The following is a 144,179-nucleotide window of genomic DNA, read 5'->3' as shown; positions in this document are numbered from 1 at the left end:
TATATGTTAAAGATCTAATATTCAAGACATATAATAATTCAAATTTATAAGACTAGGAACCATTCTTCAATAGATAATTGGTCAAAAAATATGGAACAGTTTTCAAATAAAAAAAAATAAGCTATCAATAACGATATAAAAAAGGGCTTGAAATCACTAATAATTAGAGAAATCCAAATTAAATCAGCTTTGCAGTTCCATTTCATACTAATCAGACTGGCAAAGATGACAAAAAAAAAAAAATAACATACGTTGGAGAAACTGTGAGAAAATCAGAATACCAGTATTTGTGAAGGTTTTAATTGCTCCAGCCATTTTGAATTTGGTACTATACCTGAAAAATTAATGCACTGTGGATACTCTGACCCAGATATATATTACTATGGCTATGCAGCAAAGAAATAAAAGAAAAAGGATCTACATGTTCAAAAATATTTATAGCAATTTGTTTTAATGAAAGCTAAAAATTGGAAAGTAAGAGGGTATTTCTATTGAGAATTACCTAAATAATATACTGCAACATATCTAACATATATAGGACTGCTTGCCATCTAGGGGAGGGGGAGGAGCGAGGGAGGGGAAAAATCGGAACAGAAGCGAGTGCAAGGGTTAATGTTGTAAAAAAAAAATTACCCTGGCATGGATTCTGTCAATATAAAGTTATTATAAAATAAAATAAAATATATAATAAAAAATAATCTTTTTAAAAAGAGAATTACCTAAGTAAAATATGGTATATGAATAGAATAGAATAGAATATTACCATTCCACAAGAAATGATGAAAAGTTTCAAAGGAAACTAGGAAGACTTATGAACTGACACAAAGAGAAATGAACAAAACTAGAACAATTTATGGTGTGATAACATCATAGAAAAAACACTTTGAAATACCTTTACTACTTAATTTTTCCTGGTTTTTCTTCTTTTCACATCCCACCTTTTGCAAGATGCTCTTCCAGTCTTCCTAGCTGCTACTGCTTACTCTTTTAGATTCCTTTCATACACTCTATATGATAATCCATATATTATATATACCTTAATATTTATACATAGTCTATGACACATTAGAATGTATTCTTTCTTTAGAGCAAGGATTATAGTTTATTTTTTGTGTTTTGGGGTTTTTTTGGTTTTGTTTTGAACAGGGGTAGGGGTAGAGGGGGGGGTTTTGGTTAGGGGGATTAGGGTTGCTTTTTTTTTGTACCTTAGCCTGGCACATTGCAAGTGTTTAATAAATGCTTGTTGAAAATTGACTTGTCACAGGGTTTCCCCCATAATTGTTGATGTTAAGAAGAAAACCTTGTTTGCCAATTGATTAGTGTTTTGTAATTGAAAATAATAGAGATACAGCAATACAATTGCTATATTCAAGATAATTCCAAATAATCCATGACAGAAAATACTATCCACATGTAGAAAAGAATTATGAATATATAGTATATATATTTTCATTTTTTTATGTTTCTTCTTTCACAACATGACTAATGTGGAAATATGTTTCCATGATTGCACCTGAATAACATATCAGATTGCTTGTTGTCTGGTAAAAGGGGAAGGGAAAAGAAGGAAGAAAAATTTGGAACTCAAAATCTTATAAAAATGTATGTTGAAAATTATCTTTATATGTAATTGGAAAAATAAAATATTATTTACAAAAAGAAAAAGAAAATAATGGAGATAACAGAGATACTTATAGTCAGTATATGTCTTAATTAAAGACATACTCAGAGATTTATTGTCTAGTCACAACCTCAGTTCAGGAGGAAAAAAACATATGCACAATATAAATACGTGACTTATAATGCACTAGTAATACATCAAGGTCTTCATAATATTGAGAGAATCCAGATAAATTAACTTGATGTGCATAGAATATATGATAGCAAGACAATTGAAAGCTATGCACTTTCTTGTTGTAGAGAGACAAGCCAATTTACTAATCTACAAAATAACTCCAGAGAATGGTCAGGACCCTATAAAATGAATGCACCATAACTATCTCACCTCTTGGGGAATTAATCAGCTTTTTTAATGAGCCACCAGACCACAATAATGGACAGTCAGCTAAATGGATTTGGAGGTGGAGGGGAAAGCTCTTCTCATTGGAGAAAAAAAACCTGACAGAACTAAATGATAATTCAGAAAACCATGATACAGATGCAGATGAAATGTGATGTATTTAACAACAACCAAAAAAAAATCTAAGAACACAAACAAGTGCATCGCATAAGACAGTGCTAGTTCAATGAAGGGAGAAATCAAATTCAGAGGCAACTTTATTTTTTCCTAATATTTCAGTTGTAGGGAGGTAACATGGTGCATTTAAAAGATACCATGATCTCCTACTTGTCATTTACAAGCTCGGAGTTACTATTAAATAATACTAATAATTAATCTAGAATTTAGAAACTCATAATAAGATTATTAGGACTAATAAAGCCAATAATTAGATTTATATATGATTTATGTGTCCATAAATCCACCAGGAAAAAGAGAATTGAGTACACAATTGAATAATAGTCTATGTATAATATGTAGAACTATATATTCTCTATATATTTCATACCATTCATTGTTTCTGAAAGATTTATTCCCTTTGCTTTTTATAAAATGTTGATATATAAATTTTATGTAATTTCATCATATACTACTTATATGTATTTTGGATAATAGGTGTTCTTGCTGTATTTGCATGTACCTGAGTAAATAACATGAGTTATAATTTGGTTGCTTATGGCCTACATAATGGTGTATACAGAGACATATTGTTATGGATTAGAATAGTTACTTTTGACTATGTAATTGTGTGTATATAAACACATATGATGTTATGAATGAGAAAGTGTTTATCTTTATTGAACAGTGTAAAATATGCTTGTTGTATAAAAGGTTCAAAATATAAATGTTTGAAAATGATTGGTTATATGTTATATGCACATTCCCTGCTATCCTGATTTTTGATTTACAGGAACAGCAAATGTTCACTGGAGTGGAAATGTTATGGTACTGCCTTTTTAGGACTAGAATGAAAACATGTCCCTCCAAAGCAGACAGACTGATTGTAAGGATGACTACAGCAACTAATTTACATAGGACTGCTTTTAGGATTTGGGAAACTCTGAATTAAAATTTTGATTTGAAGACTATGGAGCTGTTATACATTGACTATTATTGAATGGTCCCTATTCTCAAAGAGTTTATAAATTGGGGAATGAGAGGATGGAGGATAAGGCAAGGGCACAAACAGTATGGTACAAAGTAGAAAATGTTTGGTGCATATAAGAGGTGTGAACAAAGTGATAAAAGTCATGAGATGATGGCAATCCTATCAAGTGGGAGAATAAGAGCATGTTTTTTTTTAAAAACCTGGCCCTTAAAAGATAAATGAGATTTCAATGGCTGAAAGAGGAGCATATCTCAGGGAGCATATCTCTGGGAACACTGAGTAATCCCCAATTTGTAAGGGTTGTGGACTACATAAAATGAGGTAGTGGGAAACAAGTGTGGAACAATACATTAAACCTAATTTTAGGTATCCTTGGAAGATAAGAGGACAATGGATTTTATTCAAGAAATAGAATAAGGTCACTAGAGCTGAAGATAAATGAAAAAGGGGAAAAACTGCAAGGAGTAGGTCATCATCAAGCCCAGATAAACTACAACCCAAGGTTCTCAGCCACAGAGAGCAGATGAAGAAATGCAAATTTAGGTTTGCTATAAAGGGGAAAAAACTAACAATGAGAGCTATCTAAAAGCAAAACTAGTTGTTTTGAGAGGAAATGAGATCCCCTTCATTAGAAGCCTTCAAGTGGAGATTAGATGATCACTCTTCAGAAATATTATTGGGGGGAGACAATAGCTGATTGAGTATGGGTTAGACTGTCAATCAACTTTCATCTCAGGTTCTGTGGCTCATTAACTTACATAATGGGAAATCATTAGAGGTTTTTGAGCACTGGACTGATATGATACAAATTGTGCATTAGGAAGATTACTCCGGCAGGGATATGAAGGATGGATTAGAATGAGGAGTGACTAGAGGCAAAGAGATGGTTTAGGAGACTCATGATAGTCTATTGAAAATGAGGTGATTAACTAAGAAGGTGGCAATAGTGGGAAGGAAGAGAGAAAGAAAGAAATATATTATGCACAAGGTATAATTAACAGGATTTGGGAATCAAATGCCTATGAGGTGGGAGGTATAATATAGATGGAGGACTTAAAAACAACTACAAAATTTTGAACATGGATGAATGGGAAAATAATGGCATCATTCATAAAAACCAAGACATTAATGGAGGTGGGGCACGTCTGATAGTTAACATAGAAAGTTTGATTTAAAATATTTTGAGTTTTAGGTACTGCACACCCAGGCAAAAATGACCTGCAGACAATGACATGCAGGAATGGAATTTGGAGAAGAAGCTGAGGCTAGAGACAGATTTCTGAGTGCCATCTGCAGAGATCAGCCCTTCTCAAATTGACTTACAACTATCCTGACCTTCCAGATGTGTCTAGCACCAAGGACAGGGTTTGATTTTACTACTTACTAATCCTGTTCCCTTTTGTCTCCAGCTCATACCATTCCAAGAACAGAATTGAGAAAGAAATCAGATAACTTACCAGCTACATTGTGATATTCCTGGAAAAGAAGAAAATAAATTTATTTAGTTAAAAAATTTGCAAAAACATTTTACTTTTTTATGTAAAGAAGAAAATATAGTCATATTATGCTATAATAATTATTCAGTTAACTGAATAACACAAAAAGCTATATATTAACACATATACCCCTTTATATACTATATAGATATGAACATGGACACATGAAAATTAAATATTTCTTCATCTATTATAGGATTTCTGGAAATTAAATATTATAATTAGTTGTGAGGGTGAAGTAAAATTTATTCCAATATGCCTAAAAGTAATATAAGGTTGAGCTGCACTCTGTGTATATTTTTTATAAGTCAATCAATATTCATTAAACACCTACTATATGGCAAGCACTGTGTAAGCAATAGGGATACAAAGAAAAGCAAAAAAATAGTGCTCCTGTGAAAACAACTATGTACAAGCAAGATAATCTGGAGATAACCAATAGAGAGAAAGTAAGGATGCAGAATTAAGGATGCAGAAAGGCAAACTTGGGACTTGAAGTAAATCGGGAAGGGAAGAATATGGCAATGAGATAGCAAGAAGAAAAGAAGAGCACAAGCATTAATTAAGTCATACTAGGCATTGGACCCTATGTTAAGGACTTCTAAATATCATTTTTTTATTTGAGATGAAGAGAGTTGAAAACACCAGTGAAACCAGTGAAAACACCCAGAGTTGGCACATGGAGTATCCCATATGAGCAACTGCAAAGAGGTCAGTGTCTTAAGAGTATCTGCATGAAAACTGGGGGAAATTTTTTATAAGAAATGTTTCTGAAAAAGACCTCATTTGAAAAACATATTGAGATTTAACTCAAACTTATAAGAATATAAGGCATTTCCCAATTGATAAGTGGTCAAAGGGTATGAACAGAATTTTCAGACAAAGAAATTAAAACCATTTATAGTCATATGAAAAAAATTCTCTACATCACTATTGATCAGAGAAATGCAAATTAAGACAACTGAATGCTACTGAGGTACTGAGATTGGCTAAGATAACAAGAAAAAGTAATAATGAATGTGGGAAAATCAAGACACTAAAACATTGTTGGTAGAGTCATGAACTGATGACTCTCCATTCTGGAGAGCAATTTGGAACTGTGTTCAAAGGGCAATCAAATTATGCATACCCTCTGATCCAGCAGTGACAATACTGGGTCTCTATCCTAAAGAGATCATTAAAAAGGAAAAAGGACTCACAGGTACAAAAGTATTTGTGGCAGCCCTTTTTGTAGTGGCAAAGAATTAGAAACTGAGTGAATGCCTATCAGATAGAGAATGGTTGAATAAGTTATGGCATATGAATGTTATGGAATATTATTGTTCTATAAGAAATAATCAGCAGGATGATTTCAGAGAAGCCCGGAGAGACTTACATGAATTGATGCAAAGTGAAATGAGTAGAACCAAGAGAACATTGTACACAACAATACCAAAAATACATGATGATCAATTCTGATGGACATGGCTCCTTACAACAATGAGGTGATTCAAGGCAATTCCAATAGATTATGATAGAGACATCTGCATCTAGAAAGAGGACTATGGGGATTGAATATGAATAAAAGCACAATATTTTTTAAAAGAGTATCTGTATTGTTCAGCTAATAGTTTTTAATTATTCATATTCAGCTCACATTTTAAAAATATGTATGTGGTTTTCCTACCTGAAATTGTCATCCTCTTCACTTCCCTGGCTTCCTTAAAATCTTGGTTAAAATGCTACCCTTAACATGAAATCCTCCCTCTATTAATTATCTTCAATTTATCCTGTATAGACTTTGTACATGGTTATTTGCATGTTTTCTCCCTCAACAAATTGTGAGCTCCTTGGGACAGGGACAGTTTTTGTCTTTCTATGTATCCCCAGAGCTTAGTATAGTATCTAGCGCATAATAGTCAATAAATGTTTATTGACTGACTGACTAACATATCTTTTGAGGGGCATAAAGGGTCAAGTAGTAGAAATGCAAAGTGCTCCCAATTCTGACCACACCACAGAGGACAGAGAGATAACAGAGAGAAGATATATTACACACATTTATTATGTCAGCCTAATTTATAGACTGTCAAAAAAACAGAAATAGAAAAATAATTGACCTTTATCATCACCATTTACTACATAAGTTTAACTGATATAAAGTGATTAATGCAATAAGGAAATGAAGACTCCAGAGACATCATCCAAGTGAAGATGTAACCAAGCAGAAGAGGATAACACTTGCTTAGGCCAGAAACATATTTGTACAATACTGTAGAGGATGACAAAAGATGATAGTTGGTAGTGTATCATAAAATAGGAAAGAGCAGTAGAGACAAAAAAAGTCTACAGAAAGCCTGGCATGAGAATAAGCCACAGGAACCCAATAACATTCAAGATGAACCTAGAAGAAAGCACCAAGTAGACAGAAAATGGAACTGATCAGCCATTGATCACCAGTAAGGATCATCAGTCGTAGTAGAATGACATTTGGACTATGACTTACAAATATCTGACATGTCAAATGACTCCCTTCTAAACAGTCTTCAGCCTAGCTTCTGACCTCATCATTCAGCCTAAAATGCTCTCTTCAGTCCCCAGTGATCTCTTAATGGCTGAATCTCATGGTCTTTTCTCAGCTTTCATCTTTCTTGACTTTCTGCAGCTTTTTGATACTGTTGACAAGTCTCTTCTCCTTGACATTCTCTCCTCTCCAGCTTTTCATGACACTGCTCTCCCCTGGTATTCCTTTTACTTATCTGAATGCCCCTTCTCAAACTTTACATCCAAGTTACTATTAACTATAAGTATTTCCCTCAAAGATTTATACTGGAACATCTTCTCTTTTTCCTCTCTACTATCTGACTTGGTGATCTCATCAGTTTCTTTGGATTCAATCATCCAATCTCTTTGCAAGTGATTCTTAGATTTATCTAAATCTAATCTCTTTTCTGACCTACAAACTCATATATCCAACTGCCTATTAGACATCTCTAACTTGGTATCGCACAAACAACTGTCCAAAACTCTCCCCTCTTCCTAACTTTTCTATTACTGTCAACAATACCATCATCTTTCCACCATCAGATTTGTATATACGTAGCCAGTTATATGCAATTTGTTGCCAAATCCAGATGTTTCTTTCCTTGTAATACCTCACAAATGCCTTTTTCTCTCTTTTAACACAGCTACTATCCTGGTGCAGAATTTCATTACCTCATATCTATATTACTATAATAGCTGTTGGTTGTTCCTTCTTCCTCAAATCTCTCCTCAAATCAGTCCAGTCTTTCTTCAGCTACCAAAATGTCATTCTTAAAGCATAGGCCTAAAAATGCCTCTCCTATTCAATAAATTCCAATAGTTTTCTATTACCACCAAGATCAGATATAAAACCTTCTTTTGGGCATTTGAAATCCTTTACAATCTGGTCTTTCCTACCTTTTCAGTTTTCTTCTGCTTTATTCCTTTCCATGTACTCTACAAAATAATGGCCTTCTTACTGTAAGTCACATAAGACACTCCATCTTCTGACTCCAGCTTTTTTGCTCTCTGTCTCCCATTCTTGGAATGTTCTTCCTCTTCATCTTTATCTTTTGACTTCCCCAGAAGCTCAAATCTTATATTCTGCAAGAGGTTTTTTCCAGTCCCCTCCAGTGCAGGATTTTTCCTCTGAGATTGCCTCCAATTTACCCTGTGTATATCTAGTATGCATATAGTTGCTCGTATATTGTCTTCCTCATTAGAAACAAATTCCCTTATAAGAAGACCATTTGTCTTTCTTTCTATCTACAAAAGTTAGCACAGTACCTCGTACATGATAAGTACTTAATCTTTATTAAGATTGTTGACTTGACTTGTTAAAGTAGAAGTAGAGCTTAAAACAAAGTTAGAGAAGAATAATTAAACCAAATCAAAGACACATCATGGAAATGCATGCTGGAGATGACATAATCTTGACATTAAGGGATCATTTTATAAAATATCTTAGGGACAATAAGATACCAAAAGAAGACAAAGTGATAAAACCTATGATTTCACTTATTTAGATATCCCAGATAAAGAGACATCCTTTGCCAGTGAAAATTAGCATTTTCTCTGAAACTTATAGTCTCAGACAGCTTTTTTTTAAATAATTACTTTTTATTTTCAAAATATATGCAAAGATAGCTTTCAACATTCACCCTGACAAAACCTTGTGTTCCAAATTTTTCTCCCTTTCTTCTCCCCTAGACAGCAATTAATCCAGTATATGTTAAACATGTGCAATTCTTTTATACATATTTCCACATTTATCATGTTGCACAAGAAAAATCAGGTCAAAAAGGAAAAACTAAGAAACAAAACAAAATGCAAGCAAACAACAACAAAAAAGGTGAAAATACTATCTTGTGAGCCACCCTCAGTTCCCACAGTCCTCTTGGTAGATGGGTTTCTCCATCACAAGATCATTGGAACTGGTATGAATCACCTCACTGTTGAGAAGAGTCACATCCATCAGTGATCATCATATAATTTTGTTGTTGCTATGTACAATGATCTGGGCCAAAAGCAAAACTTTGTATTTGTTATTATCAAGTTTTATCTTTTTAATTTCAACAATATCATTTTACCCTATAGAGATTTTTTGATGTTTTACCTCTGTGTGTTTATCCAAGATGTTTATCCAAGATGTCTCTCCCTCTCTCTTTCTACTTACTTCCTCCCTTTCCCCCAGGTATTCTAATTTAACTTTCTCCTAACACCATTCTAAAAGCAAGAATAATCTATAATTATTCTTATTGTCATAAAACTTGGAATCCACCTCACATTAAACTTTGAACCCTATGAGTAATAATTTTGTCTTTCCTCATACTTTTATTTCCACATTTTATTTCTTTTACTTCCCTATCTGATTCCTAGTTTACCAATCCTACCCCAATCCATTATAATTTTGGGGAAATATTTTTATTTGGGGAAACTATGTAAAACTATGGAAATATTCCTTCAAAACTGCAAAGAGATAAACTAGATGACTTGTCTAAGGCCAGCTCAAATTCCATGAACTGACAGACTGAAAGATAACTTGTCACAGTGGGGAAAGCATTAGCTTTTAGGGTTCACTATGTTCCACTCCTAGGCTCCATCACATTCTAGTTTTGTGATGAAATACATGAACAAGTTATCTAATAGCTACAAGGAAAATAATACTGATTATTTCTACCTTAAGAGTCCTAATGTTAGGAAATTTTAAAATTGCATTCTATACATTGCAGCTATTATTGTTACCATAATAGCATTAACTTAATTTCTACAATCCTGCACTAGAAAAAATGAAAGTATCAGTCAAAAAACAACATATATATATATATATAATAATTATTACCTTCAACTTATTATCTATACAAGGATTATCCTTGGGGAAAAGGAATTTCATAACTCATTTTCATAAACTGCTTCCCAAGTTGCCTGCTTTTAAAACTTATGGAATATAAATTTGTTTTAGTTTTACTAACACAGAATTTAAAAAAAAAAAAACACCTAAATCTGTGACATACTGATCTCCCTCTGTCAAAATAAAATAAAAATCATTTTAAAATTATAAATTATTTGGATACATTAATGAGGTTGAGAATTGACATTTCGTAGTTCTAAGCATTTTTCTTCAAATTTCCCAAATACTCTGGGTATGAAATTGAGTACTGTTTGTTGGAATCCTTACTAACTGCTAAGTAGTTAGAGTTGATCTAATCTTACAAAAAGATGTTTTGGGCAGAACCTGAAACAAGGTACTAAGTAGAACTACCCATAATCCCTCTCTCTGGAAGGAGCATAAATAGGCCAATGGGCCAGTCGGAGAGTTCCGGAGAGAGGAAGACGCTACAAGTCGAGATTTCACTGGAATGACATGAAGACTGGAGCTGGCTGGAGGCTGAAGAAAGCAGAGGCAGAGGCTGAAGGACCAGACCTTTGGATTTAAAGACATTTGGAGAGAGCTCTTGGAACCAAGCAGAGAGATAGGCCTCTAAGCTAACCGGGCTATATTGGGATAATAAAAGATCTGAACTTTTATCACCTGGCTGCTTTTTGAGAAGAAAAAACTCACCACATTTTGGCGCCCTGAACGTGGGACTAACAGACCCCTCAGTGGATTTCAGTGGAAAAGCTACGATCCTAATTCAAGTGGAAAAGCCTCTGATCCTGATCCAGTGGAAAAGACTCTTCAACCCAGAAATTAGGGTGAGTGCAACAAAGAAATTTTGTTAGAAGAGTTAAAGTAGAATTTCACCTAAGATGGGACAGATATTTAGAAAACAGCCTGTTTCTGTTCAAGGAAAATGTTTAGAGAGCATTGTCAAAATTATGGAAAGCCAAGGTTTAATTATAAGTTTACAGCAAATCACTGAACTTTTACAAACTGTAAAGGACATATGTCCTTGTTTCTCTCTTGATAAGGAATTAGATCTAAATGAATGGAAATTGGTTGGAGAGGATCTTTGTCAATTCTATGATAAAAATGGGCCTAACTCAATAATTAATACATATAATGTAATACAATTGGCTATAAGAAGTTATTTAAGTGATAGAATGATGAAAAGGAAAGTACAGGAGGAAGAAATGCCAACTTTACTAGGTGAAAAGGAGGACGAATCAGATGAGAATGGAGTTAATTACAATTCTGAGTATGATACTTCACAGCAGGAGGAATTAGGTGATTCCACATCTCATGACCCTCCCCCCGCAATTAACCCTTCCTGGGTGGAACAAGGGGGAGGGAGAGAGGCAGAAACACAGTCAGCTTCTCCTGTAAAGCAGAATTTGACAAGATTAGAAAAAGCATTAATTAAAGCAAAAAATGAAGGAGAAGATATATCTGATTTTATAAGTGCATATCCTGTGATTGAAAAGATTGACTCTTCAGGTCAAAAAGAGAGAAAATACACTCCTTTTAATTTGGAAAAAATTAAAGATTTGAAAAAGGGTTGCACTCTTTATGGGGCTACATCATCTTATGTGAAGATGTTACTGGATAATTTGTCTTATGAAATCTTAACCCCGAATGACTGGAAATCCATCACTAAAACATGTCTTGAACCAGGACAAAATTTATTGTGGCTTTCAGAGTTTCATGAATTATGTAGGATTCAAGCCCAACACAATAGGCAAACAGGAGCTATTGTACAAGTTACTTTTGACCAACTAACTGGAGAAGGTCAGTATGCAGAGAGTTCAGAACAGATTTATTATCCCATAACAGTATATGAGCAAATTTCTAAGGCTGCAATAAAAGCTTGGAATTCTCTCCCTGTACAGAAAGATGGAAATAATGTTTTCACAAAAATAGAGCAAGGTCCCAATGAACCTTTTGCAGATTTTGTGGGACGTTTACAAACAGCTGTAATAAGAACCATTGGAGACAATGCAGCAACAGAAATAATGACTAGACATTTGGCTAAGGAAAATGCCAATGAGATTTGCAAGAGAATTATATGGGGGCTAGACAAAAATGCTCCTTTAGAAGAAATCATTAGACGCTGTGCCACAGTGGACACAAATGCTTATTATGCCCAGACTATGATGAACATGGAAAGACAAGGTCCTTCTTGGCAGAGGAATTCTAGAGAAACTCGTCGATGTTTTCAGTGCGGAAAAATTGGACATTTGAGAGCTCATTGTAGATATGGAGATAGAGTGAGAAGACAGGGTGAGAGAAAACCCAAAACCCCATGTCCAAAATGTAACCGAGGCTTTCATTGGGCCTCTAAATGTATATTGACCCAGAGGAATGAGAGGCAGGGCCCAGCTCTAAAGTATCAATCAAAGGACAGGTGGGGCATGATAGCAGCTGAGGTCACACCCAGAGAGACTTTAGAAATTCAGGATTCTGATGTCATCAACCAACAGAAAAGCAATCAGGATTACAGTTGGGAAGAATACAGGCCTTTTAAGACAACAAGACAATATCCAATGCAAACAGCTCCAATGTAATTACCAGATGATGAGGAGAAATCCCAAAAGTGGTAAACAGAAGATAATTAGATAGGTTAACTGCTTGGGGAAGAGGATCTGCTTATATTTCCACAGGTGGAAAAGGAATCAGATGGCTAACAATGAGACTGTCAAAAGAACTTTAAAATCTTCAGCTTTCAGTTCCTGAAAAACCAGCAAGAATCACTGGATTCCCTGAGATGAAAAATTGTTGATGAGACTTTTTGCAGTACTTCAGAGCTTACAGGAATTATTAGATTCCTGGTGCATGAACTAATGGACAATGGATTCCTTATCGACTATTTCTAGGACTTATGGACATTTGTAAATTTTCAGGTCGATTTATGTTGTTACATTACTACTAGCCTGTGTTATATTACTATGGGCTTATGTATTTTAAGCAGTTGCAAGAATCACTGGATTTCTTGAGATGAAAGATTGTTGATGAAACTTTTGCAGTAGTTAAATTTTCATGTTGATTCATGTTATTTGTTACATTACCACTAGCCTGTGTTATATTGCTGTGTGCTTTTGTAAATTATGTATAATGCCTCCCATATTGATGGATTTATGTATACCATGTATATCTGTTACAAAGTTCTGGCCCATATTGATGGATTTATGTGTACCCCTTCAGAAACCCACTAACCTGATTAGATTTGCTATTCCCTTTGGTGTTTTCATCTAACAAAAGAAAGGGGGAGATGTTGGAATCCTTACTAACTGCTAAGTAGTTAGAGTTGATCTAATCTTATAAAAAGATGTTTTGGGCAGAACCTGAAACAAGGTACTAAGTAGAACTACCCATAATCCCTCTCTCTGGAAGGAGCATAAATAGGCCAATGGGCCAGTCGGAGAGTTCTGGAGAGGAAGACGCTACAAGTCGAGATTTCACTGGAATGACATGAAGACTGGAGCTGGCTGGAGGCTGAAGAAAGCAGAGGCAGAGGCTGAAGGACCAGACCTTTGGATTTAAAGACATTTGGAGAGAGCTCTTGGAACCAAGCAGAGAGATAGGCCTCTAAGCTAACCGGGCTATATTGGGATAATAAAAGATCTGAACTTTTATCACCTGGCTGCTTTTTGAGAAGAAAAAACTCACCACAACTGTTAGTTCTCTGAAAAGAGATAATTAAGAATCACAAGTTGTTTCTGCACTCTACATGTGATACAGTATACACAACTCTCTTTTATTCTTTGAAGGTATGAAATTAAATTCTTCTACAATGTCTATTGTAAGATTTAATAAAAAACTGTGGGATCTATGTCACTGAACTATTACACAGTAACAAATGAACCAGGAGAGGAAGATTTCAAATTAATAGAGCATCTCTTACCAGCATTCAAGAATTTTACAGTAGGTCAAACTTAATACTTTTTGACGGTTACATTTTGAAAGACAGAAATTCGATTACAGACATTTCTGGCTAATTTATCATTGCCATCCTCTTCTTTCTAGAAGATGATAAGAGATGACATCAAAGCAAAATCACACTTTGATCATAAGCACTGTATTAAATCCTGTGCATTCCAAACTACCAGCAGGAACAGCAGTGGCAAAGACCAGGGCCTAAGAAATCCTAGTAATTTGTAGCAAATAAACTGGACAAATTATTGAAGAAAATTTGTCTATCATAACTGAGCAGCGGCCAAAGTGTACAATAAAACCTAATTCAGCTTACTGACTTCAAGTATACATAGTTTTTCTCCTAAGAGGAAGTAAGATCTTTTGTTTATAAACTTTTCTCTCTCATTACTCTTGTGAAATTCTCTCTTTTTTTTTAAAGTTGTGTTCATGTATTTTATCTCATACTGGCCTGTGACATTCATTTTTAAAAATTTTAATAAATATGTATTAATTAAGTCTACTAATAAAAAAAATTGTGCTGAGACCAGAGGCTATCTCTTTCTTTTTTATCATTTACTACTAGCTATGTATACACATAATAAACACTCAATAATTTTTTGTTAAATAAACTTAATGATACTAGACAATAGTTTGCATTGTAAGGTAAGGTAAAGTTAGAAATAGGTGAATCTTCTTTAATGAATCCATAAGAATGAGTTATTATGAAGCAGTAGTAAGAGAAATTACACTTAAAATTACAAAACAAAATTCATCTGGAAAATGGAATCAGTGAAAAAAATATGAAAGAAGGAGGCCTACCAGTACCAGATTTAAAACTATATTACAAAGCAGGAATCATCAAAACAATCTGGAACTAGTTAAGAAATGATAAATTAGTAGAATAGATTAAATACACAATGCATGGAAGTGAATGACCATAGGTAATCTAGTGTTTGATAAAACAAGGTCCAAGCAAGCTTTTTGGACAAGAAATATTGTTCCAAAGAAATATATCCTACTATTCAACAAAAATTGCTGGGTAAACTGAAGAATAGTCGACAGAAATTAAGCATAGATCAACATTTCACAACCTATTCCAGATAAAGTCAAAATCAGCACATAGTTTAGACATAAAGGGTGATATCATAAGCAACTTAAGAGAAGCATGGAACAAATTATCTCTCAGATCTATAAATAAAGGAAGAATTTATGACTAAATGAGATGGAGAGGATCATTGAAGGTAAAATAATTTTGATTACATGAAGTTAAAAAGACTTGGGTACAAACCAAATTTGTACCAAAACCAATGCAGTTAAAATTAGAAGAGAAGTAGATAAATGGGGGGAGGGATGGAGAGGAATGTCTTTTTCTCATAAAGGTCTCATAACTATAATAAATAGGGAGTTAATACAAACTTATAAGAATAAGAACAATTCCTCAACCAGTAAGTGGTCAAAAGATATGGAAAGGCAGTTCTCAGATAAAAAAGTCCAAACTATAAATAACTATATGGAAAAATTCTATGTATCACTAATTAATAAGCAGAGCAATTCAAATCAAAGCACTTCTGAGATTTCATCTTTTACCCATTAGACTGGCAAAGTTGACCAAAAAAAAAAAAAAATAGCAAATTCTGGAAGAACTATGAGAAAACAGGTAGATTAATACACTATTGGTGGAACTTTGAAATAGTGCTGCTATTCTGGAAAACAATCTAAAACTATACCCAAAAAGCTATAATGTGTGCTTGATCTTTGAGTACAGGGATATTAATACTAAGTATATATCCCAAAGAGATCAAAGAAAGCGATAAAAGCCCATGTGTACACAATATTTATAGCAGCTCTTTTTGTGGTAGAAAATAATTGGAAATCGAGAAGTTATCCATCAACTGAGGAATGGCTGGACAAGTTATGGCATATGAATGTAAAGAATACAATTGTGCTATAAGAAATGATAAACAAATTAAAACATTTTTAATAATTAATGCTGGAATTTGTTTAGTTTGACAATACATGTTTGCAACAGTTTTGTTTTTTGTTTTCTTGCTTTTTCATTCTGGAGGACAGAGGATGTTAGAGGGACTTCCAAAATTCAGGGTCATTCACCAAATCCCAGGTTATTACCAGTCATCATGACCTTTGTCTTGCCACTGGACTTTGATGACCCTGGAAAAGACAGCGGGGCTGACAACTCTGAACAACTCTGCCTCAAATGCAATTCACACTTGCCAAAACATCATCCCATAACATCATTAGTCCCCTCCAAGAGTTGTTTCAAAGACAGACACAATCTTTTTTGGATCTAGGGAAATTGGTTTTGATTTCTAGCTATACTAGATCCTTAATAACCTCTCTTACCAAGCCAGCATCAACTACTGCCCATTATACATTTCAAACCAAATGTCCTATGACCATGTCAAACTCAACGTGCCTTAAACTGAATTCATTGCCAAACTCTTCTAAATTTCTGTATTTCTATTAAGGCCCCATTATGCTCTCAATTACCAGCTATGCAACAGCCTCCTCAGTTCCTTTCTTTCATTACACATATCTATTCATTTGCTAAATCTTGTGGTTTCTATGGCCACAATATTTCTTGCAATTATAAGAGGTCTTTCCACTTCTGGCCCTGCTGAGTCAGAAGAGCTCAATTAAAATTCTGCCTCTGCCACTTACTACCTATGTGTCCTTGGGCAAGTGAGTTAACCTTCCAGGATCTATGTTTTCTCATTTCTAAGATGAAGGAGATGTATTAGATTGTCTCTGAGATTCCTATGGTCCTATGAACTGCATCTACTTTGCTTAGAAAGGAAAGAAACAAGCATTTGTTAAGTATTTACTACATACTGAATGGTTGATGCAGTGTTTGGGGTCTGACAATTCCAGGAGAAATATGAGGAGCAGAAAAAGGCCTGTATAAATGGTCTTCAATCTGACCAAGTTCTTTGATTATTATCAATCTTGGGTTTGTAGAAGATCATGGACAAATTTAATGGCCAAAGAATTTCATCAGTTTTGTATGTCAGATATACAATAGCATACTCTCAAGGGTCCTGGATAATAGATAATGCTCTCACACTTTCTCAGTCACCAACAAATAAAGAAGGGCTGTGTACTTTTTCCCATGCTTTTTATAGTTTTTGGGTAATTTTTAACATTTGATGGTCTTTATTTACAACTTTCGTGGCAAAAAAAACATAGGAAAAATTTAAAACAGTTTATAGAGGGAATTTCAAATAATGCTATCAGTTTAAAGAAACTGAATCTTGGGGCATCTAGGTGGCACAGTGTTTAGAGCACCAGCCCTGAAGTCAGGAGGACCTGAGTTCAAATCTTGCCTCAGACACTTAACACTTCCTAGCTGTGTGACCCTGGGAAAGTCACTTAACCCCAATTGCCTCAGGGGAGAAAAAAGAAACTGAATCTTTATCCTTTGCTCTAGCACTGTCTCTATTGGATCTGTATCACAGAGAGATCATAAAAGAGGGAAAAGGACACATATGTGCAAAAATGTTTGTGGCAGCCCTTTTTGTAGTAGCCAGGAACTGGAAATTGAATGGATGCTCATCAGTTGGGGAATTATAATGGGCTGAGGCTTGAGTTGATGTACTGAGGTCCCAAGCACATGAGGCTAAATAGTAATTGGACCATACTCTATTAATATATAAGCTTGGAGAAAGAATGGCCCCGCCCACTCTTTGTGCAAGTCCTGATGTGTTGTATAGGAAATGACGATTTTGGTGGGTGGAGGCAGGGGAGTGGAAAAGGAAGGGGAAGGAGAGACTGCTTGCATTGCCATTGTGACTGCAATTCTGTTGTACCAAAGACCATTTTGCCAAGTCCTTCGCCAGTTGTACCTCCTTGCCATTGGGAGGATGAAAGTGGAACAATAAAATCTCATTCAAATTAACTAAAAAACTGATTCAACTTTTTGAATAAGAAACTGAGATTTCTAGGTATCTATGAAATAGTATAAATAAATTCATGAAAATTCACATAAGAAACAGAAATACACAATAACATTATAAATATCTATCCTATAAGAGAACACCTAAGATATCAGCTAATATCCAAACAATTCTTAAAGAATAAATGATCTGGCAAAAGAATTGATAGAAAATAAGACTATTTGAGGGCATGATTGAAAAATTCCAACTGTAAATAATCTTAAGCAGCTCTAAATGCTTCCAGAGTAGTTATCTGACAACTATTGGCAGCTGCTATTATTCATCAGCTTAATTTGTGCTGGTTAGTCTATATGTCACAAATCTCTTCTCATTCCAATCCCTCCTCCATTAAGCTGCCAATGATTTTTCCTAAAGCTCAGGTCTAACCATGACATTTTCATACAAAATAAATTCTAATAGCTCCCTATTACCTCCAATATCAAATACAAATTTCTCTATTTGGCATTCAAAGCCCTTCACAAACTAGACCCCACCCCACCCCCCGCCTTCAAACTTTGAAATCTTCCTTCTTCTTACACCCCTTCCATCCCCACACTTCCTAGCTGTGTGACCCTAAGCAAGTCACTTAGCCCAACTGCCTCAGGGGAAAAAAAAAAAATCTAATATCCAAATATGTAAGGAACTGATTCATATGTGTATATGTGTATAAATTCAAAAGTCATTCTGCAGTAGATCATCAAAGGATATGACCAAATAGTTCTCAAAAGAAGAAACCCAAACTATCAATTGGGGAAAAAAAGAATTAGTTCATTAATAATTAGAAAAATACAATTAAAACTCTGAAATTCTATTTTATATTTGCTAGAAGGGCAAAAATGGCCAAAAGAAGGAAAATTATAATTGTTACAAAGACTTGAGAAAATGGGGCAGCAAAGAGCTGGACACAATTGAAACAACATTAACAACAACAATTTAAGTATTTTTGTATTAAAAAAATGACAAAAGGACAGTTTTTTTAAAATATGGGAAGCTATATAAGCTGATACATAGTAAAAGGAATATTCATTGTTTTGGTATTTGATAAGTTCAGATTTTTAATTTTTTTATGTGTTTAAAAAGTAAGTGGAAATGCTTATTTTATTTGTCATTTTGAAAGTTCAAAATTTTTAACAAAAAAAAAAATGTTAGAATGAGAAAAAGAGGACCTTATAAACTACTGACTCATGTCTACTTATCTCTGTAAAACTTTGTGAATGATCTAAATATACATTGAGGGAATGTTTGATTAAAAAAAAAAAAAGATGAAAGCAACACATAGGCTCTTGCAGATTGTTTTTTACAATAGAGCACATTTTTGGGAACTCACACAATTGAATAAAAAAATTAAAAAGATATGTTCCTAACATTGTTTTGTGAATGATTTTTTAAAATTTGACTTAGGAAAGCAGAATTCATTCTTTAAAAACTCTTATCCAACAATAAATCTCTTTACTTATGTTAGTCATCCAAAATTAAGATAAAACAAAAGAAATAACTTTGTTCAATAACCATCTGTTTCAACACAGTGAAGCATAAAACAGAAAAATATAAGTTCATTACAGGTGTTTGCCTTTGTCATGGGGTATACTCCACACAGAGTAATGACAATAATTTTACATTGTGCATCAAGGTTTATAAAGTACTGCACAATCATTATCTCATCTTATTCTCATAACAACTCTGGAAAATAGGTGTTGTTATTTTCTCCATATTACATATGATGAAAGTGAAGTAGACAGAGGTTGAATGACTTCCTTAGGATCACAGATTTAGTAAATGGAAGAAAAATAATCTGTAATTGGTAAAGTTGTCCAAATATTAATGTTTGCTATTCATATTGTACTGATTGCATCAAGGCCAAAATACTACTCACCACTCACAAGAAAATGATCTAACAAGCTATACAAGCAAAATTAAATATATGAAGAAGAATGACCAAATATGTAGCTGAATAGTAGATACATTTTGAACATATTGTACATAGACAATGATTTGGACTGAATATCAATACTGAATTTGAGGAACAGAGCAGTCTAGATGGTATTTGGGTAATGATGCAGCACTGTTAGCAATTGCAAATGATCCTCTAATACAAAAACCCATCTTCTAAACGATATTCTTTGAGCAAAATTATACACACACACACACACACACACACACACACACACACACACACACACACACGAACTGTAGTACTCTAAAGACTCAAAACTCTAAATGACCCCAAGGATAACGGAAAGATCCATGGAAGGCTCAGGTGAGCTGTTAACATATTATCTCAGAAATGACCAATATACAAGTAGTAACATAAAAGAGTCATCCAGAAGGGAAATATCAAACACACTCCCAACTCCCAGGACTGCCCAAACCAGATTAAATTAAAATTGGGAAATATCTAACAAAATAAAAATATAATAGAACAAAGATAATGTGAGTATGTGGTTTCTAAGTGACAGGCAATTGCAGGGATCCTTATGTGTGGTCAGAAAAGGAAGATGGGCCAATCACATAATGGAAGCAAGGATGGCATATGGGGCAGTTTAAGTGTTTCAGTGGTGTACAAAGAATATGAAAAGCCTAAAGGAAGTCCAACAGTTTACTGGGTGGGTAGATTTTTCTATGGACTATTTGTGAGAGGAAAAGGACAAGAACTACACAGAAGGAAAAAGATTTGCAACATATTATTAACTACCCATATTGCTGAGGTAGGCTGATCCATCATAGTAACAGAGCATTGTTATTTAACATATATGTCTAGTCTCCCCAAACAAATTATCTGCTAGACCTTAGAGGTTAATATCTTAAGCATTACATTCTATGTAAGTCCCTTCCTGATTCCCCCAGATGCCAAGATCATCCCCTAAATATTACCTAGTATTTATTTTTAGTATATATTTCATATAAAAAGCCGCATGGCATGGTGAATAAAAATCTAGTCTCAAAGCCAGGAAGATCCTGGCTCAGCCCTCTCTAGTAAAGATATGCTGGGTTTAAGTGAATAGCTAAATGAGCTTTCTGTGAGCTTTTTTAATCTCTGGGTTTCCATATTTTCCTATATAAAATGGTAAGGTGAAGGGAAGAAACAAGGATTTACATAGAGCCTAGTATGTGCCCAGCTCTATGATAAACAATTTACAGCTATGTAACTATGATCAATCCTGTGAGGTAGAAGGATGCTCTCTACTCTTTCTAGATTCTGAGATCTAATTAAAAAGAGAAACTAGTTTTTGGGCAAGGGAGAACAACTCACATTTATATAGCCCTATATTCACAATAATTTCAATTAATAAAGCAAATCTATTAGACACATAAGTGAACAAGATGTCCTCAAAATACATAGTTTCTGCAAAAAGTCATATTTGTTGGTCTCTCTTGTAAAATGACAATTTTAGGGCTTATCTTCTTTTTCTTCAATAAAGTTTTTCACTTTGCCATTGGATATAGTTTTGGGGTTGTTATTTCTTAAAGTGAAAAATGTATGAAAAGAGGGTAGGAAGACTATCCAAATTTCTTCATATGCTCACATACAGGAGGGAAGAGAATCAAAGGCATATTCACACTTTTCTTCCACAAAGAATGTAAACAATTTAATTAGAGTTTGTTCTCTGGATACATTGGTGACACTTTTTTTGAGCGGAACTTTTTTGAGTTGAATGTTTGAAACATGTGTGAAGTTACTGTGCCACCTAGTGGATTTCATAGTTAATGAAAATTAATCCTCTAATCTTAAATGAAGTTTTTGCCTTTTTCTCTATAAAATAGGAGGTAACTTCATTTGCTTTTATTAGTCCTGGAAAAAAAAATTAAGTTGAAGGAAAAATAGATAACTGTAGAGTTATAAAAAATTTTATGAAAAAAATTATAAAATTTAAAGCACCAATTCTTCAACAAAATAACTATGATATTCTGAGGTTAAGCAAATAAAAACTCACAATATCAATTCTTCCTTCGTTATGCTGGTTCTCTCCCTTATGACTAATACTCAGCTCTATTTATTTAAAAAATCAAGCAACCAAATCGTCTTTTTCCTTTCCCTGACAAATCTTTAGAAAAAGGAGGTTATTTTAACTCTCTCACTAGCATTCCACAACCCCCTTGTCACTTTAAGCTTCCAGTTCTACTGTCCTACCTTTTAATAAAGGAAGAGAAGAAACTACATGGTCTATATGAAAAAGAAAAGTGGATAAAAACTACTATTCCTTTAAGACACAACTCAAACACCATCTTCTATATGAAACCTTTACTGATCCCCACAAATGCTAGCAACTTCCTTCCTAAACTATCTGTTATTTATTCTTTTTACACTTATACTGCATTTATTTTTATATATACTTTTTGTCTCCCCCATTGGATTGATTGTAAATTTCTTACAAATACAGATTGCTTTATTCTTTGTATTTCTTTCTCCAGTTTTTACCACAACTCTTTGGCACATAGCAAGTGCTTAAAAAATGCTTCTGGGGAAGCAGAAAACTGGGGAAAATCTTACCATCCAAGAGTTCTGATAAAGGCCTCATTTCTAAAATATATAGATAATGGATTCAAACTTATAAGAATACAAGGCATTCTCCAATTGATAAATTGTCAAAGGATATGAACAATTTTCAGATGAAGAAATTAAAACCATTTCCAGTCACATGAAAAAGTGCTCTAAATCATTATTTATCAGAGAAATACAAATTAAAACAGGCCACTACACATTTTTCAGATTGGCTAATATGACAGGAAAAGATAATGATAAATGTTGGAGAGAATGTGAGAAAACTGGGAGACTAATACATTGTTGGTGGAGTTGTGAACTGATCCAAAGATTTTGGAATACAATTTGGAACTATGCCCAAAGGGCTATCAAAATGTGCATACCTTTTTATCCAGCAGTTTTTCTACTGGGCCTGTATCCCAAAGAGATCAAAAAGGAGAGAAAGGGATTCATATGTGCAAAAATGTTTGTAGGAGCCCTTTTTGTAGTGTCAAGAAACTGGAAACTGAGTGAATTGCCATCAGCTGAAGACCGGCTGAATAAGTTGTGATATATGAATGTTATGGAATATTATTGTTCTGTAAGAAACAACCAGCAGGATGATTTCAGAAAGGCCTGGGGAGAGTTATATGAACTGATGATAAGTGAAATGAGCAGAACCAAGAGACCATTATATACAGCTACAAGATTATATGATGATCAATTCTGATGGATGTGTCTCTTTTCAACAATGAGGTGAATACAGGCATTCAGAAAGAGAACTATTGGGATTGAATGTATCACAACATAGTTTTGTTTTGCTTTTTTGTTGTTCTTTGCTTACTTTTTGGGTTTTTTCTTTTTTCCTTTTTGATCTGATTTTTCTTGTGCAGCATAAATGTGGAAGTATGTATAGAAGAATTGTACATGTTTAACAAATATTAAGTTATTTACTTTTAGGGAAGGGGATGAGGGAAGAGAGGGAGAAAAAACTGGAATACAAGGTTATGCAAGGGTGAATGATGAAAACTAACTTTGCAAATATTTTGAAAATAAAAAGCTATTATTCAATTTTTTTTTAATGCTTCCAAATTGACATTGAATAAAACAATCTTGGTATCATATCCAAAACCATCCCCAAACAATGAGCAATACTGATCATTTTAAGTAGGTTTTTTCCTAGTACAGTTCTATAGGGCAGATATCTGATATCTGATTCACTGATGAATTGAGACAGTAAGACTAGGTAATTTGTCTATAGTAGCTTTTCTAGTTAGTGGCAAAGCTGAAACTAAAATGGCCATATACCTCTGAGTCCAGATTCCATATAACCAATCTGTTTCTTAAAAGAAGAAATGCTATGGAGTTTATCATATTAACAATGTATCTGAGGCCAATTATTTGCAAGAGGATTGATGGGAAGTGTAGTTTTTCTAAGCTAAAAGGAAAAAAAAAAAGATCACAGAGATGGAAACCATAGGGGATAGTGGAACTTGGAGAATTTTGCTCTTTGTGGGAAGGAGAGAAACAGGAGTGGGTGCACAACAATAGTGAGCTGGTGGCAAGGAAGCTGTAGCTACCTTGAGCTGAATATAATGAGGGCTTGGAGATTTTCTGGTTCACTGGCCCCCATAGGACTGATCTGCCTGCACAGAATTTGTTGTTTGCTTAGGTACCTGTTGGTCATGCTTTCGAACTTAAGTTATTCCACTCTCTCCTCCCTGCTCATCCCTGTTTGGCCAGTAGGCGCTGCTACATCGTGAGTTTTTCAATCAATATAAAATGTTTTTATTTGCTGTCTGTATTTTTATAAGGGTTTTGCCTCCAAATAAAGATAACTGATATTTGTTATTTTTTTGTTACAGTCTAAGCAATCTTTTGCTATAAAGAAATAGAATATATTAGGAAGGAAGGTCAAAAGGGGACCGAGACCAAGTTCCTTAGACTTGATTGAAAACATCACTAAGTTCCCTCACTGCATAAAAAGGGGGCTTCATAATCAATTCTGTTAGCTATTATTAATGGTGAACATAGCAAGGATAATACAGATTAATAAAAATAATTTCATGTGCAGAGATCAACTGTCTCCCTCTTCTGTCTCTATCTCTATATGTCTGCCTTTATCTCTGATTCTTTCACACACACACACACACACACACACACACACACAGTATCAACCACAAAGACATAACCATCTCAGAGAAAGATCTGTTCAGGTTCGTCCTGAAATCAGAAGCTTGGTAACTAATGGAGGAAAGAAAGCCCAGGGGATAGATAACCTACAAGGTAGGTAATCCACTTGGGAAAAATTTCCTTCCTTTAGTTTCCTACAAAGACTCAATTCAGGTGCTACTTTCAAATGAAAACCCTTTCTGATCCCCTTGTTAGGGGATCTTGTTAGTGCCTTCTTCCTCAAATTATACTATATTTACTCAACTCTATGAAGCCTTCATGAAAGGCAAGTCATCCCCTGATCCGGAAGAATGTAAGTTCTTTAAAAGGCAAAATTGTTTTTCTTATTATCTATCTTTAGTACCTGGATAAAGGCCTTGATATACAGTACTTGGTTGTTGAATTTTATTTCCTTTAACTACTTTCTGTTAGAAGGATTTAAAGAATGCTTTAAAGATTTTTCCCAAGTTCCCAAGCCTTTGGGAAACTTATTGAGCCTTTCCTATTCTTTTCTAGTTCCACAGATAAGACAGTGTATGTATGCACTAACTGCCCACTTGTAAGGTACTGAACAAAGCTGAAACATGTATCTTGGCTCCTATTGGGGGAGGATATGGAATTTCCAGAGATAAAATTTCTCCTCTTGAAAATAATACTAAGGAAAAGAAAAGGAAAGGAAAATGGGGCATCCAGAGAGAAGGACTCAGAAGGAATCAGTAAGCAAAGAAACAAATTCTTCCAATGCAACACAACCAGTGACCTTTGAAACTAAAACAGAAAAATTACAAAATTAAGAGTATTTCTTTTTGTGCTAAGAACAGTATCTAATTAACTCAATCTCCATTAATACACAGTTTTATGTTACATTCCGACGATGCTTATACAATGAGAAGGAAAGTAACGAAAGGAAGCAAAACAGTTAGTTCTCCCCAACTTTTTATTTCACAATTTATAAATAAATCTGTTTGCTTCATGACAGTAATTGAAGGGCCCTTTGAACACTCCTTAGCAGGGAACATTTTGACTCACAGGATATTGGAATTGAAAATTTTTCAGCTTGTTTTCCAGGGGCCAAACTTTTAACTGAATGGACTCTTCTTTCAATCCCTTGAGCTGAGCTAAGAAAGAGATCATATTCTAATGAACCCTGAAATTTATTTCAGAATGTCTAGAGTTCTTTATAATGTTTCACCATTGATTCATACAAAAGTATATTCAAAAAGTATTTTTTAAATATAGATTTGTTTTCTCTGATGACTTAGCATTCTGTGAACAAAGCAATGAAGAATTGACTTTTAGAAAGGTATTTAAAACATGGAAAAATTTTCATTTTGCATATATAAGCAAACTCCTATCAAGACAGCAGGAATCACATAGACCTAGCTGAGAAGGTCCAGAAAAACTGTAATCTATACAAAAAAAAAAAAAAATCTTACACTTAGGAAATTATTTAGCTTATTAGATAATATATCTAGTAATGATCAAAACGAATGATCAAATGCTGTTGACTTGCTTTGCAAATATAGAATTGAAAACTGAATGTCTAGTTGTAAGAAGTACCTCCAGCTTGATTGCATCTTGTGATTAAAACAAGTCAGAATCAAAAAAAAAAAAAAAAAAAAAGTAGCTAAGGTATCTTACAACTTCTAAAATCCTTTGCATTCTTCTTTGGAATCATGACTTATCTAAATATTATGAACTCCTGGGGGGAAAATCCATCATCTTGGATTTGATTCAAACTATAAAAAATGCAAACTAGTGGCAAACTTATAACATTTCAAGAAGAGACAAGCAGGCTTAATCTGAAGAACGTGAAAGCAAGATTTGCAGAGTCACTAGGTCCCTGGTTTTAGTAGGAATTGCAGGAAGACAGAGGGCCAACCAAATGCCAGTCCCAACTTGAGAAGAAATTTTGTCTTACATGGTTTCAGGATAGCTTGTGAAAAAAGAGGAGTATTTCTAACCTCTTGAAATTAAGGTAAAAGTAACAGACAAAGATTTTGGGGAAAAGGTTTTAAGGTCTGTCTTCTTTCTACAATCCCAATAATTCTTAACTCATATATTTTATTGGTTTCTTCCTCCCAGAATCCAATTCTTTTCAGCTTTTAGTCCACTTTCTTAGTCCAGGTCTCAAATTCATCTGGTCTTATTTAAATAGAGGAAGACCTACAGAGATCTCTCCAAATTCACTTAAGGAAACACAATTCCTAATCCTAAAAATCACTTTCCAAAAGGTTCTTGGTTCTTCCCTCTCCATCATTATCTCTTTAATACAACCACATTCTACAGCTTGTGAACTTATTTTTATCTTTTGTTAAAGTGAATGCTTTTTGATAATGATAAAGGCTGGGAATGTGGGAAAACTGGGACACTGATAGTTTGATAGTGGAGTTGTAAACTGATCCAATGTTCTATAAGAAATGATCAGCAAGATGATTTCAGAAAGGCCTGGAGAGACTTGCATGAACTGATGCTGAGTGAAGTGAGCAGAACCAGGAGATCATTGTACAAAGCAACAAGATTATGTGATGATCAACTGTGATGGACATGGCTCTTTTCAACAATGAGGTGATTCAGGCCAATTCCAATAGACTTGTGATGGAGTCATCTTCATTCAAAGAGAGGACTATGGGACTGAATGTGAATCACAGCATCATTTTCACCTTTGTTGTTGTTTGCTTGCTTGTTTTTTTCTCTCAAATTTTTTTCCCTTTTTGATTTGATATTCCTTGTCCAGCATGATAAATATGGAAATATGTTTAGAACTATTGTAATCTATATTGGATTACTTGCTGCTAGGGAGTAGGGGGAAGAAGGGAGAAAAACTTGGAACACAAGGTTTTGCAAGGATGAATGTTGAAAACTAACTTTGCATGAATTTTGAAAAATAAAAAGCCATCATAAAAAATAAAATAAAATGAATGCTTTTCTAAGTTTTTTCTTGAATCATCTCATAAAATTTAAAGCATGTGCTGAAAGAATAAAAAGGAGTAAGGAGTGATTCATATGAGGACTTTTTTTTCTGAATTTTCTGAAGAAGTAGGGTAAATTGTTATCTTCAAATGTCTTGAAATTTCCTATGCAGAAATGGAGAAATTTATTCTAGTATTCTAATATCGTTCTAAAGGGGAAAAAATTTAACAATGGATGGCAACTGCAAAGAGATAGATAATAAATTATAACGTTCTAGTCCAATGGAATATATAGTACAAATTCAAATAAGATCACTTTGGGAATTCAATTTTTGCACTAATCAAGACCTATATATATATACATATATATAGGTCTTGATTAGTATAGTATAGTATATATATATACTATATATAAGAAATAACTTGTTAGCAAATAGAATTAACATGGAGGTCCCAATCACTTTAAAGTTGAACGACAAGTTAAAGACTAGTTGTTAGGGGTCTTAAGATTATTCTGGCATTGGAAGATATGCAAAGAAAAGACAAAGAAGAGCGAACTGGATTAGTATTTGATGTCCTATTAAGTTCCTTACAACTCTAAGATTCTATTAAATCTACTTAACAAAAATGTTTTATTTTATGTATGTGTGTGTGTGTGTATCTCATGCATATGTATACTTTACTATAGAATCAGCATATCTCAAAATTCTTAATTATTACTGTTTTTAAGTAAATTGCATAATATCTCTATTAAGTTCTTTGAATTTACAAAGCACTTTTTACAGCTATCTCATTTGCATCCTCACCTCTAAAACATCTATCATTACAATCAATAACCAAAATAAATGCAATCTCCAAGTTTGTATATTGAAGTTCTCAGAAAATATATTAATGCCCACAATATTTTAATCTTACATTTTAAAATGTGAAAATAATAGACAATAAATTTTGTATTGTAAATTCAATATGAAAGATGGCACACTCAGTGCTTTGGGGAATCTGTTTGTTTTAGCTTATGAAATAACTTCTCTTTAGATGGAAATGATTCAAAAACAAAGGAGCATTAGGGAGAGCAGAATTTGAAGTATCTAAAATTCTTTAAAAGTATTTTAAATAGCCAGGTATTGGTTAAATAAACAAACACTGATTTATTAAAGTAATAACTTAATTCAGATATAAAGGTTTTCACAATCTACTGCTGCTTGCTCCCCCAGGTGGAGGCGAGAATATTTTCACAATCTGGCTTCAGTCCATCTCTCTAGGCTGATTATACAATATCTCCCGTCACATTCCACAGAGCTCCTTGCTGGTTACTATCCAGGAACTATATTTACTATATATGGACCTACATGCCTTTACAGTGGTGAAGGAATTTCTATGCCTGGAATATTCTTCCTTCTTACCTCTGCCTCTTGGAACTACTACCTCCCTTAACATCTCAACTCAAGTGACATGTCTTCCAAGAGCTCCTTACAGATTGTTCCAATCAGTTTACCTCCCCAGATCACTATGTATTTATTTTGTATATATCCTACATAAATATAACAAACTCTAGTGGTTCTCTCTTATCTCTAGCCCTCTGACACCTGGCTCCAACCTACCTTTTTAGTCTTTTCACGCATTGCTCCCTTTTCCACAGCCTAGTACACTCCAAACATCCTTTCTACAGTACCTAACATATACCCCATTGCCGAGGGTCATGTCTGCAATCTATCTCCCATTCTGGAAATGTACTCCTTCCTCTCCTATTCCTCTTACAACCCCTAGCCTCTAACAAAGCTCATTTGTGTCATTTTCTTCACGAAACCTCTCCTGATTTACCCAACTATTAGTTCTCTTCACACCAATATTCTGCTCGCCTCCACCTGGGGGAGCAAGCAGCAGCCGAGGCCAGTTCCCTGGCCTTAACCCCACCCTACTGTTCCCATGAAGAAGGTGTTAATGACAACTTATCTGCACTCTACTACCCCACCACATACTACTCGTACCTATCTTTACTTAATCACTAGATACCCAATAGCAAGTTATTCCTAGGCAATCACTTATCCTCTAATCCTCATCCTTCTCAACTCCAACCTTGCCCATCCTTCCACCAAGCCCTCAAGAATTTGTTTCACTTTGCCCAAAGGGCTATAAAACTGCATAAACATTGATTCAGTAATACCACTACTAGGCCTGTATCCCAAAGAGACCATGAAAAAGGGGAAAGGACCCACCTGTACAAAAATATTGATAGTAGTTTGCTTTGTAATGGCAAAAAATTAAAAAATAAGAAGATGCCCATGATTTAGGGAATTGCTGAACAAGATATAGTATGTAGATACAACAGAATACTATTGTTCTATAAGAAATGAACAAGCAGATTTCCAAAAGTCCTGAAAACAATGAACAGAAGATGAGTGAAATGAGCACAACCAGGAGAACATTATATATAGTAACAGCAACATTGTGTGATGATTACATATGACAGATTTAGCTCTTCTCAGTAATGTAAGTGATCCAAGACAATTCCAAAAGACTTGTGATGGAAAATGCTATCCACATCCAGAAAAAGAAATATGGAAAATGAATGCAAATCAAAGCACAGTATTTCTACTTTTAAAAAAATTAGTTTTTTGATTTTTCTTCCTTCTGGTTTTTCCCTTTTGATTCTTCTTTTACAAAATGACTAATGTGGAAAATATATTTAACATCATTTAAGCAGATTGTTTGCTATCTTGGGGAAAGGGAAGGGGAAAAAATTGAAACTCAAAATCTTATAAAAATGAATGTTGAAAATTATCTTTACGTGTAATTGGAAAAAATAAAATACCACTTAATCGGGGTAGGGGAAGAAGAATTTCTGTTCCATAATGAATAAACTTTTCTTCATTCTGGATTCCTTTTTCTCATATTTCATCTATTTGCTGTCACTGAGACCAAGATCCCACCACACAACTGAGCATCCTTGGCCATCCTCTCCAGCACTGATATAGTATTTTAAGGTTTGCAAAACATTTTTTACAAGTGTCAATATCTTCATTTGAAAAACAACTATTATAGTCTACTTAACCACAGTGAATGTAACAAAACAGAACTAATCTTATACCCAATCATCTTCAATTCTTACTATCCTTTTTTCCATCTGACCAATCAATTATCTGGGAAATCTTGTACTTACTACTTTCACAAAATCTCCCATCTGATCCTTTCTCTCTATACAACCATTACATTAAATCAGGCCTCCATCCCCTCTTGCCTGGACCTTTGCAAAAGCCCAATTCCTCAAATCTCTCTCCACTCCAGTTTTTTCTCCATACATTTGCCAATGTGACTTTCCTTAAATACACATTTGAAATTCCCTTTTTGCCTCTAGGAAAAAAAAATTAAGAAATGCAAATTAAGACAACTCTTGAGATACCACTACATACCTGTCAGATTGGCTAGAATGACAGGGAAAGATAATGTGGAATGTTGGAGGGGATGTGGGAAAACAGGGACACTGATACATTGTTGGTGGAACTGTGAATACATCCAGCCATTCTGGAGAGTGATTTGGAACCATGCTCAAAAAGTTATCAAATTGTGCATACCTTTAGATTCAGCAATGTTTCTACTAGGCTTATATCCCAAGGAAATCTTAAAGAAGGGAAAGGGACCTCTATGTGCACGAATGTTTGTGGCAGGTCTCTTTGTAGTGGTCAGAAACTGGAAACTGAGTGGATGCCCATCAATTGGAGAACAGCTGAATAAATTGTGGTATATGAATATTATAGAATATTACTATTCAGTAAGAAATGACCAGCAGGATTTCAGAAAGACCTGAAGAGACTTACATGAACTGATGCTGAGTGAAATAAGCAGGACCAGGAATTCATTATATACTTAAGATTATCAATTCTGATGGACGTGGCCCTCTTCAACAATGAGATGAACCAAATCAGGTCCAATAGAGCAGTAATGAATTGAACCAGCTCCACCCAGCGAAAGAACTCTGGGAGATGAATATGAACCATTACATAGAATTCCCAATCCCTCTATTTTTGTCCACCTGCATTTTTTTCATTTCCTTCACAGGCTAATAGTACACTATTTCAAAGTATTGTTTTTGTACAGCAACTGTTAGGACATGTATGTTTACATTGTATTTAATTTATACTTTAACATATTTAACATATATTGGTCAACCTGCCATCAGGGGGAGGGGATGGAGGGAAGGAGGGGAAAAATTGGAACAAAAGGTTTGGCAATTGTCAATGCTGTAAAATCACCCATGCATATAACTTGTAAATAAAAAGCTATAATAATAAAAAATAAAAATTTAAAAAAAAAAGGAAGAGAAAAAAATTGTAATCCTTTATTTGGCTTTAAAAGCCTTTATAAGCTGGGCTTAATCTTCAAAAAAAAAAAAAAGTATTATTAATTTTGTTAACTATTTCCCAATTAAATGTAAAAAAATATTCAATGTTTAATTTTGAGCTCCAAATTGTCCTCTCTATCCCTTTCCTTACCCTTTAAGAAGGCAAGCACTACATGCAAAATATATTCTGTATTAGCCATCTTGCATAATCACACACACACACACAAACAAAATAAAGAAAACTATAGTTGTCTTGCATTTGAGTTTCTCCTAACCCACTTTTCCAAACTCACTATAAATTACTACCCTTCCCACGCTCTATGAGCTATAAACTGGATTTTCTGTTCATTCCAGTGTTTTTCATTTCCTTTCTCCTTTGCTTTTGTACTGTTCAACTCCCAAGCTCTTCCCCACCTGGCCTTTACCAGTTCCTTGTAGAATCCTTTTTTTTTTTTTTTTTTTTTTGGGGGGGGAGGCTGAGGCAATGGGGTTAAGTGACTTACCCAGAGTCACACAGGTAGGAAGTGTTAAGTGTCTGAGATCAGATTTGAACTCAAGTCCTCAACTTCAGGGCTGGTGCTCTATGCACTGTGAACTTGGAATCAGAACACTCATCTTCATGAATTCAAACCTGACGTCAGACACTTCTTAGCTGTGTAATTCTGGGCAAGTTACTTAACTGTTTGACTCAGTTTCTTCATCAGCAAAGAGCTACAAAAAGAAACCATTCTTGTATCTTTGAAAAGAAAATTCCAATAAAGTTCATGAAGGCAGACTGATTGAAACAACTCAACAAAGACACACACATAACTGTTTTTTCTGTACATAGAAAGATATAGATATCTATCTATTTGAATAAACATAGACAGATATCTCTAATTAAAAAAAAAAAAAAAACCCAAGTCAGTGGCTAAAAATAGACGTATGACACAAAATTGACATTAGAAAAACATTTTCATTATAAAAGTCAGCTGGGATTTTTTTGTTTCTGTTTTTATTGAATGCTTAAAACTACAAGATACTTTAAAATATCAAAGAATTTGAGAACTAGAAAGGACTTTAAATCACCAAACTCTTCCACTTTTATAGGAGAAACTGAGACTAAAGAAGTGGCTTGTCTAACAGTAAGTCAGTAGCAGAAACATGACTACAACCCAGGCCCTTCTGCCTACTGATAAAGATCTCTTTGCATTATGTCCCACTATGTATTTGAATCCAGTTTTAAAAACATTTAAATCCTCACTCAAGATGGAAATGCATTTTAGTGAGCAATTCCAACTTTTCCTGTCTCTCTTCAATATAGCCAATATGTACTATTTAGGCTCAAAGCTGATGGTAAAATTGATACATACGAATATTAAATTTTCATTCTCAATTTTTAGATAGGTCATTTCTCTATTTTTATAAGCCTACTTAAGTGCAGCTTATTTACTTTTTTTTTTTATTTTTCTTCTTTTCTGTGGGGGAAAAATATAGAATTATCTCTATTTAACTGCTTATCAATATATGGGAAAATACAACAAAACAGTGATGTCCTGTTTCCTGGATACTACTGAGGTTAAAGGGATTAAAGATTTCAATTGGCTTTATAACTATCACACTTTAAATTCTAATTTAGCATATCTACACTAAATTATACACCTGTAAGGAACTCACAATCTTTGGAACAAATATAGAATTGTTCATGATAAAATTTCTCCCAGCATTCTCTCCTTGTTCTATACTTGATTGAAGGGCTCTGTTTATGCAATTGGTCAGAGCCAGATGCTTGGCAATAGGGATAGGGGTAAGCTCATTTCTGTGGAGAGAAAGTAAAACATATTAGTCTAAGAAGCTAGGGCATTTAAAGGCAGTTAATATTTACTGATCCTGGGGCTTTTACAGCCTTCACCAAATAAATAGATTAACTCACAGCAGCCTTATGAACATATCGTATATACTTAACATGGTCTTATCTTATGTATCATTTATGAAGAGGCTGTTTTAATTACTCCACAGGACAGATAATGCAAGCAATTAAGACTTGCAAATAAGAAAAAAACAACCTGCTCCCAATGGTGACTGTCAATCACTGGATTTGCAGGTATATACCATGTAGCAGCCAAAGAAGCTTTAATTCAAACATCATCCAGGGTCGAATACAGGGAGTAAGGATGAGGAGAGGCTTGAATGGGTGGTGTTAGATAAATCTGACGAAAGAATATTTCCTGTGCAAAAGAGCTAACGAACACACATCTGTAGGAGGGGCTAGCTGACAAGGGAGAGTTCCTAACATAAAAGGTTGTGCTAGCAGCACTCAGATGATTGCCTGCAACTTCAGCACCATGAACACTTCCTTAGCAAGACTCCACTTTGCAGGAGGCTATCAGCCTTCTGACTCCAAGGACTGGAGATCTATCCTTCCTGCTTTCTTGGTGGCAATCTGTTTAGTAGGTTTTGCAGGGAACCTGTGTGTGATTGGCATCCTCCTACATGGTGTTTGGAAAGGAAAATCATCCATGATCAACTCCCTGATTTTAAATCTGAGCCTAGCTGATCTCTCTCTTCTACTATTCTCTGCACCCCTGCGGGCAGCAGCATACTCCAAAGGTGTTTGGGTATTGGGATGGTTTGTCTGCAAATCTTCTGACTGGTTCGCCCATACGTGCATGGCAGCCAAGAGTCTTACAATTGTTGTGGTAGCAAAAGCATGCTTTATGTTTGCAAGCAACCCAGCCAAGCAAGTGAGTATCAACAATTGTACAATATGCATGGTGCTGGTAGTCATCTGGGTTGTGGCCTGCCTCTTACCCTTGCCTGAATGGTTCTTTAGTACCCTCAGGTACCACGAAGGTGTGGAGATGTGCATCATGGACATACCAGCCCTGGCCCGGGAATTCACTTCTATATTCGGTAAGCTCTATCCTCTGCTCATATTTTGCCTTCCTTTGCTCATCGCTGGGACGTATTTTTGGAAGGCTTATTGCCAGTACCAACACAGAGGAACTAAGACTCAAAATTTAAGAAGCCAGATCCGCGCTAGGCGACTCACAATGATGTTAGTAAGTGTTGCTATAACCTCTGCTGTCATGTGGCTACCAGAATGGATAGCTTGGCTCTGGGTATGGCATTTAAAGAAAGGAAGCCCTGTTCCACCTCAAGGTTTCATAGCCTTGTCTCAAGTCCTCATGTTTTCCATTTCCTCTGCAAACCCCTTCATTTTTTTAGTGATGTCTGAGGAATTCAAAGATTTCAAGGATTTCTGGAAATGGCTGACATCAAAAAAGCCTCTACCTAACCCAGATTCTCAAGGAACACCAGCTGGTAACTCACAGATCATTTCAGATAATGTTCTATCTCAAGAGCCCTTGCCATCTGAATCAGACAAAGAAAAACCTGGATCTTCCCCTTCTGGTGAGGAGAAAACAAACAAGGAGATTCCTGTCCTACCCGATGTGGAACAGTTCTGGCATGAAAGGGATGTAGTCCCTTCTGAACAAGACAATGACCCTATCCCCTGGGAACGTGATGCTTCTGAAATAGCAGGTTGTTGTAAATGAAATTACAAGTTCCCAAGTCAAATGAAGATGTGTATTTATTGTATGTTATATTGCTCTCAAAATTTTGCTAGGTACAAGTCTGGTAATCTTATCTTTGCACTTGGTTGTACTCAAAAAAATATCTTGCTGATAAAGCTTTCAAAATCGCATTTCCAATAAATAGGGATACCCTTACATTAGGAGAATATTTATGATGTTTAGATTATTTAAAATAAAATTTTCAAATTTAATGTGCAACCTTTTGTATTTCGTTTTTCCCTCAGAGGTTAGAGTGTATTCACACTATGGCATTTACTTATTTTCTCCCTTGTCACAGAGCTGGTTGGAGAATGGAATGAAATCTGTAGCTAAATAAAAATGGCTCTTCACACAAAACTTTGATCCAGATGACATAAATCTGAACCCATTACTTTGTCCTTCTTAGCACTAAGAAAGCCACTCTATTAAAAAATTTTAAAATATTTTTGATTCCAAATTAATTCAAATTCAAATTTATACAATCAGAACACAAAATATAAACTTAGCTTCAGAACTGAATTATTTTCAAAGTATAACCAAACAAGCTTAATTTAGTTCTGGCAAATTCAACTAACCAGCTGCCAACAAGAAAGTTATTTACTAGGAATTACTTCATATTTCCCTACCATTCATGCTGGTTTGAAATTTCTCATATAATCTGGCATTTTGTTGTTGTTCTTTCTTTTTAGAAAAATACAAGACTACTGTGTGGTTCTCTTTGGGGTGGTGTCATCACCATCTCATCAAACTTAATATCTGAAAAAACTTTATACTTAAAGCTTAATTCACTCAGCAAAATCTCAATTTAAAAGACCATTTTACAATAAGTTATTAATGAATATTAAAGATTATTTCTGCCTAACCAGATTATATACATATATATAAAATATAGTGATAAAAATATATACAAAGTGCTTTGTACCTTTAAAGTGCTTTTAAAAGTATTATTATTACTGCTAGAAAAAAAGGATGTAGAACTTATTCTACCAATTAAAGACTGAAAGTATCCCCTAACATTCTATTCCTAATTCTAAGAGTATCTCTTAGAATTGAAGGTTGCTATAGTATTTTAACAGGGATAGAAAAGTTGTTTTTTTCTAGTCTAGAAATTGTCTCTCAAAGTGAATGATCAAATAAAAAACTAGGATTCAAACTTAATCCATACTCTCTTTAACATCCAGAGCAACAGTTTCTCCAAATGACTGCAGTGGTGGATACATAACAAGGAAGAATAGGAATACAGGCAGGCAAAGAACTTGGTTTAATAAAGGGACAAAAACTAAAAAAAATGCAATGACAATGCAGAAAAAAAGGGCAAGAAAACAGAAAATATTGGAAAAGAAAACCCAATACTTATCAGATTTTTCTGTCCCCATAAGGATAGATAGAAAAATATCAATATTTGGCACCTTACCAGTCCAGAACTTTATAACTGATTATCTCCCACATGCATGTAATTATAAATGCATCATTTTTCCTACAACACAGAAAACATCTATTGGGACTAGTTACACTTTTTTCCCAGAATTCTAATGGGATTTATAAGTATATTTCCATGATAGGGCTCCCTCAGAAATGCCTTAAGGCAAAAAAAAAGACAGAGGTAGAATAGAGAAATTGGATTATGTAGGAAAATACTGTGGAGACAAATGAAGTACTTTTTTTAAATAAGTGAAAATTTGTGGGATATTTTACTTAACTATATTGATGCTTATGTGCAGTGGGGGGTTGTTTATATTAACCCCCACCTTATAACTGAATCATTAAGATTCACTGTTGCTCATGAGGCCAGAGAAACATATAGAAGTACTACTTTCCCCAAGAGCCTAAAGAATTATTTAGTGATGTATATACCTTACAGAATAAGTAACTTTCAATGCTTTATTATAAACTGTGTTAATTTGTGTTTTGTGTTCTCTATATACCTTAAATTTGGAATCTGAGATAATGTTGATGCTCATTTTGACTCATGAACAAATAAAAAGCAAACATGCCATACTGTATCTATTCCATTTTATCTCAGAGATATCCATTGGTCCAAATCTCATTTTTTTTATATCGTCAAATCATAATTATTTTTTGGCACACACAGGTTTGTTTTTTTGGTATTCTGGCAGGGTTGACCTTGTCTCTGGCACAAAAAATTCCCAAGAGGAATTTAAATTATATATTCAGTCTTGTCAAAATACAGAGCTTGCTAAGTATCATTTCAAGATGCACACACAGGAAGGATAATTAGGAAGCTGAATACTTGTTATTAAGCATCTGACAAAGTCCTAGCATTGATAGTTCATGTTTCAGTTCTAATACCTTACCAAAAAAAAAAAAAAAAAAGAAGAAGAAGAAGAAGAAGAAACTTGGGCTTTGGAGCTTTTACACTAATATATACTGATTTCCAAACTATACAAAATCATTCTCCCAATATTTCAAGACATAATTACTTAAATGTCAGCAAGCCCATTTGTATCAAAAATTTTACTGTGAGACAGGAGGAAGGCAATGACTGAACAAACAGGAATTTGTAGAATTCAAAGTCATAACAAAAAATTTTGATAGTCTAGTAATTTTTTCAAAAATTCTCCTAGGAAAATTAAGTATAATAGCAAAGAAAAGTCCTCCAGTTTTGAAAATATTCACTTTTACTCTTCATCACAGAACTCAACATTACTTTATGGATTTGCAGAAGTGAACCGCAAAATAAAGGGAAAGAAAACAACCTAGTTATACACTAGATCAAATTTATGGATCCCCAACTTAGTCTGATAAAATTGATTCTATATGTACAATTTCATATACATCTATGTGCAAATATTATAACTAAATATAATTTAACAAACATTTATTAAGCACCTACTTGTGCAGGGTATTGTGGTAGGCATTGGGGAATGTAATGTGTGTACACAAACACACACACAAACACATAAATACATATGGATATACCTGTCATATTTTCCTTTAAAGTGGGGTTTGGGGAAGTAATAGTGATGGTAAAATATAAGAGAAATGAAATAAATACCTCATTCAATATGCCATTTATAGAAATATAACATCCAGTAATACTCTCCCTCATCTACTCAAGAGGAAACAATGGAGAGCAAACTAATATTTGAGATGGGATAGCATAGCTAAAGTGATGGGAAGTCAAAAAAGGGTGATAATATCACAGAAATATGCATGATACACTGAAAGAACTGCCATGAAATGCATAAAGCATCAATTAAAATTAAAAAAGCAAAAATGTAGTTTTTGCTTAATATGTAAGAAAAGAAAGATAGAGCTGAAAGAAGTGAACACAAAAAGAATTTTTTCAAATCCCTTTCCTTTTTGCACTGCAAATAATTCCATAACACAAAGCTCTTAAAAAAAAAATGCATTCAAGGCTTTAAAAAAAATATGCAATATCAAAAGTTTTAAAGCAGATTTCATTTGTGCAGTTTCCATTTTCTGCTTCTTTTAAGAACAAATTTTAAAACAAATTTTCTTTACAGATTATTTAACATTAAGCATATACAATCCACATATAAAAAGGGTTGGTTTATTGTAGTTCAAATACATAAACTGAACAATTCAAACATTTCAAAATTAAACTTTAGAAACACAAGTTTAACATTCAAACAGGAGTATAGTTTACAAGGATTACCCAGAAGGGTAATTTACTCTCTAATCCAGAAATTGATAAAGTTCACTTCTATAGTGAATAAAAATTTGTTTATACAACCGTCCTGTTCTGGTAAGTATTGTTATTGACTGTGTTTCCATATCCAAGAAGAAATTACCAGAAAAATCTTCACTTAGACAAAGCAACCAGATTCTTGCCTATAATTCAGAGGGATAATCAAAGCACATCTGTGAACAAATTCAAACTAAACTGGTCTCTAGTGACTGGAGGCAAAAGCAGGAGCATTACAATATTCTTGGCCTCTGCTTCTGGCAGCTGAAAATTTAATTAACAATGTTTTTCTTTTACCTGCTTTACAAATCAACTTAGGTTTGTTCCAAGTTTGTGGCACTTGTATTTTACAAGTTCAGACCATAAACCATTCCTTGGGTCTTGCATATATATAACACTGCTAGGAAGAATGTCATCAAAAATCACTGACTTCCACACCTCATATAAGGATAATCTTTAGTTTCAAGCTTTTATATTTACTAGAGACAGTCTAGATGTTTGAGTATGTACGTCAGTCATGCCACACAAAGAAAAGCATAAATATTTCCAGAGTTCTTTGTTCAAAAACCATGTTCACAAATGCTGCTCCTTCCTCCGCTCTTCAGATGGTTTTGTAATAGGTTGACTCTTATATATTTTTATGTAAAAATCTGACAGGTGGCTCATGCAAGCATTTTGAATTAATAGATACCCTTGGTGTGAAGAGTTATGTCAGAATTATTTTGTTGATCGTCTTGTAGGTTCTGAGGCTGTTGGAGGTGGAGGTGGACCTCGTCGATCCAGGTCATCAACATATGCCACAATGAGTTTGCGCCTCTCCTCTGGCACACAGTCAAGAACCAAATATCGCTTATCATTCTGCAAAATCTTTTCTACATCTTTCAAGTGCTGATCAGACTCCTGGATTAATTTTTTGGATCTGAAATAAGAGAAAAAAATCCCAAGAATTACTGACTGCTGCCCATAGGCCTTTCAGAAATGAACTGGCGATGTCAGTCTAGTTCCTAATTGTGTTTCCATATTTTAAAAAAAGAAAAATTTCACTGCAGTGGTCACCTTTGTAGGTCGTCTCAGCAAAGACTTCAAGGAGTGAAAGGGCCTCAGAAGCTGAATTACCCTCCCACCCCTAGTGGTGGTCCCTCCAGATCAGGGCTGAGGGTGGGTGGGTAAATCTTGCCCGTGCTGTACCTGTTCTGTGGATGAACAGAGGACTTCAGTCTGCGGGGCTGCCAATCCCAGCATCTTTCACAAGCTTTCACTTTCACATCTTTCACTAAATTAACTATAAAAATGTAGAAAGAAGTCTTACTTCACATCTAATTTAAAAGCCCAAGCTGATGCAAAACATTAAGGACCCTGACCAAAAAGTCCAAAAGCCATATCAAATGACAAAATACCTAAAAACCACACCCTCAGCACTACCTATCCTCCCATGCATGTACCCTTAAATCACGTTCCAAATAATTTTTTTTTAAGGAAGCCAGTTAGAAGCATAGTACAACAATGCTTCTCTGAATACTGATTTCTAAATCAATGTAAAATGTATATTTTACTGATAACAATTACTGGTGATGGTGGGGGAGAACTGAGCACGCTGCAGAGTAATCCAATTTAAGATTTTGATTTTACAGTTTATGTATTCATTTAAAAAACTCAGGAGATTGTTTTCTCTTTAAAAAAATGTTCTATTGAGTCTAAACTAATGACTTTATAGCTTTAAAATGCTTCAGCTATACTGAATAATTAAGGAAGAAAAAAATGACTTCATAAAGAATGTAGAGGGAAAAGTATCTTTGTGGGATGTGGTTTTCATACTATAGTTGAATGTAACAGATTTTTAACTGTTCAATAAAAATAAAGATCACTTTTTAAAGATACTGGGTGGGAGGGAGAGGGCTAGACAAAATGAGAATGAGTATCTGGGCCCTTTCTTCCAAAAAAAGAAAAAAAAAAAAATCATGCCCACAGTTATTGGATCCAGTTTTGAGCATCTGGCCTCTTATCCTAAAATTTAACATGTCAACATGTGTGTGAATGAAAAGTTTGATTTGGCCTGTTCAGTAAGGACTAGTAAAGACAAAATGGTCATTGATATGAAACAATTTGTTGCACACACCTGTATGTTATAAATTTGGTCTCTTTCAAAAGTGTCCTGAAGTCAGCTTTGGCAGTAATATATTTGTCTCTGATGTACTCTTCAAATTCCCTTTGTTTTTTCTGTAAGAAGAGAATTAGTAACATCAAAATACTTGGTAAATGATCCAAAAGTTCAAAAATTTCATCATTTACATCAATTATTTTATATGACAAACTGATCTAATCATAGGAAAGTAAGTTATATTTAAGATAAAGTCAAAATTCTACACATTTAAAACTTTCAAATATTAAAAAATCTGCCCAGTGGAAAGACAAAAAATTGAAATAGCATTTGATAATTAAAACAATACAACAAATATTCATAAAATATTTCCGTTGCACATAATGACACAAAACAAAAAGTAGCTAACATTTATTAAACCCATACTAGGCATAATAAGCACTGTTTAGAGATACTATTATGTTCAAACCATAATCTGAAGTAGTACATATAGCTTTGATTCACACAGCTTCAATCCAAGAATTTAAAATTTTTATTTTAAAAAATTCCTACAGTATATTTTATTATTACATGAAGGTACAGACTATAGGATTAAAATTAATATAAAAGTCACTTCACTAACAAACACCATTGTCACAGTGTTTGGCAGTATAACTGTGTGATAAAGCAGCCTGAACCATGGACTCGAATCAATGGCAAGTAATACTTTTGTTATAATTGCCTGTGCTTACTTATAAAATACTCAACAAATATCAACAAAATTAAATTTTAAAACTCACTCTGTCACTGGAGGAGAATTTAATGCACCGTGGATCTTCCTTGATGATTTTTTTAACTTCTTTCCAAGTGGATGTGAGTGTAATCTTTCAAAAAGACAGATAAAATAAAAATATAAATGTGGCTTACTCTTTTGGGGAGCTCAAACTGCAGCACATATGGTACATAATATTACACACTGACCTGAGATCTCTTGTAATGCCCAAGCGTAACAGGACTAGTTAGGGACAGTGAGGCAGCTTTAATGCAATTTCTTTTTGTTGGCTTGCCACAAGAGTTATTTTCATGGCCATACTTTCAAGGTGGCCTAAGACATTTCACCTGCAAACCCTGCATTTACACGGGCAAACATCATAACTTTTGAAAGATACCATTCACCAAAAAGAGAACAGTTACTTAGGAGCAAGACCTGGATAACAACGTGCACAAACTGCAGGAAAATGGGCCATGATACTGAATCAAAAATAAAGAAGGGAAGGGCATCTAGGTCCAAAAGAGGTGACCACTGATCACACAAATGGATATTTTGGTTAACTATGGGAATAAATGTAACACAGAAACTTCAAAAGAAGCTAAACATAATTTCTGAAAAGGGCAGTTGAGGAAAAATTACCTCAGGACTTCTCTAAAAAAAGGGAAAAGAGAGAGAAGTGAAATAAAAGAATTTTGGATGATGTAGCATTAAAAATATAAAGACAATAACTGTTAAAATTATTTCCTTTTTTTCAAGTAATTTAACTATTCCTATCTAAAATAAAACATAACAAATAGATAAGAATCCATTCTTACCGCTGAAGTTTCATCCAGAAGTTGTCTAAAATGTTCCCTCTTCTTTTTGGTAAGCGCTTCAATGTGTTCGTTGAAAAGCTTCTCTTTCTCTTCTCTTTCTAACAAAGAGCCAGATTCCCATCGATGATCTTTTCGAAGAGTTCTCCGAGTATCAGACCATGACACATCTGAAGAACGAACCTTTATTTAAAAAAAAAAAAAAAAATTCGCATTTCACCAATCTCAGATACCTTTTTCAGCTGATTGATTTAAGGAATATGAGGAACTTTAAATGTGATATTTAAATACCATAGCCATTTAGAAAATAAGATTATTAAGACAAACACATTTTAGGAAAATGAGACATCCTTATTGATGATCAGCAGAATACTTAAATTACTTCAAAATTTTCATGATTTTAACTAGTTTCACCATTCCTACTGCAGATTCCAATTTCCTTAGGACATCAAATCTTGAGGTCAAAATAACAACTCTGGTAGCCAAATTTCTCATCTTAGCTTTCTTCAAACTGGATTTTTATAAACTGTCAAACTCAGCAAATCTAAACCCAAATTCATTTTTTTTCACCCCAAAGCTATCCCATATTTAAATTTCTCTACACCATCATGTTTCTCTTATCATAAGGATTCACAAATTTAAGAGTCATTGCTGACTTTTCCCTCTCTCTAACTCTATTCCTAATCAATTGCCACGTCTGGTCATTTCTCCTTCCACAGAATCCATGCCCCCACCTTTTCATGCCACCTACATCTTAGTTCAGATCCTCATTAACTCTTATTAGACCTCGTAAGGTCTAGGAAGCAATAACCTCCTAATTGTTCTCCTCTGACCCTAGTCTCTTTTCTCTCAAATCCTTTGCAGCTTCCAAAATGATTTTCATAAACCACATCTGACCATTTCACCCTATTACTCAAAAATCTTCAATGGCTCCCTTTTGCCTCTAGAATAAAACATTCTCAATTGTCTTTCCAATTTTATTTCCTATTATTCAACTTCAGCATACTCTGTTATAGTCAAACAGATCTGCTAGACACTCCACATATATATTCCATCTCCTACCTGCATGTCTTTGTATATAAGTGCTCCAATATCAGGAATACAATCCTTCCTTACCTCCACCTTCTTCACTAAAAGTCTAGCTTTTTTCAAAGCACAGTTTATATGCCAACTCCCATAGGAGGTCTTTCTTGATTCTCCACCTGCTCAACACTTTCTCTTAAAATTCTACATACTCACTAGTGTAAAATGATGAATATCCACCAACAGAATGTAAATCTCAGGACAGACACTGTATCATTGTTTGCTTTTGTTTCCCCAGGATTTAGACAGGCTTTATACACAGCAAAATAACTGTCTGACGAACTGAAACAGCTAAGATTTTCTGTACCGGGACTATAAATGAAAACTTTCCAGCTTGGTAGGGCCTTGTTAGAACTAATAGTCCTTAGGAAACAGCTTTCAAAAACAAATCAAAAGTTCTAGATGCTATCAGTATTGCATTTAGGATATTATGTGTGGCACAGGGCAATATAATTAAAAGGTACATAAAATGTCTCCATTAAAACTTTTCCCTAGTGCAACATCACAGGAGATAAGCCTGCACTCTTAAAAGCTTTATCAGTAGAGCTAATTATTAAGGAAAGATCCTACAACCACGTTGAAAAAAGTTTTAAGGACCAGCCTAAGTTTGGAGGATGATGAATTTTTCAGATATAATACGTCTATTTCCCCAAAACTACCTAAGTTATAAAGAGGTTCCTGAAGGATGTACCTATTTTGGTGAAATTATGGAGTCTTTAAGCACTAGAATGCAAAGCAGTGGAATTTGCAATTGTAAATCACCTTTTCAAAAAAAAATTAAACAGAAGGTAAACTGAATAAAAAATGCTTCAAGTCACCAGTATATCATAAAATAAAATTAAGAAATAAAAACACAAGAAGCATTCTCAACAAGATGAATACCCTGAGTCCCACAAATAAATTTTTGTTAACTTTCCTTCAACAAAGAGAAATTCTGGGTTTTTTTGCTCACCAATGTTATTAAACTCTATCTAAGAAAAAGGGAATAAAAGCTATACACAACTTTCATTACTGTTGAATTCATTAATCTTTTTATTGTCTCCAAAAGTTTTCTCAAACTCTTGATTCCCCAAAATAGACTAGTAGAAGAAAGCAGACAAACTGAGGTTCAGGGTTGATGAAGCATAAATAAGAATGTCAAATCTTTAAAAAAAAAAAAAAAAATACAGCATGGTACTATTCCACTTAAGCATCAACCATCTGGAAAAATCACAAAGCTGAAATAACTGAAATTGCCTCCAAATAGCAACAACCAAAATGATCAAGAGTTAAAAATGCAATCAGTAATATATAAAAATATCACAACAACACAGATACAGAGCTGGAACAGAATTCAAGAGCCATCTAGTACAATCTCCTCATTTAACAGACAAGAAAACTGAGACAAAAAAGGTTCAATAAGAACTGACTCGCCCAGGGACAGAGAGTTATTGGCAAAGTAGAGATTTGAATGCAAATCTTCCAACTCTAAACCTAGCATACCTTCCACTGTGCTATACAGAAAAGATCGGGGGGAGAGGGGAAGGTTAAAAAAAGAAAATAAAAGAGAATGGTGAAAAGCCAAAAGCAGAAATGGTAATGGGAATACTGGAAGGACAAATATAAGAAAAGATATGATACACAAAAAGCTGAAAAAAGAAAGTTTTGGTAATAATATTGTTTACAGGTTTTTGGAAAAACGATTTATCTATACCTTTTTTATCCTTGTCTATGCTAGATAATTAAAGCATTATTAGTGGACCCACCTTATATTTATATGTGGTTTTACAAATAGAAACATCTTTAACACTTTAATATAAAATAAAACCAAAAAAAGATTCACAGAATATAAAACAAAGATTTTTATTAAGAAATTGAAATAAAAGTTAATATAATGCTCACCATATCAGAAAGAAGAGCTTTGAAATTTTGAATTGCTTCTTCACGTTTATGTTGCTCTCTTTCTCTATCTATTTCTTTTGTTTGTTCAGAACGAGCTTTTTGAACCTCTCGCTCTCGTTCCCGTAAACTTGCCTCTATTCGGGCTTGCCTCTCCAGTTCCTTTTCTTTTTCTGAGTCTAAATTCTAAAAAAGGAAAGATTACATTTTCCACCAATTCCATCAGAGTTAACTACTTTGTCATATCTTTTTTCAAATCGAGTTCTTATAAAGAATGTAAATTTCCAAAATGCATTTCAAAATAAAATTCTATTGAATACTTAAAGCAATATTGATGAACACGCCAAAACATACTTTTTTTAACCACTTAAGGATATAAATTATCATAAACATATACTATACCTTGGCTATTTTTTCAATATACTGTTTAAAAAGATCTTCTCTCATTGATGAACTATCTACTGCTTTGTAACGTGGGTCACTTTCTACTTTGTCCTTTACTTTGCTCCATCGAGATTGACTATCCAAGTGGTGATTAGATAATAGTTCGAAGAAGTCTGATTTGATCTACATTTTAAATAAAATATGAAATGGGGAAAGAAAAATAACACACTGTGAGAAATTAATTTACTAATAATTGCTACTTGAAAAAAATGCTGACTTACCGTAAAGATAAGAAATATGTAAAATTTTACAAAGTAACTGATTTATAGTTGGCAAATTTTTAGGAAAAGGATAGCAACTTTTTTGTTGAAAATTTTTTCAATCTGATAAATCATAAAAGTTCTTGACTGAGATATACCAAAGCGAAGATGAATTGTTTTTTTGATGAATAACATTTAAGACAAATTAAGATAACATTATATTCTAATTTTATGTCTTAGATGTTTCTATAAAGTATGAAATTTTTTTTTAATATGAAATTATTTTGATCTAGGATTGATTTTTTTGCTAAAACCTTGTAATAAGTTGCAGTGAAATACTTAATAGTTTGATACAATGGTAATAATTATTTTTGCCATTATAACAAATAACAATAAAATATTTCTCTTTTAATATTAACAAGAAGGCTAAATAAATTTCATAAAGTTTTATAGACAGAAATCCAACAGAATCATCAGGTGCTTAAGATTCTTAAAAAGAAAAGTGATGGATAAGTAGGAGAAGGGGAACAGATGAATAATAGTTCTATCTATATTTGGTCAAATTTCAGAATTTAATGAAAAATATATTCAAACCCTGATTCTAAATGACAAGCACAAACCAAAATTTATGTCTGCCACAAGGTATACTAACAGAAAGCTTGAATTACATTTTTTCCCTTCCTATTTCAAATATATTCTTTTATCACTACTGCAACTCAAAACAGATCATGAACTAACTTTATTTTATAAATACCAAATTAGATCACAGATATTATTTAAATGGCATTAATGTTTAATAATGTTACAAACCATCTTTTTCTAAAAAGGAGAAGGAAAAAATGAGGTATGTTTATGCCCTTAGGGGGAATTATATACCTCACTCTGTACTCTCATTCAAAGCTTATTTTGGACAAAAGATCTTAAAACTTCCTTCAGAACCTGTCAACAGCAGGTATACATCTCCCCCAGATATTAAATATGCATAACTCTCAGACCCCGTTATCCCAGGGAATGAGAAATCAGGAGTGGAGTCAGGTCTATTTCATCATCAAATGGAGATGTGTGGATACAAAAATACAGTCCCCACCACCTTATATACTAACCTCCATCCCATTCTCACATCACCATAGAATTTAAAAAGTGATAGAAAGGTGCCTTTCTAGACAACTGAGAGGTTCCAAGACTCATTAAACTATAAAACAGATAAAACTTATGTAATAGAGTAAATAAAAAAATAGAACCAATCAGCTGCAGGCATTTCTACTACACAATGACTCATAATTAAGTTTAGGTCAATCAAAACTATTCAAGATCATTTACTCAATAGAGACCAATAAGGCATTTATTGATAAAAGTTTAGCAAATCAATGATATTAATCTGTTTGCCTTTTATGAATTTGACAAGATAAAAATAAAATCTATGTGAAACATTTCACTACATGAAAGCTCTTTTTCAGTATAAGTTCAGTATAATAAAACATGCAAACAGTATCAAACATGAATCTTTCTAAGCCATAAAAATTTATACAAATTAAAAACACTTTCAAATAGCCTAAATGAAGTCCATAAAGTAAGGGTATTGGGTTTTGTTTTATTTTGGTGATTTTTTAATGTGTAATACACAACTAAGAAATATAAACTATTTGCAGTAAAATGCTACCTCCTCTTCACAGCAGGATTGATTTTTTTTTTTTTTTTTTTTTTTTTGCTGAGGCAATTGTGTTTAAGTGATTTGCCTAGGGTCACACAGCTATAAGTGTTAAGTGTCTGAGGCCAGATTTGAACTCAGGTCTTCTTGACTTCAAGGCTGTGCCATCTAGCTGCCCCCAAAGCAGGATTAATCTTGACTGGTTTGTCTAGGCACTATTCCAAGGGAAAGAATTACTTACACAGCTGATAAAAATTATATTGCTTGCTGTGATTCAAAAATTATGCCTTAATGTCTACACAGTATACTTCTCAGTAACATTGAAGTGAGTTCTCTCACATTTTTCCCTGAGATTTTCTTTGAAAATGGTTACATTCTTAGTATCTATTTATTTGAGTAAAAAAGGAAAGTTTCTCTTTACGTGACGATACCAATTTTCATTTAGTAAAAAAGATATAGAACAAATTTCTGACTGAAAATAGAGCTGTTTTACAATGTGACAAACTAATGGTATATCTGAAGCCAACCCACAATTCTAGAAGTCTTTATTCTTGAATGAGATGTACTATAAAATTTACTAGCCAATTCCTACACCACAATTTCACCAGATTTGGTCAGTGTTCATAAATAATTTTAAGGGCATTGTTCCTTGAATTAAAAAAAAAAAAAAAAAAACACCCAGCTATCTCAATGATAATTATGGTTTAAAAAAAAATCTACTACATTTTAAGGGTTATTTCCACAAGATTTAAAAAAAATAAAATAACATAAAAACCACATAATTAAAATGCCCATTATTTACAGAGATGCTATAGAGGCATTTGTGGTCCACAAAGCAAAAGCAAAATGGAGAACATCCAGAATCACAGGATTTTTTTTTTTTATTACAAGAGGGTCTACATTTCATCAGCAAGATGATTTTTCTCAGTGATTCTAAAGTAAAGTCAAAGTATAAAACATGGAAAAAATTTTTTGGAACATGGCTATTGTACCTATGTAAATTAAATATTTTAATGCCACAAAGCCATGACACCACAGTCTGAAGATGAAGTAAAATTCTAAATGATTACTGCCAAAATACAAATTCATGTAACTGTTAATTATATTATGCTACAAAAAAAACTTAATAAAATTTAGAGTGAAAACAAGTGTCACTACATATTTTTAAAAGAAAAATGTCTAAGTGGTTAACAAAAATACTGTTAAGTATTTACTGACCTTGCTTTTCAAAATATCAAGGTGAAACCTACTGTATTAAAACCCTTACTTTAAAGATTTCTGTATAGAATCCATACTTAATTAAATTTGCAAACTTAATATTGGCTGAGAAAGCTTCACTTCATCATTTGCCATCTTATTTTTAATAATACAAAACCAAAGTCAGAATTTAAAGAATTAAAATTTTAAAAGCAAAAGAAAGTAAGGCTGAAAATATTTTAGGTGTATTTAGATGTAATGTCTTTTTAATTTTTTTTTTTCAGTTAACACATTCTGGGCACAACTCTCATCACTTCACAAGGAAAAAAACTAAAAAAATGTAAAGTACCGGAACTGCGGGAGGCTAAAGTCACCACACAGAGATACCAATTCTTTCCTCACTAGGGAATCCCATAATACTTTGCGTGTCAGTGATTGACAGCTGTCAGACTGAACTGATTGACAGGCCGCACAGCACAAAACTGTAAAGTCTATCCACTTGTTATAAAACAGAATACATAAAATGGTTACAAAACGTTTTTAGAAAAAGAACAGTACTTTTAAATGCAAAAAGAAACAATCAACTTATGTAAGAACAGTCATGCAGTATCAAAACAAACACAGTTTATCTTTAACTATATATCTAAAATTTTAAAGTAATTTAACAATTCGATAGGCATGGTTCCAATATAGCATATAAAATGTTTATATAGTACATAATTGTGTATATTTCCTCTGGGAAGCATAATCATTTACAGAAAGTGTCAATGGTAAAGTACTTCTGAACAATTTTACTTTGATAGAAGCCTAATAAAACAGTTAATTAGGAAGATTCAAATAATTCTGACAAGAATTTTCATTTAAACAAGTATATCATTATCATACTGTTTTATTATATATCAGAGTGTTATTTTCTACAAACAAAACTGCTTTCTTCTCATCCTCTCCTATTAGACCAAATTTGCATTACTTCTGCTTTAGAGAGTGTTAGCAATTTCAAATGTCAAGAATGATTAGGCTCCAGAGGTAATTTTTCTCCATTCACACAACATACAGGGACATGAAGGAAGGTGGCTGCATGTTTTGATGGTACACTACTGATGCCACCTCCCTGCCAGTCTGCCTTCCCAGTGGTGAGTTCTTGCTCCACACTTGACATTGCTGTCAAATGACATTTGGAATTCATTAAAATTTAATAGTCGACCTTTAATTTTGATAAGCAGTAATTTATACCTAAGATATGTTTACTGAAAGATTAAGAAGTCTCTAAAATGCTACCTTTTCACAGGAAAGGGAAAAAAGTTCTTTGAAATTTAAATGTTACCAGTTATAAAGAATTCTGAAATTGAATTACTACCACTGAGTAAGCAGGCATGAAAATAACTAGTGCTTAGTATTCTGGATTAAAAAAAAAGAAAACACAAAACTCATTTTCATCACCTTAAAAATGTCACTAATTGCCTTTAAAAGACTAAATATTAGACCAATTAAAACAATACAACATAGCTCGCTTAAGTTACTAATTTATGTAATTCTACCTGTAAAGTGACTGGAAGACATATAATGAAATTTCAAAAAGCCAAACTGAAATCTATAAAACTGTTGAACTAGCCCAAAAATTGAAGTACTAGAAACCTAGCACCAGCTTAGTTACTAACCATTCATACTCCCATCAATCACACCACTGGAACTAAAATCACCTTACCTTCTCACCTCTCGTCTTCGAGTCTTCTTTTTCTTTCTTTCTTGCAGCTGCTACAAATTCATTAAATAAGGCCTCTCGATCTTTCATCTTTTCAATTGCTTTGAATCTGGAGTCTTTAGCATGCTTGGCTGCAAATTCACTAAAAGTAGCTCTGTAACAAAATGGCAAGTGTGCTAATTTGATAGAGCTGTTTTTGCTGGTGGAAATTTCTCTATATGCCAGAGAAATGTGGTCCCCAACATCTGCCTATAATTAATAAACACTAGGCTACTAAAAGTAGTAAATAGCTAGACAGCAAAAATGCTATTAAATAATTATGAACTGTTCAAACATTAATACAAAGGAAAAAACTGAAGCACACCATAACAAAAGATATGCATTTGATATATGTCAATAGCTCATAAGATATTAAAGTTGGAAGGAATCTTAAGAGATCAACTGGTTCAATGTGCTAATGTTTACAAATGAGGAAACTGAGGCCCAAAGAAAGGAAGTACAGATAACAAGCTAGATTGAAAATAAAAAGTAACTTTTGTATCTTATATACATTTAAAGAGGATTGACATGAATTTTGAAACCTTCACCTTGTAGCAAAGAGTAGAAAATGAAAGAATGTTTTCATGGATAACACTGCAATCACCAACCTGTACAGGTGTAGAAAAAAAAAATGCAGCTTATACATATTTCATTAACAGCCAACTTGTCTTGAAAGTGGCAGTAAGAAACTCAACTGATGATAGAATTCTAATGAGGACAATAAATAAATTTTCCTTTATGTGCAAAATTAAACAATCTATTACATCTTATTTTAAGATAACTAATCCTATAGACTTTAGTTGGCTAATTTAGAAATTTGGATTCTAAAACACTAACCAAACATTAGGAATTCCATAATAATTAGCACAAAGGCTAAAAATTTCAATCTTTTTCAAACTCTCAATAAGATTTTAGTAGTCTTTTATGTATACCAATATTTAAAAAAAAAAAAAGCCACTAAAACACATTATATAATTCAACCTTTGGACCACAGGATAGATCTGATCTGAAAAATGCGTAAGATGTATCTGAAATCCCCATAAACTTTTAATTAATGTAACAAAGCTATGTTGCAGCAAAAGTTCACCAGAAACAAACAAAACCAAACAGATTTCCCACTGAGTTTAGAAAAAGTAGGGACAAACAGTACTATAACAAGAAAATTAATTCTAATTAATTAAGTTTTAAGATTTTAATATTTATACAACTCTCTAGAACACTACATCATGTGAAAAAAAAAATAAGAGTAGTAGAATTCATATTCCTATAAAGATTAAAAAAGACCATTTTAAAACAAATATGGAAATCCCTGTTAAAAAAAAAAAACAAAAACTTGTAACCTGAGCTATCCAATAGGAACTACCAATCATCACCTTTGAAAGCCTTAGTTAAAATAACACTACATTGTGCACTACAAAATTAAGACCATATCTTTCCAAAGGTTTTCTAGAACAGAAGGCAAACTGTGGTTTTCGTGGCCTATTTTGTTAGCAGGTCCAATATATCATTTGAGAAATGGAGTTTAAAGGAACTATAACAATGGAATGAAGAACAGTAAAATTCATTCAACATCTCTACCCAGTACTAACCCACATAGTCAAAGATTAGGTTTTACAGTGGAACTAGGATAACCTGTCATGCAAATCTCTTTTCTTCACCTAATAAAAAAGTCATATCAATGTTATGTGAGATAGGAGAGGCACTGATTTTTCAGTTTGTGGAGAAAATGTATTACAATATCAGAAACACATCAGAGTGCTGGAGCTACTTATGTCATTCCCAAAGTATCACTTCTCTCATAACCAAATACCTCAAAGGCAGCAAAAAGCAACATTTTCTTATCCAATATAATCCTATGCATTCTTAGCTTCCTCTCCTCCTCACTAAGTTTATTCTAAAGCTTATTTAGTCCCCATTTTCACCTCTTCACATGTTGTAACTAAGGAAAAGAAATCTGGCAGCAATTAGTTGAAGCACTTAATTAACTTGTTAAGTTACGAATGCCTTATCTTTCAAGAAATCTGTATACTAGTTAGCGATATTTCTAATTCTAACACTAATGTTCCAATTTCTGACTTTTAAATAACAGAAACATAGATCATTATTTTCTTAACATATGTATAATCAATATTCTGTTCACAAATAACTGAAACATGTATATCAAACCTAAAATATGAATTTGAAATTAAAGCATATTCACTCAATGTTTTCAACAATAAACTTTGTTTTGCAAACCAATAATTGCACATACTTTAATGAGAAAGTTTTCTTAAGATAGTATTTCATATGAATTAAAATTTATTCCTTTAAAGATGTTCTAAAAACTGAATAAAGCACTTTCCTCAGCAATAATTATCTACATATATATCCACACAGTCAGCAATTGAAATTTCACTGTACTCTATAGCAAATGCATTAAGGAAAAAAAGGAACAAGCATACAAAAATTTTTATAGCTCCTAAAAATTCAAGATTTCATAATTCATACTGATATTTTTATATGATCCTGAAAGAAAAAAAGATGATTATAAAACTATTCTCTTCTGAATGGAAATGACCCACATACCTTGGATTAAACTTTGCTTCTTCCATCATTTTCTTGAAATCTTCCTTTGCTTGCATAATTTTGTTTTTCTTTTCCTTTCGTTCTTCTTCTGCTCGAGTCTTCACATACTGGTCAAAAACCTATAAAAATGTTAACCAATTTGATAAATAATACATAAATGTTGATAAGAAAACCATCAAGCTAGTTGACACCTCATTTACTCCCTCCAACAAGAAAACTATTCTGATACCTCCAGCTGCTAGTGCCCTCCTCCCAGAAATTATTTTGCATTTAATTTTCTGTGAACATGCTTTTCCCCTTACCCCCAACAGACTGTAAGATCCTTGAGGACAGGGGCCATTTCATTGTCACCTTTGTATACCCAGCACATAGTAGATCCTTTGGCTCACTGTAAATGCTTGCTGAATGAATAAATGACAAAACTGAACAAATATACTTCAAATGGCAACCTCATAGTAGTATTTAAAATATAAAGAGAATGAAAGGCAATGGGTAAACTAAAAAATGCACTTTCATAAACATGAAACTGAACTACATAAAACTTTTCCGAGAATTTGTCTTCATAAGTTTCTGAGGTGTGTTTTTTTTCTTTCTTTCTTTTTTACACAAATTAATACAAAATAAAGTAAAAACAGCTGAAGATGTATTTTGGGATTCATTACATAAGTTCACTATATTTCATTTATTTACCAATTTCTGTATTACAGAAAATATTAACATATTTACAAGTGAATTTTAGTGTGACATAACTGTGCTAGCATTTAGTTATTGTGTTGTATGGCTACAAGTCAACTCAAACTTTTCTGAGACTCAAGTAATAACTCTAGTCTTTATGTAAATCCTTGATGAAGTTAAAAGAATTTCAGTAATATAGTATTTGGCTACTAGTCTATATAAACATAATTACTGCCCAACAGAACAAAATAGAAGCCAGTATGATCTGGCAGAAATGGCTAATTAAACATCAGCAGGATCTAGGTTTCTGCTGCTAGGAGGCCTTGGGTTTCATCTCTCCTGATTTAGTTTGTTCATTTGTAAACCAAGGGACTTAGATTAAGTAATCTCTAAAACTAGAGGCAGCCATTGGGGTAATGCGCAAAGTATTACACCTAGAGTCAGAAAGACCCGAGTTCAGATTCAGATTCAGACACATGTCAGCTGTGAAACCCTAGGAAACCTCTGCTTGCCTCAGTTTCCTCAATTATAAAATGAACATAATAGAAGCACCTACCTAATAGGGCTGGTAGGGAAGACCAAAATAAAATAATATTTATAAAGTGCCTGGCAAAATCTAAAGCATTATATAAATGTTAGCAAGGAGGAAAAAGAGAACAAGGAATCCTTTGTGTTTGTCTGTGAAAGATATATAACTTGGGGAGATTTGCCAAATTTACAGTTAATTTCAAATTGTCTTGCATGTTTCAGTCATTATTGTGATTGAGATCTCACACCAATATTAGATACTTTTTCTCTTCAAATACAACCAAATTTAAGGCTATATTATCATTAACTTCTAACCTTACTCCAGAAAAGAAGGACGAATGAGACTGGAGAAATATTTCCATTCTTAAAAAGCAGATACATTTAGTTCTTCCAAGCAGAAACAATTTTTTGATTAATACTTTTTTAATACTTACATTGCCATGAACTTATAGCAAAAATCATACAAAGGAAGACTCCAGGAGGATTGAATTTTGTTTTATGTACACCATGGAATAATTATAATACATTTACCAATTATAGATATAAAGCTTTTCTTAAAAGTGGAAAAATCTTAGGAAGCTCTAGCAATAGTCACATAGCCACTACGAAAAAAAAAAAATAAAACTCTGCCTGGAACATAATTTCAATACTACATTTTCATAGTTCTTTCTTATGTCTCCAACATTTTGCTCTCTGTTAAAAAGCATGTCTGAGAAATCAAAAATCTGGCTTCCACGAAAAGAAAAGGCTATGTTTGTATACATAGGGGCACAATTGTTCAAAGCATAATTCTAATCATAATTTTTTGATAAAATAATTAATGATGGTAAGACCTACAATAATGATGCTTCACAAAACCAAACTGGTAAATATTTTTAACATTAAAGAGAACAGTATTGGGAAGATCTATTCAAGTCAGATGTTATTACAATGGGCAGGACAATGAGTTCAAATGTTTTAGAAGACAAATGAAAATGTCATCAAAACATTTGTAATAAATACATCATCGCAACTGGCAAGATGTTTCTACCAGATACTTCTAGTCCATACCATGGAAGCGAAGTAAATTTAGTCAACTATCACAATTCATCTACCATGTAAATAAAGAGAATGTTTGACCTAGGGTGCATTTGGAATAGTATTTTTAAATACAGCCTAGCTGTCATAAGGAATCTTAAAAAGACAATATCCAAATATTTCCCAGAAAAAATCCCCACAGGTTGCTTTGCTATTTTTTTAAAAATAGCAATTACAGATGTAATTTTTCTTATGTGGAGGGGAAGTGCAAAAATTCTCAGGACTTTTCATTGGGAAAATCAGGGGGAGTAGGGAAGAACACATGAATTACTTTACATTCCATTGCTTTAAAATTTATTTCTTCTGAGGGATTCAACATGTAAATAAATCATAATTCCCATTTACCTGTTTCCTCTCTTTAGGATTAAGAAGTAAGTAACGTGGATCAAAAACTATCTTGTGCAGCTCTTTCTCCCATGTTGAAAAAGCAGAAACCTTTAAAATAAAAGAGTTATTGCTAATCATTATATTTCTTCTAAAATATATGGGTAATATAATTTTCTTGAAATCTACAGGACATCTGCTTAAAAAGAAATATGACAAAAACCACACTGAAGTTTCCCCATCACTAATAAATGACAAACAGTGGGAGGTGAGCAATGGCAAATTTCCCTCTAATTGGCTCTGAACATTTCTATATAATTATATAACCGTAATACACACCTAATTAAAATAACCACTACTGGGTGACATTTTAAAAATCAGTACATCAGAAAAGAGCCTTGAAGATTTGCATTTTGATTTCCTAAGCTTGCTCCAATCTTTTACTGAATAGGTAATGATTTAAAATTTAACAATTTTATTTCATCAAATTAGCCTCTGAATAGAATCAATAGATTAAAATTCCTTCTCAATTAAATTAACAAAACTTCATATAATATCAACAATTCTTCTCTAAGCAGAAGTCATTACAATTAAGGTCCATCTCCTTGAATTATTGCAACTATTCTGATGTTAATACCATTTTTAAATGAAACGTGATTATTTTAATAACCTAAAGTGAATAAAGATTTTTTCAAAAAGATATGTTAAAGAGAACAGTAAAGTATAAAGTTAAATAAACTTTGCCATGAAAAGGTGTTTCAAAAGAATATTATGTGCTATGTTTGTCCCTTGTCCCCTCATCCCCACCAGGATCACTAACCTTGAATATGACCTTTTAGCAAGACATATTATATTACTTATACAAAACAGAAATATCTCCCCCAAAGATTGTTTTCTGACCCCTCTCTCTAGAAGCATGTCCTTGAACTGCTTCATTCGGGCCTCCAGAGGGACAATGGCCCTTTCTCGGGCAGCTTTAATTTCAGCTTCCATGGCAGCCTCTTTCTCCGAATCAATGTCTTTGTTATCATCTTTCCTGTAAGAATCCAACATAAAGCCATCAACTGAAAAGTAAATTATTAATTCCAAGTTAAAAGATAATTCTTAAAAAAAAAACCATAATTTTTAAGAATATACTTATTAAGAATCATGAAGTTTTTTAGTTAAACCTTTTACATGTCAGTTCCCATTAAAATATAAAAAAGGAGTAACTCTTGTGGTTAAAATAATGGTTCCTTATTAAAATGAATATACTGTAAGACTGACAGAATGCTATCACTATGCACTCAGCTCAACATCAGATTTTATTAAATTAGAAGGTGAAATGTTCTCTCTTTAAGAAACAAAAGTTCAGTCAATTTTCAGGTAAAAAACATTCCTGTTTAGGATTTAAAAAAATAAATTGTTCCTATAGGGATTTTTTAATTCATTAGGAAAAGATATATTCCTAGCTCCTTCAAGAAAGATTAATTCTCAGAATTTTTCATGTTACATGTGACTAACCTATTAAAAACGGAACATCTAATAAAGCTTATTTGTGACATTAAAATTTTGAAATTTTTATATTTTACACTTCTATTTTTATACAGATACCAACAACTCTGACCACATGAATAAATCAGCAATAACTTACCTGGCACTTCTATTATTTTTTCTGGGCAACGAATTAGAAATATATAACAAGGGCTAGGGCCCACAGATTAATGGTGTCCAATACACAATTGTATAGATTAGAACTATTTAACAATTAACTCAACTATTCTTTGTCCTTACAAAAATGGACACTAAAAGATAATTTGAGGAAGTTGTTCTCTCAACTACATATACCAAATAGAAAGAGATAAAACGCAGATAATCCAAAACAGATAATCTAATACCTACCTCCATTTTTAATATGTATTAAATGATTCTGGGAGAGTAGACTTAATTTATTAAATATTAAGTTTAGATTGCATTTCCTTGGTATATATTGCAAATTTAAATAAGAGAGTACGTATGAGGAGAGGGTAAAATATAAGCTGCCAAAGGAAAGTGAACCTAATGATTAAAAAATTACCTAAGGTTAACAGACAAACATAGAAAAAGAGCCAGTCAACTATCCTTAATGTGTTGCATAGGGATCAGCAAGAAGACACAAAGTACGCAGAAGACATGTCCTTGCATATGAGATTACTTTAGAAACTATGATGAGCTAAAACTAAACACTAGTTAACATAACCATAAAGAGCAGAGCTTAAACAAAAATGATTCCTGTAATAATTTATTTTAAAATTATTTTTCTTTATAATTAGGAATAAAAGGCCTCAACTGAAGACTTTACCATAATGTATCATGAGGATGTGAAAGTGATCTGGGGTTCTGCAACAACTTTTTCTAATTGAAAATTCCAAAATATAAATTTATTTTAAATTAAAGTAAATACAAATAAAATAAGTAACAAATATACAATAAAACTAAATAAAAGTAAACTATCTTCTGAGTCAGGAAACATGCACTTAGCTCCACCTCTAATTAACAAAGCAGATCAGGCAAATCATGTGATGACAACTTTACATGACAGCATTATCCATCTGCTAGATTACTTCAGCCTCAAAGGCAATCCAAAGCTATACATGCCAACATCTTTTTTAAATCTTCTTTCTAATAAAAACAAAAATCTAAACCAATTTCACCCTTAGTTACATGATTACTTCATGGACAATAATATTCTTTTCTCCTTTGTAAAGGATTATGAGGGCCATGTTAACATCTAGCCCATAAAAAATATTTAGATAACTAAAACTTGCTAAAATTTTGCAAACAGGGTAATACACAATTACTTAATACCAAAAAAAAAAAAAAAAAACACCTATCATGAAATAGGTCTGGCTAACATTCATTTTTAGCAATAATTTGTTTATTATCGTGTCTATTAAAAACTGCATTTTCAAATGAGGAAGTGGGGGAAAACCTTATAAACTATCTGATTTAACTTACTTCCGCTTTTTAGCTTTAATTGGTTCATCTTCATTTACTTCTTCTATTGATTCCTGCTCTTCTTTAACTGCAAGATAAAAATTATTATATAGCTTTCCTTAAAACAGTGAACAATCTATATATTTATACATAAAGTCTCTCTTTTGAATTCCTATTTGCATTCCTTTTCTAAAATAAAAGACAAATTTAATATAGTTATAGATGTTCAATATACTTTTCCCTAGGTTAAAAGACCATTCTACAAACTTAGGACTAATTCTAATAAGGTCAAATTACTTTAATTTCACCTTCTTATAAAATTGTAATTCATATTTAGTTCACTCACTTGCACTCATAGAGAACTGCCACTTTTGGATAGACAGCATGGTCGGAGTCTGGTGCCCTGGCAAAAACATAACAAATATGTCATCTATAAACATACACATTTTTAACTACTGTTAAAATTGACTTGTCAATCCTTTCAATAAAGAATGGTATTATTGTACCTTTTCTACTTGCCTAGCCTTCTTCTACGTGATATTTAAAATTAAATTAATTTTTTTTTACCCAAACTTCAACATACAATAAAAACCTTTCCTTGCTCATGGAGATGTTGTAGTAGGTGATTGTTTTTGGTTTACTATGATTTTATTAGAACTATAAATGTTATTTATCACACAAAGCATCAACTACAAATCCAAAAATCCCTTTTTAAAATGCACTTCAGTTACAAAGACACTATGGTTCATTAAAATTCAAATATATAAAAACAATCATATTTGAAGGAAGAAAGGAAGGAAAGGAAAGCAGGAAATTACAATAAAATTTCTGTATAATCCATGAAATTGTGCAACCCTTCTGTATTACATATTTTACAATTGGTTTTGTTTCCAAAACACTGAAAGATAATTCCACCAAGCAATGAGGTCATTCCTTTATATTAAAAATAAAGTCTGAAGAATTCATAAAGCAAAATGAAGTTCTGAAACACAAATTCCTACACCAAAGTAAATAGAGATATACATATTTTTAAGGGAATGTTAAACAATTTAACAAAGATTTGTAAATGCTCAAGATTACATTTTTTAAATTTCACTTTCTAATGTGCATGATATAAATTTTAATGAACTTTTTCAATGAAATATCCTTCGATTATAAAAGACATACATGAAAACATGTTAACATGAAAAATGTTATCTCTATCCAGAGGGAAAAACTGGAATAAAAATATAGATTGAATCATACTATTTTCACTTTTGGCAGAAGGAAGAGGGAGGCGGGATTTGTGACTTTTTTCCCTTTGTTCTGTTTCTTTTTTCACTACATGACTAATGTGAAAGTATTTTTTTTTAAATTGTGTCCTGTGGCCCTCTTCAACAAGGAGATGAACCAATTCAGTTCCAATACAGCAGTAATAAATTGAACCAGCTACACCCGCGAAAGAACTCTGGGAAATGAGTATGAACCACTACATAGAATTCCCAATCCCTCTATTTTTGTCCCCCTGCATTTTTGATTTCCTTCACAGGTTAATTGTACACTATTTCAAAATCCTATTCTTTTTGTACAGCAAAATAATCGTATGGACATGTATACATATATTGCATTTAACATATACTTTAACATATTTAACATGTATTGGTCAACCTGCCATCTGGCAGGAAATGGGAAGGGAGAGGAAAAACTGGAACAAAAGGTTTTGCAATTATCAAAGCTGAAAAATTACCCATGCATATATCTTGTAAATAAAAAGTTATAATAATAAAAAAAATTGAGTTCTTTTCCTTTTAAGGTACTTTATTTTCCAAAATTTCAACTTCTATTTCACTTATTGAATTCTGAACTAAAAAGACTTAGGAACTTCAGTGACTGATTTTATAAATAAAAAATATATATGTTGAAACAGAATTTTTGGGTACTTTACAATTTTTACTCCTATTCAAAATAATTTAAAAACCTCAGTGAGTAATATTCTAACCTTACTAATAACTATTCATCAAACTACAAATATATCTCAACTAAATATTAGCTAAGGTAATTATGTTAAAAATAGTAAATTAATATACCACCAAACCCAGTCTTTATTTCATCTAGAGAGAGGAATGTGTATACACTTTTTTTAGAGATATAAATTCACAAAGGCAAATTTTTAACTATTCTAAATGTTCATGTTCCTTGAAAAAGTGAAATTTATATTTAAAAGAATTTATATTCTCCCAAACTATGAGAAATTACTTTTTAAATATTAGAGAATTTCACACTCACTTAGTTTTTTTCCTTCTTCCATTCCTTTCTTGTGAGGAGGTTCCTGAATAATTTTGTCAACATCAGCCCTTCCAATTAGATCATCGGGTCTGTCCCACATAGAGAGACGAGTTGTAGGGTTATAAAAAAAAACTCGCTCATCGCCAGTCCAAACAACACACCTAAGGATGAATTCAAAAAGTTATATTGAGACCTTCTTTTTAATGATATCTTGGAGAAAAAAATCATTTTTCTAATTTCCTAAATACAAAGAACTAAACATGGTTTTTTGAGTAAAAGACATGTTTAATATCTAACATTTTCTGGGGAGATGGGGGTGAGGAATAGGAGGCATTAAAAACTTCAGGTTAAAACAAAAATTGTTTAAACATAACCGTTACTAAAACAATCTAACTTTTAGAATATTAAATTTAAAGCTCATTCAAAAGTACAGTGTAAATATGGAAGAATACAATTAAAACATGAAATGAGAAACTTAAGAGTGCTCACTAACAAATGAGTTCATTTTTTTCCAAAAAATCAGCTGCCCAAATGTAACCTCTTATTGAAAAGTCTCTCTCCTCTCTGTGTCACTATAAAATGGAAGAATAAATAGCTAGGTGGTGCAGTGAATAGAGCACTAGCCTTGAAGTCAGGAGGACATGAGTTCAAATCTGGTCTCAGACACTTAACATTTCCTGTGTGAGCAGCAAGACACAACCCCAAATGCCTCGGCCAAAAAAAAAAAAGAAGAGTGACACAATGTACATATTATACAAAATGTAATGCATACTACATTTAGTATGTAGTATGCCCAATGTTAACCATTAAGTGTAACAGGAAGAAAACATTCAATATATAAATAATGATTTAGAAACCTGCTGAAAACCACTCTGAGCATACTCTTAAGAAATTGAGACTTATGACTTCAGAAACACAAAAATCTTTTAATTAGAATATTTCAATGCCTCATTTATAAGAAAGATTATATTATATTATTTCATCCAGAGACTAAAATGTATCTCATAAGAGATAATTTACCATAAAATCTTTGGCAGTCAGTTACAGGTAGGTTTAAACATTATCTTTATAAATAACTACTTGATATTTTCATCCTTCTAAAATAAACCTTACCTAAGCTGTTCGGTTGATACAAGAGTGATGTTAATATTTCTTAGTAAAATGTAATTATCATATTATTAAACTACACTTTCATTTTGTTCAAATGTGCTATTACACTTATATAAGTCTTCATAATGACCAGTATTTCTGTCCAAGGAAGCCCTCTGGTGGCAAATGTAAGGTCAGACATTATTATGGAATTTACAGAGGGATACATAAGGATCGCAGGGCAGAACTGACTAACAAAAGTATAAAAATGAGTACAAGGAGAAAGACATTCCATTTGAAGCTTTCTGTATTAATATGCATAAGTGATTTCATTTTTACTATCTGAATTCTTTCTACTATTAATATCAACAAGTCAATCACCAAGTATATATTAGGCATTTATCATGTGCCAGGCACCATGGATACAAGTATCAACAAGGATTCTTAATCACAATGAGTTTGTGTTACAATGGAGAAGAAAACAAGTATGTATAAAAATATGAAAATATTTTTAAAAAATAAATATAACGTTAAAAAATGTAATTCATTCAAATATATTCAAAGTAGACAAATAATTGAGATAGTTTGGAAAGGCAAGATACTAATTGTTGGAAAGAACAGGAAAGACTTCATGCAGAAAATGGCACTTGCGCCATGTCTTAAAAGTACCAAATGTCTCTATGACTGAAATAAGAGAGCATATTTCAGGCAGGGGGATATGTAAGGGCAAAAATGTAGAGAAAAGAGATGAAATGTCTAAGTCAAGAACAGAAAGAAAACCAGACTGGCTGAATCACAGAGTATAGGAAAAGGAATAATGCTCAAGAAAGCTGAAAAAAAAAATTTAAAGCTATACTATGAAGGACTTTTTTTTTCTCCTCAGCTTTTAAGAATCTTATATTCAAGCATTTAGTAACGGTACATACTATGTCCGAGGCACTGTGTTAACCACTGGGCCGATAAAAATTTAAAAAAAGAATGAGTTCGTGAAGGACTTTTTTAAAAAGCAACAGAGAAATTTTAGAATCCAAGAAGTCACTGGAGTTAGCCAAGTAGGGTGAGAAACTAGAGGCAAGGAGACCAATTAAAACTGATGTAATAATCTAGGCTAGAGCTGATAAGAGTATGAATTAAGTAGATATCTGTGAGTGAATGAGTAAAGAGATGGGATGGGAGAAATATAATAGAAAGAAAAATGGGAAACTGACTAAGTATATGTGGAAAGAGGAAGAATGAAAAAATACAAAATAATTCAGATTACAAAACATTGGAAGGATAATGGTGCCTTCAATAACAAAAATAGGGAACATAAATATTAAAAATCTATTTTTTAAAAATCAATTCAACTCTGATTAGTAAAGTACTGCATAAATGACAAGCTAGAAAGGAGTACAGTACATAAAGTCAGAAAGTTCAAAGATCAACTCCTGCTTTAGATGCTTACTATATGACCTCCAGCAAGTCACAAAATAACTCTCACATTTCTTCATAGTAAATTGTGGATAAATAATAACATCTATCTTTATGTGAGAATCACATTATTTACTATATTCCAGACATTTTCTTAAATGCTGGGAATACAAAGAATGGCAAAAATTGTCCCTTGCCTTGGAGGAGCTTACAATCTAAAGAAGGAGAAACTTACAAACAAGATACTGAAAGAATAAATTGAAATCAACAGAGGGAAGGTGCTTACATTTCGAGGGTTCGGGAAAGGCTTTTTGCAAAGGGTGCAATTTTAGCTAGGCCATAAAGGAAGCCAGAAGGCTAAGAAAAGGGAGATGAGGAGAGAGAACCAAACACTATCACTTACACAGGCAATGAAAACAATGAAAATTCTTAATTGAGAGAAAGAGTGTCATGTATACCATATAGAAAAGTAAAAAGACAGAAAAGGCAGGAAAAAAAAAGTTGTGAAGGGCTCTAAAACAAAGAGACGTTCTTGTATTTAACTACATAAGTAAGTAGGAGCCTTTGGAGTATAGTTAATGGGGGCAGGGAGAAAGAAGTGATCAAAATTTTGCTTTAGAAAGTTCATATATGTTGTTATTATCCAATCATTTCAGTTATATCCAACTTTTCATGCCCCTTTTAAGAGTTTTCTTGACAAATAAACTAGAAAGGTTTGCCATCTCCTCCTTCTCCAGATCATTTTATGGATGAAGAATAGGGGCAAACAGGGTTCAATGGCTTGTCCAAGGTCATACAATCTGAGGCCAAATGTGAACTCAGAAAGATGAATCTTCTTGACCTCAGGACCACCACTCTATTTACTGTGCCACTACTCTATTCACTGTGCCACTTAGCTGCCCAAGATTATATATAACATACATGGAATATTAATTTCCTTTCATTTTATATATGTATGTGTGTGTGAATAAATATTTACTGATTGACTTTTATATTTTTAATAGTATTTTATTTTTCCAATAGTTTTCTTTTTCTTTTTTTTTTTTTTTGGCAAGGCATTTGGGGGTTATATGACTTGCCCAAAACCAAAACAGTTAGTCAGTGGTAAATGTCTAAAGGTCACATTTGAATTCAGATCCTCCTGATTCCAGGGCTGGTGCTGTATCTACTGTGTCACCTAACTACCCCCTAGAATACTAATTTTCAAAAATAAGAATATAAGAGAATATTCAACATGAAAATGATTCTGAAACTAATCTAACTTACAATTTAAAAATCCCTCCTTGAATTTTTCAGATTTCTTCCTCTGTGTTTATTTGGGTTTAAAAATTTGGCTTTCTAATTTTTTTAATGTACAATCAATTCCCTAATCTTCATTACTTTGAAAGTCTACGTTCTCAACGATTTAACTTTTCCTTTTGAAGACTACCTTAGCAATGTCCTAGAAATAAGTCTTCTTTCATTTAATTTCTGAAAATTCAGAAGATAATGTCGAAATTTGGCAGTCTCAGAATGATCATTCTGAATGAAAGAGGTCACGACACACTAGTACTAGGGTGATAAAAGTTCTGTTATGGACTATGTGGCTCTCTGGTATTCTAGAGTTATTAAAATGATCCAGGACTAACACAGTTGGTATACAATTAAAATAATTTTCAGAATTGAAAATATGACTTTCCCTATAAGAAAACAAGTTTCTTAATGCAGAAGGACCAAAAAAATAAAAATAACCTAATCTATATTAGAAATATAACAAAACATAAATAAAAGCACTGCTCATTGTAGATTAAAAAATAATCATACCAAGGAGTACCAGGAATGGGTGTAGTTGCTACTGGCTTTGCTTTCTGGGCAGCCTTTTCTTCTTCTGTCATCTCTTCTTCTTTGGGCTCCTAAAGAGAAATGATTCATAACCTAATATTGTCACTTCCACTTAATTCACAATATTAGTTTAATAATATTCAAACCACAAATGTCCACAAGTTTCATCCCTGGGCTATTCTTGATAACTTGAGGAGAGGTTTAAAATCATAGTACCTATTTTAACACCCTATCATAGTCAGCCTGCCCTGACTACCAACCATATTTCACCTGTCATTATCCTGCCCTGTTCTCCAGCCACTGCTGCTGCTGCTGCTGGGCACTCTCTGAACTAGATACATGTCCTGGAAGAACAAAACCATTGTGCTTTGAAACTCTAACCCAATAGTTAAGCTGTAATGATTGATATATATCGAGAAGAAAACAAATTTCCAACTGTTTCAGTGCTGCCATGGTCTTCCTTTACTGTCACAGATGCTCATCCCATCATTCCACCTCCCATTTTTTCACCCTTCCTCTGGGAATAAGAATTAAAATCAAGACTATCATGGTTCCTAGAAAGGGCATGTGAATCAAGAACTCTACACAACATACCTGAGACTTTACAGATCAAAACACCTTTTCCGAGTTTCCATTCCCTCCTAGAAGTATTCTCTTTTCCATTAGAATATAAGCTCTAAGAGAGCAAGGATTACATCTCTTTCCTATTTATTTCTCCCAACAGAAAGGACAGAGCTTGAAACCCAGAAAGTATTTAAATGCTTTTCTTATCTAGGGGCAAATTGCTTCCCTCCAAAGAGACTATAATAGTAGCCCTGACTCTAAATAAAATGTAACTGAATTACAAAGATTTTAGTCCAGAAGAAGCCTAAAATGTCTTTCAGTCTAAGCTTTTACAAGAAATCTCCTTCTCCTTAGAGGAGGAGAAATATTTCTAGAGAAAATAGCATTTTACTGAGCTATATACTATCACTAATTACAAGAAAGCAATAATAGCAGAAAAGTAAATTAATTCAATATTTACCAATTGTGCAAAATAATAATTTTGTAATATAATGATACAATACAATATTATAATTTTATAATAACATCCATTTGGAATAAAAAGAATTTTTTTTTAAGAAAAATTTTCCAAATGAAATCACAAGCATAAACTCTTTAAATTTCAGCTCAAATTTGTAATTATGTTCAATCACTTCAAGCATATTTCATGTCAATTTAAGAACCATTAGGCACCTATATTTTACAAATATATATATGGAAAATTATTCAAAATTTAATTTAATCTTACACTCATTTGGTTCATAGTCCTTTACCTCCTTGATCTCTTTTATGGGTTCTTCTTTGGGTTCCTCCTCCTCTGTCTCCATTGGTAGAGGTTCCTCAGGAGGCTCTTTGATTGGCTCTTTAATTTTTTCTTCTAATTTTTCTATAAAAAGATATTCTATTAAAAGTTTAATTCCCTTCAATACAGATATAGTGGAGTTCCCAAAGTGATTTATTTCAATCTTAAATATAAAACTTTATAGCTTAATCTTGAAGAGGCCTTCCAAAGTAAGTTAAGGTGTATCAATTGAAAAGATATGCCATCAAATCAGATGGCAAATAGCTAATAATAAAATTATTAATAATACCTTTTTATTTTCAAAATACATGCAAAAAAGTTTTCAGAATTCACCCTTGCACAAGTGTGTATTCCAAATTATTTTCTCTCTCTTTTTCCCCCACTCCCTCCACTAGACAGCAGGTAATCCAAAATATGTTAAATATATGCAATTCTTCTATACATATAAAAATTATTTCTTTTGGGCACATTACTCAACAAATCTAAGACACTAAGTTCTAGTTGCATAAAATGACGTAATAATTATGTAGTTATACTGCTCAAGCACTTTAGACAATTTCCATCAATGTATCAAAACTTTGAGATTTATTTAAAGTAAAAACAATGTAATAGCATTTGCGAGAAAAGCTAATAGGGCAGATCCAAAAATATAGACTAATACATCAAAATTATAACAATATGGTAAATTCATCTTTACTCATCTAATCTATGTTAATATTCTCTTTCTTATACTTCTTTTTGCTGCCCACTGCATCTGGTATTGTTTTTATATATATTACAATGACCCTTAACTGGCCCTTCTCTTTTTCAAGTAACAATGAAGGGATATTTGTTTAAAATTCTTGGTATAATTTTGTGTTTTCACAGAAGTCAGAAATTCATTAAGAATAATAATGGTTAAAATGCTACCACTATAAAAATATTAAAAGAATACAATGTCTTTGTTAATTATAAAAATAATCTTACCTTCCTTAACAGTATTAACTTAATTCTGCTGTAATGATGATTTAAAGATGTTTTATGAAGAAAAGTTAAAAGTATCCCAATTTTAGTTTTTGACAATAAAGGTACTTAGTACTAACATTTAAGATCTGATCTTCCAAAAAATGAAAGACGACAATCTATCCACTTGTAGTTTGGGCACAACTTTCAGGCATCACTGATAAAGTCCTTTACCTCCTTGATCTCTTTTATGGGTTCTTCAATTATTACAATAAAAATACAAGTATTACAATAAAAGATAGCCTAAGAAAAATGACCTAAGACACAAGATACTTCCCAGAAGCATCCAATACATCTATCATTATGAAAACCAGTCCTATTAAATATAAATCTCAAAAAACAAATTACACATATTCCTAACAATACAGTTAATAAGATAATCATTTCAATGTCTCTAAATAATTAAAGCTTTTCTACAGGGAGAAACTATGATAAACATGTAGAAGACATGTTAATTTCAAGTTTTCAAAGCAAATCCAAACAAGAGATTCAATGAAGAAATAATTTCCCTTCAATGTTATGTTCAGAAGTTTGAGGGTAAAGAGTTTCAGAATTCTATACAGTACAAAATTTGTTTTATCAAAATAAACCATGACACAACTTGATAGGTCATTAAAACTGCTATACCTTTTTCCTTTAGTTCTTGGGGTTTTTCCCATGTTGATTCTAATGTTCTATTATTATAATAATATGTCTTCCCATCTGCTGTTTTGTATTCTGTCCATTCAGAAACCGCTGTTGCTCCAGCTAAGGTCGCAGGTGAAGCAGCAATAGCAACCTGGGGATGTATCATGGGTACAATAGGAGGGGCCATTCCTGGCAATACACCTAAAAGGGAAAAAAATGAAAAAATAAAACAGTAAGATATCAATTCCAAATTAAAACAATTTATCTTAAAATGAACTAATTAAATAATTTTAAAACTTGTATTTTATGTAAAAAATTAATAAAGTAGCAAAGTATAAAATTTCTTAAGTGTACTATTCTAAAGATATCTATGATAATCCTTCCTTGTGAAGTAGTAAAACATATAAATCAAAGACTCTGAAATACAATACAAAGAATTGCCAGAAATTGAATTCTCTCTCATGATATACTTTTTTAAAATTATTTTTAAATAAACAAGCAGCTGAAACATTAAATTAGATTAACAGCATATAAATTATCAATATAGAAAAATAATAATTTTTTTTAATTTTTTGAAAAAGAAAAGACTATCAAAAGCATAATTAAATCTCAACCATGATCTTCTAGTTCTAAAAAGGTATTAACTACTAGGTCCATGAACTCATATTTGTTAATGAATGACTGATATTACCAAATCCACCTCATGTCAACTAAACTTCAGCCAAGCCACTTGTTATCTTCATTTCTCTCTCAAAATTCAGATTTTAAGTTTCATTAATGAGGAAAAAAAATATGTTCCATTTTTAAAAGTCTTGGCTTTACTTTATACTAACTAGATTAAGTACATAAAAAAAATACATACTCTGATATCCTACAGAATACACAAGGATATATAAACTAAAATTTTATTTAAAATAAATTTACTTAAGTCCAAGTTTAGTAACAAGGTACAATTTTTCAGCCAAACTATCTTAATTCAGTAACTTAAAAATATAAATTTATACTATACATACAAATAGTCATACATACACACCTACTGGCATGCAAGCACAATCACATCACTTTACACATGGAAATGATTTTTTAAATTTAATTGAAAAACACACACACACATAACAAAATTTAAACTAAAATTTAAATGTTATGTATATGGGAATGAAATAGTTCACACTTATTACATAAAGTAATAATTAAAATAATCTGACCTTATTTTGTTTTTTGTGAACCAAAATAAATAAATAAATAATAATTTGAAAACAACAACAACAACAACAACAACACTACATCTATTGGGAAAATTAAGTGTTGGCCAAATGTGACATCTGCATTTATACTGCTCATTAGAAATTAAAAGATAAAGATCCACTCACTTGGGAAAAAAAATATAAACAACAACATTCACTACCATGCCAACTTACAGACAAAACGAACTAAGATGGTTTTAAGAATTACCGGTCTTGGTGGTAGCGACTGTCTTTACATACGGGCAGCTGACTATTTGCATCATTGCTACACCTGTAAAATGGATAAGCAAGCATGTTGGAAAGCTGCCATTGTATGTCAGCTACCACTGGGATTCAGGATAATAATAATTTACCAGTACAATTTAGAATGCCATTTCCATTGGAAAAGACAAAAACCACAGAAAAGAATTTGTTGCTCTGACATTTCAGGAAGTGGTGCCAAATTGTCAATAATTACTATAAATTATAGTAACAATTACCTCTATATTGAACCAGCTGCCATAACATTTGAAGGAGTCTCAGGGGTTTAAATTCAATATGGGAAGACCTCTTCGTCCATGCACACACATTTAAAATTCTCATATGGGCCATTTTCCTACAGGACATCAAAATCCATGCTGCTGTTGCTTAGAAACCAATGGAAGGCAAATGCAGCATGAAACTGACAATACATTTTTCTGTTTCACTATGCTGCTAAGAACCACATGCAATAGCTGATGCATGATACATCCATGCAAAGGCAAAGAAGGTAAGGAATGAGGATAGATGAAAATATGCCAAAGCAAAGCATCCTTTTTTTTTTTTTTTAAATGGCAGAGAAGATCAGAGTGAAGCTTAACTAATGGCACAATAGCAATGCTCAGTATTATAGAAATAATAAGTTTTTTTTTTTTATGAAATACAAGGGTGGGAAATGTTGTGAAGGCAGCATAAAATACTAAGAAAACTGCCACTGCTTCACCCCTTCAGTACTGTGCATACAGAGAACTACATGTAAATTATCATGAATTCTAACTTGAATTAACAGATAAAATATGCTATGAAGAAAATTACACCCAATGAAATTTCTAAATAAATAATTCTTACTAAATAACTGTTATGGGAAAAGGGAATCTAGGTTAAAAAGAAAGCTGGAATCCAAAAATAAATTATGATTGTTTTAATTTAGACTTCAAGGAGAATCGAAGACAAAGGTAAAAAAGAAAACTTGGTAGAAATAACTACATTTTGGCAGCAAGAAAAAACAAAAATCATGCTTTTCTTTAAATTATTTTTTTATCCTTAAAAAGGACAGGAAAAATTAACTCTAGCACTCAAAATGAAATTAAACCCCTGGGTTTATAAATTAATAAAACAATTAGAAAAATAAAAACTTTAGAATAAAAGATAGCTTTATGTTTCATTGATTTTTTAAGATTAAAGAAAGTCTCCAATTTTATTAAACTTTTTAATGAAAGATTTATTAAAGCTAAAAAATATTAAATTAGAAACAAGAAATAAAATCACTCTACTACATGGTACTGAACAAAGCAATTAATTGTTTTTTGTTTTGTTTTGTTTTTTAGTCTCAAGACAAAGATTTGGTGTTATCAATGTTTAAAAGAATACACTGTACAAAATTCGTTTTGTGAAGGAAGTTACAGCATGTATTAAATCTAAGTCAGTATAAACACTGCCATCTACAGGATGATTGTACCAATTATTTTAATTTTGCAGAGGAACTATTTAATAAATTAATTTCAGAGTATTCTCACTCACTCCAATGAATATATTGTGAATTTTTAAATATATGAAAATAAAATAAAAATGATATCTATTAACTTTAGGGATTTTTAGACCTTATTAAGTCAACCAGGCCAACATGTATTTTATTTCATTTTAAAATATAGAGCATAATAAACACTTGGATTTTAAAATTTTTAAATGGTGAACGGATAAAGACAAAAGCTTGCCTCTTATCTTGGTGGTCACAGCTATATGAAGAAAAGACACATTTCATTCAACTATTTTTAAGGGAACAATTGTTCAACTTTCCCAAAAAGTAGTCTCATCAAAATATGTTCTTTCAAGATAAATGCTTTTTACTAAGTTATTACCTTTTAACTACAGAAATTGTGATAGGAATTTTGGAAAATTCCATTCCATTTCACAATTTTCTAAACCTCTAAATGAGGTTTTAACTTTTAATATTGGAAATTCAATTCTATAATCCTATTCCAAGTGATAGCTTTCATCACTTTTCTTTCCTGTGCCTTTACTTCATACTTCTTCTTTTTTCTTTTTAATTATTTTAATCACTGTCTCATTCCTTTACCCATTTACTTTACAATTGCTGGTACTTACAATATCCTATAGCAAATGAATTTACAGAAAGGCACTTTACTGCCCTATTTCTCTTGCCCCTGAAATAAGTTTAAGGATAGAGGAGAAAAGGAGATAAAAATAAGAAAAATAAACTGAATAAAGAGTACTATTTCTACATTTCCTCTTCCAACTTCAAAGAAACACAATGAAAGAATGAATTAATCGAAATGAGAGCACATGACAAAATTTATAATCCTATTTTCACTCTTCTATCCAGCCTTTTTTCCCAAAGAATCACAAGACCTTCTTGGAAGATACCTTGGAATTTATTTAATTCGCCTTCCCTCTCAATGTAGTAACATTCTACAACGTTCTCTACAACGTTCCTAACAAACTTTGCTTCTAGTGACAAAGAGATTCCCTACTTAGGAACTCATGCATCTCCGACATTAGACAGTTTTAATTTTTACAAAGGTCTTTATTAGAATTAAATTCTGCCTATCTATAACCTCTATCCACTAGTGCTAAGTTCTTCCTCTGGAGCAAGAAGATGTAAATCTCCTATCTCTTCCCCAAGCCAGCCCTTCAAACATTTGAATATAGCTACAATATCCCATCTCCCCCCCACCCTTCATCTTCTCTAAACATCCCAAACTCCTTCAACTGTTCAGAACTTAGGATCTCATCTTATACTGTTGCAACTAATAAAATAAGAAATAAAGAACTGAGAGAAAGGTTTTTCCCTCTGTCAGAAAACCCTTGCAAAAATCTTTAGTTTTTAAAAGGCAAAGTGGTAGGCAAGTCAAAATGAAACAACTGCAAAGAGTGACAAGTTTTTTTTTTCTTTTTGAACATAAAAGAAATTAAGCTTCAAGCAATTTAAATTTTGGTATATGCTATTAGTAAAAATGAAAAGACTGTGAGGGTATGCGATTTATACGAGAGATGTAAGTAGTTGAGTTGAGCTGCAGTGTACAGCATATGAAAAGAAAATAGAAATAAAGTTAAAATGGTAAACTAGCACCTTTGATTGCAGTAGACAAAAGGAATCTAAATTTTTTTTATGATTGGCCTTTTAACAGAACTAAACCAGAGCAGAGATTAACATTCTAAGATGGCTGGACACCTGTGTTAAGGAATCTCCTACTTTTATGCAGCTCTGGATTCTAACTATTGCTGAGCTGCTGTACATCATCATAGATCATTAAGAAATGTGAACACTTTAACAAGTATCTAACTGCAATTAATTATAGGGCAATGATTTTCAAGTAATCCCTGTCATTACTTGACAAACACAAATTATTTAAGAACCTAAATAAAATGCATTTTAAACTGGAATAGTAATGCTATTCTTCATGAGTCACAACCTTAAAAAAATCGATTCTATAAAAGATTAAAAACAATTTAATTCTTTACATGAGTTTCAGAACAAGGAAACATGTTTTGTCTCTTGTTTCACACTTGTGTTAGGTGATACAAATCATTTCCACATATAGCTCTCTATCTATACTCATGATCACTTGTTTCAAAATTCTAGAACATTATATGAAAAATATGGATTTTTTTCAAGTTTTTGATCTTTATTACTGAGTTATATAAAAAGAATTAGCAGTCTTTAACAAGATGGCACCAAGAATGATTATCTGAATTCTTTTTTTTTTTAATTTTATTTCAAGACTGAAAGGTTTACATCTGAGGACACAATATTGTTTGCATTTGATATGTACATATCTGAAAATTATTCCTGATCTGCTACATTTTTATTCAAAACATGAACATATAATAGAATCAACATGGAATACCAGGAGCAAGATATTAAGGAAAAATCACTAGACTGAGTCTAGGGACCTATGCTCTACTACAAACTATGTATCCCATGGCAACTTAGAATCTCTATGCATCTCAATTTTCCCATTTACAAAATCAAGGGGGTAGGACTAGACAATCTCCAAGGACCATTCTAAGAGTCTACTATTCTTAATTTCCTTGGCAGAAGCAAAAGCAGCCAAATTAGAAATATCCAATACTATCACTATTTTATATTTTGCAAAGGAACACCATTTTGCTACCTTTAAAGTTTCCTCATTACTTTTCAGCTTAAGCAAAGGTGCAGGCTTTTCTCTTATAGAAATGCTTTGCTAGATTCCTATGGAGATTTTTCTCCTTAAATTAAATAGTTTACATTTTATTTCATACTTTAATGTCCATAAAATGTGTAGCATCTTTTATTCTAATAGGCTCAATCCCTTAAAAATACTGAATTTAAAATAAAATAAATCCAAAAGGTATCAATTTTTACATCTGAAGCTAATAGTCAAGATAACTTTATTTTAAATGTGACTAACTTTAACAACTGGTGTATGTATCAGGTGTGAAAATACAAAAACAAAAGATACATTTACCAAAAATTAAAAGAGAAATTACTGCAATCAGCCATGAATCTCTCAAAAAAAACACTTTAAAATGGGTGAGATTCAAGGCAAGTTCCATATGCAACAGACACATGAGAACAAACTTGCTGACATATGAAAAACATAAAAAATAAGAAAATTATCAGATGCTGGTTTACCTGGTAGTGGAATAGGCATGCCGGGAAGGGGAACACGAAATGGAGGTACCATTACTGGTGGAAAAGCAGGTATTGCCGCTGTTGGCTGAGGTACTGAATGAGGAACTGCAGGAGGCAACGTCTGGGGGTGTGGCTGGGGAACAGTCTGTACAGGTGTAGCCGTAGGAGCTGGGGTTGAAACACTAACTGAAGGTGTGGCAACTGAAACAGCAGAACTTGGTGTCTGATCTTGTGTGGTGGGTGCTAATAAAAAATGAATAAAAAAACCTATTTTAAGCCTTTATTAATCATATTATCAGATATTTTTATATGGTTATAAGTAACCATATAAAATACATTAAATTAATATGCATCATCAGTTATAGTTATCCTCTCTATAAGACCCATATAGCTCACACCATTAAAGAAAAATCTAAATCAAATCTAAACTGTCACTTTAAAATGTTTTTTATAAATTCAATGTTAAAAATCAATTTTAGCTTGTACTTGATGTGGAAAAATATCATTGTCCAATTTAAAACTATTTAATTAGAAGTAAATGTCTTTAAGTGAAGTCTATAAATGAAGTTGGTTGCTCCAAATACAGTGAAGTTCAGGCTGGAGACAGGAAAAATACCACTAAGTAACTTAAAGTCACCCAATGATCCAAATATTTGTCTCTCTGGGCTTTTTTTTTTTTTTTAATGTATTCAGTTGCTAATAAAGCAAAACAATCTTAAGGACAGTGAGCAATTTGATGACAAACTCACCTTAACTACATGAATGGCAATGGGGCTAAACAACTATCTTTCAGGAACTAAGAATCAAATAATCTATCACAGACCAGGTCTTAGGCCATAGTACCATATTATTATTTCAAAAACTGCACAAAAAAATGAAATTAACTGATATTACTTTACTAGTTCTCAATTATTATAATTTAGCATTAAAAAGGGAGAATCAATACACATAAATATCTTCAAAATATTTTATCTGAGAAATAGCAAAAATGTGGCTTGTTACTTTTTTTTTAACAAATGCAAAATTTTCAGTTATTAAAAACAGCAATGCATATATACTAATTATTTGGAAGTAACATCTATGAAAATTCATATTTCTGACCACCTCCCTATAGAGGCTACTTTTAACATTTGATAAGAGCTATAAAAGTATAATAAATTATTATTTTCAATTATTTTCCTACAGAAAGTCAATTAGTATTAGCCACATTTTTTTATGAATTTGTTCAAGTTAAGAAAAATGAATCCATGAACAAAGAGGACAAGACTAGAAGATCTGTAATATTCATTTCTCTTTATACAGGGCTCACTGAATTATATACTTAAAAAAATTTTATACCTATGTTTGTATATTGTACATCATAAACAAAGGTAATATAGTGAGAACAAAATTTTTTTAAAAGTTGCCAAAGGTTAATGTTATAAAGATGCACCAGTAGAATTAGTGAAAATATCGACCCAACCCATTTACTTAAGGTTTGCCTATTCAAGACTTCCTGCATCAGAAATGAGAGCAGTAATCCTTAAAAGGAATAGTCAAAGGAAGGCCATGGAAGAACTAAGAAAAAGTTCCTTACAACAACAAATCCATACCTCTATAATTCATTTCCTAAAATGATTCACTACAGCACCAATCTCCAGAAATAATATTTACCTGGTTGAAAGCCTTCAGGTAAGAAAGTATGCATTATCTTAATATTTATTAACACAACATGGACAATTGTTAAGAAGATACACCAAATAAAAAGCAGGTAGGAACAGCCTTAAAAGGAAAATGAATGCAACAGAACTGAAATGAAAAATGAATATTTAAAAAAAATTGCACTCAAGACATAAAATAAACAATTTTTATTTCTTGAGTCAAAAATTATGCCTCCCACTGAATAGAACAGAAAGAATCATCTCAGTAAAAGTGCAATAAATATTACTGAGAAAAGCAAAGTGGTTGCAAAATGAAAGATATTTTTAGGAAAATATTAATATATGACATACTCCAATGACAGGCAGTATGCTATAAAAAACAATCACTTTCAGAACAAGAAAGATCTGCATTCAGCTTTGATCACTCTAAAACAATACTTATGTTGACTATGGGTAAATCACTTCAATTCTCAGTGTTCCAAAATTGCAGCACACAAGGGATAGGGGAGAGGACCAGATGAAATGCAAAGGGAAATTTTTTTTAAATAAATAAAAGTAAAAATACAATAAAACATAATGCTGATTTCTGATTTTTGAAGTCAGTATGCTTTCTACACTCCCCCCTTCTGTTATTATTTGAGTTTGACAGCATTGCTCTAGACTAATTCTCTATAGAGAATTATAGTATAAATAGTATAAATTATAGACATGTCTAATGATATGCATACACCACCAATGAAATCAGAAATTTAGTCCCTATCCTTATTGACACATAATTTAAGAATAACTAGGGCAGCTAAGTAGCACAATGGATAAACTGCCAAGCCTGGAGTCAGGAAGACTCAGCTTCCTGAGTTCAAATATGGCCTCAGACACTTAGTATCTATAATGACCTTGGGCAAGTTATTAAACCCTGTTTGCCTAAATTCTTCCATCTGTAAAATGAGCTAGGGAACAAAATGGCAAATTCTATCTGTGCCAAGAAATCCCAAATAGGGTCACAAAGAGTTGGATACAACTGAAACAAATAAACAAAGTAACTAGATTTACTAAGAGGCATACCTGTTAAACTGGGGACAGCTAAGAGTATCACAATCATTCTTACCTAATGCAGTAACACCACCTTCTATTTGTATAGTGCTTTACAATTTTTAAAGTTCATTCACATATCACTGTTTGTGACCCTAACCTTATATAGTGGGCAGAAAAGTTAATTACAAAAACTACCCATGATTTCAGAAAGGCCTACAGGGACTTACATGAACTAATGCTAAATGAAGTGATTTAGGTCAATTCCATAACTTGTGATGGAGACAGCCATCTCCATCCAGAAAGAAGACTGTGGAAACTGAATGTGGATCACAACACAGAATTTGTACTTTTTTTGTTGTTTGCTTGCTTTTTTTTCTTTCTCATTTTTACCTTTTTTAAAATTTGTCTTGTGCAGCATGATAAATGTGGAAATATGTATAGAAGAGGTGCACATGTTTTAACATATGTTGGATTGCTTGTTGTCTAGGAGAGAAGGTAAAAGGGAGGGAGAAAAACTTGGAATACAGGGTTTTACAGGAGTGAATGCTGAAAACTATGCATTATTTTGAAACTTAAAAGCTATTATTAAAAATTTTTTTTAAAAAGCTATTCAAGATGAGGGTTTTTTTGCCCTTTTTATTCCCATCCTCCCATTCCTATCACTGCTTTCAGATGAAAAGTTTTATCAGAAAATTTTACACAGCCAAATGGGTTCTGAAAGCACTCAATTTGGGAGTCATAAAAAGGGAAACTCTCAACTTATCAGAAATAGTAGCACTAGTAAAGGATCAGGTACTATTTAGCAACTCTACTGCCCAAAGATAGTTAGTTCTGTGTCAGAATTCCAGGGCAGAAAGGAGCACTAACACTTGTGGCTGCAGCCACCTTTGTTAAAGATTTGAGTACAGACCTGGAGAGTAGTGATCACACTTCTCCTGGATTACACCACTTTGGATATATCAAAAACTTGGAGAACTAGTCTAGAAAAAGGCATCATTAAAAAACTGAAGCTTAAGACTTCTCATTCTCAGGTAAGCAAAGCTCAACTTTAACAAAATTCAAAGTCAAAAACAAGCTGTAAAAATAAGTTAATAACAAAAACCTAACCACAAAGAAGACATAAATTCAAAAGAACATAAAAACAACCATATGCAAAGTATCAATGAAAAAGAAATAAGACACAAGAATTACTGGAAGAGCTAAAAAAACTATTTTAAAAACAGAATGAGTGTTAAAGGAAAAATTCAGGAAAGAAATGAGAGTAATCTCTCAGACCTGTGGAAGAGGAAGGAATTTATGACCAAAGAAGAACTAGAGATCATTACTGATCCACAAAATAGAAAATTTTGATTATATCAAATTGAAAAGTTTTTGTACAACTAAAACTAATGCAGACAAGATTAGAAGGGAAGCAATAACCTGGGAAAACATTTTTACAGTCAAAGGTTCTGATAAAGGACTCATTTCCAAAATATATAGAGAACTGACTCTTAATTTATAAGAAATCAAGCCACTCTCCAATTGATAAATGGTCAAAGGATATGAACAGACAATTCTCAGACGAAGAAATTGACACTATTTCTATCCATATGAAAAGATGCTCCAAGTCATTATTAATCAGAGAAATGCAAACTAAGACAGCTCTGTAATATACCATTACACATTTGTCAGACTGGCTAGCATGACAGGGAAAGATAATAAGGAATGCTGGAGGGGATGTGGGAAAACAGGGACACTAATACATTGTTGGTGGAATTTTGAATACATCCAGCCATTCTGGAAAGCAATATGGAACTATGCTCAAAAAGTTATCAAACTGTGCATACCCTTTGATCCAGCAGTGTTTCTACTGGGATTATATCCCAAAGAGATTTTAAAGAAGGGAAAGGGACCTGTATATGCCAAAATGTTTGTGGCAGCCCTGTTTGTAGTGGCTAGAAGCTTGAAAATGAATGGATGCTCATCAATTAGAGAATGGCTGAATAAATTGTGGTATATGAATGTTATGGAATATTACTGTTCAGTAAGAAATGACCAACAGGATGATTTCAGAAAGGCCTGGAGAGACTTAGATGAACTGATGCTGAGTGAAATGAGCAGGACCAAGAGATCATTATATACTTCAACAACAATACTATATGATGATCAATACTGATGGACGTGACCCTCTTCAACAATGAAGATGAACCAATCAGTTCCGAAAGAGCAATAATGAATTGAACCAGCTACATCCAGCAAAACAACTGAGAGAGCACTATGAACCATTACATAGAATTCCCAATCCCTATATTTTTGTCTGCCTGCATTTTTGATTTCCTTCACAAGCTAACGGTACACAATTTCAAACTCCGATTCTTTTTGTATAGCAAAATAACTCTTTGGACATGTATACTTATATTAATATTTAGTTTATACTTTAATATATTTAACATGTATTGGTCAACCTGCCATCTGGGGGAGGGGGTGGAGGGAATGAGGGGAAAAATTGGAACAAAAGGTTTGGCGATTGTCAATGCTGTAAAATTACCCATGCATATAACTTGTAAATAAAAAGCTATATTAAAAAAAAGAAAGAAAGAAATGAGAGTAATGCAAGGAAATCATGAAAAAAGAATTCACTGCTTGATGAAAGGCACAAAAATGTTGAAGAAAATAACACCTTAAAAAACAAAATTCATGGGACAGCTAGGTGGCACAGTAGATAGAGCACCAGCCCTGAAGTCAGGAGGACCTGAGTTCAAATCTGTCCTAAGACACTTAAAAGTCCTAGCTGTGTGATCCTGGGCAAGTCACTTAACCCCAATTGCCAGAGGGGGAAAAAAATTCACCTAATAGTTTTTACTATAAGAGGTAGAAAAATCCAGTGGTAAAAAAGGAATAAAAGCTCACTTAGGAAAGCAATTCCTTAAAATCAGAATTGATGGAGGCAGCTAAATAATATAGTAGATATTCGGAACTATGCTCAAAAATTTATCCAACTGTGCCCTTTGATCCAGCAGTGTTACTACTGGGCTTATGCCCCAAAGAGATACTAAAGAAGGGAAAGGGACCTGTATGTGCCAAAATGTTTGTGGCAGCCCTGTTTGTAGTGGCTAGAAGCTGGAAAATGAATGGATGCCCATCAAATGGAGAATGGTTGAGTAAACTGTGGTATATGAATGGTATGGAATATTATTGTTCTGTAAGGAATGACCAGCAGGATGAATACAGAGAGGACTGGCGAGACTTACATGAACTGATGCTAAGTGAAATGAGCAGAACCAGGAGATCATTATATACCTCAACAACGATACTGTTTGAGGATGTATTCTGATGGAAGCGGATCTCTTCAATAAAGAGAGCTAATTCAGTTTCAATTGATCAAGGATGGACAGAAGCAGCTACACCCAAAGAAAGAACACTGGGAAATGAATATAAACTGCTTGCATTTTTGTTTTTCTTCCCGGGTTATTTATACCTTCTGAATCCAATTCTCTCTGTGCAACAAGAGAAATGTTCGGTTCTGCACACATATATTGTATCTAGGATATACTGTAACCTATTTAACATGTAAAGGACTGCTTGCCATCTGGGGGAGGGGGTGGAGGGAGGAAGGGGAAAACTCAGAACAGAAGTGAGTGCAAGGGATAATGCTGTAAAAAATTACCCTGGCATGGGTTCTGTCAATAAAAAGTTTTTTAAAAAAACTAAAAACAAACAAACAAAAAAAACAAAAAACAAAACAAAAAAAGGCTTAGCCCAGCTTGTCAACCTATTAAGTTCCTGGATTTTAATTGCCAAAACTGACTTGATATTAAAAGCAATGATCAAAAAAAAAAAAAAAAATAATAATAATAATAATAATATAGTGGATAGAGCACTGGCCCTGATCATGAGGAGAACCCGAGTTCAAATCTCACCTCAGACACTTAACACTTATAAGTTGTATGACTTAACCTTGACTGCTTCAACAAAAATAAACAAATAAATAAATAAATGAAAAATCAGAATTGAATAAGTGAATGTTAATAAAACATCAAGAAAATAATAATAAAAAAGATTTTAAAAGTGAAAAAAGTATAAAATATCTCATTGGAAAAACAACTGACCTAGAAAATGAATTGAGGAAAGATAATTTAACAATTTCAAGTAAAGAAATTACCCAAAAGTCATTATCAAAAAAAAGAGCGTAGATATCAGCTTTCAAGAAATCGATCAGTGTCCTGATGATACATTAGAAATCCAGAGTAAAATAGAAATTGAAAGAATCCACTAATCACCTCCTGAAAGAGATCTCAAAATGAAAACTTCCAAGAATATGCCAAATTCCAAAGTTCTCAGTTCAAGGAGAAAATACTGCCAAAAGCCAAAACAAATCATTTAAATATCACGGAACTACAGTTAGATGTCACACAAAATGTAGCAGCTTCCACTTAACAGGAACAGAAAGCTTGGAATAAGATATTCCACAGGACCACAAAGTAGGTTACCAAGAGTAACCTACCCAGAAAAACTGAGTATAATCTTTCAGGGGGAAAGGAAGGAAGGGAGGAAAATAACATTTAATGAAATACAGGACTTTCAAGCATTCCTGATGAAAAGATAAGAGCTAAACATACATCTAATGTTTAAACAAAAGACACGAGAAGCATAGAAAGGTAAATGGGAAAGAGAACTAACTCAAAGGGATTCAATAAGCATAAACTTTTTATATTCCTACATGGGAAGATAACATATAACTCCTTAGAACTTTAATATTATTAGGGCAATTGAATCTATTGTGTTAAGATGAACTCAAAAAAAAGAAGGAGAAAAGGGAATATGCTGGGAGTAGAGGGAAGTGAGAACACAGAAAATGATCTCATAAGAAAGAGGATCACAAAGAACTTAAATTTACAGTGGAAGAGAAAACAAAGAGGTAGGTAGAGCAACATTTGAACTTTATGCTCAATGGAAATGGCTCAAAAAGGTAAGTAGATACATACTCAGGTGGGCACAGAAATCGATCTTAACCAACAGGGAAGTAGGAAGGGAAGAGGATAAGCAAAAGGGAGAAAGGTTGGGGATTAACAACAGTCAGAAGCAAAAGAAATTTTTGAGAAGGAACATGGTAAAAAGAAAGACAAATAAAATATGATAGAGGAAAATGCAGTTATAATTACTGAATATGAATGAGATGAACTCAGCCCCCAAACCAGAAACCAACAGCAAAATGAATTAGAAATGAGAATCCAACAATATATTGTTTATAAGAAACATACCTGAAATAGATAGATACAAATAGAGTTAAAATAAAGAACTACAGCAGAATCTTAAATGTTTCAGCTGAAGCAAAAAATGCAGGAGTAGGAATGATGATCTCAAATAAAAAAATAAAAGTTTGCCTTTAAAAGAGATCATAGGTATCTCTTTTTGCTAAAAGGTATCATAGGAAACAAAGGAATATCAAAAATGTTTATAGCTAGTTTTTCTGATAAAGATATATATTCTCAAATATATAGGAATTGAATAAAACATTTCTCAAAATAGGAGCCATCCCCCGAATGACAAATGGTCAAAGGATATGAAGAGGCAAGTTTTAAAAAAGAAATCAAAGTTATCAAATCATATGAAAAATGCTATAAATTACTAATAACTAGAAAAATGCAAATTAAAACAACTCTTGAGATACTCCTCCTTACACCTATTATATTAACTAACATAACAGAAAAGGTAAATGACAAATACTGGAATGGATGTAGAACAGGTACACTAATGCACTGTTGGCTGTAAATTAGTTGGACCATTCTGGAGAACAACTCAGAAATATGCCTTAAAGGCACTTCATACTCAGACCCAGCTAATACCACAACTAGATCTAGATCCCAAAGAGATCAAAGGAAAAGATCTATATGTACAAATACACTTATATCACTCTACTTTTGTGGTGATAATGAAATGGAAAGTGCAGGGACACCCATTAAGGGAGAAATGACTAGAAAGTGAAGGCATACCCATCAACTGTGGAATGGTTGAACAAGTTGTGGCATATTATTAAGAGGGAGTAATATTGTGCTATAAGATCTTTATGATCCAATACAGATTGAAGTGAGCTAAACTAAGAGTTCATTATATACAATAAAAGCAACATTATAATGACAAACTGTGAAAGACTGATCAATACAAAGATCCAAGACAGTACTGAAGGACTGATAATGAAAACTGCTCTCCAACTCCAGGGAAAGAACTGCTGAACTCTTGAATACCATTTGGAATGCATTTTTTCCATTTTAGTTTTCTTACTTTTTTTTTGGCAATATAACTAAGATGTAAATGTTTTTGATGACTATTTCATATCATATTGCTTGCTTTCTCAATAGATGCAGGAGAAACTAGAGACAAGAAGAGAATTCGGAACTCAAATTTTTTTAAAAGCCTGTCAAAAATAATAAATGAGATCCAAAGTGCCAGGTATTTCAACTTAAAAGCAACTTAAGCCTTGAAAGTAGAGAAGCAAGGAAGAAATTACCCATGATTAGAGGAAAGCATTTATGACCAAACAACAGAGAAAATCAAATGAGGCAAAATTGACCATTTTAATTACACAGAATGAAAACGTTCTTGCACAAACAAAACTAATTTAGTTTAAATTGGATGAGAAGCGGGTAAATGAGAGGGGAAAAAAAATCTTTGCAGCAAGTTTCTCTGATTAAGGTATCATTTCTAGAATTACTGAGAAATAATTCAAAGTTGTAATAATCAGATCCATTCCCCAATTGACAAATAGTAAAATGATATATAAACAGGTACTGTTCAGAGTAATAAAATTCAAGCTATCTATAGGAACATGTGGAAAAAAGGCACTTAATCAGGTACGTCAAACAGGCACTGACTGTTTGGAAATTAAAATGTAATTTGGAAGTATTGAACAAAATAGCTAAAAATACAACAGAACAAAGAGAATAAAGAGAAAGTCGATATGTGGTTTTCTAAGTCAACAGACCATCATCAGGAATCCTTATGTAATGTTTAATGGCTCCACTATTCTTTGAGTTTGACACTACTGCTTTAAATTACTATAAAAAAATGCACATTAAAAATGTTTATACACAAAGGCTGACAAAGTTGTCCAAAAATAAGACAAAGAAAATGCTGAGAGAGATATGGAAAAACGTACATTAATGCACTCAGAAGAACTATGAAATGGTCCAGCCATTCTAAAAAGCAATGGAACTATGCTTAAAAAACTAATAAACTATTTGATCCACTGATACCACTTTACTGCATCTATACCTTAAAGAAACTTAATGAAGAGAAAAAGGACCAACATTAAAAAACAAACAAACAAACAAAATAAAAACCACAGCATCTTTTTGTAAGTGGCAAAAAGTTGAAAAATTGAAGAATGGTTGAACAAGTTATGATTTAGCAATGTGACAGAACACTTTTGTGTTGTAATGAAGTGAATGATTGTAGAAGAAACTGAGGTCTACATGAACTAAATAAAGCAGAATGCAAAAAAAAACAGGAAAACAACTTTATATTATAATAATATTGAAAAAGATCAACAGCTTTGAAAGTCTGAGGAACTCCAATTAACAAAGTGAGCTATGATCAATCATGATTCCAAAGAACTCATGATGAAACATGCCAATTAACTCATCTTGAGACCGAGAATAGACCAAGTATGATTAAGACATATATTGGAGGGTATGGCTAATGTTGGAATTTGTTTTCCTTGAATATACATAGTTTTTATTTTTCTCAAAAGGCAAAAGTATTAGGGAGAAAAAAAGGGGGAAGGAGAAAAGGTGAGTTTTTGTTAATTGAAAAAAGGAATTTTAAAAATTTAAAAAGAATAAAATAAAAATAGAAAACTAACCCCTAAAATAATTTAGAACATTTTCCCCCATATATTTAATTCTTAAAAAAAAAAAAAAAAAAAAAAAAGAACAAGAAAAAGAAAAACTGATTGGCAAAGCTGGTTATTTTGAAAGCATCCTTGGCAAAAAATGCTAAAACAACTTCCTTGTGACAGTTTATATAAAAATCCTACTCTGTTGTTTCATTGTAGCATGCCATTTACCCCAGACTTTCAAAAGCTCTATGACAAACCAGAAAGATTATAACAAAGCTTAATGTTTTTGGACCAGTCACTTAAGCATCAATTTAACTGTTTGGTACTCTATTTTTTCCTCTTGCCAAAGTGTGGGTGTACATATAACTATTCACATACATTTACATATATTAATTTTCACTTTCAAATTCTGTCAACTATTGACATTGTAATTAGTTTTTCTGTACAACAGAAAATTAAATGAAAAAAGAAATGAACATCATTTCTATGTGTGTATACATGTACAACAAACACTGACATGAAAAAAGGAAGAAATGAACTACATCAGAATTTAGTGTCCTGATAAAGTCAAAAGACAAAAGGAAGATTCAGATAAATAAATGGAAGGACAACCTATACGTCCTCTTTCTTAAAATTTAAGCAGCATCTATCTAAAACCAAGAACAAGCTTTGTCTTTAATATATATAAACTTGAAACCTTCCCAATAAGATTAGGGTTGAAACAAGGATGTCCATTATCATCACAATCATTCAATATTATTTTAGAAATGTTAATTACAGCGACAAGAAAAAGAAATTGGAGGAATAAAAGTAGTCAATGAAGAGACCAGTAAAGGAATTGGTAGAATTCATTTCATCATATGTCCAAAGGCAAAGAGACACATTTAATTCTCACCACTTACAGCAGTTATGTTCTATAAAGACTCTGGGGACACTAAATTTATGAATACTGGACCATTACCTCTCAAGGAAGTACAACATTAGATTCCTGTCTCTAGTCACATTTACTTTAGTACTTTCTAGAGTAGCCTCAAGTAAAAATCGGTGAATTTCCTGTTTCTTTTTCTGAATATGCTATATTGTTGAATCATTAACATTAAGCTCAAGATTAATAAGCATACATGTATTTCTCCATGAGGCATGTCAGAGTTCCTGTGCTTAGGCAAACTAAACAAAAATTCAGCACTATGTTTCTCAGCCTTTTTAAACAACAAAATCAACAAAAAGGTAGAAAAATGTAAAAGACATGGCACTAAACAACTATGAAAAGGATACTTGTTTATACGATTAAGAGCAAGAAGGCAGAGCATTGACTTGTTGGACTCAGCTGGGAATATGTAATTAAATGACTCAAATTTTTTAACTACTTGGTATATGCCCCTAAATGACCACAAAAAATGTGGACAGTATTGATTTTTGGATTACAAATTTTAGAAAGTGGCAAATTTTCAAATACAAAACCCACACATATTTAGGATTGACTGTTCAATCATTTCACAAGTTACTAGACCACCCAGTCTTGAATGAAATCAAGTGATTATGATTTAATTTAATAATACTAACTTAAGCAAAAATATTATCATGAAGATCACTGGAGGTGATGAATCTCTATCTGTTAGAATTCATGAAGCAGTAGAGAAATTCTAGCAAGATCCTGATAAGTGAACATATACTCTTGATTCTCACTGGCTTCAACATAAAAGCAGGTATGGAGGACAATGGCAAATAGTTTGTTGGTATATAGCTTGAGATTAGTAATGGAAGAGTCTAAAGACTTGAAGACAATGAAGATTTATACGTGCACATCAAGAATATCATCCAATCCCAAATAACGAAGCATACTATGTACCTCCAAAGAACCGATATTATTTGAATAGAAACTGAAGTATGCTATTTCATTTTCTATCTTTTTTCTTTTATTCAAGTCTTTTTGTACAAAATAACAAATATAGAAATGCTTTACATAATTGCACATGTATAACCTATATCTGATTGCTTACTATCTCTGGGAGGGGTGAGGGAAAAGAAGGGAGAGAGCTGGAGCTAAGAATAGAATTTGGAACTCAAAACTTGAAATAAAAATGTTTAAAAATTTAAAAAAGAAAAGAAAATAGGAATGTAGTAGGAAGGAAGGAAGATTAGTTGATGCAATTAAGTGTGTCAAAAAATCAATTTCTACCCCCAAAAACACTTTCTTTGTTATGGTCTTCTAAGACTTTCCAAAACTCTATGAAACTTATTCCTTCAGTCAAACTAAGTATATCAATAAAATAATGTTTAAAATTCAAATTGTATATAAATTTATCTGGTCTGAAATGTAATTCAAATAACAAATGTAGTCAGTTACTATTCAAAAAACACAAGGTTCTACAAAATAAGGCAAATTTTTACTCATTTATCATGGCTGAATTGAACTAGTTGTAAAATAAGGCAAATGGTATTGTTTATCATTCCACAGCAAAAAAAATAATAATAATATAAAATATGTGAAAAATTAGCACAATATTTACTCTTACCAAGTATATTTTGGGAGTCAGACACACCCTGTAGAGATAACAGCTCAGCTCCTGAAGATAAAAGCAAAAAATAATGGCCTCTGTACAGTAATCATCTAGAATTGAGCTGCATTTGGCATGACCATTTCTAGGACTTCTTAGAAGTCAATTTCCTGCTCACTAACCCTCTTTTCATTTTCATAATTTCCTTTTTTACTCCAGATGCCCCACTAAGGAATGTTTCCTTTTGGACCTCAATACATAAGGCTTTTTTGGTTTGCTAAACTGTTGTTTCTCACTTTTTTATTCTTTACTATATGAAATGAAAGGGGGCAGGAATGAGGGTATATATGTGGAAATTATTATAGAAGGTATCCAAAAATCTTATTGTAGCTAAAGCTTTATTTAATAGCTTAAAAGTGCATTAAGACTTTGGGGGCATGGGAAATACAGGGACATAAATAAGTAGAAGGAAATAAGTACAGGCTATATAAAAACAAAAATATCAATAAAAATTTTAAGTATCTGTTATAATTTTCTCTGGAAAAATTCTCATTTTACCAGTGTGGTCTTCATGTAACTATTCAAAATAACTTCAGTTTATCAGTTTTCATGCTACCTGTAGCTCAAACATTAAGATAAAATTAATATCTTAGGCATTCCTCATCATCTGTAACAGGACTTCTGAATCCAATGATAATAAATGGTAGTGAATAATATTTTCTTTTTTGTACTTCAACTGATCCATCAATATTTATTAAGTACCTATTGTACTTTAAAGCTTCCACATACCACAACTAAACCTCCCCAAAACCAGTTATTTACTCATTACAAAAAGTTTAATTTCTCCTTAAAAAAAAGACAATAAAAAATATTTTATTTATTTAGCAGAATAATGAACTTACAACTCAATTAAAAGGCTCTTTGCAAAATTATGTAATAATATGGAGACAGAGTACAGGGAAATTCTATATTACTGCAAAACCAGTTATTTTACCCTTCAGGATCAGAATATGAATTTAAACAATTTAAAATGATTTAGAGTACTTCAAAAATATTCAATAATTTTGATCACTGTACCTACCACAGTTTGGAAAACTATCTTTTGGTGATGAGTTATCAAATCTGGCTAGCCTAGTGCTTGAATTACAAACACGAACAGCCAAGATGACAGAAAAAAGGCAGGTATTCATCTAAGTTTTCCCAAATTCTCAGCCAAACAACTTTAAAACAATGCCGCAAACAAATTTTGGCGCAGCAGAACCCACGAAAGGAATAAGTTAAACACTTTGCTAACCCAAGGAGACTTAGAAGATTGGCAGAAAAAGGTTTGTCTCACTACAAAGTGGAATACAGGCCATCCCACAATTATCCAATAAGACAGCAGCAAGGTGACACCTGGGCAAATCAGGAGCAGGCCTTAGGGGCAACTGAATCAAGTGAAACTACAAACTATAAAAAGATCAGAAAACTGCTAGAAGGAGATTACCAGGATCCCTTTGCTGGCACTTGATAGAGGATTGTTGTATTGACCATGTGTCCAGGTCACAGACCCAGGGAAAAAAGCACTGGCACATCAAAGCAGACAGCTGTAGAGGAGCAAGAACTCTGATGACAGTGCCACAGCAGAGAAGAGTGCTTATGGTAGCTAACAGACAAGGGCACAGAGCAGAAGAGTAGTAGGTCCACTTGCTCCTTAGATCATACCATTTTGGAAGAAGAGAAAAGTTACAGATCTTCAGAATTATTTCTGACAAAAGTTATACAAAAAAACTAAAGCTTGGAACAGTCCCCCCCTCCACTATGGGAGCAGAGCCCAACTTTCATAGAAAGTTAAAAAATCAAGAAATAGGATGGAAAAATGATCAAAGAACTTGACCACAGAAAGTTACTAGGGAAGATCAAGACAAACTCAGAAGAAAACAAACTGCTACATCCAAAGCCTCAAAAATGTAAATTGGTCTCAGGCCCAGAAAGAATTTCTGGAAGAGCTAAAAACAGATATTAAAAATCAAATGAGATAAGTAAGAGAAAAACTAGGAAAAGAAATGCCACTGATGCAAGAAAAGCATGAGAATGAGTCATTAGCTTAGTAAATGAAGCACCAAAAAAAATACTGAAGAAATTAACAAAATAGGCCAAATGATAAAAGCAGCATAAAAATCCACGGAAGAAAAAGAATGCCTTAAAAATTGGAATTTGTAGGCATGGACCCACACAACACCATATACCAAGATAAGATCAAAATGGGTCCATGATTTAGGCATAAAGAACGAGATTATAAATAAATTAGAGAAACAAAGGATAATTTACCTCTAAGACTTGTGGAGGAGAAAGAAATTTGTGACCAAAAATGAACTAGAGACCATTATTGATCACAAAATAGAAAATTTTGATTATATCAAATTAAAAAGCCTTTGTACAAACAAAATTAATGCAAACAAGATTAGAAGGGAAGCAACAAACTGGAAAAACATCTTCACAGTTAAAGGTTCTGATAAAGGTCTCATTTCCAAAATATATAGAGAACTGACCCTAATCTATAAGAAATCAAACCATTCTCCAATTGATAAATGGTCAAAGGATATGAACAGACAATTCTCAGATGAAGAAATTGAAACTATTTATAGACATATGAAAATATGCTCCAAATCATTATTAATCAGAGAAATGCAAATTAAGACAACTCTGAGATACCACTACACACCTGTCAGATTGGCTAGAATGACAGGGAAAGATAATGGGGAATGTTGGAGGGGATGTGAGAAAACAGGGACACTGATACATTGTTGGTGGAACTGTGAACACATCCAGCCATTCTGGAGAGCAATTTGGAACTATGCTCAAAAAGTTATCAAGCTGTGCATATCCTTTGATCCAGCAGTGTTTCTACTGGGCTTATACCCCAAAGAGATACTAAAGAAAGGAAAGGGACCTGTATGTGCAAGAATGTTTGTGGCAGCCCTGTTTGTAGTGGCTAGAAGCTGGAAAATGAAAGGATGTCCATCAATTGGAGAATGGTTGAGTAAATCGTGGTATATGAACGTTATGGAATATTATTGTTCTGTAAGGAAAGACCAGCAGGATGAATACAGAGAGGACTGGCGAGACTTACATGAACTGATGCTGAGTGAAATGAGCAGAACCAGGAGATCATTATATACCTCAACAATGATACTGTTTGAGGATGTATTCTGATGGAAATGGACCTCTTTGATAAAGAGAGCCTTAATTGATGAAAGATGGACAGAAGCAGCTACACCCAGAGAAAGAACACTGGAAATGAATATAAACTGCTTGCATTTATGTTTTTCCTCCCGGGTTATTTATACCTTCTGAATTCAATTCTCCCTGTGCAACAAGAAAACTGTTCAGTTCTGCACACATATATTGTATCTAGGATATACTGCAACCCATTCAACATGTAAAGGACTCTTGCCATCTGGGGAAGGGGTGGAGGGAGGGAGGGGAAAAATCGGAACAGAAATGAATGCAAGGGATAATGCTGTAAAAAATTACCCTGGCATGCGTTCTATCAATAAAAAATTATTTAAAAAAAGAAATCAAGCCATTCTCCAACTGATAAATGGTCAAAGAATATGAACAATTTTCAGATGATGAAATTGAAACTATTACCACTCATATGAAAGTGTTCCAAATTACTATTGATCAGAGAAATGCAAATTAAGACAACTCTGAGATACCACTACACACCTGTCAGATTGGCTAAGATGACAGGAAAAGATAATGCTGAATGTTGGATGGGATGCGGGAAAACTGGGACACTGATGCCTTGTTGGTGGAGTTGTGAACGAATCCAACCATTCTGGAGAACAATCTGGAATTACGCCCAAAAAGTTATCAAACTGTGCACCTTTGATCCAGTAGTGTTACTTCTGGGCTTATATTCCAAAGAAATACTAAAGAAGGGAAAGGGACCTGTATGTGCCAAAATATTTGTGGCAGCCCTGTTTGTAGTGGCTAGAAATTGGAAATTGAATGGATGCCCATTAATTGGAGAATGGTTGGGTAAATTGTGGTATATGAATGGTATGGAATATTATTGTTGTGTAAGAAATGACCAGAAGGATGAATACAGAGAGGCTTGGAGAGACTTACATGAATTGATGCTGAGTGAAATGAGCAACACCAGGAGATCATTATATATTTCAACAACAATACTGTGTGAAGATGTATTCTGATGGAAGTGGATTTCTTTGACAAAGAAACCTAACTCAGTTTCAATTGACCAAGGATGGACAGAAGCAGCTACACCCAAAGAAAGAACACTGGGAAATGAATGTAAACTGTTTGATTTTTGTCTTTCTTCCTGGGTTATTTCTACTTTCTGAATGCAATTTTCCCTGTGCAACAAGAGAACTGTTCGGTTCTGCATACATATATTGTATCAAGGATAAACTGCAACATATTTAACATATACAGGACTGCTTGCCATCTGGGGGAGGGGTGGAGGGAGGGAGGGGAAAAATCAGAACAGAAGTGAGTGCAAGGGATAATGCTGTAAAAAATTACCCTGGCATGGGTTCTGTCAATAAAAAGTTATAAAATAATTTTTTTTTTAAAGTGGAATTTATCAAATGGAAAAGGAGAGATACAAAATTCTTTAAAAATCAGAATTTAGCAAGCAGAAGCTAATGACTTAAAACAAGAAGAAACAATAAAACAAAATAAAAAAAATGAAAAAAAATAGAAGGAAATGTGAACTATTTCATTGGGGAAAAAAACAAGAGACCTGAAAAAAAAAAAAAAAATCAGGGAAAGATCATCTAAGAATAATTGGACTATTTGAAGCCAGAATCAAAAAAGAGCCTAAACATCATTTTTCAAGAAAAAAAAAAAAATGCTCCAAGATCCTAAAACCAGAGAGTAAAACAGAAACTGAAAAAAATTACCAATCACCTACTGAAAGAGATCCCAAAATGAAAACTCTCAGGAATCTAATAGACAAATTCCAGAGTTCCCAGGTCAAGGAGAAAATATTGCAAGCAACCAGAAAGAAATATTTCAAATATTGTGGAGCCACAGGATAACAGAAGATTTAGCAGCTTCTATATTAAAGAAACAAAGACTTGGAATACAATATTCTGGAAGGCAAAGGAGTTAAGATTATAACCAAGAATAATCTATCCAACAAAATGGACTATAATCCTTCAAAGGAAAAGAAAGTCATTCAGGGGCAGCAGCTAGGTAGTGAAGTGGATAGAGCCCCAACCTTGAAATCAGGAGGATCCGAGTTCAAATTTGGCCTCAGACACTTAACAATTCCTAGTTGTGTGATCCTGGGCAAGTCACTTAACCCCAACTGCCTTGGGGAAAAGGGGGGAGAATCATTCAATGAAAGAGCACTTTTGAGTTAAATATGATGGGATGATATCTAAAAATATATAATTAAAAGGTGAGAAAGAAGAATGCCCTGGGACAAAAAAAGAAGTAGAATGGGGTAAATTACCTGACATTAAAAGGGCATGAAAAAGCTTTTACAGTGGAGGGAAAGATGGAGGAGAGAGGGAGGAACACTTGAACCTTACTCTCATTAGAATTGGAACATGCAAATTCAGTTGGGTATAGAAATTTATCTTACCCTACAGGAAAGTAGGAGAGGAATGGGGACACAAGAAGTGGAAGGGAATGGTTAACAGAAGGGAGGGCAGATTGGGAGAAATGGTAGTCATAAGCAACCCAATATTAAGGACAGATACAGTAGGAGAGGGAAGGAAGGGAAAAAGAAAAAGTAAGGGAAGGGGGAATAGAGGGAGGGAAAGATTGAAGGATTAAAATGGGAGGAAACAGGATGGAAGTACATAGTATTACCTGAAAAAAAAAATTTTTACAACAAGTTTCTCTGAAAAGGGGCTCATTCCTCAAACACATAGAGTCAAATTTATAATAGTCATCCCCCAAATGATAAATGGTCAAAGGATATAAAGAGACAAGTTTTAAGAAATCAAAGCCATCAATAGTCATATGAAAAATGCTCAAATTTCTATTGATTAGAAAAATGCAATTTAAAATAACTCTGAGGTACCACCCCACACTTATCAAATGGGCTAACATGACAGAAAAGAAAAATTACAAATGTCAAAGTAGATGTGGACAAACTGGGACATTAATGCACTGTTGGTGGAATTATGAACTGATTCAACCATTCTGGAAAGCTATTTGGAACCATGCCCAAAATACTATAAAGCTTGCAATACCACAACTACATCTATATCCCAAAGAGATTTTAAAAAAAGGATCTCTATGTACAAAAATAATCACAGAAGCTCATTTTTGTAGTGCAAAGAATTGAAAATGGAAGGCATTCCCATGAACTGGGAAATGGCTGAATAAGTTGTGATACATGATTGTGATGGAATATTATTGTGCTGTAAGAAATGACAAGTAGGATGCTCTTAGAAAAAGTAATAGCAATACTACACAATGATCAACTATGAATGACTCAGCTAATCTCAGCGATACCAATCAAACACCACTCTAAAGGACCCATGATGAAAAATGCTATCCACCTCCAAAGAAAGAAATGATGAAGTTTAAATGCATATCAAAGCATACTTTTTAAAAACTTTTTCTTGGTTTTCTTTTTTCAGTTTGTATTTTCTTTTAACTACTTTAAGTACTTAACTACTTGCTTTAAACTACAAAACTTGTATTAACTACAAAGTATAACTTATATCAAACTGCTTGTCTTTTCAAGGGAAAAGGCAAAGGGAGGGAGAGAAATTGAAAATAATTTTTTTAAAACAAATGTTTAAAATTGTTTTTATATATTATTGGAAAGACAAATAAAATATTAAATTTTTTTTAAAAACTGTTTAAATAATTACAAGTATGTAGTATACTCTTAGCCCTATCCTTTAAACCTGCCCAATTAATTATCTCTGTTATCCCCAAGCTATATACCAACCAGTTCTGACTTCTTATTCCAGTCCTTTATCTCCAACTGCTTATATTGCTTTTTGACTTCTCACAATTGGGCATGCTCTAAATGGAAAGCATATCCCCCGCCTAAAAGTACCATTTCTTTATTATTCCTATTTCTATCTATGGTTGTTATGCAGGGTATGCCAGAAAGCTTGGAGCCATTTTTAATATTTCCCTCAGGTCTTTTTGTTTTTTCCTTCATTGTCTATCTTGCCTTTACTTTTTATTCTCACTACTACTACTAACCTAGTTAGTTATTAGGCCTGAAACAACCAGCTTGCTAGTTTCCCCAATACCAACCTTCTGTCCTGTATATCTATACTTTTTCACTGCCAGACCAATTTTCTTCAATACTGGACTCTATCAGTCAGCATCAATAATTTCTTTGACTGTTCCCTATGCCTAAAACACTCTCTTTCCTCCAAACCAACCACTCTGCCTACTGATTTCTCTGGCTTCCTAGCATCCCACTACAAGAAGCTTTACCCAAAAACCTCTTCATTTTATTATCTTCCTTATGTTAATTTTATACCTTATTTATCCATCTTGCTTTGTGTACATTTGTTTGCATGTGATTCTCCTCCATTAAACTGCAAATTCCTTCAGGGACGTCTTTTGTCTTTTTTGGTATCCTCAGTATTTGACACAGTGCTTGGCATTAATAAATGCTGACTGACTGCTTTTTTTTTTATTTATTTATTTTATTATAGCTTTTTATTTACAAAACATATGCATGGGTAATTTTTCAACATTGACTCTTGACTGATTGCTTTTCAAGAAAAACCTAAAAAACCTACTACTGCAAATCTAAACTTCTTTCCCTAACTTTCAAACTGGACCAGAATTAGATCTCTCCTACTAGTCCAACCTATTTCAGTAAAATTGAGCCAAGATTACTGAGCATAAAGTTCTACTCCAAAATCTCAAACAGACATGGAAGCTAACATTGTGATCCGAAGTGCAGATATTTTATTAGGGCACAACAATGGCAAGACATATCAAGTAAAAACAAGGACTCAGAGATAGGCCAGGCCTAACAATTTACTATATACTTGAAATTCAAAAACTAGTCCAGCCAGATTAGATAAAGCTCATCACTAAAAAGTAGGTCATCAGGTAAATACAATTTCACCAACTGGGAGATTCAAAGCAATAGTCAACATTTTTGGATATCTTCAAGTATAACACTCACATAAATATATCTATTGTTCTCAATGAAAACAAAATTTTTATCTAAGTCAACAAAAGCAAAACTAACAAGATGGATTTGCTCCAAATGACAATGAATATGGCTTGGTGCTTTAATGTATGCGGAGCAAAATCAAATTTAAGTGAATGCTATAGAATTTCAAAGCCTACAAGATCTACAACCATCATTGTCAGATGGTAGACTTAGAAAAAAACAAACTGTTGTCAAGATATTAGCTAAATTTGAATGTGATTCGTTAAACAACTTTCCCATTAAAAGTTGTATATTTATTATATGTATCAAAATCATTCATTATGGTAACTAAAATATAATTCCTTTTTCAAAAATAATTACAACTTCTTAAAAAGTGGGAAGAAAAACAATTATAAGATCATTGATCAATGCAATGACTAACAACTCCAGACAAATCATGAAACATGCTATCTACTTCCTGGAAAAAAAAAATGACAGATTTAAGATGCAAAATGAGATACATCCATGAAAACTGCCAATAAGGAATATATTATGCATATTTCTTACAAGAGCTTTGGGTTTTTTTTTTCTTTTTTTCTCTCCAATGGGGGCTAAGAGGAAAAGAAAATAAATGCCTATTTATTGAAAAAACAAATTTTAATTTTAAAAAAATAACATGTAATCTAACATATATATAGGACTGCTTGCCATCTAGGAGAGGGGGTGAAGGGAGGGAGGGGAAAAATCGGAACAGAAGCGAGTGCAAGGGATAATGTTGTAAAAAAATTACCCTGGCATGGATTCTGTCAATATAAAGTTATTATAAAATAAAATATTAAAAAAATAAATAAATAACATGTAGTTTAACATTTCAACAATTAAATTTCTTAAATTTTCAATGTCTTTTATTTTTAATAAGTCTTTAAAAACATCCTTTTGGAGCAGCAAGATGGCAGAGTCAGGAAGTCATAAGTTCAAATCCTGCCTTAAACACTTAATAGTTACTAGCTCTGTGACCCTAGAAAGTATTTAACTCCAATTGCCTCTCAAAAACAAAAATAAATTCCCCCCAAAAAAAAATACTATTTATTTTCCACACAAACCAAATCTTTAAAACTTTAAAAAGGTTTCTAATCCAGGGAAGTCTTGAAAGAACACAAAACTCTGCTGAGAAAGCAGTCAACTTCCTTATGGTTTGAAGAATAGGGAAATTAAGCCACTGTGTGACTATATTATTTGTTTTAATTGAATTTTTTTTTGGATGGAAGTAATTACCCTTATTTCAAAATAAGCCACATTAAACAATCAAAAAGAAAATTACATTTCTGTTTGCACTCAAGAGTTAATCAGTGCTCTGGAAGCAGACAGCACTTTTTTTTTCTATCATGAGTCCTTTGGAATTGTTTTGGATCCTTTACTTGATCAGAGTAGTTAAATCTTTCATGATTGACCATCATTACAACATTGTCATTACAATACATAATAATCTGGTTTCTCATTTGACTTTGATTTAGTTCGCTTAGGTCTTAATCGTGTTTTGCTTAAACCATTTCCTTCACCATTTCCCACAATACAATAGTACCCTATCACTACCATATGCCATAATTTGTACAGTCACTTCCTAATTGATGAGAATCCCCTTGATTTCCAATTCTTTGATAACATAAAAAAAGCCACCACAAATGTTTGTACACATAAATGTTTTCCCCTTTTCTTTGACTTCTTTGGGATACAGACATATAGTTTTTGGGTCTGGTTCCAAATTGTTTGCCAGAATGGTTGGAGTAGTTTACAACTCCACCAACAGTTTATTAGTGTACCTATTTTTGCCTTACTCCCTTTAGCACTTGTTATTTGTTAGATTTGGGGTTTTTTTCAATTTTTTGTTTTAGAACATTTTTTTTATGACTATTGATGCGCTTTGATTTCTCCCTCTGAAAACTGACCATTCATCAGTTGGGGAATGGTTCTTTTTACAAATTTCACTTAGTTCTATATTCAGTAAGAAATTAAGACTTTTATCAGAGAAACTTTAAAAAAAATTTTTTTTTGTATTATTAACTATGGTATCTTTTAGCAAAATGTAGTTTCCCTTTATCTCTTTAAATTTGGCTTATTTTTTAATTTATTTTGTCCAAGATCATGATTGCTATTTCTGCTTTTTGTACTTCAGCCGAAGTATAAGATTCTACTCCAATCCTTAAACAAAAAAAAAAAAAAAAAAAAAAAAAAAATGGGGCAGCTAGGTGGTGCAGTGGAGCACCAGCCCTGAATTCAGAAGGACCTGAGTTCAAATCAGAACTCAGACACCTAGCTGTTTGACTCTGGGCAAGTTACTTAACCCCAATTGCCTCAGAGGAAAAAAAAAAAAAAAACTTGCCATTTTTCATGGTGAAAATAATATAAGATCCCCTCCCCGTCACTTAAATCAATTCAAATTGTTCATACTCTGATCCAGAAAGATAACATAACTGCATTTATAAAAAGGTTACAACTGGGTTTTGCAACTAGAAAAAGCAGCCTTGCATCTAATTAGAATATTGAAGTTAGCAGTAAATTTGACATACTGGTCTAGGCAATTTTCTAACATCTTAAGTTACAAATAAAATGCTGATCTTTTGTTTTAGAGGGTAGCTTGTTAATGTGGAGAGGGAAAAAAACAGTAAAGAAAGTGAGGGGCAAACACAAATGCTTATGGACATAAATCAGTAAAGGGAACTATTCATTCCTATACCAATGAATCTTCAGTCCAGTATACTATCTTTCTTTCCCTCATAATATTTATTTACATAAAATGGAGTTTTCTATTGTTCTTAAGAGACAAAATATAGATCCTGATTTGTGAATGAAAAATTACAAATATGAATTATTTTGAGAAACTATCCCCCCCAAATTCCATTAATCACATTAGCATTATTTTATAATTTATAAAAATAAAAACGGTCAAGGAGTTTATCAATAATTAACCATATAAATTTCTTATGGTTCAGATGTCATAAAAATTATTATAAATTCTTTGAGTAAAACACAGACTAATAAAATTATTTGAATAAACTGACTTATGAAAAATCAGAGTAGAATAAGAAACATGACAAATTTTTGTTTAGAAAAAAATGGGTATTGAATCACAACATTAAAGTTTGGAAACTAAGATAATTTTTTCAGCCACAGTAACTCATGAAGACTATAAAGTATACAAGGATTATAATCTATCTCAACAGAAAATGCCCACATCAATAAAATTATAGTTTCTATGTAAAAGGAAAGCTTTATGCTTAAACTAGCAGTCGCTCACCTCAAAAACAATCTTTAGTAAATTCAGGACAGTCATTCACGATGTTTATCTCTGCTCATCAGCTTATGCTATTTCCCTTGCCTCAATTGCCTTTTTATCTTTTTTACACCTATCTAAACGCTACTCTACCTATTTTCAATTCCTCCATAATTTCTATGTTTTTATCCCTTTTCTAAATTCATTATGGTCTGTACCATATAACTCAGTACTTAATTATGTATATGCTGTCTCATGTCTAGAGCAACTATTTTCCAATTGTACCATGCATGCTAATTTTCTCTCCACTCAAAATGATTAGATGCTTCTGGTGGGCACAAACTACATATTAATTAAATTTCCTTGAGAGGAAAAAAAAAATCATAAATTTTACTTACTTGATACCGTCTGTGAAACTGAAGTTGCTGTTGTTGTTGTAGAAGTGGTAGAAGACTGTGTAGATGATGGCGTTGAAGTAGAAACTACTGATGCTGGGCTACTAGTTGTAGGAGTGGATGCATTTACAGCTTGAGCTTGTACTTGAGCTTGTACTTGAGCTTGAGCCTGTGCCTGAGCTTGGGCTTGAGCCTGGGCTTGAGCCTGGGCCTGGGCCTGTGCCTGAGCCTGTGCCTGAGCCTGAGCCTGGGCCTGAGCCTGGGCCTGAGCCTGGGCCTGAGCCTGAGCCTGTGCCTGTGCCTGTGCCTGAGCCTGGGCCTGGGCCTGGGCCTGGGCCTGGGCCTGGGCCTGTGCTTGTGCCTGTGCCTGAGCTTGGGCCTGTGCCTGAGCCTGAGCTTGGGCTTGGGCTTGAGCCTGTGCCTGTGCCTGTGCCTGAGCCTGAGCCTGAGCTTGGGCTTGGGCTTGGGCTTGGGCCTGAGCCTGAGCCTGAGCCTGAGCCTGGGCCTGGGCCTGGGCCTGGGCCTGGGCCTGAGCCTGAGCCTGGGCCTGGGCTTGAGCCTGAGCAGCCAGCATAGGAGTTAGTTCTGATTGCTGAATAACTTTAACTCCATCTGGTTTGGTCCATGCAGACTCACGTGTCCGAGCATTATAATAATAAACCTGTAGAGAAGCAAATAAAGATGCTAATATAACAAATCTGTCTTGAGAAAAATGGACACATATAGATGCTAAACGCTTATGTAAATCAGATGCCCAAAAGTTCCTGTAATGACTGTCCAATCCAATATTTAGCTATTCCTGATAATGTTGCCCTAATTCAATCTCTGATCTACACAAAAGATTCCATTGTGACTGACTGAAAAGACATTTGATAGCTACACTGCACAATGCACTATGCAAGATGATGGAGATAAATTTTTTTAAATAATCATTGTCTCTAAGGAAGACACAGTCTACTTGAAATATATAACACTTAAATAGATACTTGCGAATAGTCTATGTCTTACAATGCATCACCCACATACTTCAAATCTGTTTTACATCTTACCTTTCCATCTGGAGTTTTGTTTTCTACCCATATTTCCTCAGTGGGAGGTAATGTTGGTGTACCAGGGGCAGTAACTGGAGGCATTCCAGGTGGAAACATCATGCCAGGAGGTGGAGGCATAGTTCCCATGGGAGGAGGCATAAAAGGTGGTCTCTGTGAATAATCATAATAGCAATGTTAATATAGTAATTTTTACACCATGTTTACAACATTCTTTTTCTATTTTTGTTCCAATTAAATACAAACACCCAAGCATTTTAGCAATAAGACAACTGTTAGAATAAGCACCACAGATCCTACTTTATAAGTTAAATAATTATAGTAGCACTTTATGGTAGCAAAAAGCTCTAGGTGGGTGCTTATCAATTAGGGAATGGCAGAACAAACTACAATATATGAACATAATAGAATGCCATTGCTCAATAAGAAATGAATACTGAGGAGAATTCAGAGAAACACAAGAAAACTAATAAGAGTACTAAAAAGTGAAGAAAGCAGAACCAAGAAGAAAATATATGTGACTACCCTAATAAAGCAAATGATGATATTAGACTAAATGAAAAACAATGAACACTGTAAAACTAGAATTCTGACAAACTATAATGAATAATCTTAGTCCCAGAGAATGAATGATGAAAAACACTTCTCTCAGAAATAAAACAGAGGTTTGGAAAAAAAAAATTTACACTACCAAATGAGGTCACTGATTTGGTTAGTTTCGCTTATAAGTTTTTCATTGTTACAAAAAATGAATAGTTTAATTGGAGAGATGGTGAAAATAACCATAATGTAAAAACAAAATGTAAAAATGAAACATTAAAAAAAAATGTTTATACAATTTTCAAAAATCTTTGCTGATACCCAACTTACCTCAAATATAAGATTTCAGTACAATGAAACAATTCAGCAGAGTTCATTCTAACAGGATTTGACCAATAAAACGTAAGACAAGAAACAAAACCATATAAAAACCTGCAAATTCAAGCCTCATTTGCAAGAAGGCAATACAGAAAATAAAACACTGTTGGAGGCCCTAGAATTGGTAAGGATGATGCTGATAAATGCATGAGTTTTTAAATAGTTCAAAAGTGGCATGGGGGTTTTATATCAGCTTACAAAAAATATAGTAACATGGAAGAAAGAAAAAAAAAGTGACATTGCTCTTATTCTTTCTAAAAGAAAAGAAAGTTCTTTACAGCAAATTCCTTAACAATTTAGGAAGTGGAAAAAATTATTAGCTAGGAAATTGTTTTTACACGTAAGTCAGTCATCTGAAAAAATCTGTTATGAACCAAAAACCCTCAAATGGAATTTTTAATTTTTATATTCCTCTTTTTTGAGAAAAACAAATTTAACTGACACCAGCAAATGTCAAAAAACTTTAGCTTTCAAGTTAAGTCCTGGAGAAATCATGTTAGTCTAGAATTAAGTTCCGAATTCAGAAAAATGTCAACTGTCTAAATCAAACATTGTAACAGCCTCATTCATCAAAATGAGTTAGATTGTGTTCAATATGTTATATAATATTAAAGCAGAAACATAGACATATTACAAAAAAAAAACATTTTTTAGGGAAAAAAGAAAAAAAAAAAAAAAAAAAAAAAAAGCTTTTTACATAATTTGTAGTTAGCCTTAAAAAAAAAATTTTTTTTTTTGGCCTGAGGCAATTAGAGTTGAGAGACTTGCCCAGGGTCACAGTTAAATGTCTGAGCCCAAATTTGAACTCAGGTCCTCCTGACTACAGGGCTGGTGCTCTATCCACTGCAGCAACTAGCTGCCTCTTAAAATTCAATTTAAACAAGATCAGGTATAAACATGTGGAACCATTTCTTTTTGGGGGAAAAAAATCTTTCCCAATCTATTTTCTTTTAGATTCATCCTATTTTTTTTTAGATTTGAACAGCTAATAATGAATATAAGCATCTGTTACAAATATTTTTCAAGCATTATTAGCTAGAAATAATCTATTTTAATACATGACATAATTACCCATTAAGCCCAAGAAAAGCATCCCATTGAAAAAGCATCTACTTAACATCAAAATATTTCTCTGCATTAAAATCACATTACTCTATTTTGGTTCTTCCATTAGCTTTAAATGAATGGCATAAACAGAACAACAAAATTCACATGTATCTTAAGTGATAGAAAATGAAATTAGTTTCTTCCAAACAAGTATTTTTTAATCTAATCTTAAAGATATGTTAAGATCAGAAGTATCAAATTTTTTGAACATTTTTGATTGTGCTGATAAAACTAGAAGTGATACTCTTTTGGTAAAGAAATATGGCAATATGAAATAGTCACAAAAATATTCAAGCCCTTTGACTCCATAATTAAATTGCTAGAAATATACCCTAAGAGTATCTTTGTAATGAAAAACATTTATCAGTTCAAAAATATAAGAGAGTTGCATTAGTGATAATTATGGAGAAGTTGAAACAACCTAACTGTCCAAAAGTTATGGCACAGAAATGTCATGATTACAATACCATTAAAAATTATCAATATAAGCAAGATAAAAAAATTTAAAAGATTTAAGTAGCGTAAAGATATATCAAGATATACATTTCCAGCCACATTAAAGGAAAATTTACCCACAAATACACAGATGAATGAACAAGAATAAAAACGACACAGAACAGATGACTAATAAGCTATTGTGGATATATTAGAATATAAAAAAGTATAAACAGTTATAAAAATGTTATTTGGTTTTTGTTATCCAAAATTAAAAGTATATATAATCAACTGGGATCATAGACTTAGAGCTGAAAGAGACCTCAAATGTCAGTTCCAACCCCCTTACTTTTCAGATAAAGAAACTGAGGCCAAAAGAATTATGTGTTTGCCAAAGTCATATATATATATGTAATATGTACCAGAAATAAACGTTTGAATTCAAATCCTGATTCCAAAGCCTTTCCATTACACCATTAATTACCGTGCATTTTTAAATATTCAAATACCTATTTCCATAATCTCTCCTACAAAAACATATATACCTAAATTCAGTAATTTCCCTGTCAAATACCACTGTTTTTCTAATTCTATTTCAAATATACTCATTTTCATTTTTCAGTTCAATTAATTTAGTAAAAGAAAAAATACAAATGAGAAGTCTATTATGTTATTTGGCAGTCTGCACACAAGAATATAAAAATAAAAGTTATATATTGAAGGAAGGAAAATCAAAAGACCATATATTTAAAAGTGAAAGTGACTTAGTCATCCAATCTCTTCCCATTTTTTTCTTTTCCTGACTTCCTTCAAAACTCAACTAAAATCTAACCTCAAAAGTCTTTCCTAGTTCCTCTTAATACCTTCTCTCCGTCACCTCCATTCATTTAGTTTGCTCAAGAGTTTAATTTCCTCTATTAAAGTACAACTCCTTGAGGGCTGGTACAGGTTTCAAAGCTTAAGCACAGTGCTTAGCACACAGTTTTCACTTTTAAAAAATCTTTAACAACTTGAATGGTCTGAGTTTCATTTTAAAGATGAGGAAATCTGAGACCTCACCAATCAGAAGTAATCTTTCTCCCCTAAATTTCAAAAAAAAATTTTCTTTGTACTTCTCTTGTACTTTCACTTTACCTAGTGAATTGTATATATGGCTATTTGTGTCCTATTTTAGGCTCCCCACCCCCAATTTAGACTGAGTCTATGTACTTCTCTTGTACTTTCACTCTACCTAGTGAATTGTATATATGGCTATTTGTATCCTATTTTAGACCTCCCTCCCCCAATTTAGACTTAAGTCTATTTCTTATTGGCTTTGTATCAACTATAGTATTTAGTCCTTCACACATAATACATACTAAACATATCAGTCAACCAGCATTTATTTATTAAGGGTCTACTATAGGCAGACACTAGACTAAGTGTTAAGAATACATATTTGTTAAACTCTGAATGAAGATGTGCAATAGGGGGCAGCTAGGTGGCGTAGTGGATCAAGCCCGAAGTCACGAGGATCTGAATTCAAATCTACTCTCAGATACTTAACACTTCCTGGCTGTGTGACCCTGGGCAAGTCACTTAACCCCAATTGCCTCAGCAAAAAAAAAAAATAATCATAATAATAATAATTTAATTTAATTAAGAGTTATGGGCTAATTACACCTAGTTTATCTTTTTTGGATAAATCTGAGATTCCCTCGAACCCATTTTTTTCCTAAAGAGGATTCACTCATAATCATTTTCTGTCATTTTTGCGGAGTGTAGGGGAGAAGGGTTATAAATAAATTTTTTCTCAGAATAGAGACTTTATGGTAATATTAAAATTACAATGTCCCATTTTAACTATATTATTAATGGACATTTAATTTATCTATATACTTGCTATTATTATTTACTGTTTTATTTCTACCTTTAATAATCATTACAAGTTCCACTTTGTGAAGAACCCTTCATTATTTAAACATTCATCTCTTTATGTCCCCTTCATCATCTAAAATGACACAATGTCTGAGAAGTTGCTAGATAAGAGCATTGGTGCTCGAATAAGGAAGGCCTGAGTTCAAATCTGTCTCCGACACTTTGTGTGTCCCTGAGCAAGTCACTTAATCTTGATTGCCTAAGAAAGAAAGAAATTTAAGCAAAATCCATTCTTATGAGTGACTATATCCTATATATTTTTTCCTCAAACATTTAATATAGGACCACATATCCAGGAAACCCTCATTCATTCAAAGAGTAAACATCTGTATATAGACTGCTAGGCACAATACTAATTTTAAATAAAATATCATCGTTAATCTCATATATAGGGGTTTTTGTTAAAGAGAAGAAATACAACACCAACACAGATACTTATAATACAGAATACACAAGGTTTGAAATAATGCTGTTTTAGAAAAAAAGTAGTGGTCAGAAAGCGATCCTAGGCACAATTAATAGTATAAACAAAGGCAAGGCAGCACAGGGTCAGAAGTATAAACTTGTGCAAAGGGGAATAATGAGGGGTACAAAGGTAAGATAAGCAAATTAGGAAGGAGCTTCAATGCCAAGCAAATGAATCTGAGCCATTTGAAAAAGAGCTATTTAAAATTTTTTCAGCAACAGTGACCTGATCATATATGTATAAGAAAGACTTCTCTACCACAGTGTGAGGAACCAAATATTGATAAATGGAAGGATATGATTCATTCATTCCTTACCTGTAGATGTGGAGGGCCCATAGGTGGAGGAATTCCTCCTGGAGGAGGCATTGGTGGCATATTAGGATCAAAAGGAGGACGACCAAAGGGGGGCCGAGGTGGTGGAGGGGGGCCTCTCATCATCCCAAAAGGTGGAGGTGGACGCATCAGAGGTGGTGGGCCTCGCATGACGGCATTTGGTGGGGGAGCTGGACCACGAAACCTCAACGCTTGCTGTTGAGCCATTCTGGGTGAAAAGACAAAGGACTATTAATTTATTAAGTTAAGAAATTATACAATTTTTATAAATTACAATCTCCCTCAATAACTCATACTATATATATAGTCCTAGTAGTAAAAAATTTTATTACTTACTATCAAAAAAACTTCATAGTACTCCCACATTTTTATGATATATTCCACATTCCTAATACAAAAACTCCTATTATAAGTTGAAGTCCATTACCTAGGACATAAAGGGATAAATCTCACTATTCCCTACAGACAAGAAATGAAGACCAAAATTTCTGAACCCTACATGTCCTAGTTCTTTCAGTTTGTACAGGCCCTAGTTTTCAACCTTTAATCAGCTTTCAATTTATTTTCCAAACTAAATTATTTTCATTCCAAATCAATTTTGAGTAAAGAATTAGATACAATACTTAATCTAGGCCAAGGTGTGCTATGGAAAAATTGGAACTGATATAGTCAGTTCAACTAAATCGATTTCTCATCTCAACAAAATGTGCAAATTTATAATTCATGAAAATAATTAGTTGAGGGTTACAATAGTCAAACAAGTAAAAACAAAGTACAGGATGTACCTCCGGCCTAAAATTGCAAAATTACTTCAATTTTAGCTTTCTTTTCTATCTCCTCATTGCTGCTACTACTTCTTAAAACAAAAACATTTCTATTTATTGATTTGATTCCCTCACTAGTTGCCAAAATGAACTCCATCATGAGTCTGTATGCCTTGCCGTTAGCCTTCCCTAATGCCTAGAGGACATTTTTTCCTTACCTATGCATTCCAGAATGCTACTCTTCTTTCAAAACATAGATCCCTTTAAGCACCAGCTTCTTTCTATATGAAACCTTTCCTGTTCTTTCCATTATTAGTGCTCTCCATCTCTCTGGAACTACTTTGTATTCATTTGTAATATTCTTTTTATAGAGAAGTAGCCTTGAAAACTAAAAAGATCAAAGTTCAAGTCTTGTCTTTAACACATTACTGGCTGTTATCTCTCTGGGCAACTTTCTAAGACTAATTTGCAGAACTAGTGAAATCCTGAATACAGTCCCTATTCCCTATTCATTCTGCACATGCTTTTATATTTACTTGTTGATTCTACATTAGAATGTAAACTCCCTTGAAAGCTGAGGTTGTTTCATTCTTTGTATTTGCATATCCAAAGTCTGACACATAGAAGATGGGGGTACTTAATAAATACTTAGTGATTGATTACATGTTACTAAACTGGTAAATAAAAACTCAAGCCTTCCTCAAATGAGTTTTTCCCCATTCTAAATTATTTATTGTTAGTATGGCCATCATTATTTCTTGTAGCACCTCATTCTTCAACTCTGAACCCCATGGCAAGATTAAAAGTTTCCTAGATGGTTCACGTTCTACTTCTATAGAAACAATGATGTCTACTTACACTAATAAATGAACCCACATAACTTAAAACTGAAATATTTGGCCTTGTGCAACAAGAAGGATAATATATTAGTAATTTTGCCTCCCCCCCCCACCATAAAGCTACCAATTAGAAATTTACAACCTCATCATAAAGTTCTTAAATGTAGTAATGGAAAGGAAAAAAGAACAATACAATAAAACACCTAACATAAGAGTCCTATTCAATTCTCTCTTCTAACATCTGTTCTGATAATAGCATATTTGAAAGATTCTTGGAGAAAGAGCTTAAGAAAACTGTCGTACAAAATTCAGTGATGTTCCTTATGAAACTATCTAAGTGACCTTCACTTGAGAGCAGAATCAAGATATGAACTTTCCAATCACTAACAATAAAACACCATGGTAACCTATTGTGATGTTCATTACTAAATGGAGTATACCACAGCAAGTGTAAGATTTAAGGTAAATTTAATTTATTTCTGATTTTATTTCAGTTCAACACTAAATATTATCAGATAAGTCACAATTAGAAATAAAAAATTATAAAATGCCAATATCATATACAACACGCATCTAATTTGAAAGCTCACTTCAAGTTGGCAACCTATCAATCACTTCTCTAGTGATTAGTAAAAGAAGAAAAGTTATAATGAATGTGTAATTCAGGGTACACATTACAGATTATGATACAGATCAGTACTGAAATTCAAAACTACTTTTATTACCAATTACGGTTACTTTCACAATGCTGTATTTCAAATTTAAACATCAGTGTCTGACAATGTTCTGCCCAGGAAGCATATATCCTACTTATTACAACATCCTTTTAAGATTTTCATAGATTTGTAGACTGTTATAACAAAAGAAAATGTTTTTACAGATAAAATACAACTTCAGTAGATTATAACTTAGATATGCATGTCGCATTGGAAATAAGAGGATTTGGAAGGTGAGAGAGGAGTTGGGGGTAAGAATGCCATTTAATTCTCTGGGGCCACAGCTGGGCTGAGGGGAAAGAAATGCTGGTTAGATATAAGAGAAATCAGATAAAGATGAGAATAAGCGTGGCCAAGTTAAGTCTGCAAAGGAAGAGAAGAGAGCAAAGCCGGGTTTCCTCTCCCCATCCCCCAAATTATCCGGTTTTAACTTCGGATTCTGCATTCGAAAAATGCAAAATAATTGCACTAGTAGTGTATCTGTTAACCCTAAAAGAATGGAAGCTCCTGGAGGACAGGGGCTGTCTCGTTTCTGCCTCAGTACACAGAAACACACAGTATGTTCTCAATAAATATTATTTGGCAGAATGACTTAGTGGGCCCCAATATGAGAGAGGTCGAGAGGACGAAAGTAGGAGGTAAGCTGAAAGAGGACCGAGGAGAGCAGAGGGGTCTGGGTTACGGAGAAAGAGGGGTCTCCAGAGTGTAAGTGTGGGGACGCGCTGGGAAGAGAGGAGCCGGAAGGAAGGAAAGAAGGAAGGAAAGCCAAGGCCTCGGGGGCCCAGAGCCGGGGCTGAGGAGGGTGAAGGGGACTGGGGGCGAAGCGGGGCGGGGCAGGGCGGGGAACGAGGCCCCGGGGCCTCCGGCTCCATCCCAGAGGCCAGCCAGCCATTCCCCAAAACTCTTTTCTCCGCAACACATACATACACGCATACACAAGAGTACCGCCGCAGCACATACATAGACACACAGACATACACACACACACACACACACACACACACACACGCGGTACCACCGCAACACACACACACGCGGTCCCGGCCCCGTGCCGCCACGGGCCGTCCTCTCAGCCACGGCCACGGCTCCCAGCTTGAGCGCCAGACCGAGCCGAAGACCCAAACCTCGGCTGGTGACAACGGCGATGCTTCTTACCTGAGCTCCCCTGTGTTGTATCGCTCACCGTCCCCCCCGTCCCCGCCGCGTTCCGCCATTACACAGGACCCCGCTCACCCACCCGCCGACTAGGAGAGTCCCATTGGGCGAAGAAGACGTCAATCCCCACCCCGGAAGGCGGGCGTTGGCCGAATCCGTGAGACAATTGGACAACACTACGGTCGCTCTGGCGGCCGGGGAAAGAACCCATCTATCCATTGGACAAAGGGCCCGCCGACTTTGAAAGCGGTGAAGAGGCAGCTCGTTGATTGGATATTCTAAAGCTTTATGGGAAACGCGACAGTAACAGCGAGGAACCGCCCGGCGCCCCCTCGTGGTCTGGAGAACTGAGTCCTCCCACGACCGATCCCAGCCCAGCTTCAGCCACGTGTCTGCCGGATCTTGGAAAAACCAATTATGTAGTGCCATTGGCCATGTATAGCCCAGGCAGGGAACTTTGCTCTGAATCAACGAATCAAAAGCAAGTTTTACTTGTCTTCAGAGCAATAAACGATTTGTTCTAGAAACCTGCCACTTTCTTTCTTCCTTCTTAATTCAATAAACATATCTTTTAAATTATATATACTCTTAATTACACCTAGGTGACTTGAACAAATAGTATTGGAAAATTTAGCTAGGAAGGATGTGCTTTTATTTTGATTCCAGACTCGTTAACTACATTTTTAATTATTGCCTTAAATCATATAATCTCAGAAACGTATTTCCTCCACCAAGGATGGATACCTAAAATAAAAACTGCATTCATTCTCTCATTTGGGTTAGCTAGCCCTTTAGTAGATAGATGGATTTTAAGCAGGAAAACTTGACTTCAGATGCCACCTTAGATGGGATCAATGTGTGAAAACAGGCATTCGAAACCTTTCAGTTGAAAGTTCCCAACTTTCAAGATGGTAAGTTGTAGAGGAAATCCTTTTCTTATCGTTGGAGCTCTCTGCAACAATAAAATCACAAATATACACCAACCACCTCCCCCACCCTCCCCCTCCCCCCCCCAAAAAAAAAAGTCTTTCGTTTATTAAGTGCTGTACTAGTCACAGGGGAATTTTAGGGTGAGAATCCAAGTTCAGATAAGACCATAGTCTTTACTTTCATGGAACCTACAATCCAGAAGGGATAAAACAAAGACACTTAATAATCCTTGTATAAGAGATTCTTATAATTCAAATGATCCGAATATACTTTTGGGAAAATTTTCTCAGCCTTTTGCTTTAAAAAATCCAGAAACCCTGGAAAATGTATTTATGGTCTCCATATTACACTGAGACCAATGCCCCATATGAAAAAATATATATACACAATTGATAAACTATTATCACTAATAGTAATAAAAAATCATCTATATAATAGTTCTTTGATCATTATACCCTAGAAAATAATAGCTAGCACTTATCATAGTGCCTTAAGATTTACAAAGCACTTTTTAAATGTTCTCCCATTTGATCTTCAAAACTCTGGGAGATCAGTACTATTATTATCCTCATTCTGTAGAATGGGAAAGACCGAGACAGAGAGAGGTGAAGTCACTTGCCAAGAGTCTCACACAGTATGTATAACAGGTAGAATATAGATCTAGATATGCAAATATACATACATATATCTAGACAGACAGAATATTGAGACATTGAGAATGAGAAAGGAGAGAGACAGAGACAGAGAGACAAAGAGAGACAGAGTGAGACAGAGAGAGACAGAGAAAGATAAAGAGAGACAAAGACAGAGAAAGAAAGAGACAGAGAGACAGAGAGAGACAGAGATAGAGAGAGACAGAGACAGAGAAGAGGGGAGAGGAAAAGGAGAGATAGAAGGAAAGGCATGTAAGAGAGAGAAAGACAGAGACAGAGAAGGAGAGGGGAGGGAAGGAAGCTGTGTGGAGTAGTAGTAAGCTAGAAATGATGTAAACTGGTTTTAGGTCTTTCTTCTGACATACACATACTGGCACATCTACCTATATACACATTTGTAAATGTTCCATGATTTTTCTAAAATTGGAATTCTTAATAACTTGCATAAGAAACTAAAGTAGAACTAAATATAATTTTTTTTCCAGGAAGAAAAAGTAATAATAGCGCAGTCACAACTGAATGATTATTGAGAGAATGAGAAATGTGCCAGTGCTACATAAAACTGAAGGGCAGGTACTGTCCCTTCTTAACTGTCACATAATAGAGACTCAGTACCAGTACTATCACCCCAATACCATGTTATAAAATTAAAAAGAGATGAAAAGATAGCTTTAGTTTCTGACAAAGAATTCATCCTCAACCATAAAAATTCATATAGAATTTTAATATAGAGTGAAGTTCAATCTTCTTTCAGATATAGGATTTAAAATACTTTATTTTTATTTAAATTTATTTTTTAGAAAAAGAATTTTATACTATGTCAGAAATTAGGCATTGACTAACAACTAACATCTTATATCAAGATAAGGTGAAAATGGATTGATGATTTAGACATCATCATCTAGAAATCAGATCTTGTTATGGGCCAGAACTTGAAACAAGATGCTAACTCACTGGAATTGATAGAAACAATGCTTATGTACTTAAGTTCACACCTTTAAGAGTTCACACATTAGCATTCGAGATTCACAAGTCAGGAACCCACAATCCCACTCTCTCAGAGAAGGAGTCAACCTTTGAGTTCACACCTTTAAGAGATCCTGTGTAAGAAGCTCTTGGAGCCTCAGTGAGGAGTCAACTGGGGATATCGAGAAGCCAGGAGTCAGAGTGGAGCTAGAGGCAGAAGCTGGAAGAGCTAAAGGACTGGCAACAAGAGCTCTCAGAGCGAAGGAGAGAGATAGATTTCTAAGAAAGTTAACTGGACTATTTTGGAAGAGATAATAAAGGACTGGATTTTAACTCCTAGCTTCATTTGAGGTGATTATTACACGAAACTGAAACTAAGATTGCCTCCAGAAGCTCCCCAAGAAACCCCCTCACAGAGAACGATTATATTTTAGAGAAGAGAACACTACAAGATCTGTAGAGAAAGAAGTAATTTATGGCCAAAGAACTGGAGAACATTTTGAAATGCAAAATGGATCATTTTGATTATAATAAATCAAAAGGGTTTTGTATAAACAAAACCAATGCAGCTAAAATTAGAAGGGAAGCAAAAAAACTGAGGGGAAAATTGTTTATATTCAAGGCCTCTGACAAAGGCCTCATTTCTAACATATATAGAAAATTGATTCAAATTCATAAGAATACAAGTCATTCCCCAATTAATATGTGGTCAAAGGATATAAATAGATAATTTTCAGACAAAGAAATTAAAGCCATTTCATCACATCATTATTGATTAGAGAAATGTAGATTAAGGCAACTCTGAGATAGCTTATACACACTTCTCAGATTGGCTAAAATGACAGAAAAAAATGATAAATGTGGAGAGAATGTGGGAAAAGTGGAATACTAATACATTGTTGGTAGAATTGTGAATATATCCAACCATTCTGGAGAGCAATTTGAAACGATAGCCAAAGGGCTATCAAACTGTGCATACCCTTTGATCCAACAGTGTCTCTACTGGGATTATATCCCAAAGAGATCTTAAAGGAAGGAAAGGGACGCATATGTGCAAAAAAAAAAAAAAAAAAAAAAAAAAGGTTGTGGCAGCCTTTTTTGTAGAGGCAAGAAACTGGAAATTGAGTGGATGCCCATCAATTGCAAAATGGCTGAATAAATTGTGGTATATGAATATTATGGAATATTATTGTTCAGTAAGAAATGATTAGCAGGATGATTTCAGGAAGGCCTGGAGAGACTTACATGAACTGATGCTGAATGAAATGAGCAGAACCAGGAGATCATTATATATACTTCGACAACAACAACAGAATGATCAATTCTGATGGACCTAGCCCTCTTCAGCAATGAGATGAACCAAATCAGTTCCAATAGAGCAGTAATGAAATGAACTAGCTACACCCAGCGAAAGAACTCTGGAAGATGACTATGAACTACTACATAAAATTCCCAATCACTCTATTTTTGTCCACTTGCATTTTTTATTTCCTTCACAGGCTAATAGTACACTATTTCAAACTCTGATTCTTTTCATACAGCAAAATAACTGTTAGGACATATATACTTTAACATACTTAACATGTATTGGTCAACCAGCCATCAAGAGGAGGGGATGGGGGAAGGAGGGGAAAAATTAGAAGAAAAGGTTTGGCAATTGTCAATGCTGAAAAATTACCCATGCATATAACTTATAAATAAAAAGCTATAATTAAAAAAAAAGAAAAAGAAAAAGAAAAAGAAAAAGAAATGATCAGCAGGCTGATTTTAGAAAAGCCTGGAGAGATTTGCATGAACTGATGCTAAGTGAAATAAGCAGAACCAGGAGATCATTGTACACAGCAGCAGCAAGATTATATGATGATCAACTGTGATGTTTTGGCTCTTTTCAACAATGAGATGATTCTGGCCAGCAACTGTGATGTTTTGGCTCTTTTCAACAATGAGATGATTCTGGCCAGTTCTAATAGACTTGTGAGGAAAAGAGATATCTGCATACAGAAAAAAAAACTGTAGGGACTGAATGTGGATCACAACATAGTGTTTTCACCTTTTTTATTGTTGTTTGCTTGCTTTTTTTTCCTTTCTTCTTTTTTTCCCTTTTTGATATGATTTGTCTTGTGCAGCAAGATTTAAACATGGTAAAATGTTTAGAAGAATTGCACATGTTTAACCTATATATAAACCTATATTACAAGTATATAAATTACTTGCTGTCTAGAGGAAGGGGTAGGTGGAGGGGAGGGAAAGTGTAAAATCTAGAACACAAGGTTTTGCAAGGTTGAATGTTAAGACCATCTTTGCAGTATTTTGAAAATAAAAAGCTATTATAAAAAAGAAAAAGAAGTTTCATTTTCAGTGACATTTTAACAAATTTGTAGCATGTCATTAGAAGACCTGAACTAAATCGTTGCTTCTGCTCCTTTCTAACTATATTAGGACAGGAACTATGTCACATAGCTAGGAAGTGTCTGAGGCTAGACTTGAATCCAGGACGTTGAGTTTTCCTGACTTTGGGCCTACCTCTCTACCCACTGTGCCACCTACCTGCCCTAGAGAATATCTTCCCCAAACTACTTTTTAAACATTTTATGTACATACATATAGTCTATGGATGCTTATTTGTGTACTTATCTCTTCCTTTAGAATGTAGGCACCTTGAGGGCAGAAACCATTTTCACTTTTGTCTTTGTGTGCCCAATGTTTAATACAATGCCTAACACATGTAAACTCTTAATAAATGATTATTGATTGATTGGGAAGAAGGTAGCCCCAGAATTAGAGAACCTGATTTCATATTGAAAGAAATGATTATTAAATAGCAAATTATTTGGGTAGGTCCTTGACCATTCCCAAAAATTTATCCCTCCTAGACAATCTCTATCTAGGGAGTTGTTGCCCCATCCAACTAGAAAATCTTACAAAGAATTTAATCTAAATTGAATTTTAATCCATTGTGTTCCATTCAGGTTGGTGGGGGGCTGCAGTAGGGGAGGGGGAGGATTAAGATCATTTGTTCAGATTGACCAAATCTGGGGGTGATTTGGAAATAAATTGTATAATCAAAGACTCCTAGGCCCTCATTAGAATAGGTCTATCTCTATTCAAGCCAGTTCCAATGGTTTTGTGATGAAGAGAGCCATCTGCACCCCAGGACTGGGAGAACTGAGTGTGGATCACAACATAGTTTTTTGACTTTTTGTTGTTGTCGTTTGCTTGTATTTTGTTTTCCTTCTCATTTTTTCCTTTTTATTCTAATTCTTTGTATGTGTGTGCAGCATGATAATTGTGGAAATATGTAAAGAAGAATTGCACAGGTTTAATATCTTATTAGATTATTTGCCATCTAGGGGAGGGGATGAAGGTAAGGGTGAGAGGAAAAAAGTTTGGAACACAACGTTTTTATAAGGATGAATTTTGAAAACTAAGCATATGTTTAGAAAATAAAAAGCTTTTTGAAAAAGAATAAGTCTGTAAAAAAATTATCCTGGCATGGATTCTGTCAATATAAAGTAATAATTAAATAAAAATTTAAAAAATTAAAAAAAAAAGAAAAAGAATAAGTCTATCTTTCAATGTAATATTTATTCTTTTCACTATTTGTTAACCAATCAGAGCCGATTACCACCTGTGGAACACCCACTATTCCAAGGGCATATAATCATTTTGAGTGAACTCCATAAGGAGTCTTTGGCATTCAAGAGTGTTACTGACTCCTTTTATTAATTATTGCTTACATGATTAATAAAATAATTAATTACCCAGAAACAATGTCTTTAGAACTTTTAATACATCACAATATCCCATCCCTAATGTTCGCTATTCATAATTTGGGGCAAATCATTCACTTTCTCTGGGTCTCAAATTTCTCATCTGTAAAATGAGAGGATTCAATAAAATGATCTTGGAGTTTCCTTCTTGCTCTACATCTTTGATCTAATGATCTTGGGATCCAGTGAATCATAGCCTAGTCTTTGGTCAATTTATTTTATTTTATTTTCCAAATACACATAACAATAGTTTGCAACATTCATTTTTGTAAGACTTTGTGTTCCAAATTTTTCTCCCTCCCTCCTCTAGATCCTTCATCCCCAAGACAACAAGCAATTTGATATAGTTAAATATGGGCAACTCTTTTAAACATATTTCCATATTTGTCATGTGCAAGAAAAATTAGACCAAAAGGGAAAAAACACCAAAAAGAAAAAACAAACACAAAAAATGTGCAAATATTATGCTTCAATTCACATTGAGTCTCCCTAGTTCTCTCTCTGGATACAGATGGCATTTTCCATCTCAAATCTACTGGAATTGCCTTGAATTACTTTGTTCAATTTTTTAGTGATTCTGCAGTATCTGTAGGACAGTATTGGCATCCTCAAAATCACAGAATTTTAGGATTAGAAAATATCTCCAAGACTCCTAGCCCAATCTATAGCCAGAAGAAATCCCCATTACAATGTATTCAACATTGCCTGGAAATCATTAATGAGGGAAAAGCTACTCCATCCTGAGGCAACCCATGGAGATTTTAAACACCACTGATTTTAGGAAGGCTTTTCTGACATTAGGCCTAAATTTATTTGTTGGCCACTTTCACCTAGCACTTTTGATTTTATTTCCTGAAGCCAACAGAACAAATATAATTCCTCTTTCATATAACAGTCTCCAGATACTTAAAAAACAGTTACTATGTTTTAAATCTTCTCTTCTCCAGGCTAAACAACCAATCCTCATGATATGAATTCAAGGCTCTTCATTCTTTACCAATTAAATGATGCAATAGATAGAACTTTGGGTCTGGAATTAGGAAGATCTCAGATAGTTACTAACTGTGAAATCCTAGATAAATCATTTAAACTCATTTTCCTCAACTGTAAACTGGGGATAAGAGCTGCCCCCTCCCAATATCATTGTGAGGATCAAATAAGATATTTATAAAGTACTTAACACATTTTCTGGCACATGGTAGAGGCTTAATCAGTGTGTTGTCCTTCCTTTCCTCCCTTCACCATTCTAGATGCTCTTATCTGGACTCTCTATACCTCATCAATAACCTTAATAAACTGTAATGATTCACAACTATATATAATTCTCCAGATGTGTACAGGTATACCTTGCAGATCTTGCAGATTCAGTTCCAGATCACCAGGAATAAAGTGAATCTCAATAAAACAAGTCAGATGCATTTCTTGGTTTCTCAGTACATCTAAAAATTATGTTTACATTATAGTCTATTAAATGTGTAATAGCATTATATCAAAAAAAATGTACATACCTTAATTTTAAAAAATATTTTATTGCTAACAATACTAACCATCATCTGAACTTTCAGAATTGAAATCTTTTTTATTGGGGGAAGGTCTTGTCTTGATGTTAATGGTATTATCAGGGTGGAAGTTGCTGAAGGTTGGAGAGGCTGTGACAATTTCTTAAATTAAAATAACAATGAAATTTGCCTTATTAGTTGGCTCTCCCTTTCACTTGAACACTTAGAGGCCATTGTAGGATTATTAAATGACCTAATTGCTTTATTTCATCTTTAATTTAGAGAATGAAACAAGTATTTCCATAATATCATATAATAAAAAGGATGATTATACATGAAACTTCAGATTATGTACAATTTGCTATTTTTAAAATACAACAAAATAATCATGTAAATTCCTTTTTCTTTTTTTCCTACCTTCTCTTCCCCTCCCCCATTCCTAAAGATGGTTCCCATAATCACAGATAGGTATGCATGTCTGCATGTATGTATGAAAAATTCTTCTATATATACTTCTATTTTTCAGTTCTTTCTCTGGATGCAGATAGCATTTTTCTTCACATGTACTTTATAGTTATTTTTGGCATTTATAATAGACAAAATCACTTATTCACTCAATAGTTCTTAACACAATATTGCTTTCACTATATACAGTGTTTTCCTGGTTCTGCTTATATTGCTCTTCATTATTTCACATAAGTCTTTCCATGTTTTTCTAAGATCATTTTTCTTTTTCTGGGGGGGAGGCAATTAGGATTATATGACTTGCCCAGGTCACACAAGTTTTGCATCCCCCTAGGTCTATAGCACAGTGGTACTCTATCATCATCATATACCACAGTTCCTTCAGCCATTAATTGGTTGCATCTCAGAGAATAAGGAAGCCAGAGAAGAAGAAAGATGGTGAATGGCCTGTGTGTGGAGCAGTCAAGACACATATCTGTTAAGTATGTCTTCTTATAGTTTGTGACATCCCAAAACAATTACAAGGGTAACATCAGAGATCACTGATCACATATCACCATGACTGATGACAGAATAATGAAAAAGCTTAAAATATTGCAAGAACCACCAAAAAAACACCACCTTGGGAAAATGGCTCCAACAGACTTTCTTGACACAGAATGGCCACAAACCTTCGATTTATTTAAAAAAAATAAAAATAAAAACTCTCTGTGCAGCACGATAAAGTAAAATGCAACAAAACAAAGTGTACCCACACTCTACGCAGCCCACGGGGTACAGTGACCTCGTGATTCCTGGAAGCTTTGCGTCTCTCAATAAAGCCAAGAGCACATTAGCTTCTATGGCTGCCACATTGTACTGAGGGTACAATCCATTAAACCCTGGTCTTTTTCAGACAGACTATACTGCCTTACCATGCTTCTGCCACGGGGTGGTTGTGAGATTGATTTTCTTCATCTCAGTCAACAAGTTTGCATTTTTCTATATTAAAATTCATTGCTAGGTTCAGCCCAGTGTTTTAGCTTGTTAAGATCTTTTTGGAGGCTGATTCCGTCATCCAACACAGTTATTTTTCCCAACTATATGTCAGTCCCTTTCTTCTGGGCTTTTGTTTGTTCGTTTTTAAACATGTAAGAAGCTGAAAGAGGTAGTAGGATATAATAGGATAGTTAAAAGAAGGCTAACTTTATTCAGGATGTAGGAAAGGACTTAGTATTCTTTAATGCCTAAATTTAGAACTGGTGCCTATTTACTTTAAACTTTTGAGCCATGGTCATGAGTATCTCATTTTTGTAAAGGAAATGTCCCCAAAAGTGATTTTGGACATATTAATTCTTGTTCTATTTGATTAACTTTTAACTACATATATTACAATTAAGATTGATTTTCTGTGATAATAGGGCACAAAGCATAGAATAGTTTTTCAGATATTTAAAATTTGATTTTTATACAAGATGTCCCAAAAGTCTTTTTTTTATATTTAAAAAAAATTTTATTTACAACAAATATTGTTCCTAATGATTAAGGAGGGTAAAACATTGGTATAAAATACCATATTTTGATGTCCTTAAAATATAGAAATGCAAAAGCTTGTTTTGGCAAATTATTTACAGTAGAGCCAAGGCAAGCTTATGTTTGCTGGACTAGTAAATGACTTTTTTTTTTTATAATAACTTTTTATTGACAGAACCCATGCTAGGGTAGTTTTTTACAACATTACCCCTTGCACTCACTTCTGTTCTGATTTTTCCCCTTCCTCCCTCCACTCCCTCCCCTAGATGGCAAGTAGTCCTATATATATTAAATATGTTGCAATATATGTATGCAGAACCGAACAATTCTCTTGTTGCACAGGAAGAATTGGATTCAGAAGGTAAAAATAACCCGGGAAGAAAAACCAAAATGCAAACAGTTTACATTCATTTCCCAGTGTTCTTTCTTTGGGTGTAGCTGCTTCTGTCCATGATTTATCAATTGAAACTAAGTTAGATCTTCTCTTTGTCAAAGAAATCCACTTCCATCAGAATACATCCTCATACAATATCGTTGTTGAGGTATATAATGATCTCCTGGTTCTGCTCATTGTCCCAATAGTCTTACTGAAATTCTAGGTGACAATTCTAAGTTTAGAGCAGTTCTAGGCTAATGCTTAGAGCGTCTCTAAGATTTTTGGGATACATTATATTTCTAGCATTAAATAGAAGTAAAGTTAATTTGAGTTTCAATCTTTCTTCAAAACCTAATCATAGAGCATCAATCAATCAACCAATAAATACTTATTATGCATTTACTATATGCTAAATATGTGCTAATCACTGGTAATACATATACAAAGAATAAAACAATCTTTACACTCAAGGACGTTCCTGGGTAAACAAAATGAGGGGATACAAATAAACATTAGTCATGGTAAATATGAAATAGGATTGAGAGAGTATATGAAGGAGAAGTTCCTGAAAAGGACATAGCACCCCAAAAGAGTTAGCTAGCCTTGAGAAGTAAGATTGGAAAGGATAGTGGAGTTAGGAGAGATATCACATGAGATGGGGGAAGGAGAAGGGGAAAGACACCAGACCTGCCTTGGCAGCAGCTATGGGATGGCCCAAGTAGATTTTATAGGGGAAAATTTAACCTCAGGGATATAACTGGGATTTCTGACAGGACATGGCAAGGTGAGACTGCTGGAGACCTTTACAGATGGTGAGTCCCAGGACCCTGACAACTTGGATTTCAGACTGAAAGACCTCTGCAGAGAGTGAAATCTTGGAACTAAACTGATCTAACAGTGCTTTCTGCCTGCTTGCCCTCAAAAATCAATTCTTTAGTTTCTCTGTCCAAAACACCATTCAAGATCTCATCATTCCCCCATTTTTAATTTATTAAAAAAATATATATCTTTTGAAAAGTGGTTAGGGATCCCTAAACATATGGGGATATATCAGACCAATTTTAGGGGCCAAATCCTGGTGTGGAGGTCAAGATTTGGGGTACCTAAATGAAATTAGAATTGAGGTCTAGTGGCAGGTTCTGGGTGCAGGGAGTCAAACAGAGCTCCCCTGCAACCCCCTTGGATTCGGCTCAAGGATACGGTGGTAAATGAGGTCTAGTGGTGGTGAAAGCTAGATTGATAAAAGAGGTTTATTATTGGGTTTGGAAGTAAGGAGATAGGTGAAGATAGAGATAAGGAGGGCACAGGACAGAGGGTTCAGTGGACAGAGGGTCCAGTGGACAGAGGGTCCAGTGGACAGATAGTCCTTACATGGCTAGCATGTTTGGAATCTCTGCAAAGAAAGGTGCCCATCGTGGCCCTTTTATAATAGGAATTTAGCTCGAGGGGCTTTTGGGTGTAGCCCCAAAGTTGGCTCAGATCTGGGTGGGGCTGGGACAGGTCCGGATCTCCTATTGGAATTCAAAGGCACAAGGATTTGTGAGTTAAAGGGTAATTACATTAACTGGCGGGGGGAAGGGAGGGAAGGGGAGGAAGGGAAGAGGAGGAAGGGGAATCAAAGATAGGAATCTTTCCCACATCACTGGGACACTTGTTTAGTAGTGTCCAAAAACTGGGAGTGAAATACAGTGGTCTATGGAGCTGGAGTGAACCCGAAGTGTGGTGATAGATATCTTAGAGGCACAAAGTTAGTTACTAAGGCACAATAGCAGAAATTAGTATTTCACCTTACTGGGGGCCCCCTCAGATACTGGGGAGTATTTTGCTGAGGTCCATTCACGCCAACAATCAACTTTCATCTAAACAAATGAGGCCCAAAGCCCAGGATAAACAGATGTTATTCCCCATTAGCTTAAAAACAATTAACTTTTTGCATGGATGTAACAAAATTGGGGGGGGGGGGAGTATGTGGGTGTGTATGGGTGTGTATGGGTGTGTATGGGTGGGTGGGTGTTTTATTTTATTGAGGCAATTGGGGTTTAGTGACTTGCCCAGGGTCACACAGCCAGGAAGTGTTAAGTGTCTGAGGTCACATTTGAACTCAGGTCCTCCTGACTTCAGGGATGGTGCTTTATCTACTGCATCACCTAGCTGTCCCCATCATATTTCTTTAAAAACTGCACTAAAATTCTCTACTCTAAGTCACACTACATAAGAATAGCTGCTGGGTCTCACAAACAATTGCATCAGTACCTAAATGTTCTTATTTGCATTTTAAAAGGTTTAGAGACTCTATGCAAATATATTTCTAATAAGATATATCTCTAGTAACAGGCAGATGACTCTCAAATATTCACCTATCCAATGATGAAAAACAGTCACTTACTTAATGACTACACATTTTCAGACAGAAAACAGGAAGATTTTATATTTGTATTTTGCTCATGGCTTTTAATGGTCATGGTCAGCTTAAGCCTTAAAGTTCACTTTTTCTGAATATAGAAATTTGCTATAAGAGAAAAAAAGCAGGGACAGAACAAAGCATCCTTAGCGGTTTGGCTTCCGGTAAGAAAACCACAGATGAATCCCACCCCTTTGCCAGACTCAGGAATAGGTGGGAATAATTCCTATAGAAAGGAACATGATTTGGGGGAATCAAATTAGAAGGGTCTTACCTTAATTAGACCTCCAAAAGCTATCCTCCAATCTCCTAGATGAACAAACCTCCACCTTCTGAAGTTCTGTGACATTTCTCTGGGATGGTAGGTTTACTGATTTATTGGTCTTTATCCATATCTGGATTCAAACTCAAGAAATAATACTATAGCTCCCTAAAATTTTAGCTCCAATAGCCCAATCCCATATCAGAGGTTTTAGATCCAAAAAGAAAAAAAGCTTACAAATCATTGTGTCCAAAACTATCTCAGGGTTAATGTGGGAAAAGGCAGTAAATAATGAGACCATGATGCACTTAATAAATATTAGATAATTTGCTGAATGAATTTTGAAATAATCATTTTCAGAGAATTTGCAGTTAACCAGAAATCTAACAAACTTCTCTTAGAAATTCCTTGCATTATTAAGCAGTAGGACCTTGATATAGCATCTAATCTAAGCGATCTTTAGCATTACAGAAATGATTTTGCTTTTAAAAAACCACCACCAAACTTGAAAAATAAAAATTAACATTCACTTATTAACACTGTGTAAACAAAAGTTATTTCTTCCAGCAGGCAGGGGCCCAGGAAAGGACTGAGCAGAGTAGGGTTTTTTCCCACCTCCCCCAATAATCAGTGGAGTGGGGAAAGGGCTTAAGCCAGGCTAGGAGCAGCCACACCCATGAGAGAAGGGTGAACTACTACATTTATAATTATGCCAACTGATCTAAAATAAAACTATGATAGAGTTTTCAATCCTAAATTTCAAATTACACCTGTATTTTCTTTCTTGTATGGGAATTCCATACCGAGTTTATTTCCTAAGATTTATGACCTTGCTAGTAGCTAGAAAGAATGGGCTAAGAGATCTAAGAATAAAATCCATCTAGATGAAGTCTTCACTGTATCAAATAAGTCAAAAGAATAATTTATTCCAGTACTACAATCTCAGCAAGAACTCATGAACTCAGTTGATATCTAATGAGAAGATTCACCTAATGATTTTTTGGGTTTTGGTTTGTTTTGTTTTGTTTTTTGATTAATGAAACAATACGATTCTAAAATTCAGAACATAAATGATAATTAAGTAATTTTGAGTGAACACTTCACAAAACAAGGAACATATCCATCAAGGCTGACAGAATTTTCCAATTAGTGCACGCAAACATGTGACTCAGTTTTTGTTTAAAATCTAATCAAATACAGATTTAAATTTGCACATGAGTTTCTAACATCTTATACGAGAATAAACAAGTTCACAATTTTAGCACCAACTAGTTAATAGTAATTATCTCGTATAATTCTCTCATACAATTTTAGAATCAGAATTCTAATTCAAACACACACAGTCCCTGTTGTGAGCTTTTTCTTCTCAAAAAGCAGCCAGGTGATAAAAGTTCAGATCTTTTATTATCTCCAATATAGCCCGGTTAGCTTAGAGGCCTATCTCTCTGCTTGGTTCCAAGAGCTCTTGCTGCTTTGTCCTTTGCTTCTGCCTCTGCTTTTTTCAGCCTCCAGAGCCAGCACCACTCTTTATGTCATTCCGGAGAAATCTCGACTTGTAGCTTCTTCACTCTGAAGAACTTCCTCGACTGGCCCATTGAAGCTCTATTTATGCTCAAGAGAGGGATTGTGGGTTTTCTCCCATAGTGCTCTCTGGCCCAAAGAGCTTCAAGGGAGGTGTGAACTCATTGAACTCCAATGAGTAAAGGTGTGAACACAAGCCTTGTATTAATTAGTTCTACTTAGTACCTTGTTTCAGGTTCTGCCCAAAACATCTTCTTGTAAGATTAGATCAACTCTAATTAGTTAGCAGTTAGTAAGGATTCCAACATCTCCCCCTTTCTTTTGTTAGATGAAAACACCAAAGGAAATAGGAAATCTAATCAGATTAGTGGGTTTCTGAAGGGGTACACATAAATCCATCAATATGATATACATGGTATACATAAATCCATCAATATGGGAGGCATTATACATAATTTACATAAGCACATAGCAATATAACACAGGCTAGTAGTAATGTAACAACATAAATCAACCTGAAAATTTACACATGTCCATAAGTCCTAGAAATAGTCCATAAGCAATCCATTGTCCATTAGTTCATGTGCCAGGAATCTAATAATTCCTGTAAGCTCTGAAGTACTGCAAAAAGTCTCATCAACAATTTTTCATCTCAGGGAACCCAATGATTCTTGCTGGTTTTTCAGGAACTGAAAGCTGAAGATTTTAAAGTTCTTTTGACAGTCTCATTGTTAGCCTTTTCCACCTGTGGAAATATAAGCAGATCCTCTTCCCCAAGCAATTAACCTAATTCCCTTCTATTTACCAAATTTGAGATTTCTCCTCATCATCTGGTAATTACATTGGAGCCATTTGCACTGGATATTGCCTTGTTGTCTTAAAAGGCCTGTATTCTTCCCAACTGTAATCCTGATTGCTTTTCTGTTGGTTGATGACATCAAAGTTCTGAATTTCTAAAGTCTCTCTGGGTGTAACCTCAGCTGCTATCATGCCCCACCTGTCCTTTGATTGATACTTTGGAGCTGGGTCCTGCCTCTCATTCCTCTGGGTCAATATACATTTAGAGGCCCAGTGAAAGCCTCGGTTACATTTTGGACATGGGGTTTTGGGTTTTCTCTCACCCTGTCTTCTCATTGTATCTCCATTTCTACATTGGGCTCTTAGATGTCCAATTTTTCCACATTGAAAATCGACGAATTTCTCTATGCCAAGAAGGACCTTGTCTTTCCATGTTCATCATAGTCTGGGCATAATAAGCATTTGTGCCCACTGTGGCACAGCGTCTAATGATCTCCTCTAAAGAAGCATTTTTGTCTAGCCCCCATATAATTCTCTTGCAAACCTCATTGGCATTTTCCTTAGCCAAATGTCTGGTCATTATTTCTGTTGCTGCATTATCTCCAATGGTTCTTATTGGGCGCCAAAATGTGGTGATCTTCTTCCCAAATGCAGCCAGGTGATGAAAGTTCAGATCTTTTATTATCTCCAATATAGCCCGTTGAGCTTAGAGGCCTATCTCTCTGCTTGGTTCCAAGAGCTCTTGCTGCTTTGTCCTTTACTTCTGCCTCTGCTTTCTTCAGCCTCCAGAGCCAGCACCACTCTTTATGTCATTCCGGAGAAATCTCGACTTGTAGCTTCTTCACTCTGAAGAACTTCCTCGACTGGCCCATTGAAGCTCTATTTATGCTCAAGAGAGGGATTGTGGGTTGGCCCAAAGAGCTTCAAGGGAGGTGTGAACTCATTGAACTCCAATGAGTAAAGGTGTGAACACAAGCCTTGTATTAATTAGTTCTACTTAGTACCTTGTTTCAGGTTCTGCCCAAAACATCTTCTTGTAAGATTAGATCAACTCTAATTAGTTAGCAGTTAGTAAGGATTCCAACAAGTCCCAAAATGTAAGGTGGCAGAAAACTGCCCTTTCAAGTCCATCTATCCAATTCAACCCTTCTGCAGATAGAGTTGAAGGGAAAAAAAATGCAGGATGGCTGAGCCAATAAGCCATACCCTTTTCTCCACAGACAGACATAGACACACACAAACACACACATGGACAAGAGAGGGAACATGCAGAATTCCCATTTGTAGAGCAAGGGCTGTAAGGACTTTAGGACCATGGAGAAAAGGATCAAAGAGTTTTGGACCCAAGTGTCCAGCTGGGAGTTTGTGACTTAGTGATTAGCCTACTTTCTATGCCAGAAATGTTGAGGAATTAAAGATGTTGGGGTAACAACATAAACTCCAGAAGAATCCAGGTGAGCCAGGACAGATTTCACAAGCCTTGCTAAGGGAGAGACGTGTGGAAAATCCCACAAAGGGTTTTTTTTTTTTCTTTCTTCCTCTTTTCTGCAAGCCTTTTAGGCCTTTTAGTGACAAACCAAATCTCAGTTCTGTAACTCCATAAATAACCATTACTTATGAAAGTATATAACATATACTTACTACATTTTTACTAAGTTTCATAGCAAATGAGTTTCCCTTGAATGGATTAAGAAGAAACAAGTCAATTAGTGCCAAACAATTTCATGATTAATCTCAAAATCCCCAGAATTTGCTAAAATCTTTTAACAGTTCTATAACTTTAATTAACTATTTCTTCAGATTTAAAGTGGCCAGTTCACAGAAATATTTTAGGTTTTTCTTTTTAATGTGACAAAATAAAAACTTTCCCTATCTCAGAACTAGCCCTTAAAGCCTAGGAGGCCTTCAGGGATAAGGGAGGGGCTCAAAAACGGAGAGTTCCCATCTTCTAGAAAAAGTCATCCATGGCTCTTACTCTCTCTGGGCAGAAAGAGATAGCTAAAAGCTCTTTGTAAAAGTCCAGTTATAATTTCAGAGATTTCAGGTCCAAAAAAGGGGTCTCACAGGTCAAAGAGATTCTCTTAACTTAGAAAGCCTTTCTCAGGCACAATGAGGAGAATTCTCCTTAGAAGTGGAAAGGGACACACCCTTCTATATAATATATACACATACCTTCTTTATACACCTTTTTATATACTTCTATATAAAATCCTGAGAATACTTCAAGACTCAGAAAGTTGGGGATTGTGTGGGATTGTAATTATTCTCCCAAATAATCAAAGACTTCAGAGTTAGAAAAAGCAAAAAAGGGGTTTATTACAATCTGGGGAGAAAGGGTATCTTTCATCTGACAAGGTGTTAGCAAAGTGCAAAGCATAAACTGTGAAACACAAGATTAAATAGGTTCCTGAATATAGAAGTCCCCAAACCCCTACCCCTACCCCCCAGCCTGATCTTTTCTCCCATTGTTTGGGGGAATCCAGGTTTACATTCTAATCATGGAAATCTAACCCAGAAACTAAAGAATGCAAGTCAATAGAAATAAATTCCTCTAAAGAGAATTCAAAATAAAAGAAGTATTTAAATGTTAATTAAGAGGTGGAGGGAAATAGGAGGGGACAAATATCAGCAACCTTTTGGCTGTACTTCTACTTATTATTATTAAGCCTCAAGTCACAATCAAGGCTATTTTCCCAAGAGAGTGTCTTCACTCAGTTAATTCCTCACAATCCCTCTGCTTTTATTTATCCTTTGAAGACCTTTCACACCATTTTATTTATTTATTTGTTTGTTTGTTTTGCTGAGGCGATTGGGGTTAAATGACTTGCCCAGGGTCACACAGCTAGGAGGTGTTAAGTGTCTGAGGTCACATTTGAACTCAGGTCCTCCTGACTCCAGGGCTCACACCATTCTTGATACATTATCTCAACCATCTTGTTCTCAGTCTCTAATCCCTCTGGACCTGGCTTGTCCTTTTTCCCTACTGGAGTCCATCCTTGTCTAACTGGACTTCCCTCTCCAGGTTGTTCAATTTTTCTTCTGTGGAAATTCCAGTCATGTCCCTGAGGTTAAATGTTCCCTATTAAAACCTTAAGCATCATCCCATGGCTGCAACTCTCCTCTGGATCAGCCCACCACAGCAGCCTGCCTTGTGGTATTTCCCTTCCCCCATACTATTATGTTTCAGAAAGGAGACCCCCAAAAGGTTGGGGGTGTTTGGGGCAATTTCACCTACCCAAACTGAGTCACTCCAAATGTTGTACAGAAAGAATTTATTAGAATCTCGAGAAGCGGACAGTCCTGGCCTGTGGGCCCAATAGGACAGCAAAGATACCCACAGGAGGAGAGTCATTCACTTGAAGATGCTTACAACTTTTATACATTTCAGACAAAGAACCCCCAAAGTCCCACCCTTTACAGGCTGTGATTGGTTACATAAACCTTTATCTCCCTATCTGGTCAGTGGAATGCAATGAAAAAAGTGATATCCAGCTTTGGCCACTTAATTCCTTCTTTAGACAATGGAATGCAGTCCAGATCTCATCTAAAATCACATGACTGGGGCCTATAGGCCTGATCTACTTTAGTTAACAGCGTCTGATCAATATGTGCTTAATCTGTAAGTTCTTTACCTTTCACACAGAGGTCACAGACCAATGTCAAGAGATGTCTCTAAAGAATTTGCAGGCTTGACCCCATCTTCAAGTCAATGAAAAAAGTTTATTATAATCGTAATGCCAATTGAAGTGGGCTTATAGGTTGGTTTAAGGAATGGTCTAGTCACTATTGTCTTGGGAACTTGGTTATCTTTGATCAACAGATTATTTATCTGACAGTCAGTAATGTTTGCAGGACTATTCTAAGACCAGAAGACTTTTATAATCATTGACACACAAAGGATATGAACAGACAATTTTCAAATGAAGAAATGGAAACAATTTCTAGTCATATGAAAAGGTGTTCTAAATCACTATCGATCAGAAACATGCAAATTAAGACAACTCTGAGGTACCACTATACACCTCTCAGATTGGCTCAAATGACAGAAAAGATAATCATGAATGTTGGAGAGGAGGTTGAAAAACTGGGATACTGATGCATTGTTGGTGGAGCTGTGAACTGATTCAATTTGGAACTATGCCCAAAGGGCTATCAAACTGTACATACCCTTTGACCCAGCAGTGTTACTACTGGGCTTATATCCCAAGCAATCATAAAGGAGGGAAAAGGACCCCCGTGTGCAAAAATCTTTGTAGCAGCCCTTTTTGCCCATCAGTTGGAGAATGGCTGAATAAGTTGTGGTGTGTGAATGTTATGGAATATTATTGTTCAGTAAGAAATAATCAACAGGCTGATTTCAAAGAGTTCTGGAGACACATCAACTCATGCTAAGTGAAGTGAATAAAACCAGGAGATTATTGTACATGGCAACAACAATATTATCCAACAATCAATTCTGATGGACAATGAGATGATTCAGGCCATTCACAATAGTTTTGTGATGAAAAGAGCCATTTGTACCCAGAGAAAGAACTGTGGGAACTGAGTATGTATCACAACATAGTATTTTCACTCTTTATGTTGTTGTTTACTTGCATTTTGTTTTCTTCCTCATTTTTTTTCCTTTTTGATCTAATTTTTCTTATGCAGCATGATAATTGTATAAATATTTATGGAATAATTGCACATATTTAACATATATTGGGTTAGTTGCCATCTAGGGGAGGGGGAGGAGAGAAGGGAACAAATTTGGAGCACAAGGTTTTGCAAGAGTGAATGCTGGAAATTATCCATACATATGTTTTGAAAATAAAAAAGCTTTTTTAAAAAAAGAACTAGACATTAAAATAAAATACAAATAATAATCACTGACTGACAAATTGTTAGAACAATAGCACTCTAAGATCAGGGGACCTCAGGATTACTGATTCTAAAGTCAGAAGAACATTTCCCCCAGATCCCTGCTTTTGTCTCCTCAAAGGTGTAATAGGTAGAATGGTAGCATTACATTCAGTGAAAGCAGTGCTCAAATGGCTAAAGGTATAAGCCCCATAATGTTTAAAAGGCATTAAACATTGGGTAAAGAGGATGAGATGCAAAGTGGAGATAATAAGTAATCTTAAATGAGTTTGATCTCCTTTAGCAAAAACCTCTGAGCCTTTTCAGTCTTACAAGGTAAGGCTTTTACCCAATTGGTAAAGATAACAACAAAAACCAAAAAGCAGTTTGAAGGCCCTGAGAGGGGCATGTGTAAAATCTATCTGCCAGTCCTTGTCTGGGTATGTACCCCTCCTCTGGATGGGCTTGAGGAGGTGGGAGAGGATAAAAGCCCTTTCAGGATTGACTTGGGCACAAACTGGGCAGGCCTGAGAGACCTGTTTAATTTTAGTGAAAATAGGCTTCACATGGGATTGGAGAGCTTTTTTTCCCAAGTGAGTAGCTTGGTGTGGGCCAAAGAAAAGTTTCCACTGGCTGGCTTCAGGATTAGAAGTTGGCCTGAAGGTGTTTGAAACCATACAGAAGGAGAAAGTGTGTGTGTACCCCCTTTCTTTATCAAGTGTTTGTTCCTGGCAGCTATATGAGAAGCTAAGAGTTGAGAAATTAAAGGTGCCCTGATCAGGGGCAAACAAGCAGCAGCACAGGCCCCTGAATCTGCAAGCTTGTTCCCTTGGCCTAAATCCCCCTTCTGTTGTTCTTTGCAAAACATAACAGAAATCTCTCTAGGTCCATTGATAGCTTGCAATAATTGTAGAATTCCCCCTGCATAGTTAATGGAGGGACCTATTTCTTTATTTTTTGTTATCAAAAGTCCCCTTTTTTTCCATATAGCCCATGAGCATGCACAACATGAAAGGCATATTGGAGTCAGTATAGAGGTTCACTCTCTTTCCTTTTCCCAATTCTAAAACTCTTCGAGGGCAAAAATGCTCTGAACCTGGTGCGGGGTTAGAATGGACCTAGGGTGAATTGAGAGGCTTCCTCAATTAGAAGGGCTATGGCAGCTAGCTCTAAGGGTGGGGCAGAGATTGGTTTAGCTTTCAGGATCTTTTTTTATAGCTTTTTATTTACAAGTTACATGCATGGATAGTTTTTCAGCATTGACAATTGCAAAACTTTTGTTCCAATTTTCCCCCTCCTTCACCCCACCCCTTCCCCCAGATGGCAGGTTGACCAATACATGTTAAATATGTTAAAGTATAAGTTAATACAATATAAGTATACATGTCCATACAGTTATTTTGCTGCACAAAAAGAATCTGAGTTTGAAATAGTGTACAATTAACCTGTGAAGGAAATAAAAAATGCAGGCAGGAAATAAAAAATCTCAAAAATAGAGGGATTGGGAATTCTATGTAGTGGTTCATAGTCATCTCCCAGAGTTCTTTCGCTGGGTGTAATTGGTTCAGTTCATTACTGCTCTTTTGGAACTGATTTGATTCATCTCATTGCTGAAGAGGGCCACGTCCATCAGAATTGATCATCATATAGTATTGTTGTTGAGGTATTTAATGATCTCCTGGTCCTGCTCATTTCACTCAGCATCAGTTCATGTATAGCTTTCAGAGTCTTAAAAGCCTTGGCCTGATCAGGGCCTGGAATGGACTCACAGAGGGGCTTGGCAATAATTAAAGTTGGTGTAAAATCCAGCCCTGCCCAGGAAAGTTTGCAGTTGTTTCTTTGAGGAATGTTCAGGGGGGATGAGTGCTTCCTCTCTGCTGTGAGCAAAAGGGAGGTGGGAGTTACTTCATGGCCCAAATACATACAGACTGATGGGCAATGTGGGCCTTTAGACAAAGAAATTTCATAACCCTGGGTGGGAAATTAGAGGTCTATATGGCTACATCCAGAGAAACCTCTTGGGTGGGGCTGGCAAGCAAGATACTATGTACATGCTAGATAGTCAGGACCTGTGCAAATATGTAGGGGCTGTCATGGAAGCCCTGAGCTACCTCCATGTTATGGACATGATTGCCCACGTTAATTGGTGGGGGTTGCATTCCCCTGCATTTACCCCTTCAAAGGCAAAAAGAAATTGTGAGTCTTTATGCAATGGTGTGCAAAAGCAAGCATCTTTAAGATCTAAGATAGAAAATCATTTTGTCCCCTTGGATACTTGTACTGGGTTTATGGAGTCTACTGACCATTTGCTCTGCTTATAGAAATTTGCTATGAGGAAAAAGCAGGGACATGATTATAATAGCTTCAAAACAGCCTGAGAGCACATACATGTCAGGATAACATGTTTTTGTTTGACAGCTGATCATGCAGTAATAATTCCACCTCATAGCCAGATTCAGGAATAATCAGGTAGGAAACAAAGAAACAGAACTGGGAAACTGAGTCAGAGGGATCCCACCCTGAGCGGAGACTAAGTTGTCCTCCCAGCTCTTGCCCAGATAAGATGTCTACCTATGACAGTTCAAAAAGGCATTTCTCTGAGAAACTTATGGTACTGACTTAATGATTAGGTAATCAGATTCAGAACAAAAGAATATGTCACAGCTCCAAATGATTTTATCTCTAACTGCAAATTCTACTAATCACAGCTTACGGCTAGATATATTGCTTTTTAAAGTTTACCAGTACTTATACACACAGTGATTTTGTTTAATACATTGTATATGTTTAAACTTATCCTGGTGCAAAGGATCAATCAATAAATTAGCTTATAGATTCTTAGTAAACACATTCTTTATTTAGGAATTATACATTCTAAACAGATTCACTTCTCAGGACTGATAACCTTGCTTACCCTGGTGGTTTCAAAAAAACAGGCAAATGTATAAATTGAGTGACAAAGATCCCAAGGAAGGGCTGACTTTCTGTTGTCTATCCTAACTATTCTCAGTGTTTTAATGGGCTATGCTGTTTGATACCTTTCCCCACTCTGTAAAGGAGGAAAAAGATGTTGTATATCTCATATTTGGAGGTTTTCATGTCATCCCTTCACAGTAGTTACCAATTTTAAGTTTAACGTGATGACAGTAACTCCAACTAACTTAGTTAACAATTTTAGAATTTTCCTAATAGCCAAATAGTCTTAAATGTAATTTCCTCTTAATTTTCTAACAAAGGTGAAAATACCTAATTTCCTAGATTACAATTACCAAGCATTATAAAATGGGATTGACAAGGCTAAATAAACTTTCCACCTTCTTTTAGTTGACAGGACCCTCAGAAGTCTGACTCTTTGAAAACTCAAAAGCAGGCTGCTTGTTGCCAGAGTTTTTCAAGTAGCAATGAACTGCTAAATTCTGTCCCCAAGCTGTTGCAGCTTTGGAAGTGTTCAGGGAGGATGTCCATTCCCTTAAATAACTTTTCCTTTTGTTTTAGGGAGAAAACAAGAGAATTCTTAAAATTGAAATAGAACAGATTTTAAAATTGAAACTTTAGTTTATGAGATTCCTTAAATTCTAACTAAATGTTCCAAACAAACTGAATTGCCATTTGGTTATTTTCCAATTCACACAAACCATTTCTCTTTTGTGAGCCAGGAAAGGGTTAAGGTGCCTTTTATTTTTTTAATTGACTGGGCCCTCAGAAGTCTGATTTCTATATAACCCAAAAGCAGGCTCCTTGTTGCCAGAGTTTTAAAAGTAATAACAAACTGCTTTTCTGTTTCCCTAAAGTCCCCAAACTTTTAAATCTTCTGTTAATAGTCAGTACACATAAATTATGATTTACATATCTTTGATTAGAGCTCCTTTCAAAACTGCTTTTACTATCATATCTCAAATAGCAAATTTCACTGAACTGAATATATTTTCTTTCTCTTTCTCTCACTCTTTTGTCTATGTAGCCCTGTTGCAGTCAGAGAAGGTGGGAAGAGGGAAGAAAGAGAAAGAGATTCTCTTTTCTCTATGCACTATCCTCCTAGTCTTGGGGAGATCTTAATTTAGTTAACTTATACACACACACACACACACACACACACACACACAAAGAGAGAGAGAGAAATCATTTAACTCAATATTGACATTATGTTTTGGTCACATCCAAAAACCCAATTATCAAATATGAAGCAATTATATCCAATAAAGCAGTTAACATTCATATAGCATGTTTTATGCTAAACACTTTTGCAATCATGGGATCACATTAAAGAACTCTACCAGAATTAATAATAATTTCTTCATCCTAAAAAATGTTAATTCAACTTCTAATGGAGGAGTTCCTATTAAATATAAAAAAATATACAACATCAATATTGTTAAAATTCCTCCAACTACAAACATTCCCACCTGCCACCAAAACATTCCTAATTGCAAAGTCAGTTTTACAGGTTATCAATTCTCCTTAACAATCCATTCTTTATTATTGTTCTGTAAGGAACGACCAGCAGGATGAATACAGAGAGGACTGGCGAGACTTACATGAACTGATGCTGAGTGAAATGAGCAGAACCAGGAGATCATTATATACCTCAACAATGATACTGTTTGAGGATGTATTCTGATGGAAGTGGACCTCTTTGATAAAGAGAGCCTTAATTGATCAAAGATGGACAGAAGCAGCTACACCCAGAGAAAGAACACTGGAAATGAATATAAACTGCTTGCACTTATGTTTTTCCTCCCAGGTTATTTATACCTTCTGAATTCAATTCTCCCTGTGCAACAAGAAAACTGTTTGGTTCTGCACACATATATTGTATCTAGGATATACTGCAACCCATTCAACATGTAAAGGACTCTTGCCATCTGGGGGAAGGGGTGGAGGGAGGGAGGGGAAAAATCGGAACAGAAGTGAATGCAAGGGATAATGCTGTAAAAAATTACCCTGGCATGCGTTCTATCAATAAAAAGTTATTTAAAAAAAAAAAAAGTAGTTGGAAAAAAAAAAAAAACCAATCCATTCTTGAAGTTACATCAAAGGTATTCTTTAAGCCTGGTGTTCTCAACCTCTGGACTGGAGTCTCACTTATCTCTAATGTCTGGTAAGGTTCTTTCACTCTGCTTCTTCCAGGACTTAGTAAACACCCACTCTCTTACAAACTGCAAACTCCAAAAGTGTTGTCTGGATCAACAATCCTTGCTTCCTAAGGGATGAGGACACAGCCAGTATACAATTTCTTAAAAACTTATCCTTTGTCTGAAAGAGGGGACCTCTCCTTCCCCCTGGGTAAGACATTCCATACAACATTTCAAAGGGTGATCCCATCAGACACAATTTGCTCTGTAATTACACACATGCCCATATGCCAAATCTTCCTGCTTCTACCTCTTTATTAAGGGGAAAAAGCAAGACAAACCTTTAAGATTAATATTCTAGATAGCTTTGGACATAATTTCACAAAATTTATACCACATATCCAACTGGACTGACAAACTGTTTAGGCATAGCTCATACATAATAAATATATTTCATCTAATTAGGAGATATAAACATGTAACCTCTTTAGTTTCCAAAGAAGCAAAATGTTTAACTTAACATCAAATCAAATACAGATTTAAATTTCTAGTAATATTTCGATATCAATGCACAAATTTCTAAAATCTTATATCAGAATAAACAAGTTCACAATTTTAGCATATACTGGTTAATAGCAATTATACAATTTCATACAATTTCAGAATCAGAATTCCAATTAAACACACACAGCCCTGAATGAAGTAAACTGTGAAAGCTGTCTTGAAAGATGGAGACAGTATTCTGTAGACTGAGTGAAGATGGGCTGTGTCCCAGGGCCTGCCCGGATCTTTCTCTAAAGATTACATGGTTTACAAGGAGTAGGACTATATAGTCCTTTTCTTTGTGAGACTAAGTTGGGGCCACCTTGACATTGAAACCCCCATATAAGGTAATTTAGTAATCCTAAAGATGTGGTTGGATTAGAAGGTTTTCCTCATTTATGACTTAGAATGTAAGGTCATTTGTCCTGACTAATCAGGGCAAAGATTCAGCCTATAGGGAGGGTTAGCCCAGGCCCTTAGATAATTCTTGTCTGTTAACTGGGCCTTAACTCTCCTTGCCTAACTGCTTGTTGGAAGGGAGAAGCCCCTTCTCTCAAAATCATAATAAAATTTCTTTCTGCTTTTACCTTAAGAAATCTTGATTTATTTGAGCCCATGGTCTTTGTCCCACAAAGCCCCAAAATTTAAGATGGCAGAAAACTGCCCTTTTAAGTCCATCCATGGGGCTTTAAAAAATTGTTGAACTTTAGGACCTTGCTAGAAGAGGGTCAAAGAAATTTGGACCCAAGTGTCCAGCTACAGGTCTATGACCCAGTGATTACCCCACCTTCTATGCCAGAAATGATGGGGAGGAGGTCCCTGCCAAAGTATTAGGGCACCAGGGCAAACCCCAAAAGAATTCAGGCCAGTCAGGCACAATTTCCTAGCCAGAATAGATTCCACAATTCTGAGAAACCTGGAAAATCTCAAAGAAGGCAGTTTTTTTCTTTCTGCAGTTTTGTATTTTTTGTTTGTTTTGTTTTGTTTTGTTTTCTGTAAGTCAAGTTCTGGCCCTCAAAAGGCTTTTAATCATGTAAATTAGGCCTACTTAAAAATACAATAGATCAACTCAATTTAGCTGATAGTACCAAACAATATAAAACTTAGTATCAAAAACTCCAGAATCTGCTAAATTGTTTCTGTGAATTGGAAACCGAGTGGATACCTATCAGTTGGAGAATGGTTGAATAAATTGTGGTATATGAAAGTTATGGAATATTATTATTCTGTAAGAAATGACCAGTAGGATGATTTCAGAGAGGCCTGGAGAGACTTACATGAACTAATGCTGAGTGAAATGAGCAAAACCAGAAAATTATTATATGCAGCAACAACAAGATTATACAATGTTCAATTCTGATGCACGTGGCTCTCTTCAAAAATGAGATGATTCAAACCAGTTCCACTTGCTTAGTGATGAAGAGAGCATTTACACCCAGAGAGGGAACTGTGGGAACAGAGTGTGGACTACAATATAGCATCCTCACTCTCTCTGTTATTGTTTGCTTGCATTTTGTTTTCTTTTTCAGTTTTTTTCTTCCTTCTTGATCCGATTTTTCTTGTGCAGCAATATAACTGTAAAAATATGTATACATATATTGGATTTAACATATATTTTAACATATTTTTAAAAAATAAATAAAATGTTTCTGTGGACCTAGAATTATTTCTGCAGATGCAAATTATCCAGTTTTAAATCCACAGAAATGCCTTTTTTTTTTCTTTTTTGGTGTGGCAGTTAAAAACTTTCCCTTTTTCAAAACTAGTCCTTCCTTTTTCTAGATAAAAAGTATTTGCACAAATCTAATTATGTACAAAGCAAGCACTTTTAAAGTCCCAAATAGCCAGATCTTTTCCTTTGTAATTCCACTGATTGAGAGAAACATAGAAAACAAACACAGGCTAACAACACACACACACAAATACAAGCTGCTTTGCTAAATCTGCTTTCTGTGAATTTGCCTCTCCTTCTTGGCCCCACCTAGGAGTGGAGCTCAGAAGCTGAAGTCTTAGGAACTGGCTGGGAAGACTCCTTTGAATTTACACCCAATCCTTAAGGGATGGACTGTTTAATCCTTACACATTTTGGTACTTCATCCCAATTCTTCCTAAAGAGCTATCTTCTCTGGAAACTATATAGGTTTAGAGCCAGCTACTTTCCTTTCCTAAGATTCACAGTATTTTGTCCTCTTTTGATGGAGGACTCACCTGATCTTACCAAAGGAAAAAAAAGAGAATCTTTATGGACTGGGAACCATCTAGGATTTTCTCCAATTATCCAGATGGCTCACCAATTATTTGGCAGTGGAGAATTAGAATTTCTCCTCTCTTCACCAGTTCTTGCCATTCAAAAAGAAACAGAGCATTTCCTAAATTCTTTCAGTCCCAATGCTAGTCACCCAGATAGGCCACAATTTTGGGGAAAGTCTCTCATTCTTGCCTTTATCTGGGGTATGCTGCACAACTTTCTTGATTGATTTCAAACTTTTCTCAGCTGGTTTATCTCCTGGGCCGAATTCGTCTTTTATCTTTGCTAGTCTATTTCTGTTTTTGCTTTTTTCTTAATGTCTCTCTTTAAAAAATTTACCAGATCAAAGGGGAGTTTCTAAGCCAAATTCAAAGACCACCAGAGAACTCTCCAGAGGGCACCTGCCCAAGGATTCTGTATAGGAGAGATCCCTCACGAACAGGAAATATCCCAGACAAGCCCCCAAACTGTATGGGACAGTTTAATCCACAAAAACAATCAGAGATTGTCAGAGGAAGAAAAAGCAAAAAGGAGCTTATTATGATCTCAGGAGAAAAGGCATCTTCCAACTGACAAGGTGTTTATCAGCAAAGAAGTGTAAAGCATACACAAGATTAAATAGGTCCCTCGAATGCAGAAGCCCCAGAAGCCACCATCCCCCAGCCTGACCTTTTCTCCCTTTGTTTGTCCAGGCTTACATTCTAACCATGGAAATATAACCCAGAAACAAAAGAATACAAGTCAATAATAATAAGTTCCTTCAAAGAGATCCAAAGCCATCATCACCTTTAAAAGAAGTACTTAAATGCTAATTAAGAGGTAGTGGGAATAGGAAGGGACAAACAACTGCAACCTTTTAGCTAAAGCTCTATTTGTTATTATAAAGTCTCAAGTCACAATTAAGGCTATTTCCCCATGAGAGTGTCTTCATTTAGTTAATTCCTCATTGGGACACAGGAAATCTCTATCTAGAAAGAAACTGAGGTTGGCTCCAAGATACAGAGAGAGAGTGTTTTGGGACCCTACCATATATCAGAGAGAATGGACATAACCACAAGCTGAAGAGATCTTTTATCAAGGCAGTGACCTAATGAGGACAGTGTTGGACCTCAAATTTCTCCTCCAGAGAAAGAAGCTTAATTTAGGAAAAATTCAAGTTAGTATGAATTGTGAAGACAAGACAAACCAACAGAAAAGCAAGCACAGAGACAGGAAAAATACATAGAAAAATGTGCTTTTAAAATTTTAGATAGACAGCTATTACACTAGTTGTCTCTGCAATAATGGAGACATAAACACCTCTAAAAACCTGAAATCCTGCCCTTAAGCATAGAGAACCAGGAATATGCACTATTTTCAGGTTCATTACTTAACACCCAGTGAGCACAGTGTTTCCCAGCTGTGCTACCCCTGCTTTGAGAAGAAGGAAAAAAATATTGGGTTTTGCATATCTTATCTTTTATCAAGAAGGCCAAGAGTTTTGAGCACCAAATGATGTGGCTCAAAGATTAAAATGATGTGTTAAGTGAGGTAGACACCAGATGATGGTAGGCATTAAAAATTGGGGTTTGATCATGTGAAGAATTCATAATGGCCATTCTCTTTGGCAAGAAGTAGATTTATTTAGGGAAGAGGTTACAGACACTAATTATAGACACTGGGAATTGTAAATATGAAATAGGGTTGGAAGAGCATTTGAAAGACAAGTTTCTGAAAGGGACATAGTACCCCAAAAAAGTTAGCTAGCAATGAGAAAGAGAAGTAAGGTGGGAAGCATAATGGAAGTGGGAGAGATATAGGACATGGCTTTGGGGAAAGGGGAAGGGAAAAGACACCAGGCAGAGTGCCTTTGAGGCACACTAACCCAAAGGAACACAGCTACCATGAGATGGCCCATAAGTAGATTTTATAGGACAAATTTAAACTCAGGGTCATGACTAGGATTTCTGACAGGGTATGGAAAGGTGAGACCTCAACAGAGGGTGGGTCCCAGGAGTTTGACATAACTTGGATTTCAGATTAGACAACCTCCCCAGAGAGTGAGATCATGAACTAAACTGATCTCTATCAGTGCCTTCAGTCTACTTGCTTCAGGGGTCAATTCTTTAGTTTCTCTCTGTTCAAAACACCATTTAAGTCCTTATTACAAGGACATCAATATGACAATCACTCTGGACTCCAGGGTATTAATAATGAAATATAGCTCCTGCCTCTTGATAAAGAAGTGGTGGATTAAATGTGCAGAAAGATGCATAGACCATCAGTCATGGTACATATGTCGGTGTCCTTTGTTTAACTCTACTTCTTTGTGACAAGAGAAAGTTCTATTGGGGAGAAAGGATTGTTAAAAAGTAACAATGATGTAAAAAAATATTTACAGAGCATTATTTTTAAAGAAATGTGGATCACCTTGTGATTTTTTTGGTAAATGCTTCCATAAAGTCCCAACTAAAATCTCTTTTTTTGCTAGAAGCCTTCTCCAATTCCTCTTAATTCTGGTCCTTGTCTTCCTAATTATCATACACACACACACATATATATATATATATATATATATATATATATATATATATATAGCTTACTTAGTATATATTTATTTGCATATTGTCTCCTTCATAAGATTATAAACTCCTTGAGGGCAGGAACTATCTCTTTTTGTTTCCCTATCCTTTAGTGAAATGCCAGCACAACTAAATGCTAGTTGATTGATTGATTGAAATAAGAAGTAGCATAATGGAAAGAAAGCTCCATTTGTTTTGAAAGATTTGAGTTCCATAGGGCCAATCCATCACTTTCTGTCTTGGAGCCTCAGAGTTTAATCTTTTTTTTTTTTTTTTAAGATGATTTCTAAAATCCCTTCCATTTTTAAGCCTAAGCTTCTTAAATGTCCCCAAGCACATGGCAGCACAAGATCCACTGATCATGGTTGAATAGCACAGAGTGATTTGTAGTCCTATATATAAATACAGAGTTTACCACCCTGGGGAGGCACAGAGATTGAGTAACAGAATTCATTGTCAGAGGTAGAACCATCAGAGCTAGCCCGAGATTTTTTGACACAGTAGAAAGCTTGTTTTCTCTTGTAAACTGAAGATCCCATGTCTCTCTGTTCCTAGGCCTAGGCATTTAGAGTCTACACATGGCATCCTAGCCTCACCAGGGTCTCTTGTAGCAGTTGCCTAACACAATCAAACCTCATGGAAAGTGCTGTGAGAATAGAATATGGTGGGCATTCCAGTCACCATCCTTTAAAACATAGGCATAGGATAATTGAGCAAAAAGCTGGAAAAGATGTAATCTATGATGTGGAGATAGGCACCAAGTTGGGGTTCCATCATTGAGAAATTCACAATGGCCAATCTCTTTGGCAAAAAATAGATTTTTTTAAGGAAAAAGGTTACAGACAAAATGAAGAAATACAATAGGCTCCAAGAATGGTGAATAAGAAAAGGTTGGGAGAACACAGAAATGGGTTTTCCTGAAAGGAACATAGCACCCCAAAAGAGTTAACTAATTATAAGGAGGAGAAGTGGGGGGTGAGAAGCATAGTGGAGTTAGGAGAGATGCCATGGGGGAAGAGAAAGAGGAAAGACACCAGACAAAATGTCTGACCAGCTGGTCCAAAGGAAGGCAAGCAGCTATGGGATGACCCATAAGTAGATTTTATAGGGAAAACTTAGCCTCAGGGACATGACTGGGATTTCTGAAAGGGCATGGCAAGGTAAGACTGCTGGAGACTTCTACATAGTGAGGGAGGGGGGGTCTTAAGAGTTTGACATAACTTAGATTTCAGACTGGATGATGTCCCCAGAGGGTGGAGCTAAATTGATCTCCATTGGTACCTTCAGCCTGTTTGCCTCAGGGATCAATTCTTTAGTTTCTTTTGGTCTAAAACACCATTCCAGATCTCATCAGAAAGGCCATCAAGATTAAGCCTTTAATCGTCCAGATGAACTAGAGGCCCAGAGAATGTAAGTGAGTTGCCCAAGATCACACAGCCAGGAAATGTCTAAGGCAGGATTTGAATTCAAATTTTCCTGATTCCAAGGCAATATTCTCTCTACTGAATTCACCAGTTTGTTTAATTGTATCTCTTTGTTACCAAAAAAGGTTTGGAAAGTGGAGGAAGTAAGGAGAAAAAGAAACAGAGACTGACAGAGACAGAGACAGAGACAGAGACAGAGACAGAGACTGACAGAGACAGGGACAGAGACAGGGACAGAGACAGAGACTGACAGAGACAGGGACAGAGACACAGAGAAAAAGAGACAGAAACAGAGAGATACAAAGAGAAAGAGATAGAGGCGGAGAAAGAGAGAGAGGCAGTGAGATAAATATAAATATAGAGAAGAAAATAGCATCAGTAAAACATTGGGGGAAAAAAGGAATAAAAAGCTTTGGATCTAGTCTGAACTCTGCCATTAACTAACCTAGAGACCTAGAACTACTTATTTAATATCACAGGTTCTCAAATTCTTCATCTTTAGAATAAGAGTGTTGAAATTGCTTATCTCTAAAGACTTTCTAACTCTATGTAATAGAGGTTTGACTAAGGGAACTCTATTCTTAAAGCATGTATAATGTACTCTGCTCTCAGCCCACATAGTAGAAGTTGAAGAGCCTTCCTCCCAAAAAGCATGATGATTTGCAGTGGAAGGATCCTGCTCCCAATTTGAAGCATGCACAGGTATTCTGTAACTAATAGTTACTAGGCTGCTAATAAAATGGTGAAAAGATGGACCATTGACTGGCTATTGAACTGGAACCAAAGTACATTCAAAAGACCAAAGTAAGCCTCAAGTTTTCTTCTCTCCATTTTGACTGTGTTCAAATGAGGATGCATAGACTTCTTTAAGCCCTAGAGAGGAGAAAAACTTGAAGCCTTTTTCTCACAACCAGCTCTACCATCATTTTAACCTCTTATTGCGGGAATTTTGGAGACAGCTAAGACCTTGTGAGCTTTGAAAGATCAGAATGGTGAGTCACCAGAGGTCTAAGACTTAGAGTCCATGCAGGATTTTTTGGCCAGCCCAGATAGTGAGGAGCAAAGTCCCCAAAACCCGTTTGACCAAGAATAGATCAAAGTCAGCCAAGAAGAAATTACAGTGATTCATCTATTGGCTATTATGAATGGAGGAGTGAATTTAGTGGGCTGAATGCTGCACATAAAGTGCTTTAAGTTTCAGTCAGCTTTCTCCAGAGATTGCATCACTTGAGGTCTTCAAGCTGGTTAGACGATCATTTGTTAGATGAAGACTTGGGGGGAATGGGAGAGACTTTCATTCAGGTCTGATTCATGATGGAGTTGACTTTTAAGGTTCTTTATAACTCTGAAATTCAGTGATTGTTAAGAAAGAGATCAAATTAAAGGGTTCAATGAAAATTTGAGGTAACTGGGAATATCAAAGAATATTTCACAGAGGAGATCATATCTGAATGCAGTGCCATACAGAGGGACTTCATAAATCTTTGATGTATTGAGTTGAACTGAATTGTGCCAAGCTTAAAAAACAAAAAACAAAAAAACCACCTTTTTTTTTTTTTAAAAGTGGAGGAAGGAATGCATTTTAGGAGTGAGACAAGGAAGGGGATGTGCTGAGCGCAAGAAATAATTAGTAGTACAGCTGGACTGGGACACACTTGAACATAAGTTCCTTGAGGACAGACTATTTTTGTTTTTGTTTTTGTGTTATCAACACTTTAGCACAACTAGCTTCATTAATAAATTCTTGCTAAATTGAAACAATTTATATTTTCAATCTATATTCCTTCCAGGATAATGAATTATATAAGTTCTATGCAATTGTGAATGATAGAGTGAAGCTGGGAGGAGAAGTCTAATATAGTGGAAAGAAAACTGTCTTCGAGTCAGAAAGACTTACTTAGGTCTAAAATTGGACTCTGACTTATTCTGTTTGTGTGACCTGAGCAAGTCACTTAACCTTTCATTGCCCAAAGCAACTCATTTAGGAATATAAGTTGCTTATATTTTGTATGATGTCATGTGTATATAATGGGCATTGTATTTATTCTCTTTTGATGGTAGTAAAAGGGTTGAAAGGGGGAGAGAATTTGGAACTGAGAATAAACATTTTATTTAAAAAAGACTATTAGTTGTACAGCAGATACTGATCTGCATAATTAGAAGGAGTTTCCTGGCTAGAAATGAAATTCAGTTCAGTTCAGGAAAGAAAAGATGAACATTATCTTATTCACCAAATCCTCACATTTGAATTATATATACTTTTTCCCTCATTTATTAAAGCTTTTTTAATTTTCAAAAGATATGCATAATTTTTCAACATCAACTCTTGGAAAACCCTGTGTTCCAATTTCCCCTTCTACTCATCCCTTTCTCTAAATAGTAAATAACCCAATATCTGTTAATTATGGTTACTATTATATATACTTCTCAGAGCTCAAAAGGGTAAGGTTAGAATGAATCTTTACTATTTCAGTGAATTTATAATTAGCATACTTGCTTTCTCTACAATGAGATTCATGAGTTACCACTGTCCCCAAATTCATCAACCCACTGGCAACCTGATGACAAAATTCCCAGAATTTAGCCAGGCTATTGCTCAGAGTCTGTTACCAGGCTCATCTTCCTAGGCTTTCCAGGTTGGCATGATCTGCCAGAACTCATAATCTTCTGGTATAACCTTTGAGAGCTCAAGGTTGACTCCATACCATAGGACTTGTCAGTAGAATCTTAGTAAAGTGGTATTAAGCTAAGTACTTACTTTTATTTTATAAGTTTCAAAGATAACTTCTCTTAATCTTAATTTTCTGCCTTCTGCACACTTTTTTTAAAAATCTCATTTAAATCTTTCTTCCCTGCCCCGAAAATTTCATTTTGAAAGTTGTGAAACTATGTTTTGTTTTGTTTTAAATTCTCATAATACATTCCTAGAAACTACATCATAAAATAGATTGTCATATAGTAATGTGACAAAGATCTAGAAATCAATGGAGTGCCCATCAAAATGAGGAATGGCTAAACAAAATATTATACATAGATATAATATACCAAATGTTGAGGGTAGAGTTTGTATCATTTCATCTTTATATATCCAGAATTTAATTGAATAAATGTATATATCAATAGATCTTGAATGGCTGATTAATGGTACTTGAGAATAATATTTGGAACTCCAGGAATTAAGACAACAAGTGGTTAATTGTGTCAATTTAGAGAA

The 144,179-nt window shown here is 34.2% G+C and overlaps 2 protein-coding genes across 9 annotated transcripts; one reads left to right on the top strand and one right to left on the bottom strand.

Annotated features, from left to right (window-relative positions):
* The first annotated feature begins 30,178 nt into the window (after window positions 1–30,178).
* On the top strand, window positions 30,179–37,343 carry GPR151 (G protein-coupled receptor 151). The gene has a single exon (XM_051978664.1). It carries the CDS (start codon window positions 34,091–34,093, stop codon window positions 35,327–35,329), a length of 1,239 nt encoding a protein of 412 aa, XP_051834624.1. The 5' UTR covers window positions 30,179–34,090; the 3' UTR covers window positions 35,330–37,343.
* A 1,523-nt stretch (window positions 37,344–38,866) lies between these two features.
* TCERG1 (transcription elongation regulator 1) lies at window positions 38,867–109,227 on the bottom strand. Of its 8 annotated transcripts, XR_007950768.1 has the most exons (24): window positions 109,126–109,227; window positions 105,634–105,859; window positions 100,475–100,627; window positions 99,429–100,086; window positions 87,674–87,724; window positions 74,670–74,912; window positions 70,005–70,067; window positions 68,553–68,753; window positions 66,895–67,022; window positions 65,561–65,649; window positions 61,259–61,419; window positions 59,340–59,396; window positions 59,015–59,081; window positions 56,939–57,074; window positions 56,060–56,149; window positions 53,435–53,553; window positions 50,834–50,984; window positions 46,042–46,206; window positions 45,643–45,825; window positions 42,682–42,861; window positions 41,895–41,978; window positions 41,134–41,234; window positions 40,206–40,299; window positions 39,839–39,936 (listed from the first exon to the last, which is right to left on the bottom strand). XR_007950768.1 is itself a non-coding variant. In XM_051978657.1 (23 exons), exons 1-23 carry the CDS (start codon window positions 109,182–109,184, stop codon window positions 39,735–39,737), a joined length of 3,567 nt encoding a protein of 1,188 aa, XP_051834617.1. In that variant the 5' UTR covers window positions 109,185–109,227; the 3' UTR covers window positions 38,867–39,734. The 8 variants fall into 8 exon arrangements, 7 of the variants coding, with proteins under 7 accessions (XP_051834617.1, XP_051834618.1, XP_051834620.1 ...); XM_051978657.1 differs by lacking the exon at window positions 40,206–40,299 and having other exon boundaries at window positions 38,867–39,936; XM_051978658.1 differs by lacking the exon at window positions 40,206–40,299 and having other exon boundaries at window positions 38,867–39,936; window positions 66,895–67,007; window positions 109,126–109,226.
* Between the last annotated feature and the right edge of the window lie 34,952 nt (window positions 109,228–144,179).

Source organism: Antechinus flavipes, chromosome 2 (genome assembly GCF_016432865.1).
Source record: "Antechinus flavipes isolate AdamAnt ecotype Samford, QLD, Australia chromosome 2, AdamAnt_v2, whole genome shotgun sequence".
In the NCBI taxonomy this organism is placed as follows: domain Eukaryota; kingdom Metazoa; phylum Chordata; class Mammalia; order Dasyuromorphia; family Dasyuridae; genus Antechinus; species Antechinus flavipes.
The sequence above is the reverse complement of the archived record's forward strand: the minus strand, read 5'-3'. Positions and strand labels throughout refer to the sequence as shown.

Coding starts and splice junctions, on each gene's coding strand:
- GPR151 (XM_051978664.1), top strand. CDS start 34,091: ATGATTGCCTGCAACTTCAGCACCATGAACACTTCCTTAGCAAGACTC.
- TCERG1 (XM_051978657.1), bottom strand. CDS start 109,184: ATGGCGGAACGCGGCGGGGACGGGGGGGACGGTGAGCGATACAACACA. Junction 59,397..61,258: donor GGAAGAAGGAAAAAAACTAA/GTGAGTGTGAAA, acceptor TGTTTTTGCCAG/GGCACCAGACTCCGACCATG. Junction 59,082..59,339: donor GCAGTTCTCTATGAGTGCAA/GTGAGTGAACTA, acceptor TTTATCTTGCAG/TTAAAGAAGAGCAGGAATCA.